General features: G+C 38.9%; 1 protein-coding gene across 1 annotated transcript; it reads right to left on the bottom strand.

The window, feature by feature from the left end:
• Positions 1-30,461: 30,461 nt before the first annotated feature.
• Positions 30,462-123,439, bottom strand: TGFB2 (transforming growth factor beta 2). The gene is made up of 7 exons (XM_014053501.2): positions 121,768-123,439; positions 54,758-54,921; positions 43,485-43,617; positions 43,268-43,378; positions 41,838-42,009; positions 37,732-37,885; positions 30,462-33,762 (listed from the first exon to the last, which is right to left on the bottom strand). Exons 1-7 carry the CDS (start codon positions 122,111-122,113, stop codon positions 33,604-33,606), a joined length of 1,239 nt encoding a protein of 412 aa, XP_013908976.2. The 5' UTR covers positions 122,114-123,439; the 3' UTR covers positions 30,462-33,603.
• Between the last annotated feature and the right edge of the window lie 20,740 nt (positions 123,440-144,179).

Here is a 144,179-nt window from a genome sequence, read left to right as displayed (position 1 = left end):
CACATCACTGAACTGTGGATACTAACCTTAAGATAATACATTGTTTCTTCTTCGTACTTTGCAAGAAGAATTGTCCAAAATAATTTGGAATACAAGAAGGAAGGAGAAGGAGAAGCCATGCTGCTTGTTTTGTTCTGTTTTGGAGTCTCATCGCATTGTCCTCCATAACTTGTAAAGCTGAAAAGAAGCTTCTGCATGTACACAGTCCTTACACAAACACCTCTTCCATCTTGACTATCGGAAGGCAGCGCTGAAAGGCAGCACTGAAGTTAGGCATATGTTACCACTGGGAAAAATTGAAGAGAGATCCTCACACTCTGATATCATGAGAGCTGTTGAGAATGACCTGGACTGCTTCATTGAAGCAAATGTAAGTCCCCTTGTTTAGGACATTTACTTTTGGCTACCAGTTTCAGTTGGTTCCAGCCTTCCCCCCCACAGCTTCAGAAGAGGCCACTGAATTATAGAGACTAATCTCCTGTTACACTCCAATTGCAAACAGCTACAATAATTTACAGCAAGATTTTGGCTACAATACTAGCCATAGATCAGGAGTGTCAAACTCAAGACTCGTGGCTGGATACGGCCCACAGGATGCTTAGATCTGGCCCCTGGGGCCACATGGAAACAAGAAAGGACCGGCCTGTGGTGAGCTCCATTTTCACTGGCAGAGGACTACAGGAAGCTGTCCCAGCCAAAAATGGGACCATGCCTACCCGAGCCAGGCCAGGCCCACTCCAGCCAAACCATGCCCATCTGGTGCCCTGAGGTCAAACACAACCCTGATGCTGCCCTCAATGAAATCAAGTTTGACATCCCTGCCATAGATTATTTATGAACCCTGATTGTGTATCCCTGCCATTGATAATATCAAATTAGTTGGGCCAAATGTCTGACTTGGGAACCTTCTATTTCCTATATTCCTATGACTTGTAGCATTCCTTGTTCCATGCCACCCAAATGTGCAAACTGCTAACAACTAGGCAATTGGAGCTGGAGGTGGAGAATGTACATTATAAACCCATATTAAAGGTAAAATATTCCTGCTGTTTCCAAAATATTGTTTTTCAGGAACAATTTAGAAGCCACTATAGAAGCCCTTAAGGCATTCATAAGCATCTGGGGAAAGTCCCACGTTTCAACTTGTGTGTCAAATGTCTCTTTTATTTTAATCTAGCTGGTGAGTCTTCATTATGCCAGCTGTGTGCTTTGGGGGCAATTTCATGTTGATATCTATTGTGATGTCCACCCCCCATGTCCTTTCAGTAGCTGTTTCTTCTTTTCGTCAATAAAAGAAATCCATGTCAATTAAATACAGAATATATATACAGAAACACATGTAGCCAACATGAAGTTGAATCAAATCAGAATAGAGCTGGAAGGGACCTTGGAGGTTTTCTAATCCAACCCCCTTTTATAGGAGAGCTATAAAAATTGAGACAAGTAACTGTCCAGTCTCTTCTTTAAAACCTCCACTGATAAAGAACCCACAACCTCTAAAGGCAGGTTGTTCCACTGGTTGTTTTCATTATTAGGAAGTTTCTCCTTAATTCCAGGTTGCTTCTTTCCTCGATTAGTTTCCATTCATTGTTTTTTGGCTTCCCTTCTGGTCCTTTGAAAAATAATTTGATCCTTTCTTCTTTGTGGCAGCCCCTCAAATACTGGAACATTGCTATGATGTCACCCCTAGTTCTTCTTTTCTCTGGACTAACCATACCCAGTTTCTGCAACCATTCCTTATATGTTTAATCTCCAGGCCTTTAATCATCCTAGTTCATTTGATTCTCCAAATTTGTTATAAATTGCATATGTTATATTGGTAAAGGAAGAAAACAATGAGTATTAGTGGGCAATATGTGAGTTGGGAAATCTCAGTAAGGCTTTTGACTAACAGTGAGTGGATGTATTGAACACTGTGTTTTGAGTAGCTTGGAGGAAATGCACATTTTTAAAAGTTCAGAAAACTGCGAGACGTTCTTCTATATATATGTGTTGTTTTAAGAATCCAAATTGACTAAACCAAACTTTAGGAAAAGAAATACAATCATGTAATACTCATGTCTCTTTCCTGAAAACTGTCTGACAATGCCTCTCTTTCTTCTATTGTATGACTATTTGGCGACTTCACATTTGCAAGTTTTTCTAATGCTCTAGCCTTTCGTACCTATAATTATCCATGTGCATGCTGATTCTTGCAGCTGTAATACATAATTATTTACTATTTGTGCTTGACTTTACTTCACTGCTATTTAAATGCTGAGTATTGAAAACTATTTGTAAAGGAAAAAAATGCTTAAAGGAACTAAATCTAGTCTTGAAACTCAAGGCTCTCAATACATCCTCTTTAATCCTATACTGTTTTTGGGGGGGCAGGTTCAATACTTGAAGCTGTGATTTATTCATTAATCCATTGTCTGGGTTTTCCCCCCTTATTTTGAATCTATGCTGTCTCTTGATGACTGTCTAGACAAGTCCCTGCAGTTTTCCTGGCAAGATTTTCGGAAGCGGTTTGCCCGTGCCTCCTTCCCGGGACTGAGAGAAAATGTGTCGCCCAAGTTCACCTGGCTGGTTTTGTGCTGAAGGTTGGATGAACTTTCAATTGGTCTCCAAATTTCTAATTTTTGGTGCCTTAACCACCACACCAAACTGGGTCTCATTAGCTGAATTTCTTCAATTATTCCTCTATTCCCAGTATAAAAACCTTTGGTCCTTTCCTTTTTTATAAGAATGGTATGACTGATAGAGTAGTATGCATTTCAAACTAATTGTGTTGAAGATCTCCACCTGATAATTTTGACAAGTTAATAGATAATATTCCACTAAGTAGGTAAACAGAACATATTATATAAGTCATCATTCCAAAAGACTTTGATTCACTTTCATGATATATGGGTTCTGCATACAATTCAGTACTGCGTATTTTGTTACCCCATCATGACTAATCAGAAATGGAGTATTTCATAATATTTCTGAAGTAGGTTTCCCAAATTATTTCAGGGAAATTTGCCAGAAAATCTACTTCAGATGTAATGCTAACCTTTCAGTTTTTGTTTTGCTGCTCAGTACAGACAAGCAGGAAACACTGGGAAACATGTAAATAGACTTCTCACTTGTTTGGAGGATAAGAACCAGAGGTGGTATTCTACCGGTTCACCCCAGTTCAGGCGAACCAGTAATGGTGGTGGTGGGAGGCTCCGCCCACACATCCAGGCATCATCACGGATGCTTTGCACAAGCGAAGCAACCGTGTGCACACATATGCTCCCAGTTCCAAACCAGTAGCAAAGATAAGGGGAAACCATTACTGATAAGAATCTAACCAATTGCTTGTCTTGTCCACAAAGGGAAGGATGTGGATAAATAAGCACAATCCTCTGTGAATCCAGAAAAAAAATCCACCAAGGAAAAATCCAGAGAGGCCTAGGGAAACAGCTATATTTTAGTGGGACTTTGGAAAATATTTTATTTGAGATCTAATGCTGAATCTTTATACTTACTGTTTCAATTTATGGAAAAGTTGTCTAGATTCCAAAGTGTCCTGGAAATGAACTATTCTTTTCCAGGATTCCAAGAAATCTAAATAAGCTATACAATTTGGAGGGTTTTTTTTTTAAAGCAAACAAATTATGTGACAATAAAATTGTGATTCCAAAAAAATAATTGGATTGGGCACAGTGTCTAATTGTTCAATGATGTTTTATTTTAAACTGTTTATGTTTTCCTAAGGGACAATTAATCATCCTAAAGTTTATGATATAGTTATAGTTCTTACAATTACATCAAATGACTCCTATTTTAAATGGATTTGTATGCATTAATAGTTTGGTTGCACGCATCTCCCTGTGAAAGAGCTGAACTATAATCTGGTTTATTCTCATGGGTAGAAAATAGCCCATGATGCAACATAGCATCATATAATACAGAGCTATATTTATATATAATATAGGCTGGGAAAAATGCTACTTTTTGATATAAAAATAACAAGAAACACTTTATGTCCTGCAAAGGTCAGTGAACCCTTCCTATCAAAAAAGGATTGCCTGCTTCAGCTTTTAGGTCATTAAACTTGGCCAGTTTAATTGAGGTTAATCTAATTTCCCCCTTCGTTAATCATTTGAAGCATTGTAGTGTTAGCCACAGAGAGACCTAAGATTGGCAAAGGTTAGTGTAGAAGTTACTTGAGGTCCTCCTTCCTGAAAACACTTCTTGGGTTATTGCTTTTGGCAGAGTACTCTACAGCAATTTTGACATCACCCTGCTACTTCATTCAACTGAATGGAGAAGCTTCTTTGGGGCATCTGGAAATAGGCTTGGGATAAGACTAGGGGTTGAAGAGCTGAAAATGAAGCCCCTTCATTTATGGGTAGTGGATTTTTTTTTCACAGAATGCGTTTTTTTGGCAGGTTTCTGCCATCTGTAAGAAATAGCTACTGCTTATTTTTAGACAGTCTGGTTATATCATCAGTATAAAAAAACATCTAGGAGCCAAAAAGAAATTGAAAATGCTTTAAAAACTCCAAAGGTTCTGGGATTTCTCAGACTAAAGACAAAATGCCATTTCTCAAGGCTCTGTTTCACCCACCCACTCACCCACTATCTTCTTTTGAAAAGTGTTTGGGAAATTACAAAAAAATGTGATTTGCTAAAATGGTGCATGTTGACCACATACACAGTTTCCTTGGCTGATATTATGCGATGGATTCAACTCAACAATGCTCTTTGGCATTGTATTCTGTCTTTCCAGGCCTACATTGTTCAATTGTCTTCTGCTTCTTGGATCCTGCTTCTCACCCACACAAACACAGTAAGGGTGCAGTTAAGAGACCACATTCTGTACATTTCCTGGCAGTTCAAGGTGTCCAGCCAAGAAACAAGATTGAAATTGATCCCTTAGTTTAAGGGGCAGTGCTTTCTCTAGAACAAGAGCAAAAATCCACTGGCCTTCTAGATATTTCTGAATTACAGTTCCCCTAGTAAGGTTAACTAGCAAGGACAATGGAGAATGAACTGAAATTTAGAAGCATATGCAGGAGTAGAAGTTGCCCATATGGAGATAGTTTAATGAAACTCTTAAAATGTTGCATTGGAAGTAGCCCAGGGCTCACCTTAGCAAGATGAAGTAGGGTTTCAAGATGATTAAAAAAACAATCCAATGCTGGGTAGAGGAAGTGCCTTTTAGACCAAGTGTTAAGGAGGGATAATAGTAAAAAGTATTTGGTCTGCAGGTTAAAAAAAAACAAAACAAAAAACAAAAATCAGGTTCTCTATCTGCCCAAAGATGAAAAATGCTAACACTGTGCCACAACTTCTGATGCACACTGGCATGGAAAATTGTGCCATCACATATTACAGCAGCATGCTTTTCGAATCAATGCTATTGTTTGTACAAGAAACAAAATAATACAAGAGATTGGATGGTACCACATAGAATATCTAAAGTTCAGCCTTGTTCAGACAGCTTAATTTAGTACTGTTCATTCTTCGTAATGCTGAATCCTTGAGCTAATCTCTTCCCTTGTGCCCACTTCTAAATTTATAGTAACACTGTAGTCTCTAAGTCAGAATTATTGTCAATTCTTAGCAACCATATAGAGTAGGTATATTTTATCCATGTCATTCTATCCTTAACCATTATTACTAGTACCTGAGTCCTTCAGTATTGGTCAAGGCATGAGAGGGAAATCCAATAATTATTTTCTTTCAGGCTTTTTGAAGAAGGCAGCATCCAACATAAAGAGTATGGAAAAGCATTTAGATATTATTTTGCTAAAAGAATTACAAGAAGCCTCCCCCCCCCACATATATATACAGTCTCTGTTGACATGAAAGAATAGCTGACCATTAGTCTGAATAAACTATTACATAACAGCTAAGTTATAATAAAAACCCTGATTCCAAATCAAATAAGACTCCCAGACTGCTCTCAGTGAGTCACCAACAGCTTTATAAACATACAAAATACTTGACAAGGAAGTCTCTGATAATTTTTTAGCAATTATGTCTGTGAATTGTTTCTTGCTGACATCACTGTTTGAAATTTCCCATAAGCTTGTGTTCCTTCTTCATGCCTGTTCATTAATCACTAGAACCTGGGGTATTTACGTATTTCCCTACTAAAATGTTTTTTAAAAATTAGAGAGTTTTCATATTTCAAGTCAGTTGATGTGTGAAATTCATAATTATTAAAGGCCTAGAAAAATATTCTCCTAGCTTCATTAGAGGGAGTGGTGTTTTGTGCTGGTAAATAAGTTTCAGTTAGTTAGGGTCACTCCATTGCTATGATGTGCAAACTTTCTTTTTTTGTTCACTTGGCTGCTCTGTACTGCAAAAGGTTCTAGACAGGATATGGAAGAGGACAACTACGGTTTACAGGTTGGCCTTTGTGAGACATGCTCAGAAGTATTTGTATTCTTCTCAATATTGATTTAAATCAGCCCTCCATCTGCAGCATCTGCAAGTCCACCATGTTGATTTGTGCCCTTTCTTGAGACTCAGACTTTATTGTACTCTACTAATATGTTATGGGAAGAGGAGAAAGTAGAAAAAGACCTCTAGCATTTATAATAGCTACCAAGTGGGTAGCAGGCAAAGAGACGGCTGATACATTTGCAGGCCCATAAATTCTTGATTGGGCCTCATTCTAATTATATATTCTAGGGTGCTAGCTGTACTTGTTCGGTTTCAGCAGCTTGTTGTATTCATCTAAGAGTGCAAGCAAAAGTTTTCTGTAGAAAGAGGTGGGAGTAAAAGAACTAGTCTTTTCAGTGCCAATAATAATTGTCCTTTAAATGCTGCTGTGGCTTCCCTTACACTACATAAAGCAGGTTCAAAGAGAATCCTTTGTCTGGAAAATGAGGAAGAATTAAAATGACCCTCTCTCCACTCTGTGTAATTCTGAAGCTCTTCAGGTCCCTTTCCCTTCCTATTAAATTGCACTTGCATAATTAACATTGTACATAGCCTGGCCTTAACTTGACTTTGTCCCTCCAGTTCCAACTATCTCAGGCTATATAAGCATATACTTAAATAGGGACAGTAATTTAGCTTATATCCAGAAGTATCCTCTTTGATTAATTGTTGCTTGGCCAATTCTAGTACTGAGAACAGGTTCTTGGGCTAAGTCCTTATACAGGCCTTGCTCCAATTAGTCTCTGGGAAAGCTAACTGGAGCAAACAACCCCCACCCAATTCCTGCATAATTTATCTCCCTTATCTTGGACAAGTGGCTCGACATTTTGCAGTAACATGTGATTAGGAAGCCAAAGGAGAGCTAGTGTCAAATGGTAAGCTTCTTAATGTGCTCTGGCACAGCCAATGTGAGTGAAGGAGAGATAAACACAAATACAGAAATACACATACATTGATCCAAGAAAGAAGTGGAGCAGAGGCAGAGGAAATGGCTTCATCGTCAGGAATGCGGATTTGAAAGGCACGTGTGGTCCAGCCACTTCTTTAGAAACGTGCTGTGCCTGGAAATTAGAAAGTTGCTGAATTCAAATGGGGATTGAATCACCAATCAACACACAACCTTAGGCAAGTCATTCCATGTTTTCTGAGCCCTGGTTAACCCTGGCTTCAAGTGGAAACCAGATGTTCCCTGAGCATTGAACCATCCTAAATAAATAAGTTGTAAGAACATATGTTCTTTCAAAACATGACATTACAGGGCCTGTTATGAATAGCAGGCCAAATTGTGTGCATTTCATATGTAATTGCTGGCATCTAAATGCTCAGTGACGGATTAAGGTCAGCATAAGATGGCTGGCCAAGTGTGACTTGAACAACTACCCTAAACACACATTATAAACTGCAAAGTTTGGAGTGAACACACAAATGAGGAGACAGGTGACCTTTCCCTTTAGAAAAGAGAAATGTGTCATATAAATGAATAGATTACAGCCATTGGCAATGCACTGGGAAGTTATGGAATTCCAAATATATTGATTTGGAAATAGGGTTCCACTGAAGGCAGTGGTATTTAATATCCAAATAAATACATGCAGTCCTGAATGTTGTGATGATGCAAGCATGAACATGACCAGAGGTGGGTTGCTCCCGGTTTGGCCCGGATTGGGCAAACCAATAGTAGCGGCAGCAGGAGGCTCTGCCCACCCGCCCAGATGCTTTTGTGCATGCGCAGGAGTGTTGCAAGTGAGCAAGCACATGTGCACTAGAAAACTGGTTGTAAAGAAATCGGAAAACCATCACTGAGGGTGACTATCAGCTCTGGGGTAGCATCCCTTCCAACATGAGAAAGGCCCACTTAATTCTCTGCAAAATAAAAGGCCAGAATGTGGAATGGGAGGAAAGGGGGTTCTGCCAAGTGGGGCTCACCCTTATATTAGGCACAGTAATAAGATTGCCACTTGCAGTAGGTTTGTTTGCTAAAATTATGCTGCTTTTCCACTGAGAGATGCCACTCAAAATGACTAACAAACACCCCCATACAATGTAATTAAAACAAAAATGGAAGTAATATAAGTAGATGCTCCATAAACACAACAAAAGTCTTAGAAACAAAGCACAATGGGCTATCCAAGCATCCACATTTACAATCTAGTTCATCTTTATAAATGACTATACTGTATGATACCATAGAGATTCAAATGGACCCCAGCCCAATAGTCAGTATGATTTGCTCTTCTTCTCCAGAAGTTGTTCTGATCATTGTGTGGTTTACTTAGCTGCTGCCAGCTCTTTGGAACTCTAGGAAACATATTTAATTCTGCTCTGCAGGAGAGGGAACTCAAGAGCAATCATGTTAGGGAATCATTTAACTTTTTCAAAGGACAGTGACAGTTTCACAGAATTATCTGAAGGCTGTCACGAACATTTTGAAAAGGCATCAGAAAACCATTCAGACCAATCAGTTTCCTCAAAAAAGCCATGTTCATTGTCCAAGTTCTGCAATGACAGGATGTTTACCAGATCTCAATCAATACATAAAAATGGTGAAGTAAACAGGTCTTCTCCAGCAGTCATTATTTCACAAAATATAGAAACATAACCATGAGCTTCCTGTGTGACCTATTGAATGAATGCTTATTTCTGGGATTCTGAAAAATATTGTTCCTATTTCCAAAGAGGACCTGGGTAATTACAGACTAGTCACATTGACATTGATGCTGGGCAACATTCTAGAACAAATTATTAAGCTGTCAGTTTGTAACCATTTAGAAAAAAATATTGACAGAAATCTACGTGCAGGGGAAGTGTCTTGTTCTACCAGCAGATATACACTGAGCTAGTGGAAACCTCTTGCAATGTTGCATGAGGCTGTTGCAATTACTGTGAGGAACAGCTTAGCATCAGTGCTGTATTAAGTACAATACAGCAGAACTCTATTTGGCTCAAGCAGGAAACCCTATACAATTTCAGACAAATGGTTCTCCAATCTCTTCTTAAAAGCCTCCAGTGATGGAGCACCTACAAGTTCTAGAGGCAAGTTGTTCCACTGATTAATTTTTCTGTCAGGAAATTAGTTCTAAGTTGGTTCTCTTCTTGATTAGTTTTCATCCATTGCTTGTTGTATTGCCTTCAGGTGCTCTGGAGAATAGGTTGACCACCTCTTCTTGCAGCAGTCCCTTAGATATTGGAACACTACTATCAAGTCACCACTATTCTAGTCACCACTACTCTTTCTTTTCATTCATTCATCTATAGCTGCTATATTGCCAATGTCCGTAATAAAGAATTACAAAGAAGTGGGAAATGTTTCATTCAGAAGAAAACCATGAGAAGGGCAGACTGTGTTTTTATACCAAACATAGGAACATGTTATTGTTCTACCTAAGAAACACTCATCTTTAGCCCCCATCTAAACATTCAGAAATTTGAATAAACTCAAATTTATCTCTAAAAGAACCCCCTAATTTTCCGTTCAGAACAACAACAACAACAAAAAAGATTCTGCATGCATTTGCTGGATTCCATGTAATATAATCTGTTTTTAGTCCCAAATCCTCAACACTAATCTCAGTTTAGAAGAGCTAAGTAAACATGCAGAAAGAGCTAAATAAAGGCACTGGGCTCATCGAGTGAGCTTTAAGTAAAAAGCAATTCTGTAGCTTCTACTCTGCCACTGCAGAAGCCCTTAGAAGTTTTCTAAATTAATCAGTAGCACAAACATAGACTTCACTAATGATCTCCTTAACTGTATTGTTCTCTTAGATTATAGTGATCAAAGAAAGAAGTCTTCCAAATACCTTGATCTTGAAAGCAAACCATAAAAATGAACATAATGGTTTTGGGAACAATTGGATTGTTATAGGGCTATATTTTCAAGTGCCTAGTATGCAAAACATCACAACCAAAGCTTAGCTTGAGAGTGAAGCAATAGCTGTTCAGGTTTTTTTAGACAGAAAACTCAGTAGACATGTTTCTAACTAAATAACTTAGCACATGCGTACATAGATACCTGGAATGGCAGTACTCAAAACACCAGAAAGATGTTTCATGGGTGTCTGCTTGTTTTCAGAAAGTAGCTACATAATTTTCTTTAACAGAGGATGTAATCCCCCAAAAGAAAACAGTTGCTGGAGCACATTTTAGGACAAGGGACTTACTTATTTAGAGTCACACTGTAAGAGAGGTATAGAAAGAAAAGGTGAGAATCCAAGGAAACAAACAATACTTGAAGTAAAAAAGTTTTATTTTCCAGTTATGAAAATTGTTACAATCGAAATAGATGTTGAACATTTTGCCTGCTACACATAGCTAAAAATGATTTATATAGCATTTTGTTTCTTAGACTGCTTCAAAACATCTGGATCCTAGTGTTATATATCAAAAATTATAATGCAGCCGTTCTATTATTCCCTCAATGGATTTTCTCCGGAAAAGAATTTTAAAAACTCAATGGAAATAATATGGAAATTGCACATACATGGCATCGATACTATAAACAAGACAATTGTGTGGCCCATCCCTTATTTGGGAATCCCCGTATTCAATGGGGATAGGATTTAATGTTGCAATGCAATACAATGCAATCATATGCATATTTACTCCAAAATAAGTATTCTCATTCTTTAATTTGTCTGTGTTAATTTTTATTGTTTTAAAAAATCAATCCATCTGTTTTTATTCATGAAGAGTTTCTCAACTTAAAATGCATGGGGTCTTTCGCAAAATTTTGATACCTAAGGCAGAGTCCCAAATATGATTCAGTTGGCCTCATTGGCCTCAGATAGCTTTTCCTAAACTGAAATATATATTTCCAGCACCTATAATCCCAACACATTTAAAAGGCAGCATGGTAAGGAAGAATCATCTAATTAGTTCTTAACGTGCCCTCAGATAAACTTTGCCATTGGTTCCAGGAGCACAGCAACAAGTTTCTAATAGAATTACAACCATTCTTTGTAGAACTTGAAATTACAGTGTAATGTTGGCTTTGATTATACTGGAATTTTTATGATAATGATGAGTGAAGGACCCATTTCCACAGCAGTGAAGGTCAACTCTAGCTGATGACTCACTTGTACCATCAATCTAAACAAATAGCATGTGCTCAGAAGATCATCTGGTAGAACTATCTGCATCACAAAGTTCCACATTTCCTCTACCCAGCATACATCCGCTGCAAGCCAGAGGGAAAATCTTAGCAAGTTTCCAGAAGAAACTTTAGAGAAAGAACAATACAGGGAGAGAAAGAATTAGGAAAATTACAACTTCCCCCTCCTTTCATTCTAAAGATAAGTTTGAAAGAAGTATAGAATGGTGTTGGCTGCTGCTCCTGGTAAACATCCTTTGAAATGAAGAAAAATTGTTTCATGGAGAATCATAGAAAGCAATGCTCAAGCAAAATGATAATGTTCAATGACTTGCTGCAATAAAGCCACAATCTTCTGAAGTTCTAAACCAAAGCAATGCCACAACAAATGCACAATTAAGCCAACATACACAACATGCCCTCCTGGTGATGCAGTGGTTAGAGTACAGTACTGCAGGCCGCTTCTGCTGATCACTAACTGCCAGCAGTTGGCAGATTGAATCTCACCAAGCTCAAGGTTGACTCAGCCTTCCATCCTTCCAAGATGGGTAAAATGAGGACTCACATTGTTGGGGTCAATATGCTGACTCTGTAAACTGCTTAGAGAGGGCTGTAAAGCACTATGAAGCGGTATATATGTTTAAGTGCTATTGCTAAGTGCTTTTGTTTTTGGTCTTTCCATGTGGAAGTCTGGGTAGATCAGAATTATTTTTCAAGAAATTCTGGCCTACATTAATAGAATTCTTAAAAATGGAGGAAGAAGAAGGCCTATAAGACTAAGGTGACCAGATTTTCAGATTGGTAAAGAGGGACGGGGGTGGGTGGGTGGGTGGGCTTGATTAAAAATGTTATATTTTGTCAAAAGGTCACCCCAGGACACTGAAACCATCATAAATACGAATCTGTTGCCAAACAAAATTTTGATCACATGACCATGAGAATGCTGCAACGGTCGCTAAGTGTGAAAAATGGTCGCAACGGTCGCTAAGTGTGAAAAATGGTCATCAGTCACTTTTTTCAATGCCATTGTAATTTGTAAGTTTGGTCACTAAATGTTTTCCCCCTCCTCGAGACACCTCACTTCTTCCTTCATTCCTCTTGCTTATCTACCTTCACCTTATCCGTCTTCTGCTCTTTCCCTCTCTTCCTTCCTTTCTCCTTCCATCCTCTCTTCTTTCCTCACTCACTCCCTTCCTCCTTTTCTCTTCCTTCCTCCTTCCATTCTTTCAGCTTCCTTTCTTTTGCCTATCTACCTTCTCTGACTTTCTGCTCTTTCCATTTCTCTCTTCCTCTTCGCTTCTGTTCCTCCTTCCATCCTTTCACCTTCCTCCTTCCTATTTCTTCCTTTTTCCTTCCTTCTGCCTATCTACCTTCACCTTCTCTGTCTTTCTGCTCTTTTCCTGTCTTCCCCTTTCCTCCCTCCCTCCCTTCTTTCCTTTCTAGTTCCATCTTTTCTTCTTTCTTCTCTCCCTCTCTTTTTTTCTTCCTTCCTTCCTCCTTCCTCTTGCCTATCAACTTCATCCTCTTTTTCTTTCTGCTCTTTCCCTCTCTTCCCCTTTTCTTCCTACCTCCTTCCCTCTTTTCTCCCTCCCTTCTTCTTTTTCTTCCTTTCTTCTTCCATCTTCCTCCTTCTCCTTCCTCCTATTCTTTCTCCTTCCTTCCATCTTTTCTCCTTCCATCTTCTCCCCCCTTCTTCTTTTCCTTTGCCCCTCCCTCCTTCCTTCCTCTCCTTCCCACTCTCTCCTTGGGAGGGGTTGGGGATGGGGGGGCAGCAGAGACCAAATGAAGTCAGAAAATCTTATTAAAACTTTCCTATTTGTTGGATCGCATTGCTGCGAACTTATAAACCAAATCAGGGGAACATTTTGCAACCGAGGGTGCTGCAATGAAAGTGGGGAGGCAGCCCTGCCCTTTCCCCAGTTTTGCAAGGAATGAGAAACGGTGCTTTAATCCGAAGCAACTGCAATCGGAACCGCAGACGGGGAAAGAAAGAAAAAATGAAAGATCCTTGTAGCACAAAACCCACCTTTGCATGGTTGTGAGAACATAGGTAAAACAAAACAAAAAAAAGCACAGCATCCCTCCACCCTCTGAATGGGACTCAGTGTGACTCCGATTTGAATACAAGGACATGGAGCCGGGTGGGGAGCAATGTTCCCTCTAATTTTTTTTCAGTGTGAGTGGAAAAGTATAGTGTTTGAGCGGCACATTTTCATGCCTGAGCACCTGAATTTTTTTCACAGATGTCACCTAAGACAACAATGAAATCAGTATTATTTGAAACTCAAAGTTATGTTTATTCAAGGTACCCGCTTAATTAAAAGTGTTATATAACATCTTTTCTGCTGCCATCTCTTATTAGTATCAGTATTATGATTATATTACTTTGTTGTTTGTACACTGAGACTTTTTGCACCAGAGACAAATGCCTTGCGTGTCCATTTACATTTGGCCAATAAAATATTCTATTTTTTAAAAGAAAATATCAATGGGTTATGAGGAGAAACAAGATAGTCTGGCTAGCAGCAGTGCCCCAAAAGTTGGGGGCCGCTGCTTTGGAGGTGTAAATAGTGCCTGAGGCTATTTATTGCTATCGCAGACACCAAGGGAGAGGAATGGATTGTTTCTTATTTTCAGGGAAAATTTCCCCCCTTTTGATAGAGGCGTCTTTTCTTGTTAATTCTTTTGAAGGGGAAATTCTTTGAGGAGGGGGCGTCTTTGGAGGGGGGAATCCTTCTTACAGGATGATGGGGGCTGTCTCAAACTCCCGAGGAAGGCGCTGGAGTGCCTGGGTAAATGATAGCGGTGTGGAATCGGGCTTTCTTTAAATCCTTCCCTTTCTCACCTGCCAGGCCTTCCCACTTTTTTTTTCCTCCTTTGCTGCCTAGGCAAGACAGAAACGGAGCCAAATTTGGTGATTCTCAGCGTTAAGCGCTGGCCCTTCCCCGCAGGCTCTGGATGAGTCTCGCTGAGTCTTGCAATGGAGCGAGGGGAGGGGGACAACAGAGAGGGAAGTGGGGGGAAGGTTGTCCCGGACTGGCTCTCCTCTCTCCGAAACTCTGTTCACTAGAAAACGGCTTCCTTCCTTCCCTCGGCTTCCTTCGTGCTGAGTTATCCTTTAGAAACTTACTGTTAATGCCTACTTCCTATCTCCCACAGGCTATTGGGGCTTTTTTTCCTGCTCCCGCCCCTCCGCCGCCTTCCTACTGGCTCCCGTAGCCTCAAAGGATCCTCAAAGCCGCAGCACTGGGCAGCAAATCCGGCGGTGCTGTTAGAGGAGGAGGAGGCAGCAGCAGTTAGTCCGCACTGCAAAGAACCTCCTCCCCAGCTTCCGGAGCCTGTGGAAATCACTGCGCGGGAGTTGAAAAGTCCTGCGCGGTGTTTTCTTGCCATGTGCGCGGCCGCGCATGCGCGCACCTTAGAGGGAACAGTGGTGGGGAGATAAGCACCTTCATTTGCATTCTCTGCGACCATGATGCTTTGCAAGGAACATTCCCTGGGCTCTCCATGACTTTTTGCAGATTTTTCCTTTCATGCTTAAAGAAAAAGAACGGGACTTTTTTGAAACACCACAGAATGAGCTTTCAGCCTGACAAAAATGCAACCCCTTCCTTTGTCCTCCTCCTCCTCCGTCACTAACAGCTGGGGGCTCAGAAATCGGAGCGAAAAGCCAGTCCTCTATCTCTTCCCTCTTCCTGGATTCACTCCGAAGTTTTAAATCTCCCTTCTGTGCATAAACACTCCTTCCCTCTCCCCCCTCTGTCTCTCTGTATCTGTTTGTCTCTCACTCTCTGTGTGGCTCTTTGCCTCTATCTCCCTCCGTCCCTCTGTCTCTCTCTCTGTCATTCTCTGTGTGTGTCTGTCTCTCTCTGTCTCTCTCTCTGACTCTCCTCCCTCCCTGTGTGTGTGTGTGTGTGTGTGTGTGTGTGTGTGTGTGTGTGTGTATCCCTGCCTCCGCGGATGGGCTCTGGACTAGCAGAGCCGCCTCTTCTTCCTTTTTAACCAGGCGATCTTCGGCTGCTGCACAATCCCAAGGGCACGCGCTGTCCGGTTTGCTGAATCTGGCACAGCTTCAGAGAAAGAAGGTGTGCGAGAAAGCCCCTCCCCATCCCTGCTGCCTGAACGTTTGAATGAAGGAGGCTGCAGGCTCCTTTGTCCTCGGCTATGCAATTTTCTTTCGTTCTCTGCTGCCCAAACGAGTGAATGAGGCAGAGGGAGAATGAAAGGAGATTGCATCCCTTCTGTCTCCCCGTTGCTCAGAAAAGCAACTCCAGGAAGGTCCTTTGGTGGCGGCAGGCATCCTAGAACCTGCCTGCTAGCAAAGGACCTTCCCAGAGTTGCTTTTCTGAGCAACGGGGAGAGAGAAGGGACAAAATACCAGCCGGCTGGGACAGGTATACAGGGCTGGGGGCGGGGCAGGCTTACTTCCTGGTCACAAAAATTGGGACTTTTTAAGAACGCCCCAGGACACGGGACACGGGACAAATTGTGCAAAAGCATGATTGTCCCGCAAAAATCGGGACGTCTGGTCACCTTATATAAGACCCCCAATTCCAGAATGCTCATTTGAGCTTCTGTCTTTGCTTTTTTCTTCTCTGATATTTTATTTTCCCTTGGTTTGGTTTGGTTTGGTTTATTGGATTTATATGCCGTCCTTCTCCCTTACTGTAACCAGTGAACCAATACGTGAGATTATGTGAAAAACCCATAGTAGCAAACTAATATTGGTACTGGTATAAAAACACTAAGTTTTACCATCCTGAATGATGAAAAATTCCAGTTAGGTTTTCCAGTATGGATCATATTGGTAAACAATGAATCATACTTTGGATGGATCCCTCTTTATTGCCCTCTCCAGTCAAATAGAAACAAATGTTTTTGTATTGTTTTTTAAAAGTAGTACATTGATAACAGTGGTGGGTTCCAGATTCCGTTCCAACCGGTACAGTTGGAACGGCCCCGGCAACACCCACGTGGATGCAGATGGCCCACGCATGTGTTGTACTTGCCTGTGACGCTTCTGCAAGCCTCCGTGATGCTCCAGCTGCTCGGCGGAGTGTCACACATGTGCCATATGCACCATGCGCATGCACATAAGTGCCAAAAGCTTAAAGCACAGGTAAGGAGCATGGGGTTGGGCCCTCCGGAGCACCATACCAGAATGGTACTCGGTTCTCCGGGCAGGATCCTGTATGCTCGTACCGGGATGTACCACCTGCAACCCACCACTGATTGGTAATATCATGCTTGTGCCTACTAGAGGCATTGGCCTTTAAAGCCATCATTGGAGCTGAAGTTCAAGAGATATAGAAGTTATTAGATTGGAGAAATTTATTACATAAACCAACACCATGGCTCAAAATCCAGTATGTGATTCTTTACCCAAAAACATCATTGAGCAGAAAAATAGCAGTACAGGTAATCCTCAACTTACAACAGTTCATTTAGTAACCATTCAAAGTTACAATAACACTGAAAAAGAGTGATTTATGACAATTTTTCACACTTATGACCATTGCAGCATCCACGTGGTCATGTGTTTTACATTTGAATGCTTGACAACTGGTTCATATTTAGGACAGTTGCAGTGTCCCGGGGTCCTGTGATTGCCTTTTGTATCCTTCTGACAAGCAAATTCCATGGGGAAGCCAGATTCCCTTAACAACCATGTTACTAATTTAACAACTGCAGTGATTCACTTAACAAATGTGGCAAGAAAAGTCATAAAATGGGGCAAAACTCACTTAACAAATTTCTCATTTACCAACATAAATTCTGGGCTTAATTATGATCATGTCAAGTATTAACTGTGAAGGAAGAGCAATCAGAACAAAGTAAATTAATTTTAAGTCTTCTTTGAGATAATGATAGATTATTATCATTAATATTTCATTTGCACTTCAATTAGGCTTTGATCAGAGAAATGAATCTTTTGAAAGTGGCCAGAAATGTAGCATGTGATCCAGACAATATTTTAACATTAGAAAATTGGAGAGTAATTTTGTTTAAAAGGACCATTCATAAATGATGATCCATTTTACTGAATATCATTGGGCAGGATTCTGCTTCAAAAGGAACACAATACAAGTCATCCTGTACTGAACAAGGAAGGAGAAGCAGCAGCAATGTGGTGGAATGCCATATTTGCAATGTTTTTGGCAAATTTTGTCTGTGGTAGGGACTGCTCTAGGACAACGCCAAATAAGCAAGGGCTTAGGGTGCCAAAACTTAGGGAATGTCAACATTGTCCCTCCCAATGAATCATTCTAAAAATGAAAATATTTTCATCAGTGGGAAGTGCACCATCAAACAATGTGGCCTCAGGGAGTCATATAACCTTGAGCTGATCTGTTTGATTGCAAGTTTGCAAGCAGGGATGATCTTACTTTTTTTTTTAAAAGGTACTTAAAAATGATTAATATTTAGAACTGACAAAGCTTTTAATAAAACAACCCCAAACCCTTCCTAATAGCATACATCTGAAAGAGTATTTCTTACATTTCATGGTACTTTCTAAGCCTAGAGCTTGTTCTCCAGACTTGGAAGGAGAAAATGAATCAATATTATTCATCCACAGGCTCTGCACTATAATTTTTATTCACAATTTATATAACCAATTATATTATTTTTATTGTTTTATTGGCTGTTTTCTTCTTTAAAAAAAGATACTATTGTATCCTTTTTGGACAGCCTTCCCAGAACATTGGTTTAAAGATACCTGACAGGCCTGCAGCCATATTCCTCTTCAAGCCTTGGCCTGCCACACTTTCTATTATTCTACTATGTCTTTTCTATTGTGGGAAAATGGGAGGGGGTGGGGTTGTATGAAGTAGATGCTATGTAGCCAAAACAAAATTCCTTTCTTGAAAGCCAAGGTCATCCTTTTTCTCTGCACCCCTGCACTTGACCGGAACTGGATGGGTGGAAGTGCCAGCATGGCAGTGGAAGATGGGAACATGTGATGGGCTGGTGGGTGTGGAGCAAGATCTTGAACTTTCAACTAGGTGGGGAAACCTGGGAAGCTTTTAGATTCAGGTTTTCCCAGATGTGCCAACATGGATCTCTTAATAAATTGGAGCTTTGAGCAATACTTTTCCTTGGACTCTGATTTAATTTTGGAGACTATTTGGAACCTTGATAATCTGCGGTAGCGGATTTTGAAGCTGTGAAGGACATACAGAACTGGGTGGGTAGCAAACCTACAGTGAACTCTTTTACAGATGTTTGTCCGTTGTCACAATTTTACACATATATGCCACAACTATGCACATCAGAGGAAAGTTGCTCAAATGAAGGTTGTGAGGACTCTCTGTGGCTGTCCTCAGCCCTCATTTTCCACATGACATTTTACTACTATATCTGTAGGCTACTAGAGGCTATGTCAAATTGTTTAAATATTACAGTTTTAACTAATGCAGATGAAAGGCAGAAAGAAATGAAATTGTTTTGATTGTTTTGTGAAAAATTACCCAATAATATCCCTAACCCCAACCAAGAAATAAACAACAAACGAGCCATGATACTGCCCAAGAGTCAAACTCTTACAGCGCCCAAACCAATTTGTAATCCTATCCCCTTTGCATCTGTCAAGTTTGGTACATAATGTAGAAGCCTTTCTATGAAATGGTCTATTCCCACGGAGAATTTCATTACGGAATGATGCTCCATGCGAATAGTAATTTTGTTTTATTTGCCTTACGCATATGGGAATATTTATCTTCAAAGTTTTTTCCTCTGGCTCAGAGGCGGCTTTGTAAAACAGATGGTCTTGTGTGGCCTAATTGTACGATGATTTGTTGTGTGATTCAGTAGCATTGTTTATTTATACAGTGGTTTGATGGAATTTGTACACTGCATAATATTGTTCCACAGTGCTTTCCTTCAGGAACACATCCCATTTCGCGGCTGCAATTGTAATTAGAGGGGGTTTGGAAGACCCTTTGATATCAGTTCACTTGCTGCACTGAACCAGCAACATTAAAGAAGATGAGTCCTTGCTGAAGCCAGCCTTGCTGGATTTGGAGATTTAGAGAGCATATTTATCACTGCTGTAATGTCAGTGAAATCCCTGCTATCTGCTATTAGATGTTGCTCCAATATTCCAATTTCTAAAGTACTCTACTAATAAAAGAGTTTTCATAATGGAAGGGTGGCCACACATGATAAACATTTCAGGGACCATATGTCGAATAGAATTCTTTATTGGCCAAGTGTGATTGGACACACTAGGAATTTGTCTTCGGTACATAAACTCTCAGTGTACATAAGCTATAAGTGATAAATCATGATCATAGTCATCATAAAAATACATTCATCATAAATCATAGGACACAACAGTGATAGTTACTAAATAAGCAATCAACACAAATCATACTGGGAAATTAAATACAACAATATAAATTGTAAAGATACAAGCAACAAAGTTTCTATAAGTAGAAAAGGAGATAGGTAATAGGAAGATGAGAAGAATAGTAGTAATACAGTCTTACTCAATACTTTCAAAGTGTTGTGAGAATTAGTTGTTTAGCAGAGTGTTGGCATTCAGGGAAAAAAAACTGTCCTTGTGTTCTGGTGTGCAGTGCCTTATAGCGTCATTTTGAGGATAGAAGTTGAAACAATTTATGTTCAGGATGTGAGGGGTCTGTAGATATTTTCACAGCTCTCTTTTTGACTTGTGCAGGATACAGGTAAAGAGACATTGCTTGATGCTTAGCAGTTGGTTTCTTGAGTATGAAGTCCGAAGTGAATCACAGGGAATATCTAGCACTAAACTGTACTGATAGTTGTAATAACAGTCAGCAAAATTCTATGACTGAATCTATCCATAAGCATCCTGTTCATTTTGCAAGGAACACTAACTTCCTTCTACTGAAACAAACAAACAAAAACACCCAACCAAACAAGAATATCTCCTTTTTTATCTTCATTTTGATTGCTAGAATTTCCTTCATTGTACAACTAATACACATTTTGTTCTTTGATAATGAGAAAGCTCGTTCCTGGATGAATTTTCAAACTTTTTGGGTAAGGATTCTCTCCAACTCTGTCAGTTGGGGATTTAGTTTGATCAATGTTGAAGAGAAACTCCCTTTAAAAAAAACAAAACCCTTAACTGCCAGAATTCTAAACTTGGTGACTTATTCTGACACCAAATATTCCTCCAACTAAAGGCCAGTGATTTCTGAAGACCTGGCTTCAAATTAGTAATATTGTATATATTTGCTTTTCTTTTCATCAAGTATATTTTGGGGCATGTATCTAAGCTCAATTAGAATTCCATGTTTCTTAGCCATACTCAATTAATATCTAAGTTAACAGTTGATTGAACAGAATAACCAAGTATCAGATTTCAGTCTTCAATTGATTGGTTTTCTAAATGTAAAATGTAGCATTTTTGTAATTAATCACATTTAATTACATTACTGTTGTGTTGATGACAAATGGATGGCTGTAACATCCACATATTGGCATATGCCAAAAGCCAACATTACATTTTCAGCTAATATACTGGAAGAAGCATATAGAAGAATATCATGCTATCTCAAAAAAGGAGTAAACCAAAATGAATGCTTTACCAAGGAAATATATTGCTAACACCCACTTAGAATAAGTAAATGATTCCTTTGATTTGGACACTGTAGCAATATTCACTGGATTGTAAATAATACCGGTAGTTAACCTTTTCTGTTATATTTCTATTCCACAAATCAATTCTTACTACACATTTTACAGCTTTCCTAAAATTTGCTGACCTCCAAAAGTATATGAGCACAAGGTAGTCCAGATATTTTTGTTTTACACTTATGAGAACTGAGAGATACAGTACAACATAATTTAGATTGGGGAAGGTTGCGTAGTATATAGTTTTTATCTATAACTGTAAAACTAGCCCATAAAGGCTCCCACCTTTAAGAGGAGCAATCTTATAGAACAATCATATTCCTAAATGTGTGTAACACTTTTCTTATATGTTGCCACTAAAAGCTAAATTGTTATTCAGATCTAAAAATGTGATTGTAAACTCATCAGGTGTTATTTGGAAGGCTTCTGCTAACTATTGCTATAGACCTGTCACAGAGTGAAAAGTAAATACCTTTCTGTTTTCTAATTTTTTTGGCTGTCTGCACAACAAGTTCATTTTCAACATTACCTTGTAATTAATGACTTGTAAGAAACATGTTCAAAGTTATATTTGGCTGGAACTCCTTGAACTCTGTTACTATGAACTAAGCACTGTCCAAAACAGACTTTCCAAGTATTTCTATTGAGTGGATTAGGCATCCATAATTTTATGCATCTTTAAAAATAATACTGTTTTCGTTGTTCATGAACAGCAACTGTTGTCTCTCTTCTTAAAACGATTCTCTGCTTTGGAGAGAAACATTGCAACCACCTCAGATACTGCACCACCAATGTAGGTATATCAGCTAACAGCAGGACTACCTCTCTCCAATTGTCTTGGCTCATATTACAAGGTCTGACAAGGTCAGCAAAGTATGGATCTCCTCACTGAAGGATATCATCTCACGGAACTCCAGAATTTTGTCTTCTCTGTCACCACTCCTATAGTTTGCAGTAGCATTACCCCTTGGTCCATATAGCCCAACCCTTATGTTCTCTAGGAAAGCTAAAAAGATGTGACTTTTCCAGCAGGTTTTTGGCTCTAGTGTTTTGCAAACCCTCTAAGACAGGGGTGTCAAACTCAAGGTCTGTGGGCTGGATCTGGCCCATGGGGTGCTTAGATCTGGCCTGTGGGGTCAACCTAGAAACAGTGAACGACTAGCCTGTGGTTCCTCTGCTGGCAAAAATGGGCTGGCCCGTGGCCCTCCTGAGCTCTGTTTTCATTGGCAGAGAGTTGCAGGAGCTATCACAGCCAAAAATGGAGCTCAGAGCCCATTTTTTCTGGCAGAGCATTCGGGCCACCACAGGAGCCTCCCAACACAAGTGATGTCATGCTGACCACACCCATCCTGGCCACAGCCCCCATGGACCCTGAGGTCAAACACAACCCTAATGTGGCCCTCAATGAAATTGAGTTTGATACCTATGCCCTAAGAGTAAGATTATTATGTTTGTGACATTCATAAAATAACTGTTTGGTATTTATTTGTTCTTCTACTGTTATGTTATATTTTTAATATCCTGCATGGTTTTTGGAGTTGTTCAAACATATGGCAGTCTTACAAAAACTAATTAACAAATAAATAAAACTTGAGTCAGTTTAGTGGCAAATATATTGTATGATCCTGGAATATACCAATCTGCAGATATTGTACCGGCCAGATTTTCTGAAATTTGTGATTTTAATATTTTGGAAAGAAGATTTTTATATGTCCATGTCAGGGTGAATTTCTTTGCTGAAGCAGTTTGGGATTGATTTATGACTGAATATTGAGAACATTAGTAAGAAAAAGAGCTTAAGGAAGCACTTGGGTTTGTTTCTGCATCTGTATGAATGCCTGTAGTTTAACATTGTTATTAGTTCCTCCAAAATCTCAAAAATAAAAGAGCTTGGGGTTTTTGTATGTGTGCATGTATATGAACACATACTATAGGGGCTTTTAGTTTATGGCTTTAGGATAGTGATCAAAATGTTCAGTGTTTCTCTTTTTGCTGCCCATCTACATCTTCCCATCTACATAATTTGTTACTAAACTTCCATCAGAATGGGATACTTCTCCATTCAACAAGTGGGACTGTGTAATGATACATGAAAACGACCTTGGGTGACAGGAGAAAGAGCCACAGTTCAGGAAATGAAATAGGACTCCAAAAGAGGGATAGAAGTGGAGAAAGCATCTTAGAAGGGAGCTTGCCTAGTTTTGGGGAGAATAAAACAAGGAAGGTGAGAAGTACTTTCAGACTTTCAAGAGTCTGTTATTGTAACCTTACAATAAAGGTAGTGTTAGTATTCACAGTTGGTGCTTTTTGTCTGAACTGTCCTCAAGGTCTGACAAACAATTTAATTCTGTTGCTTCCTCAAAATAGGGCAATGCTCCAAAGGGTTAACATCATTGCCCAAAGGATCATGGGTTGTCCTCTCCCCTTCTTGGGAGAGTTTTATAGCTCCCATTGCCTTAAGAAAGTTCAAAACATTCTTAAAAATCCATCCCATAATGGGCACCTTTTTTTGAACTATTACTATCTGGCAGATGGTTGTTGTTGTCAGTTGCGAAGTCATGTCTGACCCATCGCAACCCCATGGACAATGTTCCTCCAGGCCTTCCTGGTCTTCTACCATCCTCTAGACTCCATTTAAGGTCATGCTACTGCTTTGGTGACTCCATGCAGCCATTTCATTCTCTGTTGTCCCCTTCTTCTTTTGCATTCAATCTTTCCCAGCATTAGGCTCTTCTCCAATGAGTCCTTCCCTCTCATTAGGTGGCCAGGGTATTTGAGTTTTATCTTCAGGATCTGGTCTTCGAAGGAGCAGTCAGGGTTGATCTCCTCTAGGACTGACTGGTTTGATCGCCTTGCAGTCCAAGGGACTCGCATGAGTCTTCTCCAGCACCATAGTTCAAAGGCCTCAATTCTTTTGACGCTCAGGCTTTCTATGGTCCAACTTTCACAGCCATACATTGCAACTGGGAAAACTATAGTCTTGACTATACACACTTTTGTTAGCAGGGCGGTATCTCTGCTTTTTAGTATGCTGTCTAGATTTGTCATAGCTTTCCTCCCCAGGAGCAAGTGTCTTTTAATTTCTTGGCTGCAGACCCCATCTGTGGTGATCTAGGAGCCCAAGAAAATAAAATTTGTCACTATCTCCACTACATGGCAGATGGTACAGGACAATAAAAACAAGGACAAATAGGCTGAAAAACAGCTTCTATCCCAGGGCAGTAATTATACTGAACTCCATGTATAGTGTAATATTAATGCGGTATCAAGGGTTTTCAATTCAATTGTATAGAATGTGAAGGATGTGTGCTTTTGTTTTAGTTTTATAGTTTTCTTATGTATGATGTACATTGAAGATGGCATTCAATTTCATTGTATGAGGTGCAATGACAATAAAGTAAACTAACCAACCAACAATGAATTTCCAAATGCAATTCAACTGCTGTTCACTACATTTAAAGGCCTATATAGTTTTGGACTTTGATATCTTTTTCAAGATAAAGTTTATAACTTTCTGAAAGATCTAGGCCATCTGGGAGGGGCACTTTGGGGGTTCATTGCAGAATTGTCAATACCAGAATTAATTTCATTGCACTTGCGATGACCTAACCCAAACATTCCCACTTTCGCTACAAGTCCTGGAACAAAGCTGTCACATGCACCTTCAGAAGTCTCTGGCTGCAAGCACTCCAGTAAGCCAGGTTAACCGAACAGCAACCAGGGCCAGCAGTCCAATAAGCTAGGTTAGCCCAAACATTAATCATGGCCAGCAGTCCAATAAGCCAGGTTAGCTAAACAGTAACCAGAACAAGAAGTTCAGGGAAGCAGGCAAATTGGCAAGCCCCACAAGACAAAGTACAGCAATCTCCAGGCTTTGGCAAGTGCACACGATTCAATGCTTGTTCCCAACAAATGTCCCTCCTACCCTTACATCTCAGTCCCCAGGTGTTCCTTGTGAATGGGGGCGGGGCACTCTCATCCCTCATAGCTGGCTTAATCTGTGTTGATCTCGCCATCTCTGTTCCCTCCTTGCTCTTATATCAGGAGCGGGTAATCCTTGTTCTTCTCCTGAGCTCTGCCTGTCTGCAGGCCTTACTAATTTAGAAAAGCTTTGCCTGGACTGACTCTGCCCTTCTCCAATTTCCTCCAAGGCCAACGGACCCGGCCTCTCCATCTCTGTCAGTTCTTGTTCCAGTTCATCTTCCTCGATGGGGGCCTGGCAGCACTGTTATCTTGCATTGTATTTTCTATTGCATTATTATTTATTACTTTTGTATTTTGTTATATATTTTGGTGAACTTAAGAGTTTGACTGGACTGAACTGGTGCATAAACTTGAAAATGAATTTTAAAAGTTCAACAGTGTTGACAACCAGAAGCAATAGCAGTAAAATGTTTAAAAGCATTGGACCAACCTTGTAATTGGGTAGACAGGTGAGTACTTTAGAAAAAAGATGTTGGGAGCAAGATAAACATTAAAATGTACGAACTGTGGATTCCATTTACCTTGTCCCACAGCCCTAAAGCGGTCAGCTCTGCTCAAATGGAATGAAAAATTCTTCCCCTTGAGTAAGAAGATTTCAGTATGACCATTAGTTGGAAAAATAGAAATAAGAAAGCTTTAACTTTTTGCCATCATATACTGTTCATCTAGAGCAAGTTTCCAACCTTGGCAACATTAAACCCAGAGAACTTCAACTCCCAGAATTCCCCAGCCAGGGGGAATTCTGGGAGTTGAAGCCCACTGGACTTAAAGTTGCCAAGGTTGGAGATCCCTGATCTAAAGTTCTGCAGCTCCAATCTGGTAGTACTAGATAACCTATTCTGGAAATTGGATTACTTCGTTATTTGAAGCAATGACCAAACTCTCAAAAGTTTAAACACTGAAACAGGGCCTGAAGCTTGAAGTGCTTTATAAAAGGTAAATTATGCTGACATATGTGCATGCTGCACAAAAACCCAGGAAACAGTGGTTATTGATCTTCTTCTGCCAACATTTTGGTTTGGTATTGAATGTAGTTCATTCAAAAGCAAGATTAGATTGTTGGAGCACTACTGGGTAGGTTACTTTATGCCCCTGGAAACTGCTCTTAGATTCCAGCAGGTTACTTCATGAAATGAGCGTATCTAATTTGATTGAGACTTCTCATCAGTTTTCTGTTCCATTTAATTTTATTTTTATACAGATGGAGAAATTACCATTACATCCATACCTTATGACAAGCCAACTACATGACTTCATATCTACTTTATAACCACATATAATTACATAACCTCATCATTTATTTTCTCTCAAAACTCATGGCTCCTGATACTCATCTTTCTGATCTAAAATTCAGATTTTGGATATTAAAAAAAACGTAAAACACTTATACAATGTGTTTCCTCCCTGCCTCCTTCTTCTCCACCTCACTGAACCCCACTAAAATATCTACTTTTTATTTAACCATGTTATTATTTAAATAATACAGAAAGAATGTTCCGTATAGGATAAATAAAAGGCAACTAGTCCAGCTGAAAATTTGGCATAAGCAGCCTTGTTTAAATTGTATATTTAAGAACCATGGTGGCACAGTGTTAGAATGCAGTACTGCAGGCCAACTCACTGTTCACTCCAGGAGTTCGATTCTGAGGGGCTAAAGGATGACGCAGCCTTCCATCCTTCCAAAATTGGTAAAATGAGGGTCAAGATTGTTGGGGGCAATACACTGACTCCATAAACTGGTTATAGAAGGCGTAAATAAATATGAAACGGTATATACATCTAAGTGCTATTGCTATTTAACTGTTTGTGCACACCAGTTAATAATTGAGCTATTTTCATATTTCTATTCCTACATAAGACATGATCTGAAAAGCATTTATCACGTATTCCATTCCTGCTAGTTGGTTTTTTTAAAAGCTGAACTAAATACAGGCTGATCTGGACTTGAAGCTCTGCATATACAGTAAGATCTTTGGGCTGTTGATTAGCCTAACCTGTTTTTTGTAAAATATCTACATCTGTCGCCATATAGATCAGTTTTTGATCTTAACCATAGTGCCCACAATGATCTCCCTTGGAAATCTCCAGAGGTTTATAATATCAAGTTTTTATTTATGTTTTTTTCACTTAACAGTGAAAGCAAAGGACCCATCACAAAGCAAAGGATGCATTACAAGCAACATTTGTGTTACTGACTACGCTTTGTGATCTTTCTTAAGTCTTGCCTTTCTTGCCTTTCCAAAAGCAGATAAGCTAAGGCAGCCGAAAGCATTCCTGCAGGTTCAAATAAATGTTGGAAAGTTGACTGAGAAACCACATTCAATGTATGAAATTACATCCACATGGAGGGAAGTAAGCAGTTGAGTTCTCCAAGGTTCCATTTGGCCCAATGCTCTTCAATAGCTTCATAAACGAATAGAAGGGGAACTCATCAAAGTTGCCAATGAGACTAAACTGGCAGGAATAGCCAACACTCCAGAAAATAGGCTCAGGATCCAGATAGAACTTGACAGACTTGTACATTGGCCCCTATCCAACAAAATAAAATTCCATGTAGAACAAAGTAAGGTTTTACACTTAGGAAAGAAAGATCAAAATACAGGTACAGATTAGGTGAAACCTGGCTCAATAGCATTAATTGTGAGAGAGATCTTAGCATCTTAGTGATAATCCTAAGCTCCATTAACAGGAGGATAGAATCAAGACCATGTAGTACCACTTTACAAAGCCTTAGTAAGACCATGCCTCAAATATTGTATCCAGTTTTGGTTACCACGTTATAAAAAAGATGTCAAGACTTTGGAAAAAGAGAAGAATAGCAAAGATGATTAGTGGCCTGGAGGAGACTAAAACATATGCAGGAATTGGGTATAGCTAGTCTAGTAAAAAGAAAGACATGATAGCAGTGTTCCAATATTTGAAAGGCAAACAATAGGAAGTCAACCTATTTTCCAAAGCACCCAAAGGCAAGGCAAGAAACCACAGATGGAAACTAATCAAAGAGAGATCCAACCTACTACTAATAAAAAATATCCTCAAATGAGAACAATGAACCAGAGGAGCAGTTTGCCTTCAAATGTTGAGGGTACTCCATCACTGGAGGTTTTAAAGAAGAGATTGGACAGCCACCTATCTGAAATAGTATAGGGCCTCCTGCTTGAGCAGAGGGTTGGACTAGAAGACCTCCAAGGTCCCTTCAACTCTGATATTCTATTTTCTACCCAGCAGTCTTCTATTAGTTAAAGAGATGTTTTTGTGCTTGTACCTGGCTGGTGAGAGTCATTTTAGTGAAACTGCCCATAATTTTATAAATGTCTCCATGTTTCCATGTATCTTGCAGGAAAGGCAGAATACAAAGGAATTAAGTTGATATGCATTCTTCTTATGTAGATGATACTTTCACCACAATAAAAAAGGACCAACCCTTGTTGCTGCTTATTTAATGATTCAAAAAGCTGTATTACTTATGTTTAAACTCATATGCCAGAGAGATTTTAATCAGAAGCATCAGATGTTTACTTTAGAAAGTAATAACCACCACTCTCTATGGAACATTTCCATCTGAAATAACTAAAAAAAGAAGCATTTTTGAGGTTGGACCTTGTAACTTCAAAAAGCCTTGCAATTTAATTGTATACATTTGAAGATTGTTTGCAACACTTTTCTGAGCTGCGTGGCACAGTCACTGATTTTACTGATTAAATAACTGCTGCCTCACATTATGTAAACAGATCGTAACTAGTTTTATGACTGGGGGAGATTCCATCCAAAAAAGAGCATTTTAGCACAAACTCAGATTATTTAAAAGAGATTTTTAAAACATATCAGTATTCTTTTTTTATTGTTAAAGCTTTTATGGTATTTGCCATTGCTAAGTGTATGGAATTTTACTTTTCTACAATGTCACTGTTGAAAATTGAGTAAGATATATAATAAATAATAATTATTGTAATCAATAAAAGACATCTAAGAGAACATCTAGGATATTACTTGTTAGGAGTAGCTCTAAAGATGTCAAAAAAGCTCCCTGTGTATGAAGGTGGCAGCCTTTTAATAAGAAAGACAACTATCATTTATGTCAGAGTAACAGAATAGCAGAATTGGAAGACACGTTGGAGGTCTTTTAGTTCAACCCCTTAGAAACCCTATAATATTTCAGAGAATTGGTTATCCAATCTCTTCTTTAAAACCTCCAGTGTTGGAGCACTCACAACTTCTGGAGGCAAGTTGTTCCACTGATTGTTTTATCAGGAAATTTCTCTCTTTTTTGGTTGGTTCTCTCCTTGATTAGTTTCCATCCATTGCTTCCTGTTCTGCTTTCAGGTGCTTTGGAGAATAGGTTTACCCCCCTCTTTCTGGCAGCCCCTTAGATATTGGAATACTGCTATTATAACCACCTTTAATTCTTCTTTTCATTAAACTATACATACCCAATTTCTGTAACCATTCTTCATGTTTTAGCCTCCAATCCCCTAATCATCCTTGTTATTCTTCTCTGCACTCTATTTCTTTTATTCCTGGTCCTTGGCTATAATGAAGTATGATGGTGGTGGAATTTGTTTGCAGATGTTTTAGGGTATGCTTATAAATATGGATCTAGAAGTATGTTACAGTGAACTCAATAGTCCTTGAAAACACATATGGCATACAGATCTGATCTTGGGACCTCCTGTGGAATAAGGTCTTGCAGCTGAAACATATGCCCAAGTTTTTGACATTCTTGAGTCTATTATTTTCCCTGTTTTGTAACACCTTGCCTGATTAAAAGTTGAAGGAAATTCAAATAGTCCATATAAACCTTTAAGCTTTATGGCTTATTCCCAATGAAGGTGTTGCTCAGTTATAAATTTAAAGATAAATAATGTATAGAAAGAAAACTATCTGCCAGTTAGAAGAGACAGTCATTAGACAACAAGTAGTTTAACGTAAGGGAGTTTCAATTTGTTTGGTGCATTCTCATCAGAATTATCTGTGCTATAAAAACTTATTTTGTACCAAAACATATATTATGTTATTTGTTGTTTTAAAATGTCTGGCCTCTATCACTGATGATGTTACCTAGTTAGGATAATGAAAACAACCAAGCACAGAGAGCCCCAACTGAGGCTACAAATATTTTCCTTAATTGTTGTCTGGCCTGTTATTTGAATGGGGAAAAATGGAAATAAGGACCTAATCTTAAATGTGTTCCCAGTCTGAATAGGGTCCATGTACTAATTTTCATCAAAATCCCTTTGCTAGACTATCTTGAAGGTTCTCTTTACTATTAATAGCAGTGTGAGAGAGAAATAGCTAGATGGCAAGTTTAACCCCAAATCACTGTATTCCTGCTCCCCACTTCCAAATAAAATATACACCAAAATCATGCTTCCTCCTATATTTTGTAATGTTTATTTTCATTTAATTAACATGCTTGATACATACTAAAGCAGAATAAATTAAAATAAGACTAATTAACCTTTTTTTATACAAGGAACATCTAAAAATGTATGACAGCTGATGTTCATGTGGATGCTTATGATTTCTTTTAATAAAAAAAGCAAAAAGAGTTATCAGAACAATACAGATATAATGCCTGATCTTTAAGATCAATTGTGAAGCTGGTGGATTGAGAAAGACAATTAATTAGTTTACTGATTCCACATAAGATTATTAGCAATGATTTGAATCTATCAAATATTATTACAAATACCCTTCTTTCTAAATGTGAATTCTAATTAAAACAATTCCGTTTAGACTAGATTTATTCAGGGGTAGGATTAATCCAATTTAGGCTACGTCCTGGATATTTTGCTTAGGACTAAGATTCATCTGACAAAGCTTAAAGGACTGCCTAATAGTGAGATTTATGGGAGTTAAAGCCACCAGTTTGGGGAAAAGTAATTTAAACAAATTAAATATCATTTATGTAACAATTATTTGTATTCAATATAGATAGGATTTCAACCAATATTACTTTGGTAGCATTAAGTTACAATATTCAAGAAAAGTAACTGGAGACTGTTTACCTTGGTGTAAAAATCAATATACCTGATACCTTGTGTTCCTGTTCCAGTCTTAATAGTTCTGGGGAAAAATAAACCATTAATCATCAAAAGGTAATATTTCTTGACTGAATCAGTATAAAACATTATTTTCTTCACCATACTATGACTTCCCGAATGCTCAAATCCAACAGTGGGGAGCATATGTTGAGAAACAACTTTTTTCATTGTATATCTGTATATATAAATAAGCAGTGCACTTACAGCTTTAAAAGTTTGGTCCGGCTTGGAAAGATAACCCGTAAGCTTTAATAAATCCCTATATGCACAAATCCTGGGTTTGTTGAGAAGAAAGATAAGACTGCTTCCTGTTCTGTCCCACTGCACCAAGAAACTACTACCATTTCCTTAGTGTCTACTATGTTGGAATAGAGACAGTGTATTGGCCCTTCCTTTCTTTAATTTGGAATTTAACTGACCTTATTACAGTACCCTTTTAAGTAATTAATGAAGGAGTGTGGTGGTTCACAAGGTTAGGACGTTGGGCTGACAGTCGGAAGCTCGTGTTCAAAACCCAGTTGCTGCTGTGGGAGAAGGTGAGTTCCTGTCACAAGCTCCAGCCAACCCAGCAGTTCAAAAATGGCCAACTGCAAATAGATAAATAGGTATCACTTCAGTAGGCAACTTAAGGGGAAAATGAAAGGAGTCCTCAACTGGGTGTCGCCCAGCAACAGTGATGTCACTGTTCAACCCAGAAGTGCTTTGGTGCTCCCAACATGACAGTAGTTGTAGTAGAAGTAGTAGTATCAATTATTAATAGATTTTAAAAAAAATTAGGGGCAAGTGTCAAAAATACTTCTGTACTCAATTTGCTGTTCCCCAGGAAAGGGGTGAAATTGCACATGCAACCAGCTTTTACAGATTTCTCTGGTGATGCACAGGCCCTTCACAATTGCCAAGTTCACTTTTGCCTTTTGATCTGGAAGATCTTGTCTTTGGACTAACTGCCTGTGAGCAGAACAAGGAAATCAAGGGCAGCCTCCAGTCTCATCCCATCATCCATCTTCAGAAGTGTGTGTGTGTGTGTTTTAAAATTTTAAGATGTTTGAAGATACATACATTTTATACAAAACAATATTTAAATCTATCTCTCTGTCTAAATACAGACTGAAAGGGGGAAAAGAGTAGCTTGCATCATAGAGATGAAAAACAACATACAAAACGCATGTATAGCAAATATTATAAAACATGTATTTGTAGTGCAAGTTAAAAGTACAGGGGACTCTACTTATACTGGCCAGCTCGAGGGAAGCACATGATTCCGAGTAATCAACAAGAGCCCCCAAATTCAAATTCTTCAGAGTTGACAGTATTAACAGAATACAAAAATATGGTGAAAATTTACACATTACACATAAAGTACTTATTTTTTTAATAGTTTACAATAGAGATCTACAGATATGTTTCCAATGTAGCTGGCTTCTTACTACCCACCCTATTTTAATATCATAGGTGTGGTTACATATATCAAAAAACAATCTCAAAGCATAGCTATACAGCAACATATTGGGTCTGAAGATGAGACCAGTACATGTTAAATATTTCACTGGCTTACTAAATTGACAGTTTATTCATTTACAATTGTTGTTTTAATCTTAATAGATTTGTCTTTGAGACGAAAACAAAATGTCCTTTATTAACAACAATGGTATAAGGCTTTACATAGAAGCCCGCTTAGGCGTTCTGCAAGAAAACAAAGGGTTGTGTGTGTATGTGTGTGTGTCTTTTCTTTTATAGTAGGCTTTCTTAATGATGTAATAACAGAGTTCTGTTTTAATTGGGTTAAACTAATTATTGTTTTTCAGGCTATTTCTGAGTTCATGTTTCCCATATATTAAACACATTTAGTTGTTTGTTTGGTTTGGTCTGAACATTTGTGTCTTTCTAGTCTGTCCCCAAAACCCCTAGGGCAATACATATTCTTGTTTGTTCGTATTACACAAAAATAAATAATGCACTGTTAATCCTAAAAACTACAAGGAACAGATAGGGCATCTATGGCATAACAATATAAAAATCAAGTAAGCCACGGGATAGATACAGCAACTCCACTTAATGGGTTTTTCCTGTTTTTTTCCTTTCACATAAGAACTCTTTAACAAATTCTTCCAGTGTTTATTTTTTTTTTAAAAAAGGTTTTCTTTCTTTTCTTTCTTTCTTGTTAGTATTTCTGCTTTTCTAAAAATGCTTCATGTCTATCTCACTAACCAAGTAGATGAAGTGTAGGATAAGGCTTCACGGTTTTGCATCAGGTGACTTGTTTAAAAACAAAACACGAAACAATGAAACCAAGTTTCAATCCATTCAGACTAGTACCGTTTCGTTTTTCTTCTTTTTAAAAATCATGGATGATGGGTTGTTGTTTTTTTTGTTTCCTTCTTTTTGAATGTTTCTTTTTCTTCCTTTCTTTCCAGAGGGGGAGGGGGGAAATGCATACTCCAAAATGCTCCAATACATCCCTTAGCTGCATTTGCAAGACTTTACAATCATGTTTGAAAGCTGTTCAATTTTGGGTGTTTTGCCAATGTAATACAAGATAGTGAGAGGTTCCAGATCCTGGGATACACAACACGGAGAAGCAGATGCTTCTGGGTTGATTGAGTTGTACAAGCTAAGCACCTAGGAGGAAAAAGACAAAAAGAAGATACTCCTTCACATTCTGCAGTTATTACAGTAGCAAATAACTTTGGGTAACAAGGAGCCTAGGGCTCTGATGGCATCATTGACATGGTGAGAATTTATTCATTTAAACTAATTATACTCAAATTCTTTTTCCTCTGTATAAGCCTAGACAGCTGGAATCAATAAAAACACAGATATGTAAAACATCCAAACAGTAGAGAATTTTCACAGCAGTGAATTACTTTTTTTATGTAACAGCTGTTGATTAAAAAAAAAAGAGACACCAGTGAATAACTTCAAAAATGTTCTCTCAAGATTCTAGGCTTCACAAGAAAGGATAGAGTTGAAAATTGCATATTATTCTTTGGCTTATTTTGAGGGAGCAGTTGATAAAATTATGTAAAATAACTGTTAAAAACAGCAAGGGAGAGAAATAAAATGCCCCATTAACATTTTGCTTTTTGCCATCTCCCCCCCTTCTCTCTCACATACACACACATCAGAGGTGGTATTTAGCAAGTTCTGACTGGTTCTGGAGAACTGGTAGTGGAAATTTTGACTAGTTCGGAGAACCGATAAATACCACCTCTGACTGCCCCTGCCTCCTTCTATTCTCTGCCTCCCAAGTCCAGCTGATTGGGTGGAAATGGGGATTTTGCAGTAACCTTCCCCTGGAGTGGGGAGAGAATGGAGATTTTACAGTATCCTTCCCCTGCCATGCCCACCAAGCCATGCCACACCCACCAAGCCATGCCCACACAACCGGTAGTAAAAAAAATTGAATCCCACCACTAACACTCACCTTCCCCGAGAGTCAGGGTTGGCCTCACCTGACCTATTGCTGACAGTTTCTTAGTTCCACATACTTTAACTTGCTTCTAAGAACAAACGAAATCCTGTGGGATGGGAACTATTCAGTCCAAAATCATTTGTTTGGTCATTCCAGAATGACCAAACAAATATCTTACAGGAAACCCATAAGCAGAACATTGCAACAAGCCCTTTCCCACTACCCACTATAAGTTCTTGACTTATAGTAGTTCATTTAGTGACTATTTAAAGTTACAATGGCACGGAAAAAAGTAACTTATGACTGTGTTTCACAGTTACGACCTTTGCAGCATCCCCATGCTCATGTGATCAAATTTCAGATGCTTGGCAACTGCTTTATACTCATGACAGTTGAAGGGTTACCTTTTGCAACCTTCTGACAAGCAAAGTCAATGGGGAAATCAGATTCACTTAACAACCAGGTTACTAACTTATCAGCTGCAGTGATTCACTTAACAACTGTGGCAGGAAATGTTGCAAAATGGAGAAAAACTCACTGAACAAATGTCTCACTTAATAACAGAAATGTTGGGCTCCATTGTGGCTGAGGACTACCTGTATTGTTTTAGCACCTCTAATCTCTAAAAGCATATCTTCTCAAGATAAATAGCTTGTTCCTATTTATTTATGATCAAGGATATCATGTTTCAAATTGTTTAGAAAACAAATAAACTAAAAACGAATGTTCCGTATAGCCCCCACCTTTATAAACAATGCAAGTTATAATCCTTTCAGTTATAATCTGAACACATATTTCTACTATCAGGCATCAGCACCATTCCTACTCAATGAAGGTGCTCTAGTTACTAACTTCTGTGCTTACCATTGATTTATATTTCTTTACACTGTTTTGGCAGCAGGATGTTGCATGGAGTTGATTGCCTTTTTTAAAGCACCAAATAAGAAAGCTGTGCTGTGGGTTCTAGCCAACGTTATTGTCAGTTCTTTCATTCGCGCGCTGCACGTGCAAATTGTTCTGTGCATGCACAGAACTCCAAAAAAAGATGGTAGCGGTGATGGCGGCAACCAGGGAACTGGTTCAGGGGCATGGCCAGCCTGGTTCGCTGCCAGTTCTGTGACTCAGGCCGGCATACCATTACGTGTTCATCCAAATCGGTCCAAACCGGTAGGAACCCACCTCTGCTTTGTACCAAAGTACCCAATTTTGAGTTTTTTGAGGCTAGATTTTCTTTAACTTTGAGAGCCTCAGGCTTTGAGAGCCTGAGTCAACTTTGCCATTAGTATATGCATCATGTGTTACAATGGAAAGGACATGGTTTATGGCAGTGTTGGCAAACCTTTTTGACACAGAGTGCCGAAACAAGAGAGTGCGCATGCATACTTGCCGGAAACAGAAAGAGCAAGTGGCTGGCGCACATGCATGCGCCAGAAACCAGTAAATCATCTTCCCAGCTCATGCATGTGCACTGGGTGGCTACTCTTCCAGTTTCCATTGCTCTCACACACGTGGAGACCAGCTGGTCAGTGAGCCAGAATCCAGAAGAGCAACGGGCAATGGGTTGCGTGCCCAGAGAGATGGTTCTGCATGCCATTTCTAGCACACGTGACATAGGTTCGCCATCACGGGTTTATAGTTTTAAACCATGGTTGCCATATTTATACATCCTTCACCATTGAAGCCATAATTGTGATTTTTGTACTGACTGATGGATGTTCTTTTTGTAAGCCACATTGGAATGAATCAGAATTGCTTAAAGACCAAATATTCATTCAAATGATGCAATCACAAGAAACAGCACATTGTAACAGGTTGTGCAGATTCTTTATCAATGTAAAAGGTAACCAGTGGTGGGTTGCAGATGGTAGGTTCCGGTACGGGCATACCGGAGCCTGCCTGGAGCACTTGGTACCGTTCCGGTACAGTGCTCCAGAGGGTCCACCTGCCCGCCTGAGTTTCTTACCATGTTTTAAAGCCTTCGTGTTTCCATGCATGGCGCGTATAGCACCTGTGCGATGCTCCGCTGAGCAGCTGGAGAGTCGCAGAGGCTTGCGGAAATGTCTTTTGCAGCTACAATGCACGTGCGGGCCACACGTGCATGCACACTGTGCGCATCCATGTGGGCGACGCCGGGCCCATTCCAACCGTACTGGTTGGAACTGGATCCAGAAGCCAACACTGAAGGTAACCTCCATGCCAGGGTCTTTTAAAAGCAGAACTTGATGAACTTTTTGTTTTTGAAGAATAAAAGATTAGGAGTGTAAGTGGATACATTGGAAGTGCTTTGAAAGAAGAAAGTAGGGCAAATAGTGACTGAAGTTACAAATATAGGATATTCCATAGAAAAGGAATAAAAGCAAATGAAATCACAAGAAATCATAGACTGGACAAAACTGGTCTATATGACTTAATAGGCTCATTCAATCAGTGGCAACTTCAGATATACATATTAAAAATACTTTTTCCCACAGTGAAAACGTAAGTGCTTATTGTACCAAGATAATACTGCTAATAAGGCTAATAAGGAAAAGAAGAAATGTCTCCGCTACTACAGTACAGTAACCAGAGGGCTAAGATCAAGAGTAAGCCTTTTGCTATTCAATAGGATCGTCTGAAGGAAGAAAAACTGAACATGAAACTGAACAGAATGACAATCTCCCATCTGTTCTGAAATACTGTTCACACTGAATTCTGCACATTCAGCTGGAAGATTTATCAGTATTTTCCAACAAAGCTGGTAGCTCACATGATCACTGAGGCAGAACTGGTAGGTATAGCATAGCTTTTCCTTCAATACATCCTGAGAAAATATGATGGTAATGGCTCGACAAGATTTTGACCCCAACATCATTGAGCATGAAATATCAAAGTGGAAATTAAAATACAATGTTCCAATGTTTCTATCAATACAAGGACTTCTTTTGTTGCATCATCCTTTGATTTCTCTTGTGGTTCTGGATATGAAGTATAGTTCTTCTGCTTTTAAAATGCTCTTTTCCTTTCTTTAAATTTCTGTCAATAATAATCAGATTCTTTAAAATGTTGGGGTAAATGAAGTGTTACCATAATATGATCTATCAATTAATTAATTAAAAACACATTTTAAACTAACAAAATAGGTTTTGTTCTGCTTTATAGCCCTAATACTAGTTTTCTTAGTTTTCTAAAATACTTACTCTACTGTGCTGAGTATCTGAACTCCATAAATAGGGGCAAGCTCCTGCACAGAAATTTGCATTATATCCTTTAGGTTCATGTATCCATTTCCATCCAAGATCTTTCTTGAAATCAATATAAAATGGACGTAGACAGCAGTTATCTTGCACATTCCTGTAAATGGAATTATAGACATAATATTTAATAAGCTTCTATGCAGTGCAGATTCCTTAAGGCAATAAATCATTCAGAAATACAACAAGCAGCCTCTTCTGTGCGTGAATTTTATGAAATCCACAGTTTACTGATATTTTAGAGCACACTTTCAAAACTCTATTAATGAGATCTGGTTTCCAACTTGTCAAAAATAAACCTGAGCCTAGGCATAGGATTGTCTCTTAAGAATTTTCCACCATAAAACTGGATGGACAGTAGTAGTAGTAGTACAAATTTCAGCTTTAATGAATGGAGTGAGTGGGTGGTCAAGACCAGGGCACAGGAAAAAAAGAATTCTTTAATCAGGCCTCCCATCTCCAGAATGGCCACTTTATTTTAAAAAAAGGCACATTAAATTACTCTTTTGTTTTAGTTCTCAGCATGTCATAGATTGTAGAAGAGAGAAATCCTTGAGTTTACACACAGAAACACAAATACACACATTGTAAAGTTTAATACTATATTTTTATACTTAGTGCCACTCTGGGTTCACAATATACAAATATTCATGCATAAAAATGAATTAATGAATGAAATGTTAAGCAGTATATTGTAATTACATAATTATATAATTAAATTCTGTTTTTTTTAAAGTATGCATTAAAATAGCATATGAGTGACACTTTGTGGGCAAATATAATCAGGAAAGATAATTTCTTCACTTCTCATGTGTGTCTGTTTATGTTTTACTTTGTTTTGTTTTTATTGTTTGGGAATATGAAATAATGAAAACGATAACATAATTACTGTAATAATACTGTAATCTGCTTCTTTCTAGCTAGGACTTTGGAAGGAAAAGGAGAGTGATAGTTGTTGTTTCACTTCAACTAATAAAATTTTTGTGTATTTTATTGTTAGGATTTATTGCAGACATTTCAAGTTTCTGTTTATATCATATAATTTTGCATATGCCATCAGTCATGATTATATATTATTCTCACATTCATCTCTTATACTAGCTACAGATTTTTATTTGTATCTTTAAGTAAATTATATTTTTAGGTTTCTCTGTATCCATTTAGCAGAATGGATATCAAATATGTATTGTTCAAAGCCAAAGGAAAACAGAAAAAAAAATGATCGTGAGGACTACTAGGGTCTTTGAAGAGATTGATCTTGTTCTCGTTAGTGTAATTAGAAGAATACTTGCAACCTATCTTCAGGTGCAAAATTGAGAAGCTGCCTTAGCCATTCATGGGGGAAAATATGGGTCCTCTGTTGTCAGGCAGTCAGGAGATATTTCTGTTTTTCAAGGAACAATTTCTTTGGACAATGGGCCAAACCAGGTCTACTGAAAGTGAAGCAATTATAGGAGCAGTGACTTTGAAACTGTTCCTTAGCAATCAGCAACAAATGGCAGATTGAGCAGATGTACAACTTGTACTAATATGTATCATTTGTTTGACTTCTGTAGTTACACAGCTGAACAAGCATATATAACAACATTAAAACAATACTCTTTCTGTCTGTTTGCCTCTATAGTCATTGAATAAAACTACTGTCAATGATGTTAATATAGTCAAGAAAAGGGATCCATAATACACTGGAGAAGGAAGGGGGGTAAGGTCTTCATGGTCTTAACAAAAAGTTAACAGGTTTGGGATCATCCTAGTCTCTGAGGAGAAAATGTTCCAGAGGGTATGGGCTACCATAGAGAAGCCACATCTCCTGGTCCTGGCCAGTCAACATTTCTTGACGGATGGGACCCAAAATGTGCCCAATTTGCTAGATCCAATATATATCATCATTTGAGATGAGTATGATTTTTGCATGGACATATCCATGCAATTTTCTTGGGAACAGAAGACGTTTATCATACCATACCATAGCTTCCCAATCTGACCTATTGTCCTGGTATTCTCCAGAAGGTTCTATTCAGAAAGGAGCCTATTCCAAACCCAGACAAGATCAGCCTAATGCTGTCACCTGTTAAAATTTATTTTTACAACTGCATCCATACAAATGCATTAGCAAATGCAAAATTTATCTCTAGACAGATGCTCTTAATTATGCTATGTGCGTAGGTGAGGAGGGATAGGGGAATCTTTCTTTAACCAGTAACAAAAGATTTTTGAGCAGTTTACAGTCATCTTATTTGATTGTCATGAGGGTGGAGCTTCAATGGTTTTTGTATCTGGTGTTTTAATTTTCTAAGCTGCCTAGAGTTATCATGAATGAGTCAGACAGTCATATATATTTTCTTAATGATTAAGAAATTATTTCTTAAATTTATAATTTAAGTAATAGGATCAAAACAAAATACAGCCATAAAATATAATCACTTGCTTCCTGCCAAAGAAATAAGTGATGACCCCAAAATATCTCCACAACAAGAATGAAATAATGCAACCCCAACAAACCTGATGGTTTGGCAAGCCCATTTTTCTCGATTTTAAAAGAACCCAAAGAATTGGGGCAAACTTCATCTCAGGGGGATGGTGCTCCATAGAAAGGGGGCAAAGGGGGCAACGATCCAGAAAGGGCAACTCGGTGGTTCCTCCAAGTGCTACTTCCTATGGATAGGGATCTAGAGCAGCGTTTCCTAACCTTTTCAGCTTTGTGGACCAGCAGGGGGATGGTTCCACGCACATGCCTGCCGCTTCTGCAAATGGAGTGTGCATACATGAACTTGCCCACTGCTTGTGCAAGTGGGGATGCACGTGGGTGCACGCTCACTCACCATGGCCCAGTTTGGAACAGCTCAAGGTCCAGGGGTCGGGAACCCCTGATTTAGAGGAATTCTTCCCTTCTAATACAGGCAGCAGCTACCCAAATTGTTTTGGTTCTCCAGATATCTAGGACTGAGTCACATAAGCCTTTAAAGGAGAAGAATAGTACCATAAATTATATCTGGAAGCCAATTGGTAGCCTTGAAATACTTATGATATGGGGGGCAAATTAATTGGTTTCTGCCAGCCTCTGTTTTCTGGACCAGTTTCTGGGTCTTCAAATATTCCAATGCAATAATCAAAATGAGAGGCGATCAAAGCATAAATGGTAGTCAGTAGCACTTCCTGAACCAGGAAAGGTCACAATTAATGCCCATGATGGGGTGATACAAAGCCTTCCTAGCCACTGTTGCCACCTATTCTTTTCCTGGAGTTGTAGGTCCGGGAGAATCTCCCTATTACAAGACAGTTTTGCACAGGAACTGCAAACCATTTCAGTATCCAAAATGGAATATCCTGCTATCAGAAGGCTTTGAAAAGCCACTGTGTCTTGCAACTGAGCCTCAATTCCTCCCTATTCAGACCTTAACTGGTCCCAAGCCACATTTTATGATTTCTGGCGCTACATTAGCAGCTGCTCAATTACTATATGATTCTGAGCATATGCTCTTGTTTTATACATTTGAGACATATTGCTAGAGCATAATTATATTTGTTTAATTTTTCAGATTGGAGATAGCCTACCTTTTGAACAGCCAAAATGTCACAGGGATTTTAACAAAGGTGCAAATAAAAGCAAATGTTATTCTTCAGTAAAATGCAGTTAGTACAGATTGCCAGAAAATGAACAAATCAAATTTAGGTTTGAATATACTGTATAATCTGATGTGTATCAAGTTCCTCCCTTCCCCCAATTCTTGATTTGCTTGTTGAAGTTATGAAGCAGCTGCTCAATGGTTCCTTTGCCAACTATCCTGAAGAAAGTGTCTTCTTCAAAGCAGCCACCCAAGTCCTTCAGCAGCTGTAGCCCTTCAAGACTTTCAGGAACAAATCCAGAGAAATATAAACTTTTTATCCAAAGTTATGTGGGCGGGGTAGGAGTGGGAAGTGACATATATTCCTTTCAACAGAATGATGTTAAAATTACAAATAAAAAGCAGGTTCCTTTTTTTAAAAAAAATGGACTGCATTAATATTTTTACACATGCATAAAAGTCTATAAAATCTTATAATGTGATTACCTAAAACAATAGGCAGCATCTAAAGCACGCTTCTTCCGCCGACTGGATTGTTGCGACTCAAGTCTGTAGGAGGGTAATAACATTAGCAGAAGATGTGGGCTCTTCCCACTGTATTTTTTCCTACTGGACTTTAAAGCTTTCTCACCACTGGAATAAGGGTAGTCATCAATACCTTTAAAAAATACATTTTGGTAATAAATATTGTGTTGCTTTTTTTGGAACAAATTACATAAAGTATCTCTTAACAAGAAATTTAAATCATAGAATAATAATCAGGTGTGTTGGCATCAGCTGGGCTGATTTGAGACATGCTGATGCATGAATGTGGGAAGCAGGGACCTGGGTTGAATTAAATATCCTATATTTTTATTATCTCTGCATCATTTCAGATCAGGAACACTTGGTTTGTTCATATCAATTATTAGTCATATGATCTGTTATATGTTTCCTTATCCCACAATTATTATAAATATCCACATAGTATTTATTTAATACCAAGCAAATATTAATTCTTTTCAATGCAGGGCCATAGACAATAGTGTGTCACTTTAGATCCATGGAAATGGAGATCTAAAAGAAGCAGCTAGAGAATCTGCCCCAGTGAAGCAGGGACCATAACACAAGTAGTTAACGTAGATAACATGTGAATCTAGTGACCTGCATTGCCATATAGACTCTATTAACATGCTTGGCTGTACCTTTTGGATACATCTAAGGTCACCAGTTAGATAATGGCAAGGGTTGAAATTAATCATTTACATTCTGAACATATGTTTCTCTGAGCACCAGTGCTGATATCTATTGGCACATAAAGAGCTTATGGCTGAATGCTCAAAATCAAGAATCTCTAAGCAAATTGCAAGAAGAGTACACAAAGATCACACAGGCAGAAACATTTGCATGAGTACTAATGAAGCTAGCAAGAAAATTATGCTAAGAAGTAACTTATTAAACATGTTCTAATCCATTATCAAATAACTACTTTAAACAATAGCAATAGCAATAGCAGTTAGACTTATATACCGCTTCATAGGGCTTTCAGCCCTCTCTAAGCAGTTTACAGAGTCAGCATATTGCTCCCAACAACAATCTGGGTCCTCCTTTTACCCACCTCGGAAGGATGGAAGGCTGAGTCAACCTTGAGCCGGTGAGATTTGAACAGCCGAACTGCAGAACTGCAGTCAGCTGAAGTAGCCTGCAGTGCTGCATTTAACTACTGCACCACCTCGACTCTTAGTTCAGCAGTTTTTACAGAAATGCTATACCAGATTTTGAAAGCAATTGTTTAAGGATCTTTTCTCCCACACCGTCTGACACCCCATATTTTCCTTCACTAGTATAGTTTAGCAATATTGGACATATTATAAGATCTACTGAAACATTTCACATTCATTACACAATTATTTTATTTTTTAATTTTTAGTTATTACCTGCAAATCTTGCCTCTAATTCTTCACTTTTATTTGGAATAATATAATTATTTGAAGGCACAAATGTACAGCATGGGCAATGTAAACTGATCTTAAGTCCCAAATTTCTGTCTGCAAAATATAAGAGAAAGAAAATTTGCTTTATATCAGGTCAGGCAAGATTTTAATCTGTTCAAATTTAATACAGGTTAACACTAAAGCAATTAATTACTATCACCTTTGTGATGGAGCCATTCATGTACAGCCTCGGTTACATCAAAAGATAACCATTCCCCCTCAGCTCTTGTTTTCACCACCTTGCTATCAATATAGCGTTGTGTAGGTGATGTGGGATCTTTATTTTTGATCATCTGCAAAACAAGAACATTTATATTCAGTGATATGGAGTCCTCACAATTTAATTTGAAAGGGGGACTCAAAACAGAATACAAAAAATAACTACAAACCTCAAGAGGTTGTGCCATCAGTTGATCTACCTATCTATCAATGTCATGAAAACATATTCTGACATAGTATTTTGACCAACTCTTACACAACACAATTACAAGAAAAAAATATGGAAATAATTTGTAGAGATCAGCTCAACTGCACAAGTGAGATTCTTTTCTTCAAATGGAGATTGTGTACACAAATTTCTATTGCTTTACCATAACTTGAAATACATATAAGCAAATTTCCTGATGTCATTCTTTTTTCACCTAATTGTTTATAATTCAATTGTTATAAAGTTACTTTATGTTAAAGTAACTTTAACTAATGCAAGATAGATAGAAATCAATTTCAAGACTTTTATTCCTGAGTACACCTTTTGTATACAAATGCAATGTTTTTGTAGTGTTTCTTTACTAAAGAAAAATGGATACATCTGTTCCTCAGATTTTTTTTTTACATTCCTTCAGTTTTGCATATTTGAAACATGGATTATTTCAATGTAAGACAATTTCTAATATTCATGACTGCACTAAGACTTCTTAAAGTCTGAAATATAGAGATCATGGAGAAAAATGGCTTTCAAGATGATAATGTGATATTTGAGTTGCAACTTACAAATGAACGTGATAATTCAGGTGCAGATTTTAATCTACTGACAATGAAAATATAATAAACAAAATGTGAAAGATGCAGCTATGAAAATCTTGCAAGAGATCTTAACTGCATGAATGAGTGAAATCCAGTATTATGGATACTTAAAGAGTTTGGTTCAGACTTCAGTAGGCATTGTTTCATATTCATAGCATTATGGGAGAGCAAATTGTGTCCAAATAAACATTTAAAAACTGAGTTTAACATAGATTTAACACATCCTATATCTACTTTAAAATACTCTGGGACCAAGATTTTTACTCCCTTAGAAAATAAAATTAGTTGCTAGGAGTCATAAACAACTTGATGGCATATAATCAATTGGAAATCCAACACTGATGGGACAGGACAAATATCCCATTCCAGATATTGCCAGAATGGATTAAGGCAGACATACTCCTAGAGGCACTAAGCAAGTTTTCCCTGCACCAAGTGTACTCCAGACAACAAACATAAATTGCAACTGAGATACTAACAATACCAAGAACTCCGCTCACCTATTAAGCATAAGTCTTTAACTTTTCATGAAACTTGTTTCACAATAAACATCCAAGTATTTTGTTTTCATCAAAGTATAATTATGGCTTCCTACATTTAGTCTGTTTCTAGGCATATACTTTACCCAAATCCTTTTTGTGTATCTTGGCTGGATGCCTTTCTTTGTACATCATCTCAAATGCCTGCCCAATGAAAGTTAAATTGTGGCTTGGGAACACATGATCTGCTTTTTTACCACTGAGAATTACCATTTCTCCATTTGTCTCAGAAGATAATGATAGACAATACTTCTCCTTACTCTCTCTCTTCCTCCTTCAGTCAATTCACTGTCTTTCTCATTCTTAGTCCTTCTGGGATAGCTTTCAAGCCTTTGCTAACTGACCTTTCATAATTTGATATGTCTGTTTCTTTTCTCTTGGTATACTTCCTTTTTTCAATTAAGTCTTTTAAATCTCCATTTTGCTGTTCTTTCTTGGAAACCTTATAGAGAAATTCCATTATCTAGATGAGAAACTAGTCCTCAGTAAAATTCCAATGTCTAGATAACTGATTATTTATTAATTATTATATATCAGTTGATTTGTAGATTTCTGAATTACTGGACAATGGCACCTTCAGAAAAAAATGCCACAGATCATATAGGGAAGCAATTTTGTAGTGCCAGATGGATTCCATAAATATTCAGTTTCCCTAAAAGATGCATTTTTTATGACATAGATACAGATTTGAACATACCCTAAATAGATCAGTTGATCCATTATCACATTTCAAGCAGTGAGTGGTCTTGAAGCCTGCTCTCCAAATAAAATCTTAAAAGAAAACCACAGGCATATAGGATGAGGGAGTTCTTTTGTACACCTGGCTCTAGTCCATTGAGAGCTTTAAAGTTTAAAATAGTTTTATGTTTTATATCCAAAGCATCTTGTTTTCTGGGAACATTGCTCATGCCATAAATGCTTAGGGCCGTGTCTTCCCAGGCAAAGCAAAAGAATTAAATTAAAATCCAGATGCTAAAGAGGGATGTCACTACAGTCAAGTGAGTTAGAGATTCACACTCTGTAATATGTTAAGAAAAAAACTGAAATCTCTCTCAAACACAAGCTACTCCCAGGATAGCATCTACTGCAATCTGCTTTTTCCAAACTTTCCTAGAATATTTTATCTTTGAAACATATATGGATTTATCTCTTCTCACCCAGTAAAATTTATTTATTTAAAAGTTTTATATGGCCACTCATCTTGAGCAAATCTGGATGGTAAACAATCCAGACAATTACAACAATCATAAAACAAATCAAGCCAATAAAACAATGAACAAAAACCCTGTGCCATCATTTGCCCATTGGGATGCTCAGTTAACCTCCTTCCATGTAGACATAGAAAAGCCATGCTACTGAGGTCCTGCTAGATGACCATATTTCAAGAAGAGGACTTGGAAAATGCCCACCCCATCGGATCTAGTGGGATGGGCAGATATTCTTAGGGAAAGATGGTCCCACAAATAGTCTGATTCTTGCCGTGTGGGGTTTTAAATGTGATAACTAGCACTTTGAATGGCATCTGAAAGAAAACTGAAGCCAGTGTAGTCAATAAAGATGTTACATGGGCAAACCTAGTGGCAGCTGTTGTCTTCCAGACCAGTTGTAACTTTCAAATAGTCTTCAAGGGCAGCCCCATGTAAAGCATATTGGAATAATCCAGGTGGAATGTCTATGGAGAGTCATCCAGCTCATGGTTGTACCAAAGGTGCTTTTCCAAGAGGCAACTAGACTTTCTGGTTTTTCTTTGGGAAGTGAAACATCTTCAAAGAAAAACCAGGAGGTCCAATTGTCTCTTGAAAAAGCACCTTTGGGACCTTCCAGGTGGGTAGTAACTAAAGTGTGAGTGACTGAGCAAGATCTCCACGTCCAGGAAAGGGTGTAAATGGTTTACAACACAAATCTATACAGACTCCCACCCTTAGATATGGCTGCTACTTGCTCATGGAGCCATGCATCCAGGAGGACTCTCAAATTGTGCACCCACTCAGTATGGAGAAGTGCAACCCCATTCAGAATCATGATGATAAAATCACCAGGCCCCGTTGACCCAAACAATATGACTTGCTTGGCCCAGAGTAGAAAATAATAATTGCATATCATCAATATACTGATGATACTGTATTCCACGTTGTTAGATAACCTCATCCAGCAATCGTATAGTTGTTAAAGAGGAGAGGTGAAAAACTCAAGTCCTGAGGTACCGCACATTGCAACGCCTAAGGTAGAACCAGTGCAAAATATTGCCTCCCACTCCCAATCTCTGGAGCCAGTTCAGAAGGATAACATAATATCAAAATATCAAAAGTCACTGAGAGTTAAAAAGCTCCTGAGAGATCCAGGAGAGCCAGGACAGTTGGGAGCCCTCCAAAGGTCATCAGCCAGCATTACCAATGCCATCTCAGAGTAAAAGTTGGCCTGGAAAGATTCCAGGTAATATTACTCAGCCATTTCATTATTCAAGATTTAGTTTGATCATACTCAAAATGTTATTTCACCACATTCAAAATCTTTGGGTTTACAGGATTTTTCTTATCTCCATCTCATATCACATGGCTTATTTTAGTTGTTAGTTGCAAAATCACGACCCCATGGACAACATTCCTCCAGGTCTCCCTGTCCTCTACTATCCTCTGGAGTCCATTTAAGCTCACTGCTTCAGTGACTCCATCCAGCCACCTCATTGTCTGTCATCCCCTTCTTCTTTTGCCCTCAATCTTTCCCAGCATTTGGCTCTTGTCCGGTGACTCCTTCCTTCTCATTAGTTGGCCAAAGTATTTGACTTTCATCTTCAAGATCTGGCCTTCTAAAGAGCAGTCAGGGTTGATCTCCTCTAGGACTGAATTGTTTGATTGCCTTACAATTCAAGGGACTCGCAGGAGTCTTCTCCAGCACCATATTCAAAGGCTTCAATTCTTTGGCACTCAGCCTTTCTTATGGTCCAACTTTGACAGACATACATTTCAACTGGGAAAACCATAACCTTCACTATACACACTTTTGTTGGCAGGGTGATCTTTTCTTTTTAGTATGCTGTCTAGATTTGTCATAGCTTTCCTCCCTGGAGCAAGCATCTTTTAATTTCTTCCCTGCAGTCCACATCTGCGGTGATCTTGGAGGCCAGGAAAATAAAATCTGTCCCTACCTCCAATTCTTCCCCATCTATTTGCTAGGAATTGAGAGGGCTGGATGTCATGCTCTTAGTTTTCTTAATGTTGAGTTTCAAGCCAACTTTTGCATTCTTCTTCTTAACTTCTTATTTCTTTCCAGCTATCTCTCTCTGTCTCTTGAAATAAATTATGAAAAACAAAATCTTGGATATATATATCCAAGAATTATATATCCAAGAATTTATATATGTATAAATTCATTATGGTGAAGTCAGTGTGAAAAAATGGGAGTGTCACCATCCTCTGGGAAGATAAAATAAAGAAGAGCGCCATATAGGGTTTCTTTAACTTCCCAGAGGAAAGACGACATGACAGTTTAATAAACATACTAAATATTACCCCAGTAGTTATATAACATAGTAAATATAATAAACAGACCATTCTGACTCTTACTATGCCTGAATTTTAAGCAGTGGCCTTAGCACAGATGCCTGAGCTTGCTTGAAAGTGATTAATGTTGTTGGCTGTTTGCTGAAAAGTGTTTCCGGGATATTTCCCATTATTAACTTTTGCCAGCAGGATTTTGGCAACCTCAACCACCTGCTAAATTCTGCAGGTCATGTTATTCCGTCAGCTGGACTTCCTTAAAGCTATGTAGCTGCAAAGGGAAATAGTTCTGCCGAAGCGGAAGGCAGTTGGGGTCTTTCTTTTGGCTTCAATCAGCTTTGTGTCTGGCAGGCACAGAGAACAGAGTGCGGACCTTAACAAGCTATTGTACGAGGTACAGCACACTTGCCAAAATACAAAAGGTACATATGACTTGCCAAATGTTTTAAAGCCGATAGTTCTGTGATCCGCTTCCTGTGATCTTGCCAAGCACGTTCATCATGCAAGATTGCAAATAACAAGGACATGTGGCATACTACATAAACCCCGCTTATAGCTTGTATCGGGGTAACACAACTGTAGTGGATATTGATTGTTTGTAGTATTATAACAGTCTCTTAATAGTGGCTTCAATTTCCTCTGTTTGTATTTAGCATGGTAAAAACTACCATAGTTTAAAAATGAAAAAATTCTAGCCTTCTTGTCTGTGAGAAAAACGTATGTTAGGGCTCTAAGAAAAGCTACCATGGGTCCTGCACCACTAGCATCATTTCTCTGATGCTTTCATCTTTATTTCAATGCCAGTTCTTTATCTTGGCTGCTATAAGCACCACACCTCAGTGCCTGTAATCTCTGCAGCTTACATAAGGATAAAACAGTGCTCTAAGTTTGTCTTTCTTCCTGGGCCAAATATATTTTATCAAAAAGTCATCCTTGCCAAGATTTTTTCCTGCTAGAGGTTAAAATGTATTAAGCTGTGAAAATACTGAAAATGTAATTTATTTTTGGCTTGTTTGAGAAATGATTACTGTGAATTCTGTGTATTTCGATGTACCCATTCACAGTCATGCAAAGAACTGAAGACAAGTGTACAGTTAAGTGTGCAATGAGGCTTTTATTGGGGGAAAAAATGGGATCAGCTACAATACAATAGCTGTCACTATTTGCATAGTTTTTGTTCTTTGACAGAAGCATTGATACTTCTCACAATAAAGCTGCCATATTACACCAGACTTCCTCCAGTGTACCCCACTTGCACTAGCAGATTCCCCTAGGGAAGATCAATTGATAGTTGTTTTTTAATCATCATATTCTAAAATAATTTATGGGTATCAGTGAGTTGAAGAAACTGAAACTGGGACAGAAGAATTTCATTATAAAAGTATCATTCTCCATCTTACCAGTTAGCCAAAACCTATATTCAGATCTAGATGATCTTTTAATATGTTACACCATTAATGATTTGTACACTGTATATTGGGGGATGTCCAAAGAATGCATAAATAGCATGGTCATAACTCAGAAAAAGGCTGGGACAACATGAATAGTTTAGCACAGTTCAGAAATTATCAGGAATACATTTTAATTTTTGATTAATCAAAACTCTTCTTAGCTACCACTGCCTAAACATGCTAGGCTAGGCTAAAAATCAGAACCATGAAACTAGATCAAGATACTACCATGGATGCTGATTTAGGCCATCTTTCAGTTCATAAATAAAAAAAATGTGACTCTTGGACTTTTCAAAATTCTATATAGCTGGTCCTCAATTCATTACTGCAATTTAGCCTGCAGTAATGGTGATAGGTTGTGACAGTAATTAAACAGGTCATCACATAACCCCATCTGATTTTACAAACACTGTGGTTGTTAAGTGGACTTTTGTTCACTGTAGGGCATTTTTTATTGGAAACTGGAAGTAAACACCGGTTTTTGACAAAAATGTTATAAATCAGTTACATGACTGTGGGCATTGCAAATGTCTGTAAATACCAGCTGGCTGTTGAATGCTCAAAATGCGGTCACATGACTATGGGAAGGATGACCTGGACATTGTAGTTTCTAATTTGGGTTGTAAATATTTCTTTTAGGGGAGAGGTTCTGTTGCAACTTCAAATGATACAAAAGTGACTGGCAGTAAGTTGAGGACTACCTGTAGTCTTCCTTGAAGTCACATATATTGTCTACTATCATTCAGAGTGAATGCAGTTTTGGGGAGACTCTGGGTTTGGGCTAGTTGCATCTTCAGTTTTGGATGGGGTTGCACTCCAGAGTGGGGGGTTGTCTTAAACTCATGGCTCCTAGTCAATGAGCAGATGGAAGCTGCAACCAAGAAGGCCCTCACACAACTTTGTCTAGTGTGCCAGTTGCCTCTGTTCCTGAATCAGATGGCCATCTAGACTATCATTCATGCTTTAGCCATCAAAGGATTGGATTGTATAGGGTGCTGTTCTTGTTCTATATGGAAGCTGCAGTTGTACAGACTGTAACAGCACAAGCAATGGTTGCAATGCCATAATACGTTTATATAAGGCTATCGCCTCTCGAGTTGCACTGTTTGCCATAAGGCTTCCAGTTGCAATTAAAGGTGTTGACCATCATCTGTAAAGCTTTTCATGGCATTGGACTAGGTTTTTCTCCTATCTCCCATGGTTTCTGCCCATCTGGTAAGATCAAGCAGAATCAGTATGCCTCTGGCCCCCTCAATTAATTAAACAATAGCATCTGTTGGGATCCAACAGACTATTGCAGCACCTGCCATCTAGGATGTTTTCCTTCTCCTTTCCTGTGTGGTATATAGTACATTCCATTCCTTCCAGAAGCTTATCAAATATCTAGGTATGCTAAAGCTTCTGATAAGAGCAGCAGTAAAACCCAGAATTTTGGCTCTATTTTTCATGATGCTTGATGTGCTATCAAAACATGATATTGTTTCCATGGGAAATCACTTGAATCCTTGCTTGTTTTATAGTCTGTATATAATACAGAATATGCCTACTATTCAGCCAATGTACCCCATAAAAACAAAGGTGGCACAACCATTCAAAATAAGGGAGAGGATGTTTCACCCTACTTCCGCTCTTTGCTTGCCTTCGGTGCCACAATGCCTATTTCTTTTTCAAATGCTTATTTGTAAACTAGAAATGTGCCAAGGTTTATTTCCCTATTTTTCTTTCTAGGCAAGAAGTTTCTTAATAAAGTAAAGATGTCATGAAATCAACAAAAATGCTACTGAGGATATGTGTTCAAAGACATTCCCATAACATTCAACCTTTTATCTGATTAAATTCCAGTAAATCCTGGATTTGGCAACCATTTTTATAAGCAAAGGAAGAGACGCTGGATGTTTGAGATTGTTTAATCATTTTATTTCTTCCCCTCCCCGGATTTTAAAGTAGTTTTACGTGTTAATTGGATTTGCTGGAGATCTGGAGAAAAAAGCTGACAAGTTATGGACTCACGGGCAGAGAAACAAAAGCAAAACTTCATTGGTAATTTAGGCAAAGAATGTGCTGAGCCAGAAATTATTTAAAATCCTGTCTTTTTAAAATATAGGTAGTTCTCAACTTATAACAGTTTGTTTAGTGACCATTCAAAGTTACAACAGCACTGAAAATGTGACTTATGACCATTTTTCACACTTATGATCCCTGCAGCATCCCCATGATCATATGATTTACATTTGGATGCTTGAAAGCTGGCTCACATTCATGGGAGTTGCAACATCCCGGGGTCATATGATCATCTTTTTCAACTTTCTGACAAGCAAAGTCAGAATCTGGTTAAATCAAACCATATTTATTTAACCACCACATTGATAATTTAATAATTGCAATGATTCACTTAACAAATTTCTCAACTTAGTAAAATGGGGCAAAACTCCATTAACAAATTTCTCATTTAGAAACATAAATTTTGGGCTCAATTGTGGTTGTAAGTTGAGGACTGCCTGTAATAACTCAAGACAACTAACATAGCTAGTATTCCTCCTCCTCCTTCCTCCACAATAACTCTCTGAGGTGAATTGGGCTGAGGAAGAATGACTGATCCAGTGGTGGAATTCAAATAATTTAACAACCGGTTCTCTGCCTTAAGGACCAGCTGAATAGGCGTGGCTCGGTGGTCATGTGACTGAGTGGGCATGGCCAATTCAACATCACTCACATTGATGGGCGATTCGCCTTAGCTGTTACAATGTAATAAGGGTTAACGGGAGAGGCAGTTTCTGTAAGCAGGGCAATAAATATTAGGCTAGAAACAACATCAGAATGTTTCCTTCCTGCCTTCCTTACAAGATTAGCTCTGAAAAGTGGGGAAAAACAAAAGGAGAACCACCAGTTCTCCCAACTGCTTAGAAAGTTAACAACCGGTTCTCCCAAATAGGTGCGAACTGGCTGAATCCCATCACTGGACTGATCCAAAGTCACTCAACTGACTTTTGTGCCTAAGACTTGAGTAGAACTCAGCCTCCTGCTTTGTAATCTGGTGATTTAATTGTTGGGCCACACTATTTTTATGGGTTTTTTAAAATATAAACAAACAAACAAAACAAACTGGAGTCATCTGTAACTAAACAACAAATTACTAAACTGGGGGAACAAATTAAACAGAAGAAATCCATCAAAAGTATGAAAGGAAATTGGGACAACCATAACAGGAAATTGCAGAGACAATCCAAGCTATGAAATTGGGAAAAGCCCTTGTTCTTGATGGCTTTCCAACTGAGTGGTGCAGAGGTTTTATAGTCTTATTAGTATTTAAGCATATGTGTTGTGTTTATCAGTGTAGTTTCTCATTGCATTTTAATGCTGTTTTAACTTTGCAACCCTCGCCTATGTTAGTTTTTGGATTTTTCAATCTATAAATCTAACTCAGTAGCAAAAATAAGTTAAAGAGTGAAAACCTATTAAGGCTGGATTTTAATGTTAAGAATTCATCTCAAGGCCTAACTTTACCAGATGACTTTAAAAAAAAAAGAATAAGCCTAGATGACTTGAAAATGCAAAGATGTATATCAGATTGGTGGCCCTGGCTTCAGTGGAACTAATTGGCCTTAAATCGGAGCAAGTTGATTTAACTGGATTACATAGGAAGTTGCAAGTGAATTAAAAAGAGCATAAAAAAGACTTGCTGGCACTGAGCAGTTAGAAACAAAATAAAACAAGCTCCTGGCTTTAATTCCATGGAACACAAAACATCATCAATTGAACTAAGACAAAATGGGGTCAGGTGGGGTCACTGAGGATGAGAAGGACTCCACCCAGGACTCTGTCATATTTTTTTGCAAAGTAAAGCTGCAATCTTGGGCTTGATTTATTTGAGAATAAATTGCACTGTGCTGAACTGGATTTGCTTCTAAGAAAGCATGCAGAGGACAAAGCTGGAACACTGTAATGATAAACATGTTTATATATGTTAGAATCAGTATGACACACTGAGTAAAGTGTATCAGCCAGCACTTGTGAATGTCAATAAATGTCATATTCCACGTTTATTTATTACTTTTTCTAGCCCTAAATCTCATTGTAGCAGCAGGAGCAACAGAAAAAGGACCATATATTGCTTGGATCATTCCAGAAAGTTACAAATTATGTTCTCCTCACACTGGTAAAATAAGCAAACTGACAGCTTGTCTATTGTAGCTTCAGGATTTTGATTTCTCCCCTTAGCAGAGCCACAATTTAATTTAAAGAGGAACCACCAGTTATTAAAGTCTGAAGTATTACTCCCAGAGAGTTGCAAAAGGTGTACACTACAGTCACAGATTTGTAATTTTTAATACAGAAAAAGAGAAGAATGATCAAACAGATGATTATGTATTAATCAGGTTATCTATGTGTAATTTTAATTAAATGCAAATGAAATGAAATCAGTTTTATTTTTTGTCCTTGTTTCATTTATGTTTCCTTGGAATGAGATCTGCAACATGGCTTTTGGCCTGGAAAATTTACTTCTCCCTGACTCACATAGCAAATCTAAAAAAGAGGGACCAGAAGCAAGAGATGCAATTACAGTAATTCAGTGTAATAAACTTTTCTTTGTTTATATAGTTTAAAGTGGTTTTCAATCAGCTGCTAATAAAGATAAATTCATACATGCCTTTAAAAAGCAAGCATTTAAGTATATTTAAGTATAATGTACATTTTTAAGTTAACTTTATACTGTTTTTTTTCTTTCTGCAATCCCGATAAATGGTAAATTTAAAGAATGAGATTTCTCTGCTACAGTGCGTGAGATTTCTTTTCATAAACTGCATTTCCCAAAGTAACAAAGAAAAGAGAATGACTATTACTATCTATTTATAGTGTCTAAATATGTTACAGAAAAATGTCGCATATTAAAAAAAACATATAAGGACAGCAACAAAGCTTTACCTGATATAGTTCTATCCGTTGTTCTGATACACGAGCTTTCGGATTCTGTAAGCGGAACACTCTAAATTCTGCTTTCACTAGGTTGGAAGCATTTTTTTCCATCGCTGAGACATCAAACCTCACTCTTCTAAAGTACGGGTTTTGATTGCTTGTTGAGATGAAATCTGCAAGAAATTAAAATTATAAAGACATTACTTTTTTTTTTACAGGCTGCTACATAAGACAGATCCCAGAAACAGTGACGGAAATGTCTGTAGGATGATAAAGCTTCCAGCAATCAATTTTGATATCCTTACTGTTTAAGCGGATAAACAAACATATGTGTTTAGTTACAGAAACAGCAGATTAATAGTGATCAGAAAAAAACATGCCCAAGTTTATTTCAGGGCATGCATTTAACCCTATTCTTTGAAAGTGACTGAGTATTATAAATTGGGACCTACTTATGATAATTATATTTTTAAAAATTATCCAAATAGTTCCATAGGTGAAGGTAACATATGTGGTAGTCCTTCCCGACTCTAGGGGACAGTGCTAATCTCTGTTTCAAAGCTGAAGAGCCAGCGCTGTCTGAAGACATCTCCGTGGTCATGTAGCCAGCTTGACTAAATGCCGAAGGTGCATGGAATGACCTTGGCTTACCTGAAGGGTCGTTTTCAGTATGCTGCGAGAAGAGTCCAAGCAATGGGTTAAACTCCGCCAATCTGCCCAGGACTGAATTAAAACTTTAGCCATGCCTCTGGTGTTGCCTTGACTTGCCAGATTTTCAATGAAGGCATGGAACTGTACGTGTTGATAAGAAGTCCAAACTAATCCAAAAAACCCAACAGGTCCAATATAGTAGGCAGACAGAATGGCACCGGCAGGCAAAAAAACACAGGGAAAAATGTGAAAACAAAATGGTGGCTGTGCCAAAAAAAAGGCAATCCAAAATGGTCATTGGAAGCAAATAAACAGCCTGCCAAGCAGCTGGCTTCCCCCAGCAAGCACAGACAGCAGTAGAGAAAACCTCTGCTGGGAAACAATCGCGCAGGTGGAAAAAAACAGTGTGATTGTGTGGACGTCAGAACTCTAAGCCCCTGCTTAAACTGGCAGTTTCTGCAACCTCCGCAGCCCAGAACACTGTGGAAGTCGAGAATGGCGAGATAGGAGAGAAAAATCAAGAAAGGGTACCTGTCCTGCTCTTCCAAGGGAATAAATAACTGCAAAAAATGGAACTGGAGAGTCCAAGCAATCTGCCAAGAACTGAAGAGAAACTAAAATGCGTCTATTGGGCTTTGACTGAATTGAAAATCTGGCAAGTCAAGGCAACACCAAAGCCGTGGCTAAAGTTTCAATTCAGTCCTAGGCAGATTGGTTGAGTTTAACCCATTGCTTGGACTCTTCAAACAGCGTACTGGAAAACATTGTTATTTTCCCATCAAAGGTAGATCCTATTTTTCTGCTTGCATTTTTACCTGCTTTCGAACTGCTAGGTTGGCAGAAGCTGGGAAAAGTAACAGGAGCTCACTCCATTATGCCACACTAGGGATTTGAACTGCCAAACTTTCTGATCGACAACCTCAGCATCTTTGCCACTGAGTCTCTGCATCCCAAGATAGTTCCATAGTGGAACAAAAAACCAGTAGCTATTAGTTTGCAATGGCAATTTCAAACAGAAAAGCTCAACCTGCCTCAGTTAGGCATCCCGGAAATGCGCTGGGATTACAAATACCAGAATTCCCAGCCAAACTCAGTATGAATGATTCCATTTGCATTAGAATTAACCGTAAATGGGAGAACCTATGTATGGTATCCCTCTAGAGAGCTGTTTGTTTCCTAACCTACCATAGTTGCACAAATTTTGAGAACCTGGTTTTATTCCTAAGCCTGCGGTTAGGGGAATTGTCAAGTCTCTGTTAGTTTCTTAGTTTCTATTCTAAGTATTGATCAGTATTTTCCAGACAGAATTTTTCTTCATTTTGTTTTTTATTTTTTGTGATGTAAGCTATCCAGTGTTGTTTGGAAGTTGGGTAGCTCTAAAGCTATTGCAATAAATGCATCCACAAACAAAGAAGTAAAAAAGTTGCTTATTTCTTTGATTAGTTTCCACCCATTGCTTCTTGTTCTGCCCTCAGGGACTTTGGAGAATAGTTTGACTCCATCTTCTTTGTGGCAAACCCTGAGATATTGGAACACTGTTATCTTGTCTCCCCTAGTCCTTCTTTCCATTAAACTAGACATACCCAGTTCCTACAACCGTTCTTCATATGTTTTAGTCTCCAGTCCCCTAATCATTGTTGCTCTTCTCTGCACTCTTTCTAGAGTCTCCACATCTTTTCTACATCGTGGCAACCAAAACTGAATGCAGTATTCCAAGTGTGGCCTTACCAAGGCATTATGAAGTGGTATTAACATTTCACGTGATCTTGAGTCTATCCCTCTGTTTATGTAGCCTAGAACTGTGTTGGTTTTTTTGGCAGCTGCTGCACACTGCTGGCTCATATTTAAATGGTTGTCCACTAGGATTCCAAGATCTCTCTCAAAGTTACTACTATCTTTTCCAGAATCTTTCCTGGTTTTGAGGTCAGACTGATAGGTCTGTAGTTTCCTGGATCTGTTTTTTCCCCTTTTTTGAAGATAGGAACTACATCAGCTCTTTTCCAGTCCTCTGTCAGTCCCCCGGTGCTCCAGGATCTCTGAAAGATACAGTTCAGTGGTTCTGAGATCTCATCTGCCAGTTCCTTCAGAACCCTGGGGTGTAATCCCTCCAGTCCTGGTGATTTGAACTTGTCTAAGGTAGACAGGTGCTCACTTACCATTTTATTCCCTATTTCAATTTGTGTGCCTAATCTGATTTTTGTGGTGCTGTTTTTGATAGGTTGGACTGTTTTATCCTTTTGTCTAAAGACAGATGCAAAAAATGAGTTAAATAGTTCTGCTTTTTCCCTGTTGCTTGTCACTTCTTGCCACTTTCTGCCAGCAATGGACCAATTGTTCCTTAACTATTTTCTTGTTTCTAACATGTTGGAAGAAGCTTTTTTATTATTTTTTTACTTTTGTGGCAAGCCTTTCTTCATTGTGAGCCTTAGATTTCCTCATTTCATCTTTATAGGCTCGGGCTATTTACTGATATTCTGCCTTAGTTTTGTCCCCCTCTTTCCACTTTTTATATTTATCTTTTTGTCTTTCAATTTGTCAGAGAGTTCTTTATGCAGCCATGATGGTTTCTTTTGGGAGCTGTTATTTTTCTTCTTCATTGCTATTGTGCTAGACTTTTGTAATCTCATTTTTCAAAATTTCCCAAGCTTCTTGAGTTTTACTTTTTGACTACCCTATTACCTGTTTGGGCAGCCCCTTGAAATACTAACCAAAGCATTGGGGTAATATGCCACAACAGCTGATGAGTTGTAAGCTCATAAAAAACCTTGGCCACACATTTGGCAATTAACTGCCCACAGAATAACTATTTCTAAACCATGAATGCATGTTCATGCACAGCCTAGCTCAGCAAACCCTGCTGTGGTTATTGTATAGTGAGAAAGTGCCAATTGAGGCAACAATGTGGACTTCAAAATCTTCATAGCTTACACTGACCACAGCTTTCACCACTTGGAAAGTGGTGAACCATCCCTGAATAACTCTTTCAGCTTTGAAAACACTCAAGAAAAGGAAGCATTTCAGCCACAGTCATACCCACTGAATAGTGTGTGTGTATATATATATATACACACATATGTACACACATATACATATACATACATATTTGTATAATTAATGGCTAAGAAGTCTGCCTAGTATGTAATATAGCCCAGGTTCAAATCCCAGTAAGGGTATGGCTAACTGATGAGAGCTAAATAGCTTGAAATAGATCTATACTAGTCTCCCTTTATTTATTTATCAGCCCAAATAAAAAAACGCAAATATAACAAAGGCAACAGTAAAAATATTGGGTTTCTGTCATGATGGACTCTTGTGACGAGCCGATTGACAGATGATGGAAGCAGTTAGCTTCCTCCCATAATTGGGGCTTACCAGGGGTTGTAAAAAAAAAATCTAATAGATACCTTTCACCCTGGCTTCGCTGATAACGGATAAGAGACTGTGGCCTAATGGCTAAGAAGTCTGCCTAGTATGTAATATAGCCCAGGTTCAAATCCCAGTAAGGGTATGGCTAGCTGATGAGAGCTAAATAGCTTGAAATAGATCTATACTAGTCTCCCTTTATTTATTTATCAGCACAAATTATATATATATATATATATATATATATATATATATATATATATATATATATATATATATATATATATATATATATATATATATAGAGAGAGAGAGAGAGAGAGAGAGAGAGAGAGAGAGAGAGAGAGAGAGAGAGAGAGAGAGAGAGAGAGAGAGAGAGACAGAGACAGAGAGACAGAGAGACAGAGACAGAGAGACAGAGACAGAGACAGAGACAGAGAGATAAAAGCAGGTCTAGCATATTGATACCCCCTGATGAGAAGGCTCAGTGCGCTGTTACAAATCTTGGGGCTTAAACAGAGCAATGTCACTTTTCAACATCATATTCTTTGATGCTGTTTTGTAGCATTTATTTGTACATCTTATTTTATACCTCTGTTTACTATATGACAAATTTAGGATTAGCCAATCAAGTATTCCTTAAGAGAACATCACAAAGTTCCCACATTTGAGGTTGAACTTTTCAAGATAAACTCAGAGGTTACCAGCAATGAGTAAATGGTACATATACTTGGGATTTACAATCAGTAAAATAAAAAACCTCTGCCAAATAAATAACATATTGATACAAATACTGAAAGTATAAATTATTATGAACTACATAATTAGCAGTATAATCACTGTATGTCAGTTTATAGTGATACATGAAATTTCATTGGACTGACAAATTTCCGTGGTTGAAATGGAAAATCTTAGACTGAATATCAGAAAATTGCATCCCCATGTATTTTCAATTACTGTTTAAGGGCAGAAAATATAAATCATTTAAAGAAAAGACATTTATTGAAATCAATCAATCACTTTATTCATAGCCAGGTACTATTCAAGTCATTTCCGTACTGCCTTTTGATTGATGAGCTTATTCATTAAAGTGTCAAAAAGATATTTGCATAGTAAAGAACCTTACTGTTAAGAATCTATTAAAAGGATTGAACTCTGCTTGTTCTAAGAGATGTCTTAGGAAATGGGCAATGCTGGTGGGGACAATGACAATTTAATTTCATGTGTCTGGAGAGCTATTGAGTGGGGAATCTACAAAAACAACCCTTTTATCTTTATTAAATGTGAAATCATAATACTTACAGAAATGAGTTTCTAAGCTATATTTCACCATTTTCTAAAATTTTCCAAAAGCTGAGGATTAGTATTATTAGATTAGTATACACCAGGAGTGATATCCTCCCGGTTCGGCCAAACTGGTAGGGAAGATTGTCCCTGGTTCTGCAAACCGGTAGTAAAAAAAAAGTTCCTGAGGATCGCGTGGTTCAGCTGTTAGCCACGTGATCATCAGAAGCTCCCTCCCCGCTTTTTTTCCTGCTTATTCGTGTGAACCATCAGGAAAAAAATGCTTTAAAAAGTGAACTTGGTCATGCTCACCCATTCATATGACTCCACCACCAAGCCATGCCCACAGAACTGGTGGGAGAAAAAAATTAGATTTTATCACTGGTATACACCAGTGCTTTTCACTCATGAACTTTAAGATGTATGGACTTCCAGAATTCTCCATAATGGCTGGGGGATTTTGTCAGCTGAAGTCCACACACCTTAAAGTTGCCAAAGTAGGGATGATTATATTGGTTCCATTGAGAATTTGAGTTTTTCCTTCCTATTCAAGGCGTTCTTGAATAGGTCATCACTGAATTGATTATCATCAGTTGGTGATGTCACCCAGTATGCCATCATTATCCAAAGAAAAAAGAAATCCTATTGGATTTTCTTAGTCCTTGTCAAGGTCAAACTGAAATGCCAAGTGGTTAGTACCACATCCACAAGATCAACAAGCAATTATCCAAAAGCTCAGCTAATCATTTCAGCTTATTGAGACAAAGCTGAAAAACAGATTTCTATAAAATAAATTGTGCAACTGAAGAGAGAATTCTCAGGTAAACATCCAATCCCAGATTATAATTCTGGGTACTTTATTGAAATTATACTTAAATGATAGAAAGCTGTTTTTTAGCTTTGTCTCAATGAGTTGAAATGATTAGCTGAGCTTTTGGATAAAGTTCTCCTTCCCAATGTAAATTGTCCTCTCTGAACTATAATAGTTCAGATCAGAAAGGCCCAATAGCCAAACTATTGAAGCAAGGGGCAGAATTAAAGATTGAGGACCAAGGACAGTGGGCCACCTGGGCAGTGATAGTCTGTCAGCAGCCTGCTTGCTGATGGAGTAGCATGCTTATAATGGCTCCTGCACTCCTTGGCCTGCTGACCCTTTGGAATCAAGGGGGGGGGGTTCTTTTCAAGCTAAGTTTGCCGATCCTCATTCTATATCCCAGAAGTAGATTCATCTGTCACTTCCTTTTCATTTGCAATACACTGTAAAGTGTTATGTTTACAAAAGTTTGGAAAACCTTTAGGAATTTGCCCATTTCATAGGAATAACCATAGTTGAAAATCTGCTTCATTTCAATTTTAAATGCAGCCCCACTTCTTCTCTAGAGACCCAGATGCATCAAACTTTCTTTGATATGGTGTCCTAAATGAGTGGAACTAATTCAATATGTTTCCTGTTGCAGAGAGACATAAACAACTTTTCTTTAGAAGAAAAGGCAGACTATTCAGGACTGCCTTTATTGATTTTCTCAGTCTCTCTCTCATTGACATGTGCTAACAGGAACTGAGAGCAATCAAATCATTCCCATAAAGGTGGGTAATAAACTTCCTTCCTTCCTTCCTTCCTTCCTTCCTTCCTTCCTTCCTTCCTTCCTTCCTTCCTTCTTCCCTTCCTTCTTTCCTTCTTTCTTTCCTCTTTGCAGAACCTTATATACAGCATCCACAGGCTGGGCTTCGATGCTCTGTATGAAAATGTGTGACTGAAAATATTTATAGGAGTCACTTGATTGTGATTACAAGTTTTTGTAATGCTCTGGCTCCCTTCCCTGAACCTCTGTCTACCAGGTCTGTGTTAAGTTATTTAAGTTTCATCTGATAACATAAATTAATTAAAGCAAATGAGCACAAACCAGTCCCTTCTGCTGAGGGAAAAGCTATTCTTCCTGGCCTGTTTAGAGTTTCCTCCCTGAACCACATACGGGCTTCTGTCCAGAAGTGTCTCCTCCCTGTTATGAAATGTGGTAACTGACAGATTTGCATGGAAAGCAAATCCAAACAGAGTAGTTATTAGTTGGCCACTGAATGACTTTCTGGCATGATCCCATGGTCCCTTGCTACCCAGGGAGAAAAAATGTCAGGCTTCCTCTAAAAACAAAACAGAACAGAACAAAACAAAACAAAAAAACATGGCCTCCAATTGGAATCCCAATCCATGCCGAAGTACTGCCTTCCCTCACTCCTATCCCTTTTGATATTCTGATGCACATGTATCATAGAAGGACAGTTGTTTCAGTCTATGGCAGTGTCTCTCAATATGGGCAACATTAAGGTGTGTGGACTCAACTTCCAGAATTCCTCATGCTGGCTGTAGAATCCCAGGAGTTGAAGTCCACACCTTAAAAATTATAAAGGTTAAGACACATTGGTCTATGGGCAGGCCAGTCAAACTGGCAGTTTATGCGCTAGATGTGTCACACACAGGCCACGCCAGTGGTGGGTTACGACTTGGTGCCTGCCCTCCTTACTGGTATTTGAGGTTTTCGGGGCTTCCGTGCATGCACATGGAGCGTACGGCGCCTGTGTGATGCTCCGCTGAGCAGCTGGAACATCACGGAGGCATCGCGGGCAGTAGGTACACATGCATGTGCTGCGCACATTCGTGTGGTGGATACCAGGCCCTGATGCACCGTACCGGTTGCAACAGGATCCAAAAGCCACCACTGGGCCATGCCACCCCAGCTCTGCAAAGAAAAAAAGGTCACAATATGTCACATGATGCAATCAAGTTTGACACCCATGGTCTATGGTGACCTAAAATCAGAAGTTTAGTAGCACCTTTTCCAACAAATGTTATTAAGGTATAAGCATTCAGGAGCTGCCCTGAGTAGATGGATTGATGCAGGATTTGAACTGCAATGAATGCAACTAGCCTTTTACAATTATTAACTGGCAATCTTCCTCATGTGCAAATATATCTGCATAAATAAATAATAAATGATGGATAAAACAAATTCGCAGATATTCTAAGGGCCATTTAATACCACATAAGTAGGAATTTGTGCCATTATTCCAATGATCATTTGAAGACCAAGGACTGGAAAAGATACAGGATACAAGCTGTTAAAGCTTTCTCCTCTCCCCTCATTTCTCCATTTCAAATAATCCTTCAAAGTGATTCTCCTCAGCTCCACGACACCTGTTTGCTATTTTTATACTGTATGCATCTATTAATGACTGAAGACTGAAATGGGTTAAACCACATTTCCATATACTTTTCCAAACCTACTCATCATTAGAAATGGTTCAGAATAAAGGTCTTGGGGTTATGGTGAGCAGTTATATGGATTTTTCAGCTCATTAAAAATGTGGAAGGGTGGGTTTTTGGAAAAAGCTCTCAGGAACCATGTGGCTGTTTGCATGTGCTGAAAAGATATCTGCAGCTATTTTCAGCTCCTTGAAAGCCTGTGGAATGATTGAGATTAAGTATCATGGCCTCATCTGTGGAAGACTCCCGAGAGGAACAAGACAGGTCAAATGATCCCACTGAACCATCTGCACCAGATGAACAAGACTTCAGCATAATACCTGAGTTAGCATCATTCCCATTAGTCTGATATCAGGTTAAAAATGCAGCCATGCATCCTAATTCCACTGGGTTGAATAATGGAAGTATCTCAATGTACTCTTGTAAGGGAGAACTTCTTGGGAATGAAGGTCTATTCAACAGATGGCATAGTGCCTGGAGGTTATGCAACCAAATCAAGTCTAAAGAGCAGAAGCTGAGCTACTGAAAGGCAAATCAATAATTAAGTAACCATATGACAGACCAGGATTAATGAGTTCTATTGACTAGGACAAGGGTGACTTCAGCCTCTAGTACAGGACTGTCAAACTCGCAGCTGCAGGCTGGATGCATCATGTGCTGGCCATGTTCTCGCCCGGTTTAGCAAAGGGAAAAAAGTCCCGACACGTCATGTGATGCGGCTGTGACGATACAAGTTTGACATCCCTCCTGTAGTATAAAGTTTGTGAACTACAGCATCTTGTAAAGTTGTTGTGCAGTTCTATATTACCTGGATGTTGACTTTCATTCTCCTCCTCATTCCTTGCAACTGACTTTTACTCTCTATACTCTTTGGTATAGCTCTCTATGAACATCTCTTTTTGGAATTAAATCAGGGAAATCACAACTACAGCTTGCCATTCCTATCTGTACCTAGGAAAGGAGAATGCAGTTTATAGAGAGTGCAACCACTAGTAATTTCTGGTAATTGGCAAAACTATGTGATGCAATGTAATGGAGAAGCAAAGATACTTCAGAGTGAAGACAACTATCTTTATCGCTGTCACAAACATTTTAAACCTTGTGCCTTTTAAAAACCCATTTCACTAGAGGAGAAAATAGAACAGAATTAATAATAATTTACGAATATAGTGGTACCCTGATACTCAACTGCTTTGAAACTCATTAAAGTTGATACTCAATGCATTTTGACATGGAAATTTGTCCCGGTACTACTCATTTGTTTGCTACTCAGTGCACAAGCTACAACTGGTCAGTGTTGGCTATCTTGTGACTCACTACATTATTCCTTATGGGAAAAATGTTTGGTTCATTGTTTTTGATACTCATTATGTCTCCCAGAACCAATTAATGATAAGTACTGACGTAGCACTGTAGTATAACAACCTATTAGTTTCAACAATCTTCAAATTTATTGTCATACTCTAGCTAGTGTGCTTTAACTCCTTAATGTATGAATGATCATGGCCTCAGGAGGAACAAATGTTTCTATTTCACTCTATAAATCTGGGAGTGACATCTATATATAATTCATGTCACATATTAAATGACTATTTTGAAAAACAGTTGTTTGGATTGAAATGACTTCTTTCAGTTTCATAAGATATTTTGAAAATATCTATGGGTATTTTAAAGAGCATTGTAAAAAAATAATGGAGTGTCATGCACTATTGTAAAGTAATGCTTTAAGTAGGTATTTGAAGAACAACCAAATCATACCACAACAAGGGGTGAATTATCTGAGCAGGAGCTGAAAGACACTACTGGGACTGGTAATAGTACTTAAAAATTTGAAAATAGAAGGAAAAAAGGACATAGTTTTGAAATGATGGACTGTAATTGGCTATTATACGCAGTAATGAATGAAGTTTAAATTCTTTCACATGTCTCTGCATGTGAACGTTGTCCCAGAACTGCTGATGTAATTTCCATCACATTTCAAAGTAGCTTCTATGTCATTGGACATTAAGCAGATAATCAGTTTTTCCACAATGTTCCTAGCAATGTCTATATCAACAATCTGAAAAATACTGATTCCTAGTAAATGGCTTGAAATACAAGGACTTTACTCATTAAGAAATTGGCTGCTGTATGGGTAACATGTGTTCATTCCCCACAAGTTTCAAGTAGCTATTTTCTAGTTTATTGCTACTCCACAATCGAAACTGACTTGATCAGGGGAAAGTGTTGTAATGAATAGCAATAGCAGTAGACTTATATACCGCTTCATAGGCCTTTCAGGCCTCTCTAAGCGGTTTACAGAGAGTCAGCATATTGCCCCCAACAATCTGGGTCCTCATTTTACCCACCTCGGAAGGATGGAAGGCTGAGTCAACCTTGAGCCGGTGAGATTTGAACCGCTGACCTGCTGATCTAGCAGTAGCCTGCAGTGCTGCATTTAACCACTGCGCCACCTTGGCTCTTGGAAGACACATAAGGCTGGTAGCCTTAGCAATGGACCATACGGTTTATATACATGCCAGGCTAAAATGCAATAAAACAATCTTAAGCTTCAGACATTCCCACAAGGGGGAAAGACTATTCTTCCTATTGACTTTCTACAGGGCAGAACACACCCAGGAGTGTCAAATCACTTGTTGCCTTTGTTAAAACAAGACTTGCCCAAGCATAACGGGAGCACTATTAAAACTCATTCTGGCTTTGCTTCTCATTTTGTCTGAGTAATCCCATAGCAGGTAATTCTTGACAACAAAAAACTAAGAATCTCTCTAATTTACAGTACTTTTTGTTTAGTCCTAAAACCACACAATAAAAATATAAACTATGATTAAAAGATGGGAAGGTAGAGAGCAGAATGCACAAGGGGGAAGTGGGATCTACTATTGATTCATCAACCAGCTCCAGGGTGATATTCCCCTATTGGGGACCAAGGCCAACTGGCAGTTAGGTCTTCAGGCCTTACGGAAGGTCAGGAGAATGGGGGAGATCTTACCGCAGTGGGCAATATGTTCCTAAGAGCCAGTGCCACAGCAGAGTCTCTTTTCCTGGATCCCACCACCGGAATTGCTTGACCAATGGAATCTATCAGCATGGGTAGGGCTGTTCCATAAGGATGAGACAGTTCCACAAGTAACCAGGATCCACTGCATACAGGGCTTTAAAAGTAATAACCAACACCTTGAATTGCCCAGAAGCAAACCAACAGCCAGTGAAGCTCATGGAAGAGAGGTTAATATGGGTCAGTCTAGAGGCCTGACCTGCTACACTCTGCACCAGTTGTAGTTTCTGAATGCTCTTCAAATAGCTCCACATAAAGAATATTGCAGTAGTACAGGTATGAGATGACCAGGGCATGAATGACTGAGCATGGTGTCTCCTGATCCAGGAAAGATTGCAACTGGTATATGCAACCCAATTGTGCAAAGGCTCTCCTAGCTGCAGCTGCCACCTGCTCTTCAAGCAGGAGTTGCAAGTCCAAGAGAATCCCCAAGTTGTGAATTGGGTCTGTGTGGGATAGTGCCATCCATCCAGAACTGAAGGTGTCTAAGTTCCAGATCTTGACGCTCCATGCACCCAAAGCCATTTGATCTCGCCAGGATTCAGCTGAAGCCTGCTATCCACCATCCAGGTCCATAGCCTGCAGGCACTGCAAGAGGGCAGAAATAACATCACCTGGGTCACCAGGGGTGGAGGATATAGACTTGAGTATCATCACCATACTGATGATATCCCAAAGGTTCTTTTTTAAGAGACAACTGGACTTTCTTGTTTTTATTTGAAGATGTTTTGCTTCTCATCCAAGAAGCTTCTTCGGCTTCAGGTGCTTCTTCAAGATAAGCGAAATGTTTTTGGGACAACTATGACCCTGTGAGCTTGTGCCAGGTGATCCCTGGATCAACTCATAAAAGTGGCCATATCCTGAGTTCAGTTTTTATCATGGAGCTTATGATCGGATGATGAAGGAATTCCTGCTTCCCATTGCTCTCTACCCATTACCACTCATCTCAACACAACTGACACCTGCAGGGGTGGAAGATTAGTTGCATGGCCTGCCCTAAGAGGCAGGTGTTTTCTTGCAGGTACTAGGGATTTTCCCAGCAATCTGGCCGTGAGCATGGTTGATCTCTGGAACCTTGAAATAATAAGGATATAACCTCTCTCCAGTTGTCATACCTATTAACTGTCAAATAACAAAAGCTAAAATATGAATATAATGAAACAGGAATATAAACTCTTTAAAATTTCATTGAGAAGCAATATTTAAAATGACCTACACTTTCCCTAATAGGTACAGGAGAGAAAATCTATGACCACTTTACAAAATGTTTTCAGATAAATCAGTCATCTGAGATTCCTTGCAGCATATGTTGCTGCAGTAACATTTGAGTACCAAAAAGTTGTACCTCCAATGCATTTTGGAATGAACCTTCCTTTTACTGTCTCATTTCTTAATTGTAAAGCCAGTTAGAACAATTTGCATATGTTGGCTGCAGATAATATTCACATTACTTTAATGTTGCTTGAAAACAAAATAAACCATCCTTGATTGTCTTTGATTTGTTGTTGTGTCTATGTTTGGTTATACCAAGTGCACTGAGGGTTTGGGATCCCAGCCTGATTTGCTTGATGTAGAATTTAAAATGTATGAATTTCACCTGGTAGAAAACAAGTGTTTTACTTTTTGATTAAAAGAAAGCAAGTCAGTCTCTGCATGATCTGAATAGTCTGCTTTTCTAGTGGCATTAAACATGGGCTTCAACTCACATATCCTGCAACCACTGGGACAAGCATATGGGCATGTCGGATATCCAATATTACACATGTAAGATGTAAGAGGAGCTCAGTTGGGGTGTCCAGAGAACCAAGTTGAATTCGTGGCAATTGAAACAGGAGAGTTTACTCCTAGCCCAAACTGTGTCCTCCATATTATCCTCTGATGTTTCAGATAAGCAACAAAAGTCCTTTGGCGTTTCTGAAACATCTGAGAAAGCCAACATCCCTTCCAAAGCACTATCAAAATTGCATCTTTGGCCTGAAGATAATGTCTCCTGTATCACCAGTGAAATAAAATACACCACTAAATGTGTGTTGTTTTTGGAAAATGTTCAGGCATGCACTTCAGTATTCTGCTTACACTGAGTATTTTTTTAAAGGAAATATATCCATACACTTTCATCTTCTTTCATGAAGAACAGCTTCTCTACTGGCTTATATTAATGTTTGTGAATTGCAAACTTTTCTATCTCCTAGCAAACAGAGGCCAGAAACTCAGAAGGGCACGATCATCCAGTTTGGCTGCATAAAGTTAGCTATATTGATAAGATAATATTGGTGAAGAAACTGAACTATGGATTAGAAAATCCCCAATGCAAATCTTTTTTCTGTGAATTGGTAATGGATCTTGGAGAAGTCACAGATTTTTTTGGCAGCAGCAGCAACCTGAAACACCTGAAATTTGGAAGACCAATACTTCTAATAAACTTTGCAGAGCTGTTATTCTATTTCTCAAAACCATATATTGCAAAGAGTCTATTGCAAGGATTACAGCTAGGTCACAGGCAGAACTTTGTAAATGCTTAGAACCACTGTACGAACATTACGTCTTAAACTAAATTCATTCATATCCTTACTCTAAAAAGGAAACTAGAATTGCCTTACTGCTTCCTCTGACTGGCAAAGCATATCTGGGAGTTCAGAGGGAAGCCCTTCACATGTCCATCAGATCCCTAGTTATGGGATGTACCTTCCCATTCCTTAAACATACCTTCTCAAATTAATTACAAAACTTCAGATACTAAAATGACTAGAATAGATCCAAGGTGTAAACATTAATTTAAACCATCTTTCACTGCTGATTCCAATCTTAAATATATTAATGCGGCAACAGCGCTTACTTAATTCCAAACCCTTCTGACTATCTCTCTGTTGATAGCTTGGAATTATCTGGTGCTACCAAGCCTCTTAATAGGCGATTAGAGTAGTGATCTCTGGCTACTGTCAAAGCTTCATCCAGGGCTTGGCAATAAATTTTGAAACTTAGATTCACTCCTAAGAGCTAGCGGAAGTGTCAAGGACGTGGTATATCTGTTACTGCAGATATAAGAAGCCCTAATAATGAAGATGGTTGGCTATTGTGGAATCAAGCAATTCAGCCTTTTATTTGTAACCACTTCAGGGTTTAAATCTTCTGTCGCTCTGTCATGGACTTATAAACATATTGTTATTTGTTTCTAAACCTTGGAGAAGATTTGATAATTGTTCTCTTTAGTCTCAGGCTTTGCTTCCAGCCTTTCCAACTTTAGTCTTAAAAATATGTACAAATAACTCTTTACCAAAAATTTAAGTAGACATATACTATTCTATAGAACATTATGTTACTCCTCATCATTATTTCCCTATTTCTGGAGGTCATCAAGATGTGGAAAAATATTTAGAAATCCAACTTAAGAGCGAATGTTGAATGTAAATGGGGACAGGCCAACACTAACTTAAGCTTTTAAAAATAATTATTTGTATGATTATTTCCTAGATGTTAAGTCATCTTCAGTTTTTGCTACATTATAAATTAATTTTTGGAGGTGAACTGGAGACTTTACCCAAGATTTTTGATGGCTGTCCAAACAGTACTCATGAAGCAGGGGTGGGTTTCTCGCCCCGTTCCAACCGGATCGGTTGGAACGAGGCCGGCGGCGTCCTCGCGCATGCACGCGGGGCGCGCACGCATGCATGCACGCGCCATCCTTGCACACGCACGCGGCGCGCGCATGCGTACTAGCATCTGCGCGATGCTCCAGCTGCTCCTGGAGGATCACGCAGGCATTCTGCGCATGCGTGGAAAGCGCAAAATTCGAAAAAAACAGGTAAGGAGCAGGCGCGGGTGTGCGGGCGCGCGTGGGCGCGTGGGGGGCTTCGCCGTTCCCGGAAGTTACTTACTTCCGGGTTCGGCGACCAACCGGATCGCAGGGACCGGTGCGAACCGGTCGAAACCCACCCCTGTCATGAAGTCACAGATGTTCCACCCCTGGTTTAGATTACCAGTCACACTCTATTACTGGTATGGCATAGGAGCTAATCACCGAGGCATAACTACAGCAGTCGCATAGATTCTTCCTATCTAAGTTACCTAGTTTCTCCTGGTCCATAGACTGGGAAGTAATCTTAGTAAATTGATTTTACTATATGAACTTCCATTTCAATACATTAACTTTGTCATTTACTGTATGAACTTTTCTTTGTATGTAATTCCCACTCGAGGGGAAGGTTAGTGCAAAATCCCCATTTCCTCCCAATCAGCTGGACTCAGGAGGCAGATAATAGATGGGGGCGGGGCCAGTCAAAGGTGGTATTTACTGGTTCTCTGAATTACTCAAAATATCCGCTGTCATTTCTCCAGAACTGGTCAGAACCTGCTGAAAATCACCTCTGATCCAGACTTAGGTAATTTAAAAGCAAAGTGTAGTTTTGGGAATTTATAATTGACTGTCACAAAGTTTTTGTGTGTTAAATTAAAATGCATAAGGAACTCTCTCATACAATACAAATTAAAGAACAGGCAGTGTTATGTCAATTATAACTAAAGTTTTATAGAAGTATAAAGTATACATATGTAGTGTTTAGTAAGGCAATGCATTCAGAATATTCACTAAGAGCGGTTATGACCATTTTTTTGTTATCTAGTAGCAGGATAGAGATTTATAGATTTATAGTGCAGGAAGTTGGATAAACATGAGAGGACTGCGAGACCGCCTACTGCCGCATTCCTCCCAATGGCCGGTGAGATCCCACAGGGTGGGCCTCCTTCAGATGCCGTCAGCCAAACAATGTCGGCTGGTGGCTCCCCGGAGGAGGGCCTTCTCTGTAGCTGCTCCGACCCTTTGGAATGAGCTACCCCCAGAAATCCGGACCTTACCCAGTGTTATGGCCTTCAGAAAAGCCATTAAAACCTGGCTATTCCGGCAGGCCTGGGGCTGTTGACCGCATTGTTGAGGTCCAGCCCCGATCAAAACGAATGTATGTGTGTTGATTTTAACCTTTTTTTTTTTTTTTTTTTTTTACTATTTCTTTTTTCTTTGTTGTAAGCCGCCCGGAGTCCTCCGGGATTGGGCGGCCTATAAATCATATAAATAAATACATAAATAAAATAAACTCGGCTGTGCTAGATCAGACCAAAAGTTCATCAGGTCCAGTAATCAAAAGTCTCTGATAAAAACTTTCTTTTTCTCCCTTCCTTAATAGGAATTACAGAGAATATATTACTGTGCATCTAGAACTTTAAGGTAACCACCATACTGGCTTTTATTTTCTCTGTAACTTTCCCCACATCCTGCTATTTAAGCCATGTAAGTCAGCAGCCAACCTCCGGCAGTAAAATCCATAAGCTAATTATGTATTGTGTGAAGAGGCCCCTTCTTTTGTCTTGAATCTTTTGCCAAATACTATTATAGAAAGACTCCAGGGTCCAGTGGTAACAGAATGGGAACATCTCTGACTTCATACAGTGCATCATATATTCTTTGATCATCTCTTTTATGATCATGTCAGAAATTAATTTTGAAGGACAACTGCATTTAAGTTTTCAGAATCTGGCCATCATGGGAACCAGATTACATAGCAAATTCCACTATTGGAAATGTAGACTGAGGTTGATTTATGATTAAGCCATTTGATGATTATAGCCCCTGCTCAGCTCTTGGCTTGCTACCCATTAACTACATCAGTAGGAGTGGTGTAGCAAATATAAATTGGTGTGCCAAGGTTAAACAAGCGTTTGCTTATTTTCTTACATGCTGTGCTTTGCACAAGCCAGTTTCAAATACAATTTAAGAACGTACTACAATCTTGCTTCTAATATGTAAATACCTGACCACCTGCAAAATATTCAACTCCAAGAATAATGGATTCTTGTGCTTTTGCCACCAAGCTCTCATCAAACAACCACAAAGGAATCAAAATGAATTGGATGTTCTTCCTGCCCCAAATTTGGCCCTGTTTCTCCTAGCCTCAAAACACTTCCACAATTACCCTATTACTGTCCAAGCGTTTTTCTACTATTACAGAAATAAAACTTGGATCATAATTATAGTGGTATATATCCTTCTCATAACTTGGTGCCTTTCAGATGTGCTGGGACATAACTCCTGGAATTCCTAGTCAGACTCAATATATTTGGAGGACATCAAATTGGGAAAGGCTGCACTATATAATGAAGACAGAGGCTCCAGTGGATTGGTTTGGAGCAGTCATGGAAAACCTGGACTTTTGTTCCAGCAGTCTAGCATTCATGGAAAGGTTCCAGCAGTCATGGAAAGCATGGAACATTTGTAATAACATGAAGATGGGTTTGGTAAGTGTGCCATCATTCCCTGTTTCCTATAGTCATACTCTGAATACTATAACTTATATAGCTGAAATGGAACTACCCATGCATAACCCATATTTTCCCATATATGGAAGTTGTATGAAAAAAGTATAAAGTTTGTAAAAAAAAGGTTTTTAAAACAGAACGAAAAAGGACCCAATTCAGCTTAGTTAGAATGCTGTGTCCTGGTGGATTTCTAACTACTGTATATAGGCGGAGCAGAATACAATGGAGTGTTCAGAATAAAGAATGTTCCATGATTGTTGCTTGTGTACATTTAAATACATAGGTGAAAGATAATATTGAAAGTTCAGGAATGATAGAGTGAAGTTGTAGGCTTTGTATTCCTTTCCCAATTTTTGAAAAATACCAATCTTATTTGCTAATATACGTTAGATCATGACTTTACTTTCTATTCTTTTCTCAAAGATCATTTTCTTTTGTGTTCTAAAGATAGGAATTCATCTTAAAACTTAACTATAATATTTGAGGAGTCTGATGGAAATCTGGGACATTAGGAGTGAACATTCTAAAGTTTTTTTCTCATCTGTAAAATATATGACTTGAATGACTAAAATTATTTTTATAGCTGAAAAATTCTGCTTCTAGGGTAGATAGAAATTATTTCATTTTTAACATATTATAATATATATGAATTAACAAGCCTCATTGTGGTTTCCTCCCAGGCATGAAAATTTAGTGATAGACATTAGCAGTGATGCTGGACATATTAGTCTTACAGGGCTTTGTGGTATAAGTACATTTTTTCATGTTTACTCTAAAACAAATCCCATGTTCAAGGTATAGAATGGCAGCCTTTTAAATATATTTTTAATTTATTACCTGGCATGGATTTTATGCAGCAAATAGCTTGTTAATGGGAGATATTTAGTATTGTCACTGAAGTTATGCTGAGCTTGTTGATCAGAAAGGTCGGCAGTTCAGTGGTTCGAATCCCTAGTGCCGTGTAATGGGGTGAGTTCTTGTTACTTGTCCCAGCTTCTGTCAACCTAGCAGTTTGAAAGCATGTAAAAATGTAAGTAGAAAAATAGGGATCATCTTTAGTGGGAAGATAACAGCATTCCATGCGCCTTCGGCATTTAGTCATGCCAGCCACATGACCACAGTGACGTCTTTGTACAGTGCTTGCTCTTCAGCTTTGAAATGGAGATGAGCACTGCCCCCTAGAGTCGGGAACAACTTGCACATATGTGTGAGGGGAACTTTTACCTTTACCTTATATCACTAGGTTATGGATCTGTAGAAATCTGTGGCTCTGGATATATACAGTAGTTCAGATACATTAGTATGAACAACTAAGAGTAGATTATTGGTCAACAAAGAGAGCTTAAACTTCAAAGCAATTTGTTAGTAGAGAAGATATGGTAATTCTTCAACCCAGATGATCTGTAGGAATAGGAAGGGTCTGTCTGTTTCTACAAAAATCTTACTCCCAGATGATTTTCTGCTTCTGAATAATTCATTCTTGGTAGAAATTGCCAAGTAGACTTGCCTTTTACTATTGTAAAAATTGTCACTCCTGCTAATTTTAAACTACTCTAACCACTTCTAAGTCTCTGAGAGCCTGATAAGAAACTGACCATTAGTTTATCCAGGGCAGGATCCTCCTCTTCTAAATAACTCTATCTCGTATTCCTATGTATTCTCAGGACACCACATTAACCTCTTTAATCAAGTATCTACATTTATGTTAACACTGTCCATGTGAAAGAGGTTATAATTACATGTGTAGGGCCACAGACAGAATATGCTCTGAACAATCCTCTGTTCTACATCAATCTGAGAAAACTAAACTCAACCAAATCCTGAGGTTATAAGAAGAGGATAGACACTTACTATTCTTGCTGTATGATTTAGAAGGCAGTATGAAGCATGTTGTGCTGAGGGAAAGTTAAATTGAAAACATTTTGAATTATTTAGAGAGCTAAATAAACTTTCCTTAAATCCAATTTTCTCCAACAGTGTCACATGAACCACAAAGCTGTCATCCATGACAAGTTTAGCAATGTTGAAATCAAGAAAATGGCAGTAAAAAGACATTCTCAAGCTATTTCACAATTCTGTTTGGGCACTGTTGATGGCTACATTTATGTGTCTCCACCTTAGTGTTAAAAAAAATCCAACCAAGTCTGGTTATTCCAACCTTCTGGCAGCTCCTGCTTAAAAGTTGAAGAAAATCATTGAACTGATTCTTGATTAACTTTTGGGGAGTGACAGATAATTGGAAATGAATGTGTATGAGACATATGCATCATAAAGCTATGTTGAATAAAATTGTTGATCATACTGAAACACATCTGCAGAAAAAGATTTATGTAAAAATGGTAATACTAAGCATTGGCGTTGGTATGTATTTTAATACTAAATTAATTTTGTAGACACTCTCTCAAAAACATCCCAGTAAGATTGAAATAAGTACGGTCTGAACTTTTTAAACTCAGGCTTGTGGCTGGGAAACTGTGCGTGAGAGAGTTTAGCTTAAGTGATACAAGAGTATTGGATTGGCTCTAACTGATTGCAATGCAAGACCGTTTGTAATACAATCCTGCCAATATACTTCAACACTAAGGAAGAATCATTGCCCTTCCCTGAGGATATAGACTTAAATGCCTATTTTGTTTACTCTAGTCATAGTGTTTGAAATTACTTATACTGATCTTTTCTGATATCATGCTGTATTATTCAGCAAATCAAGAGAAAAGGGATTAAACATTTTGTAGAAATGTCACACATTTGTTGGATTCATACCAGTGGTGAAATTCATTTTTTTACTACCAATTCTATGGGCGTGGCTTGGTGGACATGGCAGGGGAAAGATACTGCAAAATCTCCATTCCCACCCTACTCTGGGGCCAGCCAGAGGTGGTATTTGCCGATTCTCAGAACTACTCAAAATCTCAAAATCTCCATTACCAGTTCTCCAGAACCTGTCAGAACCTGCTGAATTTCTCCCCTGGTTCATATGTAATACTAAGTGATAAAATGGTTTGTTGGTTTGTAAATCATCATAGCTTATGGGTTATGAAGTGGTTTATTCAACAAAAAATATTTACAGAAATCATGACTTAGCATAGGGAACAGATCCAGGCACTGGCTATTAAATGAGAAGAAAAAAGAAAAATGAGTCCGTTACTCTCCTCTTGCCCAACCCCCTGCCAGACCCAGAATAGTAAACAGAAATCAAAGTTTTCTCTTCTGGTAGCAGAGTCCCCTATTAGGAAACAAGTGGTGCTAACATGTGGCGCAAACCTCTCATCATTCAGAATAGTGCTTTCTACATCTCCTGAGTATAATCCCACTGCCAATATCCTCTTGCCCTTTTTCTTAACTGGAGAGATCAGCAGCTAGTCATGAATGAAGGATCACTGATGTATAACTAAAGAAAACAGCGCTAGGTCCAACAAAAACACTAACCAAACAGAAATCAGATCTAGGCTTTTGTTCCTCTCCCATTCTTCTTTCTGTTTTCAGTTGAAGCAAAAACTGATAAATATTATAGTTGCAAGGAAAAAAGGTTTTGGAATTTAAGACATCCAGGCTGAGACTCTTCTTGGCATCTAGCTCCATAGATGCAATTGCTTGGTGCCAAATTATATTCAACTAGTTCTACATACATAGATACATAATTCAGGTAAAGACTTTGACTGATCATCAATGAAAAAAAGGCTTTTCCCGAGACTGAGAAAGGGTTTTCACATGGGTGACTTAGGCATGAACCATTCTTGGTTTGATTGTTTATTATGGGACATTTAAATCATGGTGTCAACACCTCCCCCATGAGAAACCTTCACTGCAACAGAGTTAACCTGATGGGAGATAATGAACATATAAAAAGTCCTTCAAAGGGTATTCTGCAACAGCCTCTCAAATAAGCGAGTTCTATCTAGAGTACGTTGATAATCACAAATATATTTCCATATTTGTACAGGGCGGGGCATAACCTTTTCCTAGGGGGTCACAGCAACACTTGTAATAACAACACAAATAATTCATACACCATTCGAAAGCCCATCAAAAACTGAGTTTATTGACACGATTTAATAGTCAGTATGACCACCATTAGCCCTTCGAACAGCATTCAAACGAGGTGGATAAGAACACAACAAATCTTCAAACAGTTCCGTTCGATTTTCCAGATTTTTCAACACAGTTTCCAAATTCATTCTCAAAGTTTCAACCGAATATCGATTTTGACCTTGCTCCTGAATCATCAGAGCTTCCACTTCATCCTTAATTATGGCCCCAATGTTCTCTGCCGGATTGAGATCTGGCGAATTTCCCGGCCAGACGTCATTGCCCCAAAATTCGACATCCAGCATCGCGAGCCTCTTGAAAGGCAATGCATTTTATTCTGTCAATGATCCTTTGTTCTTCCGAATCGAATTTTCCAGCCATTCTTAAAGCAAATTTAACATTTAATAGCTCATTCAATTCAGTTTTTTATGGGCTTTAAAATGAGGTGTCGCGGAAGTTGTAAACTGCTGTCGATCTTGCTGTGACCCCCTAGGAAAAGGTTATGCCCCGCCCTGTAATTTATAGCATCATCCAGGTAGGTGGATGACTGGGTCATACTGTCAATCATTAAGGTAGAAACCCTCAGTCATTAAAGAAATTGCTCTTCCCATAGTGCAACCATATAGTGCCACATCCCTCTCTGACTACATCAAGTAAGGTATCGGAAATACAAGAAACAGGGAAAGATACATATTCCAAAATAAACTTATGTTTATTTAAAAAAATACATGCTATCCTTAAAAACTACAGTTTCTCAAGAAAGGATTTAGCCAAGGAGGGGAGGGATAGATTAAGACTAAACATTTTTTGTTGAGAATAGTCATTTATTCTAGATTTACCAGATACCCAGACATCTGGGTCCCCAGAATTACCCAGACAATGTGATAATCTCTGAGAGATTCTCTCTCTATGTATATCTGGGTTGAATCCAGGCTGGACAAGTTTAATTTAATCCCTCAGTCTGGAAATATCTAATATTATAATTAACATTTATTCAGCCTGACTATCTAGGAATCACTTAAAACATTGTATGATTTGAAGCATTCTTCTTTCCAACTTATGATAGATAGTAACCCTGAATATGTGCAAAACTGGCTTTAGATAAACATTTTATTTCAGTTTAGTAAACACATGAAACCAAATTACCATGCAGGTATTCTGGCTCTTCCTCCAGATGGGAACACATATGGTAGACTTTCAAAGCCCAAACAGCTAAGACATCCAGAAAGAAGTAGTTTGAGATGGGATGAATACTTCCTTTTTGGATGGCTTAATAAAATAAAATATAAAATAAAATAAAAATGTGTGCTGGCATAAACATTTGGTCATGAAATTTGGCAGCTGTTCAAGTCTGCTATCCGGGCACTACTCATGAGCAAGTCAAAAGACTAAGCAATTCATTCTCCTTCTTTTGCTGGTTTTGTTTAGACCAATAATGGATTGTTAGTCCTTCAGAGTGATAATTTTTGGAAAAGAGGGCTCCATAACATCTCTCTTTTTAGCAGAAATATAATGATTGTATTATTGCTGACACGCCTTGATTTAGTAGATAGTCAATATGCTTTGCACCACAATTTTAATCAATTTTAAGGCTTCCTAAGATATTATTCCCACTAAAATTTTGTGGACTTTATCCCTGTTAAATATATGAATAATTGTATTGTTTGACATATAGTAAAACATTATAGCACATTAGTAGAATGTAACTAATTTCTAGAAGAAGTTTCATGTATGTAAGCACTTAGAAGTTTTAATTCACCTCTTCCCTTTTCTAAACACAGATTTTTAGTCATTCTATTAAATAAACATTTGAAGGCTATTGAGAGCCCTAAATAAGGATTTTAAATGTTACAAAAATCTGGCTTCACCATGAATTTTAAAAAAACACCAACTTTTGTAACTTTTGTAACTTTTAAAAAACTTTGTGGGAAAGGCGTTGCATTGCTCTAGCTTAGAAAAAAATCTGAGAAAGATTCTCTAATATACTGAAACTCTAGTCACAGAAGATCTTGTGTCACATACCTGCTACCTCCACAAACATTGGTCATGAATTTTGAAACATATGCTGGTTTAGCAATTAAAATATACCAGTATTTTCCTCAAGCTGGGAGAGTTTGAACAGATAATACAAATATGAGTGTGAGTTTATAGCCAGCTTTATTTATTTTTTTAAGATTGTCAAATAGATTTGTTTAAGATGAAGAAGTGTGGTGGTGATAACCTCTCTTCAGTTTACTCATAATCATGCTAAATCCTAATGTGGTTTGTTTAACTTGGCTTGTCTGTCAGAAAAGCAAACCATGATTCTATATGAACCCCCTAAAGGAGTAAGTTATTTTTTTAAGGGGAAGGAGCTTGTTATAAAAACAGAAATAAGGAACAGATTTCTAAACTTACCACTGCAACTGTCTTGTCAGTGGGTTAGAGTTGATATATTATTTTCCTGACCCATTTGGACTTTACATTTTTTGTGTCCTAGACAGTCCAAAAACTGACCTATTTAAAATACTGTAAAACTGGAGAGGTGCCCTGGTTGGAATAAATTGGTAGGTCATAATGAAAAAGATGAAGATTTTGATATACCCTGAAACTATTTTAACCCTGTAGTATGAGGATGAAAGAAAAGCAAATACTTTCAAAGTAAAACTTCAAACTTTTAAACTAAATCTTTACAGTATTCTTTTCCTCTTTCCTATGGCTTTTCAGAATTCATTCACAGACATAAACAGACCCCAAGGGATTGGGGTTGTCAAATCAAGATGGTAGCTGTGACCATGTGTTTGAACCTTTGCTCCTCCAACCACACAGTTGTGCAGATTTGATTACCCTGTTCTAGCTCCCATCTTCCCTTTTTTAAAATTTCTATATTGTAGATAGAATCCTAGGTACCATCCTGTTGCTAACAAAGGCAATTGGTGCCCCCATTTGCTAATCAACACTATAGACTAATAAATAGCTGAAAAATATTACCGTATATACTCGAGTATAGGCCGACCCGAATATAAGCCGAGGCACCTAATTTTACCACAAAAAACTGGAAAAGTTATTGACTCAAGTATAAGCCTAGGGTGAGAAATGCAGCAGCTACCGGTAAATTTCAAAAATAAAAATAGATACCAATAATGTTTTTGAATATTTATTTCAAAGAAAAACAGTAAACTAGTGGTGTATTCAATGAAATGCTTCACTCACCTCATGATGCTGATGTCCCGCTGTGATGATGATGTCCCGTGCAGCCGCGGGAGCGATGTCCCGCCTCCTATGACACACGGCACAGTGATTCCTATCATTGGATCACTGTACCAGAGGAGGTGGGACATCGCTATGTGGCTGCTTGCCATAACAAGGAGGAGGTGGGACATCGTTGCAGAGCGGCAGGAGGGGGAGGAAGGGGAATCGTAAGACAGCCCTGCATTACATTAGAACGTGAGGAGGGGGGATGGTGCGGTGCGCGCTGCGCGGCAAACTGACACAGAGGGAGGGGAAACTCACAGGGGCACTGGGCCATTCACGAGTGTCACCCAGCGGCATGGCCCCGCCCCTTTTTCTCCTCCATTTTGGGCAAATTTTTCACTGACTCGAGTATAAGCCGAGGCGGCTTTTTTCAGCCCAAAAAGTGGGCTGAAAAACTAGGCTTATACTCGAGTATATACAGTAGTTCTTTTCTCAAAGCTTGCAATTCCCAGCAAAAGGGGATTCATATAAGGAAAACAAAACCATTATTTATCCCTAATGCCCCAAAGACAACAATTTATTTATATTTTATATTCTTCAATTATCTGTTGAAATACAAATTGGGAAAGCAGTAGTTTGATGTTCAATGATATCCAGCAACTAGCCAAAAATTAGGAAAAATCTAACAGCAAAAGAAAATCAACAATGGAACTCATTACTAAGAGAAGAAAGTGTGTCTCCTCTATTGAGTGATTTCAAGCAAGTACTATACAAAATATAATTGCGATCTCAACTTTTTGCTTTACAGTTCTATAGCAACAAAGTTAATCTAATTATCAAAATCTAAAATGAACATTTCATCTTTTCTGTTTCGAACATAAAGTCCAGAAGCGGTTTCCAAGTGGAAACAAAACTGGATTAGTTTGTCTCTTTAATTAAAACAGTTAGCTTTGCCATCTCCGCCATCACTTTTTCCATCCATTCTTCCATTGTGGGAATTGACGTTTCTTTCCATTTTTGCACATATACTGTAGGATTCTCACCACTGTCAATTTATATAATAACAAAGTTCCAAATTTTCTTTCAAGTTTTTTATCCAACAGCCCTTAAAAGAAAACGTCTGGTTTCAATTTTATATTTGAAGCTAGGGAGGGTCCTTTCTGCGCCTTTTTCTCTGGTCATTATACATCTGCGAGCTATGATGTCTCTTATCTGATTGTTCTCTGGGCAGCATTTCTTCACCACATCTCTCACATACCATTACAATTGAAGACAAGCACCTTGGAATCCATCTAAAAGCCAAGGAGTAATGACTGCTCCTTGTTGAATAAAGGCAAATGAAAGTACACCCATAATTCTTTTGCCCACTATATGCATTCAGATGTATGTTCCAAATACTCTATTTGGCTCTACTCTAGAAGACTGTGTTGTCATAGTCCAACAACAAAGAGACCAAGGCATGAATATAACTTTCTAATGCAAAAAAGGTGTAATTATTACATAAAAAGGATTTGTCCAAAGCCACAGCCACTCAAGCTTCCACTGCCCCATGAACAAGAGTAGTGACTCCAGGATGACTTCAGTTCCATTTGGGGAAATGCAACTCTATTACAACTAAAATAGCAAAATTCCAGAAACAGAGGGCCCATCAATCCATAGCCATTTAGCCCTTCTAGAACTATGTGATGGCCAACTCAGACTGAAATGAATATGAGATTAAGCTGTTCAGGATGCCTGGAAAAATAGCAACCTCAAAGGGAGCCCAGAAATCAGTTGCCAGAGGCTAACTTGCCTGAGGAACATTCCAGTTACCGGGAGGCAATAGAAGATGAGGCGCTGGATGTAGCACCCTTCTTATAGCATGTAAGAGTGGACACAGAGCAGAACAGAGATCTGCAAGGCTTCTTGCATGTTAAGGATGTTTCTGTCCTTCATGCAATTCCACTTAAGAGCCATTGCTGCCCAGAAGTTTTCTGTTGGGACCAACTGCTCTGCTTGCTAAACCTTCTGTTGTTTGTCTTGTGTACCTGTTGCCTGTGGAAACTTCTTGGAACCCAGAATGACTGACAAGCCCTGTTTGAACTCTTGGACTGTGACCCAGCTATGCTTTTGTTCCCCCACTTTGAATTCTGGCTGTACAAATTCTTTGCAGGAAGCTCTCCAGGGATTTTTTGCTCTGCTGCTTTGTGCTTCTCTTTGCATATACTGTATGTCCTGCCTGCTGCTGCTTGTATCTACTAAATCCTAAGTAAAGCTCCTTGCAATTACTTTTTGGTATGTGTGTGTCTAGCCTGGAACAGGACTGGTTAAGTATGAATCTTCTCTTTCCCATTCAGATCTTAGTTCCTCCAGACATGAAGATAGAATTTTGATGACAACAATTGGGTATTATATGTATACTGAAGAGATCTAACCCAGGGAAAACAGATGATGTGCCTAGATGTTCATGTAGATATTAAACAGGAGTGTTGAAATCCACCCATCTTAATGTTGCCAAGGTTGAAAAACACCAGTGTAGGCTATGTTTGACCCAGAATTGTTCTTATGCTAGTGTAGTTTAAGGCTGCTTTAAGGCCTGCCTTCAGTCCTAGTCCAGCCACGCTGGACTCCTACCAAATTGCTCAATAACAGGGTAGAATTCTCAGTAAGATGTTTCCCTACTATAGCTAACAGCAAGGTAAGCATAAAAAGAACTCAGCAAGGCTTTCTGATTTCTGATTTAACTTTAGAAGTCAATAACCAAAAGTCATTCCTCTACCAATTAAGAAAGCTTAGAAAAAAACAGGAATAGATTTGTGGATGAAAGGCTATCCATGCAAGCTTAGGTGTGGTGATGAAAATAAACTTATATGCAGAATAAAAATTGAGAGGTTCCTTCTTCCATAGTTTGCCTATTTTCCTGAGCTCTATTTTGCCCTATCTGTTTCTGGCTGCCTGACCTACGGCACACAATTTGAACAGGCTAGGACCATGATGGCAAATCTATGGCACTCGTGCCAGAGGTGGCACACAGAGCCTTCTCTGTGGGCATGTGTGCTGGCCACCTGGTCTTCTGGTCTTTGTGCACGCCGGAGCGCCGGAAACCCAAAGACCAGCTGGCCAGTGCACCGGCATGTGCGAAGACCAGCTGGCTGGCACATATGCGTGTGTTGGAAACCCAAAGAGCAGGTGGCTGGCAAGGGCATGCACACCAACCAGCTGGTCCTCGGGTTTCTGGCACCTCTGGCATACACACATTCCGATTTGGGCACTCGATGCCAAAAAGGCTTCCCATCACTGAGCTAGGAGTATAAAGAACTAAAATGATCACCTTTCAGTAAGGCAAGCTAACCTGTGGAGTATAGAGTTGTATAGCAATTAGAAAACTGAACAGTTATGCTGACTGTTGAGCATTCACAAAGGTTATTGCTCTGAAAATCTATGCAATTGTTGTTATGATGATATTCATGTTTTGCTTGAATCTTGAATACCCACAATGAAGTAAGTGTAGAGGTCTGTAGTGGTTAAAGGGGATTTTTCCGTATTAGGTATCAAATAGAGTTGGTCAAAATACAGCTGAAAGGGATGTTGGAGTTCTTCTTTTCCAACCCGCCTCTCAAGCAGGAGACCCTATACCATTTCAGATAGGTGGCTGTGGAGTCTTTTCTTAAAAACCTCCAATGATAAAGTACCTACAACTTCTGAAGGCAAGATGTTCCACTATCGTTAATTGTTCTCACTGTTAGGAAATTTTTCTTTAATTCCAGGTAGCTTTACTTCTTGATTAGATTCCATCCATTATTTCTTGTCTTGCCTTCTGGTGCTTTGGAAAATAAGTTGACCCCTCTTCTTTGTGGCAGCCCATGAAATACCAGAATACTGCTATCATGTCACCCCAGTCCTTCTGTTCTCTAGACTAGCCATACCCAATTCCCAGTGGTGAAATTCATGTTTTTTACTACCAGTTCTGTGGGCATGGCTTGGTGGGTGTGGTGTGGCTTGGTGGGTGTGTGCAAAATCTCCATCCTACCCTATTCTGGGGCCAGCTAGAGAAGGCTTTTGGCGGTTCTCCGAACTACTCAAAATTTCCACTACTGGTTCTCCAGAACCTGTCAAAACCTGCTGGGTTTCACCCCTGCCAATTCCTGCAACTGTTCTTCATATGTCTTAGTCTCCAGACCTTTAATCATCTTAGTTGCTGTTCTCTGCACTTTTTCCAAAATCTCAGTATCTTTTTCATAATGTGGTAACCAAAACTGGATGCAATATTGCAGATGCAGTCTTACTAAGGCTATATAAAGCTGTACAAATACTTCACGTGATTTTGATTCTATGCTTCTGTTTATACAACCAAGGATGCCCTCTCTGTGAAAAATTTCCTACCATTAAAGGAAGGTGGAGATGGGGTGCACCACTATTAAATACAATAGGTAGAACAAAACAGAGTAAGGTAGCAAGCTGTGTTAGCTGACTGGTCCAAATGTGATATAGAAGACAGTGGCTGTCATGCTTTATTCAATAATTTGAGAAATGAATTCCAGGATCATGTGGAAAGACATGGTGGCAAAACAGAGCCATGTTTCAAAGGTGGGACTTTATAAAGAGCTAAAGAAAACTTGGGCCTGAAGAAGGAGTTGAGGGACCTCCTGAAGTTGGAACACTTGAACTGTATAGCACCTTAGGAAATTTCTGCAAGGGAAATGTGTTCTCCTGGTAGTTAAAACATCCCAATGTGTAAAGAAGGCAGATTCTATGAAGTTGGTTAATCAAACTATGCATTTATTTTCCCAGTGTGGAAATGCATAGTGTCTGCAATATTGGTGAACATGAGCTACAGGCATGCCATTATAAGACCATAGAGAAAATCGGTCAGACGTCTATATTCATGAGGCCATCTCAGCCGATCCATGATACTATTGGACTTATGTGTCTTGTTTGAAAATGCAACCACTTATTTTGAAAATTCTATCTTAATTCTATCTTAAGTGCTTTCTCAGAGAAAAGGCAATTTTGGACTGAGCACTTTCAAATATCCACATAAATGAGGTGGTAACTGTCTCGTGAACAGCAATACAGCTTCATCAACTGAATGTTTGGATTGATCTTCATTCCAAAAAAGAATAAGCATCACTGAATAGAATTACAATGCATCAAGGAAGAAGCACAAGATTCCAATTGCACTAATGTAAAAATATTTTTGAAACATCTCAAACTCTTATACTGACTAATCATGGCCACAGGAGTAACTTGCATTTAAAAGAGGCGATGAACAAGGCATCATGTGTGTTTTGCATATTGCTAAAATATGTGTGGTGATAGTGTAAGGATACATTTAATCAATTACAATAAGTTGGAGTCATACAACACATTATGGTTTGACTATACAAACTCAGCCTTTCACTAATGTTGAAGAGGTTAAAAAAAAACCCTGCAATGCTCTTCCCCTTTATGACTCCCTCCTTCCCATCATACACTGCCTCACTTTCTATATATTTTACATCTCTTGCACAATATTCAGACAGAATATGTTCATTCAAGAGGAATCCGCTTTCATCCAAGCTATTGACTGAGACAAAAGATACCTGCTTAAACAAAGAGGCAATTCTAATTATTGAAACAATTGCAAGGTAATAACAAATAACATACAGTGATGCAATGTGATGTACCTTCATTTCAGTTCACCACCCAGTTATGTTGTTTTCTTCTATTTCCTGGCTGAGCCTACACGTATTTGATGATTTCTTAAATAAGCTGCTGTAACCAGATTCATAAAACCTTAAGCTATAAATCGTGTCTTATATGGGTTCATAATACATTTGCTAAAGTAAAGTCCACAAATGCTTTTTGACTGACTCATGGGCCCCAATAAAGGATGGGCAAGGAAAAGAAATTATCTCATACACACGATGTTTTCCTGTAGAAGTTGCAAATTATGTAATTTGTACTCTGATATAAACTCCATTACTCATCTCATTCACAGTAAGATACCATGCTGCACATGAGCTTAACATGGATTCCAATAGAATCCAATGGACTCACCGCAATATGTAATCTAGTTTATACATACAGCATATTTCTTTATGTTCCTCCTAATCTCATTTCTTCCATTAAATATCTTAAAGGAACCTTATTCCTTTAAACTTCATATATACACATTAAGATAGAAAATGTTTGCAGGGAAAAAACTTAAGTTGCTTTCCAATGCAAATACATTTAATACTACCATAATATTTAACTGATCCTGCTTCCTCTCTACAATGAAGTTTAGGAATGGGATGTAAATGGCTTTCTTCATGCCCAATTACAATACAAGAACAAGTTTGGGACTTAGGCACTTTCTTCACACACACACAAACGCACACGCACACACACACACACACACACCTAGAACAGGCATGAGAAGATGTAAGAGGGAGGGAGACAAAACACAATCAGGCTTGCAATGTTCTGTTATTATGGCCTCTAACACAAAGTACAGACCTAGTTTTCCCGTGAAGTCTGTTTTGATTTGATCTACCAAATGTCTTCCAAATACTATCTTGTTTACCGGGACTTAAGGAAGGTTTCAACCCTCTTTGCTTATATAAAGGTTTGTATCTGTTTCCCTCAAGGTCCTCTCTCTGATTCTCTACAAGAAGACAGAAGAAAACTATAGTTTTCATTTTCAACTAACCACTGTATTCAAACCGAGTTATGTTAGTTTTAATAACAGATGGTCCAAACAAAGCAATTTCAGATATATGTTTTGAAATCTAAAAGTAACTGAAGCAGAGGTGGGTTGCCAATTTTTTACTACTAGTTTGGGCAACTTCTACGCATGCACAGAAGTGTCCGGGTGGGTGGGTTGAGCCTCCCGCCACTGCTGCTACCGGTTTGGATGATCCAGGCCAAACCGGCAGCAACCACCTCTGAACTGAAGGTTGTGCATTGTACTAATCCAAGGGATTTCATGAGATGCACCAACAAAGATTTATTAGACAAACCACTCTTGAAAACAAATTGTGATTTTCCAGAGTATGTAATGTATATTAATGAATAACAGCAAAAATAGGTGCTGATTGATATCTGTTATTGCTATTAGTCTACTGCAGATTAGCAGATTAGATGAGTTTTCTTACTGGAATTGTTCAATAAAGATGTAAGTGTAGTCTTCTTTTTCTATTTTAAGGTCTACAATTTGGAAATAAACCTACAATGAGAGATAACTGACTGAATGCCAGTCAACTCTCTAAAAAGTGCCAAAGCCAAGAGAGAGAGGAAAAGAGAAAGATAGAAGCCACCATCCTAAAAGGGCTCAGTTATCATGAGTTATCTGAAAATCTCAGTGGCCACTTTATATTTAAAGTGCCCAGACCAATCAGTTCAATGCACATTTTATCAAAGCCACCCAAAGGCCTTCCCCCCCCTCTTATTCCTTCACAGTATGAGAATTACGAACACAGCTTTTCAGCTCTGACAAGAACTATGTGCCTTTTGTAAAGAAAGATGGTGAATGTACCACCAGAGACAGAAAAAGAAAATATACACTGAATGAAAGGCTGAAGGCACCATAGGGCAGGCCCCAAAGAAGGGGAGAAGAATATGTCCCCCAAAAGGGAATGGCTCTCCCTGCACATGCTATATATTCCCCTTTCTCCGGAAATGGACAAAAAATTAAGACTTCAAGGACAGGCTCCAGGGATCCTGGTTAGCTCAAGGTCAGGCATGATATTCTGGGACTACTGGGTCAGCAGCTGGAAACTTAAACAGCTGCTGAATTCATTCTCTCTCCAACTAATAAAAGAGCACCATGTATGTTTCGATCAGAATAGATTTATCTCTGGATTTCTCTCCCCCCCTCCCCCCCTCTCCGAAACTCCGAAAACACACAAGCCCTAGAGATCTGCTTCAGAAATGGAATTTCCATGCTGAAGGAAGCTTTGGAATGCCAAAGGTTGTTTCATTCTTAATGGGGACAGAATGTCAGAAATTTTCCATTTTAAAAATAAGATTAAATAAATATATAAATCACAGGCCAAGCACAAAAGAAAACGGAGAGTTTCTCTTCCCTCCCCATGTGCCTAAAAGCTTTCTGAAGGTTCTGACTGCTGCTTCTGATCTAGCGTGCTAATAAAAACATCCAATGTTGGGTAAACATTTGAAAAAAAATCCTTGTGTTCTTGTTCCAAATTCTCCTGTATTTGGCTGTCATGCATCCCTCTGTTAGTTGTGTGCAAAGTCTTTGTTGAACTTTAAAGGACCCCACATTCAGGTATTACACAATGATCTGTAATAATAGATACATTTCATTTCTATTTATTTTCCATCACAGGTTGTTTACCTGAAATATCCTGTTGTATTTTATCAAAGTCTTATTGTAGGGTGACCAATGAAACACATGAAATATATGGAGTTGGGAGGAAGAAGGAGAAGAAAGAAGGTCTTTTTTTGGGAGGGGGAACCTATCATCCCAGCAATGGAAACTCAAGAAACTGCTTCAAAATTAAGGTAACATTACAAGAGGGACCTTCTTCCTTGGAAAACTCACCTAATCTCAGCATGCTGGTGGTCCAGAAAATGAATTCACCAGAAAGAATTGTTTCATAGAAGGATAGGCAATTCCCAAAAGGTTTTGAATGATGCTGATACCTGTAGCTTGAATAATATCAGAAACATGTAAAATATTTCTTGTATGCTGGACATACCAGGGGTGAAATGCTACCAATTCGACCAGTTCACCTGAACCAGTAATAAAAACAATGCTACCAGTTCAGGCCCAATGATCAGCTGTGTGACAATCAGCTGTGCTGTGTGATTTAGAAATCACATCACACAGCTGATTGTCGCACAGCTGATTGTCAGAACTACCAGTTCGCTTGAACCAGTAGCATTTTTTACTACTGGTTTGGTTCCGATGATCAGCTGTGCCGTGCAAGTTAGAAATTGTGTGGCACAGCTGATTGTCGCACAGCTGATCATCAGAACTACTGCTTCACCCGAACTAGTAGCATTTCTTACTACCAGTTTGGGTGAACTGGTAGTTCTGACAATCAGCTGTTTGACAATCAGCTGTGGTGCACAATTTGTATTCGCTAGAAAGCAGGAAATCCTGCTTTCTAGCAAATCCAACTCATGCGGCACAGCTGTTCCCCTCCCCACTGTTCTACTTACCTTTGCAGACTCAGAAAAGGCTTCTTAATCCTCCTTTTTCAGCACTGCGTGGTAGCGGCTGTGGTGCACCTGCGCGCAAAGCACATGTTTGGAACGCATGCACGTGTGAAACAAACCAGTAGAATACTTCAGAGCATTTCACCCCTGGGCCATACTGTATATTATCTTGTGCCAATAAAAATTTCCAAAAAATGTCCAAAAAAGAGCTTCAAAACCAGGATTGCAGTTGTCAAGTTGGAACAGAATGAACAGATAATCATGGCCAGGTTACCTGTTTCCAGAATGGCATGTAGTTGAAACACCACTGAGCTAGTTTAAAACTGTAGAATTTAATTGATCTAACAACACTCCTAAACCTGATCCTTAATAGGAAACACAACTCCATACCTAATATATATTCTACTCATTTGAGATCAATTAAACTTGAAGTTTGTCTCAACTTAGTTTTGTTTCATGAGCCCTTACTGCTAACTTAAGATATGTATTCTGTATAACAATTTCTGCAGTTCATCATGAAACCAATGCATTACTGCCTCTGGAATTCTGAGAAATTGTCCAGCCACCTATACAGGATAATAGAGCATGAGAATAGTCAAAATGTTATTTTTCTATGCTACCATTAGCCAGACCTAATGCTCTCATGGCTGGCAACAATGGGAATGAGCCTAATACATATGAAATTATATGTGATGGTTTCTCTTCTACTTCTCTATGAGAATCTATGCATAATGTTTTGATAACAGCAAAATTATTAACCTTCCAACAGTAATCACCATTTGTCACTAACCATTAATGAGCCTGGAGAGTAAAAACAATAACAACTAGTTGTTCCGTCAAGAAACTAAGATACCCTTTGGAAAACAATTCTGCTAAAAGATTCCAATGTTTAGTAACATTTACATTCTAGCTCTTAAGCTGATTTATCAAGGGTATCTGGCAATATATGACTGTCCTATGGTAAATAAAGCCTTCCAAAAAACAAGGACACCAAAACAAGTTTGCTAAAACAATCTAACACTCTTCCCACTCTTCTGTTTCTGACTGGAAACAGCCAAATACCAAATAAATAAAATGTTAGGTAGCCTTTTCCAGGCTTAAGCCATGCCAAAGAAAGACGTAATTCCCTAACACTACAACATGGAGGTGATTCTAATCAGAACTTCAGTAAGATTAGTTTATTCAAAAAGTACAAAATATAGATGAAAGACTCTTATTTTCCAGGCCTGTGGAATTTGAGCTTCTCAGCCTGCATTTCTGAGCAATATTCTCCAATCACTATGCATATTTCCAGGTCAATACATACAGTATGCCACTACCAATAGATCTCTGCAGTTGAGTAGTTCATTAAATTTGCATAATAGCCAGTTGTACTAGAATTTAGCTCAGTAATAGAGAATCTTTTTCCATACAAAGAGCCCCTGATTTAATTCCTGGCTTCTCCTGAAAAGGCTAAAAATGACTTTAGTCAGAAATCTTATAGAGCTGTCCTTGCCCTCATGGTCAATACTGGATTTAATTATTTAGCTAAAACATTATCTGTTTGGCTATTTTCCAATGGTACACACATTAGCTGTACAAATTCATCACGTAATTTTAATGATTAGCATCCCTTGGTAAAAAATTTGTTAGTTTCTCTTTCATGAATCTCTCTATTATCCTGAAGTCATTGCACTATCCATAAATTTACTGTATGCTATGCAATCTTAATTGCTCTTCCACAACTCCCCAGTTTTTCTTGCTGTTGTCAGTCTGACCTCCATTTTTCTATAAATTAATGTTATGAGGTGTGGACTGTTCTCTCTACTCATTTTTTCTATATTTTGCCTCATCTTATGAAAATTTGGCATAGTTTCCTCTTGGCCATATTTTTTTTCCCAAATGGAAAAACACTGGCAAAAGCTGGAATCCCCCCAAAAGGCAATCCATCCAGCCCAGAAGTATATCCTGCTTGAGTACAATAGGAACTTACATCTGGGAAAATAGGAAAGGCTGGATTTCAGCCTCATTCCCATTTAGAATCCATTAAGTACAAAGATCAAAAATAAGGATTATATTCTGACAGTAGTTTATAACAAGAACGTTCCACAGTTTTCAAGACTGAATTGTATGCAATGTGAATGGAGACAGTCTTGCAAATTTATATCCAGATTACAAGGGGTTAATACTTTTAGAAGAAGGAATAGGTTAACAAGAATGATTGAAAACTATCACTATTTGAGACACAAATTTGTCAAAATGACTGCAGTTCAAATTTGCAAAAGTCCTCTTAATATCAGTTGCCACAATTCAGGGAAACCATCCCAGATCCTCCAGTGATATTGTAGCAACAGATGAGGACAGACGCTCTTATCCAGATAAAGATCTGAGTGAAGAACAATCTGCACTAGGAGCTGTTCTGTTCATTGGATCATATCTAATGGTATAGTAAGCTTAAGAACAGTTAGTCCTGTATCTAGTTATATGGGCTACAGAGAATGATTTGCTCACTGTATTTTCAAGGATTTAACCAGGACAAAGATAAAAAATAAAGCAATATAGAACTATCAGAAGCTGGGCTTGAGCAGCAGTAGATCCTATCTACTATTCCCAATGCAGCTTTGCTTTACCTGGCCATTTCCCTATGCTTTCCCTTAGTAAGGGCACTAACTTTTTTGGCCTTATTCTGGATTCACAGCAAGAACAACACAAGGGGTCTGGAGAAGCAGTCAACCAAAGACTCAAGGAAAGAACACTGAAAGATGGAATAGTTCTCGGAACAGAGGCCTTTTGAATGGTGTCTCTGGATCTGATGCTTTATTGAATCTTGCAGTATGTTTTTAACACCTACTTCTGAGGCTTTTCATACAGTAGTGGGATTTACAGACAAGGGCACACAACTGGGAAAATGCTGGTAAGATTGAGATAAATGGTAGGCCATGAGTATGGATAAGAAAAATCAAGTTTCATCTCATGTATGAACTCAACAGAATAGCCCATGCTGCTTTTACCAAATCACTAAAAAAAGAAAAAAAAAGAAGCAAGCAAATAAAAATCTGCAGTATTAGGGTGACAACTCCAGGCTTAAACTGGAACTCATTGATTGATTGTTTTGCTGGGTTGGATTAGATTTCTATAGCCACACACCTCAACAAATGAACTAGTATCCATCCACAGATCCTGGTGAATTTTGAAAGTCTTCCCAGTTTTCTAAGCAGAAACAATGCCAGTTACATCCAGCAAATTAAACCCATAAGCATAGTACCTTAGGGTTATTTAGGATGGTGTAAACCCAGAAGGGATGGAGTGTTTGATGGCTAAGTGGTTAAATATGCTGAGCTTGTCAGCTGGGAAGCTGACAGCCCATGTTCAAGACCCTAATCCTACGCAATGGAATGAGCTCCTGTTCTTGCCCCAGAACCTGCCTACCTAGCAATTTGAAAGCATGAAAATGCAAGTAGATTAATAGGTACCATTTCAGTGGGAAGGTAACAGTATTCCATGCACTTTTGGCATATAGCCATGCTGGCCACGTAACTATGTAAATTGTCTTTGGACAATGTTGGTTCCCTCGGCCAAGAAATAGAGATAAGCACTGTGTCCTGGAGTCAAATACAACCGGACAGGGGAAGCTTTACCTTTAAGCGCAAAGGAATTATCACATAAAGCATTACTTCCCTGAAATCTGCAACTATCCAGGACATACCATTTCTGGGTTTCCCTTGCCCTAGGGACCTTCTGAGGAAAATTTTGCTCCTCATTCCTGCAGAATAAAATCATTTCAGTCATCACTGAAATGCCATCACAATCATTTCAAGCACAAAGCCTCACTGTGCTCCCTCCAATGCAGTTATGACAACTGGCACAGTGGTAAGAAAATCTGGTTCAGAATTTTGGGACCTTCACCTGTCTGGAAGGTACTTATTGATGTACATGACATTTTCATAGAGTTTTAGGATGATATTATCCCCCATTACCAGAGAAACATTTTGAGCACAGCTGAGAAGATGCTGTTTAGGGAAGATAATACTGATGGTACTCTAGCTACTTGGCAAAGTATATTTTCCCTTTCCCTTGAGTCCTCAAAATCACACTCAGGATGGAGAAATCCACTCTTTCTCTGGACGCTTGCCTCCTGGCACTGGCTAACTTAACATTTTTATTCAATTACTATTTATAAAAGAAAGGGAGAGAGAACAGGGTAGTTTCCTTTACTCAACCTTTCAAAACCAGGCCCAAATTGGCTAGTAACACCAAACAGAAGATTTTAAAGTATCAGCAAAGCACAGCATCCTAAAGAAGAAAGAGGGAACAATGTGACTGCACAGAGAAAATCTGCTCATCCAACCGTTCCCTCATTGCTGCTAAACCTGATTCTGCCCTGGAAGAACTCTTGTTCTCTTTGGCATACTCCACCATGGGATGCTTTTGGAGATATGGGAGGTTACAAAGAAAAGAAAATGTTCAACCATTCCTTGGCTGCAGAAGGAAAATCGGTCATTAAAAAAAAGCAGGGTAATTTGTCTGAGATGACAACTCTTGATTAATAAAAACTGCCATTATTGAACATTACTAGTGATGTCTATAGGTACATGCTTGAACAAGGGAAGGAGGGAGGGAGAAAGAGAGGGAGGAAAAAGAAAGAAAGAAAGGACAGGAAAGATTAAAAAACAAACTTTCAGAAGAATTTAGAATCTACACCAAAAAAAACCATAGATGAAAGATTCTAGGATGCGTAGCAAGAAACCTGGATGATGGCTAACTAAATATTGAATAAACCCAGGCCAAGTAAGACATATCATTACAAATATTTAACAGCGGCAAACTCCAATATCTTTTCTTTCCTTTCCAAAGCTCACTATAAAAATAAATGCAATTATAAATAAACCTTGATTAAACCCTTTAAAAAGTGAGGAAAGTTTCATGTTAATTTGATAGTTTTCCAAATGCATTAGATCACAGCTGTTTCTGACACTCTTTAAGACTTAAATGCTTACAGAGGACAAATTATTAGCCACACAAATGCAAGTAAAAAAGAAATTTAGTGATTAAGTCTGTGCAAATGCAAAGTGATGCTTAGGTTTCAGCTGTTGTGGAGCTGTTCCAAAGCAATGTCTTTGTTGGACTTCACCATACTTGTACATTTGTGTAGAAGGCAGTTTTCTTGAAGCCAAGTAGACAGGTAAAGTGAACCTTGCTTTCCTATGCCAAGCACTCTTTAGCAACTGAGCTCAAGGTAGCCCCAGAAGGCAACATGTTACGATATGACACATTCCTGCTATTTTTTTTTCTGTTAGCAAAATACTTACCCAGTTTATCAATCAGCATGCAATGGGTTAAAGACAATGGGTCATGCTAGCAGCTCTCCAGTAGAGTATACTATGTTGGTTTATTCAAGGTAAAAAAAAAATCACTCTCTACACACTTCTGTGATACCCAGTAGGTTTAGTGGATGCTCCCCAAAAATATGAATTATGGCAACAAGGATTGCAAAAAGCCTGGGAAAATCAAAGAGAACTCGGTGTTCTGCTTTGCAGAAGTGATTTGCAATTCAATGGTTTTATGGGTTTTCCAATTTGATGGTTATATGGGACTAACAGATGTTCAAATGAAGTGAATTGGATGACCTAATCTTGAACATTAGTATTATTTTCAGTGGGATAAAACAGAGCCAGCCTTTATTGGATCTGTCCGTGATAAATTTATGTAAAGCTGTACTTATGTGCTATGGTTTATATTTCCCAGTGTCATTTGTGTTTGCAAGGAAGCTTGCCAGATCAAATGCTTTAAAAAGCCAGAATTTTGGAAACTGTTAACAGTAGTACATTTAGCTGCTAATCAATTAGTTGCATTTTAAGACATACTGCATTAATATCCATTTCAGCAGATTAGTGAAATGGTTACCCTAAAGGAGTTCAGCACTCATTTAAAGCATGCTCATAGCTGCAAAAGCAGTAATACTACAGAGGAAACGGGGGAAGATGAAATACAAACAGATGAAACCAAATAAGGATTAAGAACCAGTAACTGACTTGCACGTTCTTGATAAGTGGCCAATGCTGATCAGTAGTACAAATGTAAACCTGGGAAAAAAATAATTCCCAAGAGTCATGGAGAGGAAACATGCCTTCATAATGTTTTTGTTGAAGAAAAACAGTATACAGGCTTCTGTATGACATCCAGAAATCAAAAGGCACCCATGTAGTTCTTGGGCATTACCAAGTCTTTATCCAAGGTTAATAATTGTCCTGTTTACCTATGTAACAGAAAGAAGGATGCTGTTGACAGATGGTGGCAATTATCAGTTTAAGTTCTATCTGGATCAGGGGTGTCAAATTTGTGTCATCAGAATGGCATCACGGGACACATCGGGACTTTTTCCCCCTTCGCTAAACTGGACGTGGACGTGGCCAGTGCGTGACGCATCCAGCCCATGGGCCGGGAGTTTGACAGCCCCGATCTAGATCATACCAAAATTACAATATTTATTGCAATGTTTATTATTGTGGTAGATGACCTTTTAGACTAATCTCAGCTTGTTCCACTACCTAATACACACCATTACAAACATACATTTAGACTCTCTTTTGAATGTAAAAGAAAAAAAGCTAAGGAAACTGGAAGCTTTGGCCATGAATCTTAAGCAAAGACTGTACACATAATCACCCAGTTAACAGATTAGTGACCTGCCAGCTTGCCAATTAGGATCCCATTAGAGCAGGAAAATGGTAGGCATCATCCCCATGTACTGTAAGCATCTTTAATGCCATTCCAGCTACGTGGGAGGGAGGGTATATTTATACTTTAGTTTCTCTGCCTTGCCAAAACAGTGGCACTGAATGTTTCATATATATATATTCCCAATATGTCTCTGTCAGCTTGTAATGCCAAATCATGATGATCTGCCTTCTTCGTAATTCTGTTAAGAAATGCTGGTAACTGAAAATGCCTTCCTTTGGAAGATATGCCATCCTGCCTAGACTTCGTATGCAACTGCCAAACATGCAAACATATATTTAAGGAAGGAACCATATGATTGACCTTATTCAAAGGGTACCCTAAGTTATTTCCTTGTTTCGTATTAGAACCACAGGAGCCCTACATTAATGCATCCAACCATTCTACTGTTGAATAACTGACTTTATGCCTATTGCCAGGATGTAAAGGGACTTGGTCTTATTCATCGAAACTCACAACAAGAATCTTGGTGGGCATCTACCCTAACCCGTTGACTGAAGTACAGGTAGTCCTCGATCTACCTTTAGTTCACAGTTAAGTCCTCTGCAGCATCCCCATCATCATGTGATCAAATTTCAAATGCTTGGCAACTATTTCATTCATATGACCATTGCCGTGTCCCAAGGTCATGCAATCACATTTGCTTCTGAGAAGCAAAGTCAATGAAGAAGCCAGATTCACTTAACAATCAGATTACTAACTTATCAACTGCAGTGATTCACTTAACAACTGCGGCAAAATAGGTCATGAGGCAAAACTCACTTAACAAATGTCTCACTTAACAACATAAATTTTGGACTCAAGTGTGGTCATAGGTTGAGGACTACCTGTATTAGGGTTGGGTGGAGAACATAGTATTGCTTAGACAGGACTGTTCCACCTCAGCTTTAACACCTTCAAAGATTCTCATATTCATTGTACAACAACTCCCAGTTAGAAGGTTTCAATCCAATCTAATGCTGCAATCCTGCAATTGTTATTCATTGTTATACCTCTGTGTGCTTCAAAGCCTGCTCTGTCTTCTATGTGATAGCTAGGTAATGGTAGCAAGCACAATTCCCTTTCATTTTTTCTCTTCTCCAGGTAAAACTGTTATTTCAACTCTCCCTCGTGGTCTGGAGATTTCAGAGTATTCACTTTCCTAGTAATTTTTTTTTCTGAACAGGCTCGAATTTCTTTTCTTAAAACGATGGCACTCACAAATGAATACAGTACTTCAGATAGTTTGACCAATGCAGAAAAAAAATAATTTTGCAATACAGTACCAGAAAACATAAATGCTGTCGTGTCTGCAAGCTTTTTCAATCTCCAAACCATGACCAACTCACCAGGACTGAAGTCTTAAATGATTGAGCAGGATTCTCATTTTTACAAGACAATAATTGATTAGCAGTAGAATCCTTGTCCTCTACATTTCAAACCTTAAAATTTTTGTTGAATCCAGGAACCAGCACCTTTCTGCCTGAACACCCATATTTGTTGACTTTTACCTGACTGGAGGATGAATATTCTCTAAAATCATTCATCATAATCATAAACCTCACATTAATCCTATTTTGACGTCTGCCTTTCAATAAATGATAATATTATTAGTTAAAAATCTGTAGAGGTTCTGAGTTATGCAATCTTATTAGTTCATTTGCAGAGGTAGATTGTTCCCAGTTTTACTACCGGTTTGCTGCATGCGCATGCACAGAACAATTTACAGTGAACTGCGCACATGCATGCACTACTAAATAACATGGCAGCAGCGGCAACTGGGGAACTGGTTCAGGGGCATGGCCAGCCTGGGTTGTGACTCAGGTCAAAATACTACTACCGGTTCGGCCAAACTGGGAGCAACCCACCTCTGTTCATTTGCCACAGAGATGCTTTTACCTTGTACACCCAGAAATAAAGCTTTATAGGCTCCTGTTAAGCATCTATTAGAATCCAAAGCCTGGCTTCTCTACTTATATTTCTGATATTTTGCAATGAGTCATATCTTAGGATCAAGTTACTAGTTTTGAGCCAACAGTTGTAGTGGTCAAGTGGAGAATTTGGAATATTTTAAGAAGTTTACAGCAAAGATGTACAGTCAAGCATATCCAAGTTAGTTATTTTTAGGTCTCTCTATATTTACATATTTCTTATATCCCACCTGTTTCCCAAGAGCCCAGATGGTTTACACAGCATTCCTTTCTCTATTGTTTTCTTAACAATAACCCTATGAGGTAGATTGGGTTGAAAAAGACTCAATTGAATTTCTAGCTGAAAGAGTCCGGAAGGAACCAAAAATGACAAGAGGAATTACTCCAGATAAGTTTCCTTATTGTTGTTCACCTATAGGCATGAATCTTGCCAGACTAAAGCACAAATCTGGATGACTATTAGATATATTCTGGTTTGGAAAGGTCCACCCTGTCTTCTCTTCCTACATACCAAAGATTCCACACTGAGCTGCCTCTTTGTTCTTTGGGAAAGTCTGTACCACACTTCACCACAGCAGGAGACCTTTAACTTGGATTGCCCAGATCCTACTCCAACACCTCCATCACTATATCACACTAATACAAATTGTGGTGATTCTGGAATATTTAATAATAGCTAAACAACTCTTCAGCTTTCTCACTGTGGCTGTGAACATTCATGTTCTAGAACTACATTCAGACATTCACTGGCTGCTATATAATTGCAGTGTTGCCTAGGAAGCTCAAGGCTTCTTCCAATAATTCCATAATCAAACTCTCAGAGATTACAGAATTATCTGTTCCAAATATATCTAATTGTCTATCATCAATCAAAATGAGGTTGTCTGTGTTTCCATTGTTCTGAAGCAAGTCATTACTGTGTTTCCCTGAAAATAAAACAGGGTTTTATTTTCTTTTGACCCCCAAAATATGGCCTTGGCCTTATTATGGGGGGGTTTGTTTTGGCAGTGCAGGATGCAGTGAGCGTGGGCACCTCATGGCTGCTCTGTTGCACTGCTGCGATAGCGCAACACAACCATTTGCCCCTGAGCCTGTGCACATGTCCTCCCATTCCTGCGCCAGGCTCTTCAGAAGCCCACTCACAAGAGAGCAGCCACCTGGCAACCCCACTCCCCAACTGGGCAGAGCAGCACTCACCGAACTAGTCGTATCTCAAAGGCGCCAAGCCGCGGGAGACAGGGGGGAAACAGGCACCTGTGTGGCTTGGCACCTTCGGGATACCACTGGGTCAGTGAGTGGTGTTCTGCCTGGTTGGGGAGGGGGGTTGCCAGGTGGCTGCTCTCTTGTGAGTGGGCTTCCAAAGAGCCTGGTGCAGGGATGGGAGGACATGTGAACGAGTCTGGCTGGAGGGGGGGTTGCATGAGTGCCTGTTCCTACCCCCCACTCACGGGCCTCCCAGTCTCACCATGACCTGGGCCAGTTCTCCCTGCACAGCCAGGGTGCTGCCCCCATCCCAGTACTGAGGATGATTTCTTCTGCGGCTTCCAAAACACCAGAAGTCTGCTACCGAGTCTCCCAGGAGCTGGGGCAGAGAGTCTTCTGGCAGTGGCTGCTCTGGGAGTGCGCATCCCATTCTATGGTTGTGGCCCAGCTCCCAAAAGACTCTTCATCCTGGCTGCTGGAAGACTCTCTGCCTTGGCTCCCAGAAGACTCAGCAGCAGATTTATGGGGTTTGGAAGCTGCAGAAGCAGCCATTCTCGGTGCTGAGATGGCAGCAGTGCCCTGGCCCTGCAGGGAGAGACGTCCCAGGTTGTGGTGAGGCTGGGAGGCACACGAGCAAGGGGTGGAACAGGCACTCATGCAACCCCCCCTCTCCAGCCAGGCAGAGCACCACTCACCGACCCACCGTTATCCCAAAGGCGCCAAGCTGTGTTAGAGCCTGTTTCCCTCCAGGCTCACACGGCTTGACATCTTCAGGATACTGCTAGGCCGGTGAGTGGTGCTCTGTCTGGCTGGAGGGGTGTGTGTGTTGTCCAATGGGCTTATTTTCAGGGGAGGACATATATTTTTGCCCACCCCAAAAATCTGGCATGGCCTTATTTTCAGGACATGTCATATTTTCGGGGGAAAAGTTATAATTTATGGGTTCCATTCCTTCTTTCTCTTTCCAAAGGTAATAAACCCATAGAAAACAGAAATTTGACCCTCCTGATGTTGTTTGATGCCGGCTTCTATTGATCAGCAAATTTAGCCAATGGCCAAGGATGATGAGTATTATATAAATATGGTAATTGAATAAGGGAAGATTCCTCATCCTGTCCTTGACTATCTTTTGGTATGCAGCTTCCTTGCAATCATCTGTCATATTTTGTTGCTGTTCAATCACAAGTCCTGTCTAATTCTTCGTGACCCCTTGGACCACAGCATGCCCGACCTCCTGTCTTCCACTGTCTCCCAGAGTTTGCCCAAATTCATGTTCATTATGTCAATGACACTATCCTAACCACCTCATTCTCTGCTGTCCCCAAATAGAGCTATACAAAAGGCTGCAAATATTGTGCCATCAGTCTTGCAGCAAAATACTGCCATCGATTATTTCAATGGCTTTTCTAATGATATATACACTCTTTTGAAATGATACTGTAAAATGCTGTGCTGTTCATTAATTTTTGTTCCCCATCCAAAGCAGATTCTGCCAACAAAACTTGGATTATGTTTGATGGCTTCATTGATGTATTTCACCTTTGCTTTTTTCCTTCTGATCACAGTGAGTATTTGTAGTTATTAGAAAGTTTGATGTTTACATTCAAATGCCTTAAAATGTGAGCTGGCATTTGTCCTTGGGGACTCTTTTTTTTTTTTTAGTGTAAAGCCCAGTTTGGCTCTTTGATGAGTAACAGCTTTGAGGGAAGGCATGAAGGAAAGACATTATAACATGTTTATTTGAAAGGTCAGATCATCATTTATTATGGGAAGGGGTGTGCATTTTGAATACCAGGAAGGTAGAGTGCATAAACTCAAGCTTATTTTCTTGCATTCTGAAACCACATGCTAGGCCCATATTGCTGCCATATGTTGCTACCGAATGACAACCGCTATCAAACGCAGCTACCAATAACCCGCCACTCTGTTTATTTCTACATTCTTTTTTGTTTTAGGGGGGAAAAATTAGCTTGTGTAGACAGTAATTCAAAGGAAAAGGGCCGCATTTTTAAAAGGCATTCCAAAATATCTTGCATCCACGACTCTTGCAATGATACCCAGAAGTATAATCTTTACCCGTCTAAAAGTAAAATCACATCCTCATCCTGGTAAAATTCAGCCGGTTCCAACCGATTCGGGGGAACCGGTAGGGCTGGAAGCGGGAGGCTCCACCCACCCGCCTGGACGTCATCACATCCAGTTGTTGACACTTGCAATCTCGCATGAGCAATCACATTTGCGAACCGGTAGCGAAGGTAAGTTTATTTCACTCCGATCTTCACTCTTTGGGCTGGGCTAGTATTTTATTCTCCTCCCTAAATTAAACTACAAACAAAAGGGAGCTATTTACACTTCCAGGAATTCTGTTATTAGCAATTCATTCACAGCTACTAGAAAGGTTTCATACATAATGCATGAATCAGGGAGCGCCAGTGATCCTGCAGAAGATATTCATTTAAAAGAAAGCTACCTATAGGTCAACCCCCACCGACCCCCCCCCAAATAAACCTAGAGATTTACTGAAAATTCTGGCTACTGGCAATCACTTCTAGAAATAGTTCCCACTGGATTCCTTCTGTGTGATTACTGAATCCTGTCTGATTGAATAAACTAAAATGCACCATTGTTCTTGCCACAACCGACATCACCTCCCTCCCCCCAATTATAACTCAGCAGAGCTATTATGCTTGTGTTTTTCAAAATCCAGATCAAAAACATTTCATGAAAAATATAATTATATCCTACAAGCACACCTAGCTGTAAATTAATACATAGTGTTATAAAAGATTTCATTGTTTATGTAGCTTAAATATATAAAACTTTAAAAAGCTCATAATTATAGACAAATTGTATCATGTTACAGATAGAAGAGTTTGGAAAGATACCAATCAGATGTATTCTACTATGCAGTCACAAATTTAGACTGAATTTGATCTTAATATTAGTTTCCCTCCTCAGAATCTTTTTTATTTGTTTCCAATCCTACCTCCACATATGCACACATTTGCATTTCTTTTATGTATACATTTGTGTATTATTATTTCTTACATAGAAAAAAATAATCTGCTAATTTTCTAAATTGTTAAAAACATTATTGGGAAAGTTAATATAAATAACTGGATGCCAATGATACCCTACTGGTAGTAGTAACATTCTTAGCTTGCTACATTCCTGATATCTATATATCAGAATCTTTTTATTTAATATCCTACCATTTTATTCTGTAACAAATTGCTGTTTTAACTGAAGCAGTTTATCAGTAAATGGAAAATATTTGGATTATCTATCTTACAGTGATTACATTGTTTGTTCTTCTTTAGTATAATCTATTGTTTATCTTACATTAGTCATCTATTCACCCTCCCATTTCAGAACTGTGTCTCTCCTTCACTGTATGATCATCTTCTGTATGCCGATTGTGAAAATTAAAGATTAAAGATTAAAATAACAGTAAAAAGGATTGTAAACATCATGGTGCTCTCAGCCTTTACTGTAAGCTGTGACAACATTCTCATGCCATCCTTGCAGACTGGAATTTACCATTTATTCGGGCTTCATTCCTAGATACATTTACTCCCACACAGCTGGCAAGAGCCTTGCTTCTGGATTGCTTCATATATTCTGTATACCACATTTCTCCAGTCTAGAATCCTCCAAAAGGTTTCAGACTACAGTACCCAGCATTGCCAGGAAGCACTACTGAGTATAAGTTGGAAGAAAGTTTGGGTGAGAATTGTATTTTCCATTTATTGTTCCATGTATGTTTGGAAAAAACAGATCTAGGGGAAAACATTACTGGATAAGGTAGGAACAAGATGATCCTGCAAGATCTTCAGTTTGTAATACTATATGGCAAATCTTGTTGTACGGATATAAATAGGCATTTACTTCTTTCCCCCTTGCAATTTATAAACAAAAGTTTCTCTTTTCTTTATAAGCCTATTTTGGCATCCAATACATCCATATACTGAACATAAGGCCTTTTTAAGGGGAGAAATGGGAAGGAAACTACCTAAAGCATAGCTCCATATTAGAAATATTCAGGTTGGTATTTTTTTATTCAAGACGGGAAGATCCAACAGTTGAAATATAATACCAAAGATTATTTCAGGATTTTTAATGTTCTACATATGTTACCATTTACATGGCTGTTGACTGCAACAGATAGAAAGCAATGGATTTAGGGTTCAGTGAGAAGAAAATGGTGGACATTCAGATAACAGATCAACAGAATTGGAAGGGACCTTATAGGTCATCTGGTCCAACCTCCCTGCTCAAGCATGAGACCATTTCTGACAAGTGGCAGTCCAATCTCTTCTTGAAAGTCTCAAGTGATAAAGCTCCCACAACTTCCAAAGGCAGGTTGTTCCAATGGTCCATTTTCTCACTGTCAGAAAGTTCCTCCTTATTTCTAGGTTGATTCTCTCCTTGGTCAGTTTCGATCCATTATTCCTTGTCTGGCCTTCAGGTGCTTTGGAAAATAGCTTGACACCCCCCCCTCCCTGTGGCAGCCCCTCAAATATTGGAATACTGCTATCATGTCTCCCCTGGTCTAGTTGATGTTCTTCCCTCAGGCATTTAAAACTGTGAGAAGAGCCCCAGCTGAATCTCTATTCTGCTGATAGGAAGGAGAAGTACCAGATTCCTCTGCAAGCTCAAAAATTTACTGTTTTTTTAGCCATAGTAATCAAATTCTCCGTTTTTCATCAATTAAATTCTCTCATATTGTGGATAGGGAAAAACACAGTGCTGTGATCAGCTGCTTCCCAGCCAAAACAGTATGAAATAGACCAATGATCTATTTCACTCCTAAGCTCCATTTGAGATGTGCCAGCTGCTGACTTGCAAAAGCTTAAAGGAAAAACAAAATCACAGGGCCCAGTTGTTGGGCTGTCTTTAAATTCAAGGCAGGATTCTGAACAAAAGGATACTTCGGTAAAACACTCATTTGACACTGGCCAAATGAGTAAAATACCACAAATTTCTTTGGGAAAGAAAAAAGACTTGGAAAGGATGAAATGTTTACTGCTCATTTTGCTTTGCCTCTGCCATCATTGCAGATAGCCTCTTACCAGGAAATGTTGAAATTTCCACTACTGATACTGACCCAATCACTGAAATTAAATTATCTTTCCCCAAACATTCCGATTTGGGCTTTTGGCAAAAAGAAAAGACCTAAAAGCTTCAACTAAACTGAAACATATCTTTTTTAAAAAGAAAAAAAGGGAGGGGGGTTATAAAAGATAGGACCCTCTGATAGGTTAAGACCTCTCTTGGGCTTTTCCAGCCATTTTTTTTAAAAAACAGCAACTTTAAAAAGCAACTTTGACATTTTATAGAAATTGCTGAAAACAAGCTGCATTAAATGTGTATTTGTGTCTTTCTCTGTGTGTGCATGCATGCGTGCTCCTTCAAGTCATTCTTGACTTCTAGAGATTGCCTGGACAAGTCCCTGCAATTTTCTTGGCAGAAGTTTCAAAAGTGGTTTGCTATGGCCTTCTTCCTAGAACTAAGTGACTGACTGGCCCAAAGTCACTCAGTTGGCTTCATGCCTAAGGTGGGACTAAAAGTCCTTGTCTCTTTGTTTCTAGTCTGGTGCTTTGAACCATTACAGCAAACTGTTCCTCATGAAACCTTTCAGTTCATTTGATTACAAGACTACAATCTCTTAGGAATAAAGTAGAACCTGCTAAAAATTCCTTGGATATGGACTTCTTTTAATATCTGATCAATTTTATCACTTTGAATGCTCAGCCACATGGACTACAATGCTTCCCGCGTACAGCATGTAGTTTGACTCACCTACTTAAACTACTGGAACTGTTTTTTTCTACAATCAAATTTTAGATATTGGAGGTATAAAGGAAAATTGAATTGTGACAGAGCTGAATTCTCATGGGCAGAAATCCAGCTGGTTGACCTCGTCACTCCTCTTAGCCCTAGGAAGGAAATAGTGGCAAACAATTTCTGAAAAATCTTGCAAAAAAAAAAAAAACCTGAAGTGGTCTGCCTAGGTAGATAGTGGCCTGGAGTCAACATTGACTCAAACAAACATACACACAAACATACACACACACACACACACACACACACACACAAATCTTGAGAGTGGAAATCCTTTCCAGGGAATACATAGGGATAGGTAAAATAAAATTGTTAGGAGGAGAGAGACCAAACTTATCTGTTGTGTGCTTGGGAACAAAGACGGAGAGAAATGACTTCCAATGAGTAATCTCTTAGGCAAAGAGCAAGTAAAGGGACAGATAGAAAAGGAGCACAGTATAAATCCTTGATACTCATTCTATACTGTACTGCTCTCTCGGATTCAGTAGCTGCTGAAGAGTTGTTGGCTTTGGACCTCAAATACTGCTTTATTACAGTGGCTATGTTTATGCTTCCTCCTGCCTGGGAAGAGATAATCCCACAATTAAACTCCATGAAAATCTATCTACCAAACAAACTAGCCAGCCTTAAACAAATAAATGATTTCCTGAGATATTATGGCCTGATTTACCTTTGGTTCTTCATCTGTGGGTGAAACAAGAATGGCAAAAGCTGACACTTGAAGCTCTCATCATAACTTTAAAAAGAAAAAAGAAACATTTTGTGCATATATATTTTCTTTCTCTTTTACACCCACATAGAGAGTTGGAGATACATCAACAGCAAGAGGGAATCTGAAACATCTAGAGAGCCAAAGGACGTAAAGTTCACACAAACATAGTTAAATGGCAAGAGATTCTTGGCACAATATTAGTATTAGCAGCTAATACTGTTTAAAAAAGAAAATCACCTCACTACTTGAACAATATAATGCTGAAAATGAACATGATTGGTAATCAAAAGCTTCCTAATATGTATTTACATTAATTAAATGTAAGGAAATATTACTATGCTTTGGACAATGCAGTGGCCATGTATAGGGAAGAAACTGGGACTACACGATGTAACCCCTGCTCCTATCCTTGTTGGTATAATTTTTGCAAATGATGCACTTCTCCTTTTCTCTGTTCATTTCAAAACAAAGTCATCCCCATATCCAGGTTATTTGAGGAACTGTCTCATCCCAATTTCATTGACCCATCGGGCAAGAAGGGAAGACATATTTCTGACTCCATGAGTTAAAGATTTTCGATTGGTGAGGTCTTCCAGGAAGAGCCTTCTCTGACATTGTGCCTGCCCTATGAAACAGCTGGCCTCCACTCCTGGCCTTCCAGAAATGCATTAAAATTTTGGCTCTACCAAATAGCCTGGCGCTCTAAGAGTGCCATGCAAACCTGGGGTGATTGACAGTTGAAAGTGCTCCCTCTGCCTTTTAAGTTTGCAATTGTTCCTTTTTGTTTTAATCTGATTTTTAACTTGTAATTAATGAAAGCTTTTGAATCATTTTAATGTGTGTTCTGTAAAGCAGACAAAGGCATGAAAGTGTTTTGGATGGTATAAAACTTCGATAATTAAAATAAAAATAAGGAAGCACTCAATTCCTTTCACTCAAAGGGCATATCTTTTCAGCCAACATATCAAGAAAAGATTATGGACGGAGGAGAAATATTTTTCTCCCCATATTTTTTTTAAGCAGAAATGCTAATAACTTCACAAAATCATGCAAACATAACTCTATTATCCATTAATCTGCCTGTGGTCATTCATTGATCACTAACATGAATAAAACTTAGGAAATTGATCATAAAATGCAGGGAATCCCCTGAGTCTATGGGCTTATCCTTGTGACTGTATTCAAGTAGTATCACCCACCACCAAGCTAAACATCCAAAATCAGAGCACTAGAATGTATTTATTTTTATTAATTAATTATCAAACTTATTTGCCATCCATCTCATAGTTCAGATGACTTTGAATGGCTTACATCAAGATAAAGCAAACATTCGATACATATACAAATTTATTAAAAATTATAGAAATTAAAACAAACCAAAAAGAAGGGTTTGGGGTTCACTTTTGGTGCACCAACCACCTCCAGCCAATAGCTTCTCCTTCATGGGCACCTCCAGTCCACATAGTCAGGTTTTAAGGCCTTTCCTGAAGGTTAACAGAGAGGGAGCGGATCTCACCTCCTGTTGCAAGATGTTCCACGGCAAAAAAAGGCTCTTCTCCTGGATCCCACCAGGTAAAATTCCTTGGTTGATGGGGTCTACAGTAGACCCCTTCTGCCAGCACAAATGAGTCAGGCAAGTCGCATTGGGAAAAAACAGTTCTACAGATAGAATAGGAAAAGATTTTCTGAGATTGCTGGAAAGTGGGACTGTCTAAATGCATCTTTTAAAATGTTAGCCTAAAGATAAAAACAATATTGCAGATTATCATGATTTTAGGAAACATTATCTTAGCTCAGATTAACATGAAAGGCAAGAATACTTCCCAGTCTACCTACATTTTCCCTTTAGGGCCTAAAGTAAGAAGGTTAGACACAACCCTTAGGCTTGTTGCCATAACGCCAAGAGCTACAGCTTTGAATTATACTGAAACTGAACCCAGGGATGGAGATATTTCTTTGGATTGTGATTTAATGTGAACAAACCCACACTTCCTAAACTGAAGCATGAATTGTAATGCAAATTTCCATTTATATGTATCCTTTTCCAAATTCGGTCATGCTATTTTCCATTTTTTTTAAAGCATATAAAATGTATACCAAATGTATATGATAGAAAAACCTATGTACACATTAGAAAAAGCATGCATAAAATGCATGCTACATTTTACATGGTGGTGGTTTTTTTTTTTGTAAGAAAGAAACTGCTGCAGAAACAGGAAAGAACAAACTAAAGTTTGGAAAAATAAGAAATGAATAAAATTGAACTTGACAGATTAGTTCATCTCTACTAATGGCACTTTCCTCCCTTCCCTATTATGCATCTTTAGCAAATTACCCAAAGCAGACAACTCCTCTTATTTTTTTTCATTTGGCACTGCAATTGTTGTAGTCATGGGTATTAGATCAAAATAATGATGGCCTGGTTATAGTTTGGTCAGAAAAGGGAAGCCCTATCCTCACAGCAAATTATTCTCAGCCATAAGGTGAACACCCATTCTTTGAGAAAAGCCATTTCCAAAGAACCAAACGAAAAGAAAACTAATCCACAATGACAACTGGGATGCCAACACACTTTATTTTGGGCTTCCTCAGCCTGGTCTCTTCTTAATGTATTGGGACTGGGAGACCCAGAAGCCCCAGCCAGCATACCATCTAGGAATTCTGAGATCTGCAGCCCCAATACATCAGAAGGACACATGGGTAGGGAAAGATAACCTAAACAAAAGCAACAGTCTTTTTCACCCTAAAAAGCCTGTTGATGAAGCATTCCTTCCAGTTTATTAAGAATTTAAATTAATACCTGGAGAAGCACCACAGTTCCAGGCTGAAAAGGGGGGGGGGGCATTGAAAAACTAAACAAAAAATTGTAAGGTATGATTTGTAATGGGAATGAAAACATTTGTGTATTTTCATGAAGACTTGTTTTGTCAAAATGCATTGGAAATTTAGTTGAATTGATAATGTAGAAAGGCTGAGATGAGAGACACTGTGCAGGCAAAGGAAGCCAGAGGCCAGCTGGAAAAGGTTCTTTAGGATCACACTGTCACTGGAAAGAAAAAGCTTCTCACACACCAATGCCTCATATTTCATTTCCTGGGAATGTTGACAGTTAGAAGTACATATTTAGGAAAAGAAGTTCCATAACTCTGAAATCCTCAGAGCTGATTCTGAAGAGGAGAGCTGTAAAAATCCTGGACAGAAAAGGTGGGAGAAAAATAAGAAGCTTTCATGCAAAGGGCTGCTATGGTGTTCTGTCGCCTAATCACAATCTAGAAATAACAGCTAAGAAATAGCATTCAACTTCTGTGTAGATTAGAATAAATGCAAGTCACCAAATATCCGTGGTTTCCATGAAGTTGAGTGGGGAAATGCAAGGAATTACAACAATAAAGATTATGGGGATCTGCTATGTTCCAGAGCTGGACTTTCCAAAATTCTAGTAAGCCTGAATACAAGCATCCCCTTTCTCTCCCCAAAAAGTCAATGGCTGCCATCCATGTCTATGGAAAAAAAGAATCCCAGCATTCAATTCCAACTGAAGTCAAATATGCTAAGGTAGGGCTGTTAAACTTGCGGCCCACGGGCCAGATGTGTCACACAATGGCCATGCCCACGTCTGCTTTATCAAAGGGGGGGGAAGTCCTGATATGTCACTTGACACCACCGTGAAGACATGCATTTGACACCCCTTAGCATAGGCTAAGGGATGTGGGAAGCATTAATCACATATAGAACAGAAGACCAACCCACATTGTCAATGCATGGAAAAGAATATGAGTACTTACATAGTCAGAGCCAAGGTGGCGCAGTGGTTAAATGCAGCACTGCAGGCTACTGCTAGATCAGCAGGCCAGTGGTTCAAATCTCACCGGCTCAGGGTTGACTCAGCCTTCCATCCTTCCGAGGTGGGTAAAATGAGGACCCAGATTGTTGGGGGCAATATGCTGACTCTCTGTAAACCGCTTAGAGAGGCCTGAAAGGCCTATGAAGCGGTATATAAGTCTACTGCTATTGCTAAGTCTACTGCTATTACTCCCTGAATGAAATCCTTTCTTATGCTTATATATGTGAAAATGATGCATACTAACACTGATCTATCATCCATCTATCCATCATCTACAAACTTATTCTAGGTATTAATCCATTAGTCTGATCTGGCAGTGCTAAAAAAGGGGTCCTGGAGTCATGATGGGCCGCTTGAGGAAAAGGTCAACCAGGGAGCAGCTGCTATAAAAAGAGAAATTCTATTCCTAGAAACATTAGGAAAGAAACTGAAAATAGAACTGCCCATATAATAACACCCTCATACAAACCTAATTCTGCCACTCTCAAGGCGTTGTGTACAGTTCTAGTATCTCCACATTAAGAAAGATGTGAGAAGTCAAAAAAAAGGTGGAGAAAGAAAAGTAGAGGCAACCCATTCAGGAAAATATATTTGAAGACTTTTCAGTTTCAAACAAAGAAGAATAAAAAAGGTCAGGGATCTCCACAGGTATGGTCAAAAACTCAAGATGATGGCTGCAACAGTAGGACCAATATCCTACCTGTTTTATGTGCCACACATTAAAAAAATGGGAAAACCTTTAATCACACCCTTATGGCCAATCTTTTGACTTTTTTCATCATGCCCTGCAACACATGGTAGAGATACTTTTTCACAAAGCATATAATTAAACTGTGGAATTTGCCATTTTAATCATAGTAGCCATTCTGATATATCTTTGCCATGAAAACCCCATGGACAGTACCAAAAGGTAAAAAGATATGATGCTAGAAGATGAGCCCCAATAGGTGTCCAATATGCTACCGGGGAAGAACAGAGGGCTAATACTAGTAGCACCAAAAAGAATGAAGTGACTGGGTCAAAGCTGAAAGGATACTCAGCTGTGGATTTATCTGATGGTGAAAGGAAAGTCCTATGCTGTAAAGATCTATACTCCATAGGAATGTGGAATGTAAGATCCACGAATCAAGGCAAGCTGGACATGGTCAAACAAGAGATGACAAGGTTGAATATTAACACCTTAGGAATCAGAGAACTAAAATCAACAGGAATGGTTGAATTTAATTCAGATGACCATTTGTGGGCAAGAACCCCTCAGAAGAAATGGAGTAGCTTTCATAGTCAATGAAAGAGTAGGAAAAGCAATACTGGGATACAATCCACAAAATGACAGAATTATCTCCGTTTGAATCCAAGGCAAACCATTCAACATCACAGTAGTCCAAGTCTATGCTGGTGCTGAAGAGGATGAAGTTGACCAAAATCACCGCAGATGGGGACTACAGACAAGAAATTAAAAGACGCTTGTTCCTGGGGAGGAAAGCTATCGCAAATCTAGACAGCATATTAAAAAGAAGAGACATCACCCTGCCAGCAAAAGTGTGTAAAGTGAAGGCTATGGTTTTCCCAATTGCAATGTATGGCTGTGAAATTTGGACCATAAGGAAGGCTGAATGCCAAAGAATTAGGGCCTTTGAACTCTGGTACTGGAGAAGACTCCTGCGAGTGCCTCAGACTGCAAGATGATCAAATTGGTCAGTCCTAGACTGATCATCCTTTACTGCTCTTTAGAGGGCCAGATGCTGAAAATAGAACTCAAATACTTTGGCCACCTAATGAGAAAGAAGGACTCACTAGAGAAGAGTGGGAATGATTGAGAGCAAAAGAAGGAGGGGACGACAGAGAATGAGGTGGCTGGATGGAGTCACTGAAGCACTCTACGTGAGCTTAAATGGACTCGGGAGGATGGTAGAGGACAGGAAGGCCTGGAGGAACATTGTCCATGGGGTCGCAATGGATTGGACACGACTTTGCAACAACAGCCATTCTGAATTGTTTCAAAAGGGGACTGGGCAGAGTAACAGAGAACAGTCTATAAAAGGCAACTAACACTGATGGCATCTTCAGTCATAAGTAGCATACCTTAAATATTGGCTTCTGGAAACAACTGGTATGTGTGAGATAATGTGGGAGCTACTATCTTCCATTCCTGGTTTTCCAAAATGATTGTGGCTGGCCATTGCATGATTCAAAATCCTGGACTAAGAGAACCGATGGTATAATTCAGCAGAGATCTTATATTCTTATGACCAACAAAATGTTATTTATATTTCAAGTCTGCAAATATTTATTCGCTTTCTTTTGGTTATCAGGAAAGCTAAAACCCAACTTAATTCATTTACTTATTCCATACAGCTCAATAACTGGAGCTTTTCTAAGCAGTGTTTGATAATTAAAATTTATTAGAAGAGAAAAGCATCATAAAAAGCATACATATAACACCATATTTGGCAGTACAGAAGCAACTATAATAACGTCAATAAATACAACAATTATAAGAAAGTAACAAAAAAGCATACTTCTAAAATATCAAAGTGACATTACAACACATTAAAGAAACACACCTTATAAGTTAAATCACAAATGTGACAAGTGGCACAAGAACGCACAACTTCTTCAATTCATGAAAAACTACAAAGCCCCTGCGGTATATTTTCAAGGCTGGCACATTTATTTTGGCATGAATTGCCTTTTCTTTTCTAAAAGAACTTCTGTGTTAGAGTTCACTTCTCTCAATTCATAGTTTTCGTTATAAAAAGAAGAGGTAGAGAAAGAAAGCTGATCTTCTTTCTTTAAAAGTACAGCCAACTGAAAATGGAATACTTTTTCCATTCAGCAGCTTGTTGTCTCGTGTGATTAACACTGAAGGAAGTTGGGTGCAAATTTATTTAAAACTTATCAGTTTTGCCCAAATATGATCCCTTCTGGAAGGTCAGAATTCAATCTCCTTTCCAAAAAGAGAGAACCTCATCTGAAGTCAGTTTTCCCAAGGGCACATTATTAGGATTCTAGAGATGTCTTCCAGGTATAGTGGGACTTCAATTCCTGACATTTCCAGAGATAATTTCCTAAAAGTGTTGTTTCCCAGTCCAGCTAAATATGCAATAATTCCATAATGCATGTTACAAGAAGAATTGTGACACTATAGGATAGTTGAAGCCAGGGGTGGGCAGCTGGGGTTTGCAGGGGTTCAGGAGAACCTCTAGGTAATTCAGATTTCAGATTTAGTTTATTTGTATGCCGCCCTTCTCCGGGAGGGACTCAGGGCGGCGAACAACTCAAAGGGGGGAAAGGGAACATAGAACACAATACACGTGATTAAAATAAACAAGAATCATACAGCCATACAGGTCGAGAGGGGGGGGGAACTCATCAACCCCAGGCCTGCCGGCACAGCCAGGTTTTGACGGCTTTCTGGAAGGCCTGGAGAGAGGTGAGGGTCCGAATCTCTGCGGAGAGTTCATTCCAAAGGGCCGGAGCTGCCACAGAGAAGGCCCTCCCCCGGGTGGTAGCCAGGTGGCATTGGCTGGTGGACGGAACCCGGAGGAGGCCGACCCTTTGTGATCTAACGGGTCTTTGGGAGGTAATTGGCAGCAGGAGGTCTCTCAAGTACCCAGGTCCAATACCATGAAGGGCTTTATAAGTTACGACTAGCTAAGATTCTGTCCAGTTCTGAGAACCCCCAAATCCCACTCCTGGCTAGTCCCACCCACCCCACCACTCCTAGGAGTCCCCATGCAGCCTGTTTTGGATGCAGGTAAGTGTAGGGCACACACAGAGGTCGGGGAGGGCAAAAAAATGGGCCTACAGAAGTTTGGGAAAGCTGAAACTCGCCCATTTCCGGCCTCCAGAGCACCTCTGTAGGCTGTTTTTGCCCTCCCGGAGGCTTAAGTAAAACCTCCGGAGCCCAGAGAGGGCAAAAACACTCCCCCACCATGGTGCAGGAGGCCGACTAGGCCACGCGTACCATGGCTATGCCCACCCAGAAACCGGCCCGAGAGCCCCTTGCTAAAATTTTTGAAATTCACCCCTGGTTGAAGCATGCAGTTTATTTGAAACAATTTGTTACACCAGTTTGATTCTGTCAGGTAATTATATCACACAAAATGCAGAATAACTTAAAAAGCAAGTATCTCATATAAATTATTAATAAAAATCCACACAATGAATCAATTCAGCTCTTTCATTTATTCTAGATAAATGTGTGTACTAATTGAAAGAGGTTAGATTTCATAGTCTTGAATCAAAATAAAAGTTGGAGAAAGGTATGATTTCAGAAACTCCAGCATTTTATGGATAAAGTTTATTCTGTAGCAGTATTATGAAGACTCTGTAGGCCACGTGTTAATAGTTTCTCAAAAATTTCACTGTAACTAGCATACCAGTTAATTGTCCATCTTCTTCTCACCTTAAAATATGTTGTCAAAATTCAGTACAATCCTTCATGTTTCAGCAGATTCCCCAATAATGCCTTTGTCTCCTTCCTTTCTTCCAGAAAGCCATCACCTCACCCCAAGAGGGATGGAGAACCATTGCCATTCATGGGAGTGCATGGTAAAGGATTCAGGTGACATTGTCTGTATCGCAATGCCATGCAAATTACATAAATTGCATTATTTGCGTCAGTCATGTCCTTTTTGCAAGTTGGAGTTTAGCAACATTCCACACATGTTTCTTGACCTCTGACATGCCAAAAGGCAACATCTTTCACAGCTGTGAAACAACATTTTTTTTACACTCTTGCTGAAGCTCTTCCCATTCTTTTTCTCAACTCTCAATCCCTTAAGTGAAAATTTTTGGACGCCAAGCCAATGCATTGGAAGTGAGTTTCAGAGTTAGTGGCTTTCTAATAAATTCTGGCTTAGTTCCTCCCTCATCCATGACTGTCTTACAACCCGCTACACTCTCAGAAAACAAAACCAATAGCTCTGCCTTCACTAGGCTAGTAATCCAACAACTCTTTTGAAGGCAGAGAACCTGCACCCTTATAAAGGTAAAGGTTCCCCTCACTAGTCATTCCCAACTCTAGGGGACGGTGCTCATCTCTGTTTCAAAGCCGAAGAGCCAGTACTGTCCTAAGACATCTCTGTGGTCATGTGACTGGCATGACTAAATGCCAAAGGCGCACGAAACTATCCCTATTTTTCTACTTGCATTTTTAATGCTTTCAAACTGCTAGGGAGGCAGAAGCTGGAACAAGTAATGGAAGCTCACTCACATTATTCGGCGCTAGGGATTTGAACTGCCGACTGCCGACCTTTCTGATCGACAAGCTCAGTGTCTTAGCCACTGAGCCACCGAATCCTACCCTTATAAACACTGGTAAATCAATTCCTCATTGATAAAATAGAACTAAACCATTCTATGCTGTTAGTTTAGAATGTTTTCTTTCATTAGATAAAATGCTGAGCAACGGGGGAGGGGAGGGTAAAAGCCGTGAGTGAATATTCGAACTAACAGAAGGATAAATCACACCAGCAGCATTTGTAAAGCTGAGGTACAAACCAGAGATTCAAAGACTACAGGGGCGGAGGTGGTGGTGAACTGTTCTGCATTAAATTATTTTAACTTTCATGTGGAACTGCTACAAAAAGTATAAACAGTTGCAGTTTTTCGGGACTCTGTAAATTTATATCCCAACCTCTGAACATCAAAGTGATAAATTACTCTCTAAACTTAAGCCCAGTTCTTACTCAAGCAAAACTCTCATTATAGCTAAAGAAAAAAAAAGTTTTTCCCTTGAAAAAAAAAAAGCAAAGAAAAAAAAACATAATTGGCTCTTTTATATGTATTAAAGACCAGTTATGCAATTTTAGTTTCTAGAAAGGTACACTAATTATCCTTAGAATAAACTACTTTCTCATGTGATTCTATTTTTACTTCCAAGCTCTGAATGGCCAAAAATTCAGTTGCAGAACGAGAAGAAACAATGGCAATTGAAATAAGAAGGCCAATTCATCAGCAATTTAATCACAAACACTCCTTCTTAACATTACTACTGTATCCAATTATATGCATTTGAATCTGGGTGTCTGAGAATGCAGGTTATAGCAGGTGGAAATCCTTCCAACTTTGTCTACCTTGGAAAAAGCTAAACTAGTCCAGATTTTTGGATGGGAGACCACCAGACGATCCAATGGCTCTAAGTAGACTGGAAGGTAAAATAACAACTTGTAGAAGGCCATGACAAACCTTTCCTTCAATGCTAACAAGGAAACAACAGGGACATGTCTATTAAATCACCAGACATTGGGCTTAATTTGAATATTTTATTTCCATTACCCGAATATAAAGTCAAATTGACAGTTAATTCCTACATGCATGTTTATCAGGCTATGACTACATATTGATAATCCACCCATGTTGGCTATCATGGATCAAATTAAGTGTTAGGATTATGCAAATTCCAAAAAGAGGGTGCTCTGTAACATGTGGGAATGCACTGCCAGGAAGCAGCAGTTTCCAAAGCAGTTGTGTGAACCTGGAAAACTACGTGGTGGCTTTAACGAGTCAAGGAAAGGCGTTATGAGTGCAATCTCAAGCACGGAAGTATCAGTTTCCGAGGATTTCCACAACCCAATTCAACCTATTTCAGACTACACAGACCACAACACTTTCAACTGATAGTGAAGGATGGGTCTTGCAGCTCTCCTAATACAGGTAGGAGACTACAGCTGAGCCCAAAATGTCTGTTGTTAAGTGATACATTTGTTAAAAGTGAATGTTTCCCCATTTTACAATCTTTCGTGCCTCAGCTGTTAAGTGAATCACTGTAGTTGATAAGTTAGTAACCTGGTTGTTAAGTGAATCTGCCTTCTCCATTGACGTTGCTTGTCAGAAGGCTGCAAAAGGTGATCACATGATCTTGGGACACAACATCGGTCATAAATATGAACCAGTTGCTAAACATCTGAATGCTGATTACCTGATCATGGGGATGCTGGAAATGTCATAACTGTGAAAAAAGGCCATAAGTCACTTTTTTCAGTGCTGTTGTAACTCTGAACGGTCACTAAGCAAATTGTTGTAAGTCGAGGACTACCTGCATTGTTATATCTCTTACATGGTGAGGAATGTTGGGGGCTGTACTTCAGCAACACCTAGAAGGCCACTGATTCTGCATCTCTTAATGAATGATTTCTGCTTGATGTGCTCAAACCGAGTGCTACACAGAGAACCTCCTACTACTCATAAATCAACACTGAACTAAAAAGATGTGTAAGCAGGAGAATACTCAAAATGCTCCAGCATCAGGCTTTACCTTCCAGCACAGTTATACTGTGGACATATAATTTTATATGTGATCTTGAAAAGCTTTAGGGGTGACTAATACCAGTGTGTGCATAGCAGAAAATGAATTTGATAGTGTGAAGCAGCTCAAATGGATTACGCCAAAATGAAGAGCAGGTTCTTGCCCAGCGTTTACCAATCCCCACCCAACCTGCTTCCCAGCTAGGAGTTGTAATCCCAGCACACACACACACACACACACCCAAAAAAGTATTGGGTTTTACTGCTTTTGCTCAACTATAGGTATTAATATGAGTAGAGGTTTCACTGAGTTTAATAGGATCAACAGGCTAAAAAGTATGTTCAGGATTCTATATCGTGTGTGTGTGAGTGTGTGTGTGTGTGTTGATGTCATATTCATATTGGTTTTGTAGCTGGCTGTATTTTTTATGTACTCTAGAAAGAGTACAGAGAAGAGCAACAAAGATGATTAGGAGACTAGAGACTAAAACATATGAAGAACGGTTGCAGGAACTGGGTATGTCTAGTTTAATGAAAAGAAGGACTAGGGGAGACATGATAGCGGTGTTCCAATATCTCAGGGGTTGCCACAAAGAAGAGGGAGTCAAACTATTCTCCAAGGCACCTGAGGGTAGAACAAGAAGCAATGGGTGCTAATCAAGGAGATAAGCAACTTAGAAATAAGGAAAATTGTTCCTGACAGAACAATTAATCAATGGACAACTTGCCTCCAGAAGTTGTGAATGTTCCAACACTGGACGTTTTTAAGAAGATTGGATATCTGAAGTGGTATAAGGTTTCCTGCCTAAGCAGGGGTTTGGACTAGAAGACCTTCAAGGTGCCTTCCAACTCTGTTATTCTATTCTATTCCATTCCATTCCATTCTATTCTACTCCACTCCACTCCATTCTATTTATATTAAGAATGAATAAGTGATTTAAGCAGGGAAGGTGCTTTACTAATGTATTCCTTCTTACTCTGACCTTACTATTTATGAGTGCAATTGGCACAAGACAATCAGACAGACAGACACACAGACAAATGTTTGCTAACTCAATAGAACTAGTGGAGTTAGCAGCTTTATCAGCTGTCTTTTATTTTAAATGTTATGTTATGCTCCTAGGAAACCTAGGAAAGAAAATAACTGATAACGTGTTGTGATAAATATCTTATGTACAGCCTTTCGATCAGAGGTGTTAAACTCACAGCCCGCAGACCAGACGTGTCACACGCTGGCCACGCCCACGCCTGGTTTAGCGAGGGGGGGAGTTGCAATACATCACGTGACGCCGCTGTGACAATATGAGTTTGACACCCCTGCTTTAGATGGAAGTCAGATCCATTGCAATCAGAAGAGAATTTTCTAGCAGGATAGGAAGTGGAGACACAAACTGATGATTCAGAAATATATATTGATTCTAAATTAATACACATCTATCTACTCAGAAACTTCACTGGGAATGCTTATACAGAAGCTAGGTTAAGAAAAGTAATCAGACTGGCATCCCTTTGCCTATTTCGCAGAAAATCCAGTAAAGTGGTTTTGGGGAACATATTAAGCAACCTATCCTAATATCTCTTACAGCTCCTTCAGCCCATCCAGAAGCCAAATGCCCTTTTATTGCCTATGTGTAAATGAACTGGCAAAATTTTAGCACAATACCACTTCAAATCTTAACCCAGCAGCACACGAACAGTTTAATGTGAATAAATTCTGAGCTAATCAGGTTCCTTCTTTAAATGTTGACACAGTATTATGCATATCCCATAAATACCTTCTGACTAAAATTCATCCCAGGATATTGGCACCATGCCAGGGCTATTCATATTTACTGTATTTATATAGAACAGTTGGCCAAAGATAATATTGAAGACAAAATATGCCTTGAGATATATACAATATCTCTGGGTTTTCCTTTTAAATCTCTTCATTGCTAAAAATATTTACAAAATGTCCCTCAAAGACCTATCAGGGATCTGCACAGTGATATATAGCCAACTATGAGTATAATTAGAGCATATTTGTAATATTTGAGCTGTAGTCTCTTACCAAATGCTAATGTCTCTGTGGTTTAAAAAAAGTTTCTTAAAAAAAAAACCCTGAATGATTACTCTTTCCCAGGCCTTTTACTCTATGACCTCAGTGTGTTTGCGAAGATCTCCTCCCCTCCCACCACCATCACATTGTCTGCTTGACTGGTACTAGAGGCTTAAACCTTTTAAGGCTGAAGGGAAACGGTGCAGAGCCTGGTGTTTTCTCATTTATATTGTAGCCGTTTCTTCTTGGTTGTACTTTTTTCCCCCTTTAGAACGGCTCACCCAGCTTAACGTATAACTAGACAGCAGTGGAAAAATGGTTAACTCTTTTACCCTGATCTTCTCCACCAAGTATTTGCACAGGAAGCCTGGCTGCAGTAAGCAAGCAAGCAAGCTGTGGGCTCTTGAACATCTGATGCTCCCTATTGGCCAAGGCCTGCAACCTCCACTTGTCCTTTTCTGCTGTTCTATTTCAAGTCCAGGCAAAGGGATCCAAAAGTGTCAGGGGCACTTTTGCATTCGTGCCAAGATAACCCTTCATTTTCCACAGACAGTGAAATTTTCCAGAAAAAAAAACAATGCATAGCTGTACATCATTCACTCTGGATAACCCGGCCTCTTTCTATGGCTCAGCCACATCAGAAACGTGATCAAAGGGATTGGGGGGGTTATTTAAGATGATAAACAGTCTCCAAAGAAATGAATGTTCGCATGTTAGACCCATGGGAGGGAAGGAGGGAGGCAATTGCATGTGTGGATGTGTGTAACACACATATGTATGTGTGCATTCTAATGTCTTAAAATTCCCTTCTGCATTTCAACATTATTGCCACAAATTATACCAGAGAGCTTGCACATCCCCTGCTTGGCTCCAGCACGTTCTGCAAAATGTTTTCCCCCTCAGGGCAGCAAGGGTGGAGTGTGTTTATCATAGACTTCTGGATGGTGCCTTAATTACAATAATAAAGCCCTTTGATTCCCAGGGTGTCCTCTTCCTTGGATTGTCATTTGACAATAAAAAGTGGGGGGGAAAGAGAAGGCAGTTCACTGAGAAGTGGGTGCATAAATTGCTGGCTGGCACTCTCGCTCCCTGACTCTCATTGGCATGCCCCAGCAAGCCTCAAAATTACACCTCTGTAACAGTCAAAATAAATAGAATATTGAGATAGAAAATCTAGTATGGAGTTACCCAGATGGCTGTAATGCTTTCCCCATTACCTACTTCTCAGAGATGGTCAGGTATGGATATATAGGCTCCATATAACAGAAACAGAAGAGAACAAATTAGAACATTAATCAGTGAGTAATTTAGTGAATGCTTTGAGATCCAATCCTTTTCTTCCTCCTAGAAAATTTCTCATGCTGACCTACATTTGACTATTGTTCTACGACAGTATTTCTCTTAAACTTTGGCAACTTTAAGAAGGGTGGACTTCAACTCCCAGAATTCCCCAGCCAGCGCATGGTTGAGGAACATTGTTCTAAGGTATTCCAATTCCGCTCCAGACCACAATAATAAGTTATTCGACTTCGACAGATTTCATAGTCTGATTTTCTAAACAGCAAAAAAGTCCACAATTTCAGAGAGTTAAAGCAACAATACTCTCTAAAATTAATGCAACACACACACAGGATAGCAGTATAACCCTGCACCCTTATGTAAAGATAACTCCATTGGGCTGGAGTTGTTTGTAGTTACGATGCAGAGCATTGTTATTTTTATATTTATATCTCGCCTTTTGGGGTATTTAAGCACTCTAATTGACTAGACCTTTTTGGCCACAGCCCAACAGCAAGTCCAAACTTGGAGCTGCAATTTGAATTCTGCCACTGCCAACCCTGAATGCTCAGCGTTCAGATTTGTGTGAAGCCAACTTCTTCAAGCTCGCCCTGATCTTCAGAAAAGAGTCCATCTAATCAGTTCCAGCTGACACATTCCCAGGCTGTGTCCAGGAAGCTGGCCTTAAAAAAATGTTGGAGGGAGATTTATTTTGTACCTGGAGAGAAGATGACCACAAATATGATGGGCTATTAAACTGAAAAGGGAAACCTAGAGTGGAACTTCCAGGTTTGGACAATTTTTTGGTAGGCAAGGAAAATTTGAATTTTAGGTAACAGATAATTCTTGTTTTTCTCCATTCTCCCCCACTTCTCACCCCCTCCACATTGAAAATCCTTCCCAATTCCAACATAATCCAGCAGTGGCTAGAGAAGAGGAGGCCACAGGATGGGAACAAGAGATAGGAAACTGATAAAGCAATAGGAAGGGATGTCAGAGGGGCAGTGCCCCCCCCCGGGGGGGGGGGTTAACAAGTAAGCTAATCCCATTTGTGAGGTTGTTGACCCAGGTGTTTCACCAAGAAAGATCAGGGACTTGGAAGCAGCGGTCTGATGAAGTGCTGAGGTGGACAGTATCTAAGGAGAAAGCGCTGGGGAGCTAGAGTTCATAACTGAAGGAATATGAAGAAATATTACACAGGAGAAGAATGATAGGAGAGAACCAGGAAAGGAGCCTTACAGATATATCTTCTCCTGAAAGACACCAGCCGGTCAATTTGAGGTGGGATGAGATGGGATGTACTCTCTACCAAAAGCTTTATGGGGACGTTTATGGGGAGGCAAAGCCTAAATTGTATTTGTTCTTTTCTGCTATGAAGACTTTGCAAGTGCTTAAGTTTAGCTGTGTAGGGTTTAGTTCTCACATAAGAGCAAATGACAGGCACTCTGCAGATGTTCAGAGGCACAAGCATCTCTCCTTACTTTGCATATCCCAGGTTTACATCTCTCGACACTCAAAACATTCCCAGGGTTCGGATCCAAATAAGAGTCTGATTACCAAGTAAACCTCACTGATGAAACTTAGCTCACTTCCTTGGATTTTCATCCTGAGGAATAACACTGCTAGCTGTGCTGTACCATCCAAGTATTACAGAAATAAAACTGGTAGGTGGCTATGTCAACATCCTCCCTTTTTGCAGAGGATGTTGTTACATTTATCAGATGTGGGGGAGGGGGCCTGTCACAATGCTGTGTGACATGTGGGGGAATGTCACACCGCTGGATCACACTCTGGACTGCCCCCTTGCCATCTCTGTGGGACCTGAACCACCAGGCACCCTACCTGAGAGGTCTCAAGGTAACAGAGAAGACACCTCTCCACGCCTCCTCACACATCAGGCACGTTAGGCAATCCCTCCGCAACAAAGCTCTAGCTGGCACAGGCACACAACAATTATTCAGAGTAGACTTACTTGCCGACGGGTGGTAACTCCCCATGTCAATTTTGTAAACTTCTTTGGCGTAATATTCCTCATCGCTCCTTTCCTTTTCGCAAGAAGCTGCCCTGTGGTTGGCTTTCTCCTGCAGCAAGTCCCTGGTGCTATTGTAGATTGAGATGACCTCCGGAGGAACCTCCTCGGGCTCGGGGTACTCTTCCGGAGGGCTGGTGAGTTTCAGTTTGCTCAGGATCTGGCCTCGGATGGCTTCGATCCGCTTGCGCATGAACTGGTCCGTGTCTAGGGTGCTGCACGTAGACAGAGCAAAGGCCACTGTGGCCAGATCCAGGGTGAGAAACACACTCAGGAGATAGCAGTGCATTTTAGAAAAAAGGAAAAAAAGTGAAAAATAAAATAAAACCCCAAAACACACTTCTTTTCCTTCGGCTTCTCTCACAAAGAAATGACCCAAATGTTTCCTGGAATTTTCTCCGCGGCAGTCTAAGATGTGCAAACAAGATTCAGATCTTTAAAAACAACAACAACAACAGCGAGGGATCGAAAGAATAAATGCAACGCCGATCGTGAGTCCAGATAAAATATGCCAAGTTGCCGGTCCGCCAAGCTGCTTGAATTGGTTGCAAGTCCAAGAGTGAGTTTGAGAGCAGATGCGATGCTCCAGCAAAAGTGGCGGGTTCAAGCCAGCAATCGCTTTCTATTAAAAGCAAAAACAAACAAACAAAAACCCTGCAACAGATAGCGCCTAATAAAAAAGAAAGAAATGTAACAGGTTGCAAACGTTGCTTAAAAGCAGGAAAGCAGGTTGCTTTTTCTCTTCCCGGCTACTAAAAGAGATAATAAAATCCCCAAAACGTTGCCGGGGGGAAATAACGTCTGGTACATACAAAAAGAAATTTTAAAAAAAATCTTAAGGGTTGAAGGAGTGCGTGGAAGGAGGGAAAAAAAGAAGGGAAACTGGCCGCCACTTAAAGCGAGGGCTCCGGAGGCTCGGCGCCCTGCTGCCCACAAGCTCCCACGCTCCAAATTGAGATGGCACCAACTGGCAGGCGGAGGAAAGTAGGTCCGTGGTGGGGGGATGCCCCCCTTCGGGGAATCAGTGCGTCGCTCCCCCCTCCTTTTGCCCAGGGGGCTGGTGTCCAGCTGCGAGCGGAGGCTAAAAGCGCCCACGTGTGTTGAGATGCGTGCGTGTGTGTATGTGTGTGTATATATGTATATACACGCGCGTGCCGGCGCCGGACAGACCCCGAGACGCGCCTGGGACAGCTGGACGCCTTCAAGGTGGTTCTCTCCCTTCTCCTCCCACGACTGTTGCTCTTCGACACCCCAACAACAACAACCTCCCTCGCGGCGTGGGCAGGATTCTCAACGGTCCTGCTTTCCTGGGGACGGCGGACTGCAGCGACTGTTTGCATTAACCGACCAGCTCACCTCCCTCCCTACCACCCTCCGCTCTCTCTCTCTCTCTCTCTCGCTGGCGACTGCTGGCTGTACAACTTTTCCAGGAGCTCCTTCTCCTCCTCCTCCTCCTCAGTTTTTAAAAAGCCAAACCGAACCAAGAAGGCTGAGCTACCGCTGTTTCTCCGAGGCTTTCGTGATTCCGCCCCCTCCGCCGGCGCGTTTTCTCCCAAGACTGGGGATTGCAAAGTTCGTTTTCCGCCCTCGCCTTGGCACTTTTCCACGCGGAGTAGTAGGTGGCGTGCCTTTTCCCCCCTTTTTGGCCCACGGCTCCCCACCCCCCCCTTGCTTCCCCACGGAACTTGAAGAGATGGGGCTGGCAGGCACGCCGCCCTTCGTCCCCAGGTCTTCTAGCCTCTCCCCGCGCTCAACTCACGCCTTTCGCCCGCAGAGAACCTCGCACTCTGCCGGAGAGGGAGGGTTGATAAGGTCCTCTCGGACCGCGGGTGGGGAGGGTGTGTGTGAGTGTGTGTGTCTCCGCTGCCTCCGCAAAATGACAAGGGGAGGGAGCCGACAGACTTTAAGTGACCGAACGGATAAGGACCCTGCCGCCCTCTTGGACCTGGGCTATATCTTGCTCTGTTCCAGCGGTGGGGAAGCCCTGCAGGTCCGCATCAAAATGACGGCGATAGAAAGTGTCTTTGGCCAAGAGAGTTGTCGGGTGTTGTTACCGCGAGGAGGTGGAGGTGCTACAGCCGAGTCATTTTTTTAGGGTGTGATTCTGATTCATGAGGCGCAACTAGAATGGGCTACCTACCCAGTGTCTTCCAGAGGTTTTAGACTTCAATTCCCAGAATTCCATTGGTGATGGTATCCGGGGCTGTAGGGAGTTAAAAGTAACACATCAGGCGGTCAACCCCTTATGGGAACCAAGAAATAATAAAACAATAAAACGTTACGATTTTAATTACCCTGGACAGACTCATTCTCACTTGCTCCGACCTGGTTCCCAAATTTGCACTGTCTGTGATTCATATATTCCGTTCCAAATGTCCTCTTTCTTGCCTCCATTTGTAGAATCTTGCCCAGTTATAAAACTAAGTTTCTACATACTTTTTGGCATGATTTGTGCATGCTTTTAAAAAAAAACTTTGCTAAATGTTTCAGTGGCTGCAAGCTCCCAGTTGTTGAATGGCTTCAACATTACAGGGAAATGATCTGTTCATGATCTGGTCCTCTAAAATTTTTAGATGCCAGGGCTGGAGATCCAACACTCCAACTACAGGATTCACATTAAATAGAAGAAATGGAGTGAGGGCCATACATGTGCATTTTCAGCCTACCCACTTTATGGTTGGCTGAACCACCAAGAGCCCAAGTACATCTTGTTGCACTTTCACTGGCAAACTGCTTGCACACCTGTTACACTGTTGAAGATGATGCAAAAGCCCCTCTGTACAGGTAGTCCTCTACTTATGGCCACTGTTGAGTCCAAAATTTCCATTAAGTAAGAAATTTGTTAAGTGAATTTCCCCCCTTTTCTTGCCACAGTTGTTAAGCGAATCACTGCAGCTGATGACTTAGTAACCCGATTGTTAAGGGAATCTGACTTCCTCAACTTTGCTTGTTAGAAGGTAGGTAATCACATGACCGTGTGACCCTACAACCATCATAAATATGAACCACTTGCTAAACATCTGAATTCTGATCATATGCTCATGGGAATGCTGCAAAGGTCATAACTGTGAAAACGGCCGTAAGTCACAATACTATATGGAACTGAATCTGGATGTTCTGCTTTCCCAGTTGCTAACTGGTAGATTGCAGGAGAGAGCAGTTCTCATGACAGGCACTTAGCTTCCCTTAGTTCAGGGGTGTCAAACTGGCGGCCTGCAAGCCGGATGTGTCACATGCTGGCCACCCCATCCCCATTTTAGCAAAGGGGAAAAAGTCATGATACATCACTTGATGACTTGAGTTTGACACCCCTGCCTTAGTTGAGGGGAACTGTCTACATGGAATCAGTTCCCAGATGTGTATCCTCTTCTCCCACTGAATTTTATGACTGGGAATTCTAAGCCTCATTTGTTACCTTGAGTTTTTCTTCTCAAATAATTTAGGAATGTCTGAGATTTGATGAGAAGACTGTAATTTTTTTTTCTGCCAATCTTTCCCTTGAAGGAGGCATTTTAAATTCAGGGTTATCATCTTGAAGCAAAGGTGGGTTGCTGCCAGTTCGGCCCAGATCAGCTGAACCAGTAGTAGCGGCGGTGGGAGGCTCCACCCGCCCTCCCAGATGCTTCTGCGCATGCACAGAAGCATTGCACGCACACAGGAGCTCACCCGAACCAGTAGTAAAAAAATTAGCAATCCACCTCTGTCTTGAAGGCTGTATCACATAATCCATACAGTTTAATGGCAGACACATATGAACATAAGGCATTATTTTAATCCTTCCTGTATTGTTTTTTCTGCTTTATCAAACAGGGGCCCCAGGAAAGCAAGTGAAAAGTAACTGTAATGTTTAAACCGTTTTTTCAAAGTTTTTATGTTTATAGTGGGAAGACTTTTGCACTGGTTCAATACAATTTAGGCTCTTTGCTAGACAAAGAGGTTGTTAAGCTGGCATTTCCACAAAAAAGCTGTTTAGGGGATGAGAAAGATTCACAAAGGACCACTTCTTCAAGTGATGTAGGACCTCCTCTTCAGCTACAAAATCTATTTTTGAAAATTCAGTCCATCATAACAATTATTAATTTAATAGAAGAAATGACTCAACATGAAGGATATATGCTCGGCCAATTGGTTGAAACATATTACCCAATGCCTCTTTCTGACCATATTCATGTTAAGCATGTTGGATTAATTTCAGTTTAATGTGTTTACAAATTAAGACACTGTTGACTTCTAAACCATGGTTTGTGGCACAGTAGGTTGTGTTAATTTAAAGCAGTGTCACTATTTTAGAAACAAATGCCATACACTAACAGTTAAAATGTTATATCTTCCTTTACTGTTGGCTTTCTTTAATTAAAAGATATTTTTTTCCAGTCAGTTAGGAGTCAGAATATATGTTTGCAGAGACCATATAAGTGCAAACTAATATGAAGATAAGATCTGTAGTAATGTTTAATCATCAGATTATCTGTTCCATGTTTCTTGCTGAGTTCAGCAAGAAACATGGAACAGTTGGTCCTTTTCCACATATTTTAAAAATAAAACTTTACTGCAAAAATGGGGATACCTTGAAGATTGCTAACTAAGCAAAAGGATCTTGTATTTCCCTTTTTAGGAAAAATATATGATCTTTAACAATCTTGAAGTTTCTTTTTACCCTGATTTTGATTGTTAGAAATAATAAGGTATAAAATAGAAAAAGTCACTTTATGCAACTGATGACTAAACTGTTATGTAACATAGCCATATTTTATTAGCTGAAGGTAATTCATGAATAAATATAAAAAAAATATTATAATTTCCAAAATATAACATGGTACAATGACAATTCCCCATCCTTAAAGCAAGACTCTTTGAAAAGTAACATGGATTTGAAATGCTCAGTCTAATTGAAAAACATATTCATTTACACTCTCTTGTTACATGCTACAGCTGTGCTTGAAAAAAGAATATTATTATCGTTGGTCACATACTCAGCCAGATGTTTAGACTGTTTGGCATTTTGGTTAATCTGTTGAGTCCTTCCCAAGGATCTGGGATAGGCAGATGTTGTTTGATGGTATTAAAGGATATATTATTATAGGATGTGAGCTGTTTCAAATAAAGGTGCCTAAGGCAATCAACCGATAGCGATTTTGATGGTGTTCAAGTGGTGCTGCAGATATTTTGGTATTGTACCCAAGGCATCTATTACTATTTGTATTATCTTTGCTGTCTTTTGCCACAGTTGTTCCACCTCTATTTATATGTCTTTCTATTTTGTGACTTTCTACAGTTGTATATTTATCATCTTCTATTATAATGACAACTATGCTGTGATTAAACAGGCTAGGCCAGATTAATGTCCTCGTGAAAAAGTTCCTAGAAATTCTACTTTGGTACGTTTGGTTTTTTTTTTTTAAAAAAATCATGATTGCTTGATGATCTTGTCTCCTAATTTAGGATCTAAAAGGTAAATGAAATTTGGAAACCCAATTTAAGCCTGGAAATAGCTGGGTGATCTTGGACCAATCATTCTCATCCAAAAAAGGCAATATCAAATCACTTCCAAATTGCCAAGAAAACATTAGGGATTTGTCCAGGTAGTCACCAGGAATCAAGATAAATTTAACGTAAGGGGTACACACACACACACACACACACACACACACACACACACACACAATCACAGTTAATGTTAGCACTTTGGTAAAGGGCTGCCAGGACTTTGAACATCTGACTGAACAAGTCACAGTAGTCTATTTCACAGATAATATAAAGCCACAATAGATGAGTTTGCAAACTCTAAAACCAAATATCCTCATTAAGTCTTAGTTTTAAGTGGCGTCCAGGTCATTGTGTCATCAAAATGACTGTACTGTGACTGATGACAATGCAAATCACTTTGTGTAGAAGCACTTCCAAAGAATTGCTGTAGCCTACAGAAAATAAAATCAGCCCAGATTTTTACTCCAAGTTAAGATCCAGAATTAGCTTTCCGTCACTAGAGTCTTAGCAAGAAAAAGGTGATACTATCAGAAGCTTAATTCTCATCAAAATCTGAACAGCCACTCATTTCTTAACCCCACAAATTCCAGTCTTAATACCATCAGACCAAAGACCTACACAGCTCATTAATTTATTTACCTGGTAAATAAGCCAATAAATCCATGGGAGCAGGGCAGGATAATAAACAATTTTCACCTGCTACATTTCTTCCATCCAACTGGTTCTTAGAAGCATCTAGGAATTATTGGATTAATCTGCCATTCATTTACTTAATTATCTTTTCAAACTATGCCAGTTCATAATGCCTGTCATATCCATCTATCCAGCTAAGTATCTATTTAAAGAAAATATCCAGTCTTAGTCATTGCATTTACATCTTGGTCTCTCCAGCATTGTTATTTTGCTTTCTCTATTCCTTTGCTTCATATGGTTGATACAAAATTCTTTTGATGTCCCCAACCACCTATCCATTTGAAAAATCTGTACTTAAATAATATGTCCCGAAGGGAAAAATAAATTAATTTAAATTATACATTACTACTTGGATAACTTTATTATGATGATGAAAGCAGATTAATTAGAAGAAGACATTCAGATGATTGCACACATTGTAGCATTTAGGCATTTTTTAAAATAATAGCTGAATGTAGAAAAATAATTAAGATTTATTCACAGAAGTTCATGAGCATAATGACAATCCAAAGTATCTATCACTCATTAGAAAATTGGTCTTAAACTAGTTTGAGAAAATAATATCCAAGATTAATTTCAGAACATATTAGTAAAGAAATAAAAAGAGCTTTCCTATTGCGCCTCCAGTACACATTTAACATATGAAAAGCCTTGGTACAAATCTTCAGTCTACTACAATTGTGTGCAATTGAATTAACATTTTTTCACTTTCTTCATGCCAGGCATAATTTGATGTCATGACTCTTCTCACTGACTTTTTTACCTCAATCTAAAAAAACACAATGAATATATGGATATAGATTAAAATAATATCCATACATCTACTTTTTTCTGGCATTAAAATCACAAATCTATATCTTTTAAGTATTTAAGATGCTGAAAATATGAACTAATTTTCTTTCAGCAATCCTTAAATCACTACAGTAAAATCCTAAAGTATACACTTTGCAATAGCCAAACTAATGTTTCCTCCTCTACTTATTGAATTGTCCCCAACTGTTTTTGAGAAATATAAACCTGTTATTCAAAGTGGCCTTGTGTATTAAATTCAACAGCTTATATGACTTGAAACTTAAATGTGCTATATTTTTGGATATTAAGAAAAAAAATCAAGCACAATTTCTGGACATGTTCAAGTCACTTCTTGGCTATAACACAGAAGTTGTTTGCCATTGCTGTCTTTAGATTTTTCTTCTTTTTTTGGCCTTCCCGGGCTATTCTACAGCCCTGGAATTTCCTGGTACTCTTCTGTCCAAGTAAAAACTGGTAGATTTTTTTTAAAGAACAACCAAATTCCCCTAGCTGCTGATTTCTTCTGTGACATTTTATAAATATGGGTTCATATAAACAGAAATTTTAGTTTAGTTTCAAATCCATGGCTTCAAATTGAGAATTTCACATGTTTTCAAATCAAAAACATGTGAAATTCTCACGTGATGGGAACACATCAGAAAAATATTTTATTAATAGATAGATGATGATAGATAGATAGATAGATAGATAGATAGATAGATAGATAGATAGATAGATAGATGATGGATGGACAGACAGACATAGAGATAGAGATAGAGATAGAGATAGAGACAGAGATAGATGGAACGGGCTAGCTGCCAGGGTGAATGGCTGCTTGAGCGGAGGGCTCCATGAAGAGCAGCTGGTTTTGGCATCTGGGAGACTTCTCTCAAGCCAGAGGTGTCCTGGAGGGACAACCGAAGAAGGGCGGTTTGGCATGACAATCACGCTGGTGGTTCATGGTCTGGGCTTGAAATCTCCTTCATGGCCCTGGATGTGGAAGAGGGCAACGTGTCATGGCTGTCCCAGAGCATTGAAAGCTAGCCAGAGCAAGTGGGGAAGCAGCAGAGTCGTGAGTGGCTTATTTGATTCCTGATCTTGGTGGAAGGTGTTTTATTCCAAAATAGCCCAGAAGATTGAGGGGCTCAAAGCTAGGACTGGGGGATGGAACTTTCCATTTAACCCCCCCCCCCCCACTGTAGTGGCGAGAGGAAAGTGTGGAGCGAAGCTGGGTGCCAGCAAGCAAGCAAGATGATTTTATAGCTGAAGCGGCAGAAGGTTAGTAGATATTTTTAAGGTGGTAGAGGAAAATATACCAGTTTATTCTGGTGTTTAATAAGCACAGTTCTACCAAGCAATATGATGGTCTGTTGATCTAAGAACTGAAGTTAAATAAATTCCCAATATTTTATATACCTAAAGGATAAATTGAGATCTTCAGCATTCACAACCACAAGTACCGGTATAAAAATGATGTGTATTATTATAAACTGATGAGAAAGGGAAATACATATCCTACAGTCACCCTCACCAACTTGTTACAAATAGAAGTTTAATTTAGTAAACTTAATTAGCCCATTGCACTCCATTGATAACTGTTTACATAAAATGAAAATGGGTAACAATTTGCCCAACAGATGATCTCACTGATAGATGAATGCTTTGGGGTTCTCATTAGTCTAACTATAGTTTTTAAGGTGGGTATTTGCATTCTAGCATTAACAGTAAGAGGAGGGCCAATTCTGATGTTTTATGTTTCAACTGTTTTGCTTAATTTTTTGCTATAAATTGGCTGCAACCTGCCCTAAGCCATTCATTAGAAAACATATATCATAAAACAAGAAGAGCTTGAATCTGGTAAAGGAGAGGCTGGTAATGTAAAGTGCCATTCAGATGTTTGAATGCAATTTAAATGTTCAATGAGAGAAGAAGATCAATTTCAACTTTGCACAGATTATGCCAAGATGCACATTGGAGAAATGTATCAAAAGACAGTCAGGAAACTCCTGGAAACAAGGGACCTATCCTTATTACCGTGTTTCCCCGAAACAGGTTCTTTTGACTCCCAAAATAAGTGTTTGGCCTTATTTTCGGGGAGGTCTTATTATTTTTAAGGTGCAGGAGGTGGTGAGCATGGTCACCTCATGGATGCTGCTGGGTTGCAATATTTTGGGGGGGAGGTCTTATTTTAGCACATTCACTCAAAAGCCTGATTGGGCTTATTATCCGGACATGTCTTATTTTGGGGAAAACAGGGTATTAGAATTTACTTGAGGCTATTTGATTAAAAGGGGATGCACCAGTTGAAAAACATTGATTCCATGAATGCTAGAATCTCTATCCATTATGAAGAAGGAGCTTGTTAGATAGAAAGGCAGAAGTATAAACAGGGTGCAACGGTCCTTTCAAACTAACAGCTCAGTCCTTAGGTCCATACTCTAATAACCATGAATGCAAGTTCACTAAAGTTGAAGTTTCACAACCCCTCCTTTCTCTGCAGTATTCCAAAACAGAAAAATGACTCACCATGGACTATAACTGGATTTTTTTCACCTTTTAAAATCTCAAGGGTGTTTACCGAACACTCTTGAGAAGTAACCTATAAAGTCTTTTGAAGCCAATAATCTCTACAAGAGCAGTGTATTTTGTATAACAAGAATTACCATGTGGTTTATGATAAAAAAATAAAGCCAAATTGCAATCACCAACATTTCTGGTTTGTTAGACAATGTCTTGTTAAGTTGAATTAAGAGAACTCTTGTGTGGTATAAAAAGGCATCTTTGTTTGACTTGAACATCTAATTCAAAATCTAATTCAAATGTCTATTATATCATCAAATAGGTGATACCTAAATATGTATAAAGTATACAGGACCTTTAGAAAGTATCAATTCATGAAAGGTTATTTGAGAAAATTCTGAAAATGTTGCCACTTTAAATGAGTTGGCTGATAAATGTGTATGTGCCACAATAAGTCAATAAATGGTTTACAGAGAAAATCCAAGGGGTTGCTGACATTTTCTTCTTCTTGTTCTTCACCAGGGTTTCTTCTGACTTTGTGAGCAGTTTTCGTCTATGGCAAACTGGTATTTCCAACGATCAGCTGTGATGTATGATTTATATTAGCTAGAATTGTTGGATTTCCTGCTTCTAGTTAATCTAAATCACGTGGCACAGCAGATTTCCCCCCCTCGCTGTTCTACTTACCTTTGCAGGTGCACTCGGTAGCAGGCTCCGCCCACCTATCCAGACATCATCACGTCCCATTTTCGACGCTTTGCACATGTGCAGAAGGTCCTGTGCATGCACGGAGGTGGCACATGCCAATGAAGCAAGTACATGCTCACATTTGTAAACTGGTAGCGAAGTTAAGTTGATTTCACCTCATGTATGTATGTATGTATTGGCTGACTGACTGACTGACTGACTGACTGACTGACTGATTTCTTATGGCAAAACACAATTACAGCATTAACTGTTGTTTTTATTTTTGATACTTATGCTGCTGCTTCTTGTTGAGAGATCCTTGTCAGGTCAAGCAGCCAGAATGTGTAGACCATTTAGCTGTGACAAAGTCATGTTGCCTGGATGCACGCACAGCACAAGGAAGGCTGGTCTACATTGCTCCCCCGCTACTCCCATAAGAATGTTTAATGTGAAAATGCCTTCAATAAACAGACTCCATTATAGATACTTGGTTCAAATATGTTAGAACCTGTTGATTTTTGTACATTTTAGATGGGCATTTGGTTCAGCTGTGTTACATCATCTCAGTACCCAATAATACAAGCTCAAAGCTCCAATTTTTATTAGCCAATTGGATATAATTAGCTTTGTGCATAAATTAATTACCTGCAAAATCCTATCTAGCTGGTTCAGCAAGTTTCAGATGTGAACTATGGTACATAGGGAGCTGCACTATTCCCTACAATTTTTTCCTTGTTGGATCAAAGTAAAAAATGAATAGATCAGAATTACACTTTCCAACTCCACCTTATTAGGATTACTAAAATGATACATGCAAACTAAAAGCCAACTTCAATTTCTCTTTGTACACAAGCTGACATAAGAATCTGGGGTCAGATGCTTCAGTAAAAAGCAAGTTAGTAGCCAGTAGTAGAAATGAGATAATATCACACCTCTCTCTTGGGCTTAATTTACAGTTATCCCTGGAAAAGGCTTCTTTATAGCACTCCAAATGACCTTATGACCTCCTGTATTATTTTCACGAGAACAGTTCCTTTGCAAAAGTTCACATTTAAGTACTTTGAACTCATATTCAACTGCTTCATAGCCAAACTTATGATACTGCCTAGGTACACAGCAACCTCAGCCAGGGGGAAAAAATCACTGCCAGTATTTATGGATAGCAATCAGATGGGGATGCTAATCCATGTTTTTCTTTTCTGCCTAGAATCTAGCAGTATGCAGAAATGGTGGTAAGATTTACAGCTTCTCGAGTTGCCGGATCTTTTAGATTCAAGAAGCAGTAAAATATTTTATACAGTGCAACAGCTCCACTCTGTGGCTCCAGTTCAAGCAAGAACATATAATGCTGGGGCAGTGTGTTGCAATTGTCCTAAAATAAGAACAGTTCATCCAATGTACTGAGCCACAACTGGGTCTTCGAGAGTTTCTTACAAACTATACTTGTTACTGAGAATTAGAAGACATCTCTACCAATTAATCTGGGTTCTGATCCTTCTCTCCCTTCTGTTTATTTTCTTACTCATTCACTATGGTGTTTTAGTTCTTTGAAATGTCCTTTTAAATATTCCCAAAACCTTGATATGCCTTTAAGGTTTTGCATTCATTGATTCATGAACTTTAACATTTTTATCTATAATCAATTTGAACAAATTCAACTTCCTTGCATAATCCAGATTCAACAAGAAGTGGAAGGATTATTTTATATAATACATCCTAAAATTCTATCATGTTCTCATTAAATTCTTTCACAAAAATTTAAAAAATCCTTTCAAAATTTGATTTAGGACAATCACCTTTTAAATCTTATTTTTAGAATTATTATTTTTAATCCACTGGATGAAACCAACTCTTAATTTTAAAAGTCAACTCAGTAGTATGAAAACAGAATCATTTTAAATTTAAAACATCAACATTTCAAAGAATACTTTAAAAATAGTTAGTTACTCTACATTGGGGTAAACAACTAATTTTCCCAAGGGGACACAGGAGAAATTGGTACTGTTGTGGAGTCCCGCCATTGCTACTCCCCACTCCCACTGCCACTTCTTCTTCAGACCTGAAGAAGCTTCTTGATGAGAAGTGAAACATCTTCAAAGAAAAACCAGAAAATCCAGTTGCTCTGAAAAAGCACCTTTGAGACAACCATGACCCGGATGGCTGAGAATCTCCATAGACATAGAATATGCATGGTCAAATTAACAATATTAAAGTATACATAATATATACCATGGCATTTATTTTTTTTCCATTAACGAGTTCAACTTTTTAAAAACCCAGAGCTTATTGTGTTTTCTGTATTAGAGGCTATGAGGTACAGTTAGAAGATGTTCTGGCAGAAGTAAAATTTTGACCCTCACCTATATGATAAACTTGTTTTCTGGGATTATCCTATTATTAAAAAAATAACAGCAATTTTTTTGGGCAGGGAGACTCTCCAAAAGAGGCATTTTTTTCTCAGTTCTACTGGGGTAGCTTTCTTCTAATCTCTCACTTTATTCATTCTTCCTCTTCTCTCTTAAGAGTGAACCAGTGGAATCCAGGAAAAGAGCCCAATTTAATGCGTAAGATCTCAGTTGCAACATAAGAGAATGTCACACTAAGTATGATTGTCTATAAAAACTGTAATTTTAAAAAAAGACTTGAAATTAACATAAAATTGACAATGGTTTTGTATTATGGCTGCAAAAAACCAGGTAATCATTACATATCACAGTGGAGAGGTACAGAAACATAAACATATCCCAGCTGCTATGCAATGGCTATCCAGATTGTTGCAGCCTAGTTCTGGTGCTTTATTATTTATGCCACCCACACAGTGACTTGCTCCTCTGAATGATGATTTAAAAGTAGTGAAGAAGAGTTATTCCAGGTTGAATTTTGAATTAGCAAATATTCCACATATTAGAAACAAATACCTCTCCCACTCTCTCTAACAATAAATAACTAAAGTAAGGAGTAGTCAGTTGGAGTCAAAGTTTTTTTAATGTTTTACAGAACTGATGGGATTTGGCATGCTTCAATTAAGCCACCGTGACTTGGTGTAATTATTATGGGTTATATCCAATCAGTCCCATGAATAGAACAGGCCACAGGGATGGATCACTGATCTTCTGGAGCTGATTTAGGGAAGTCCATAAAAATACAAGTGGAAGGAAGCAAGGGAAAGTCTATTGGCAATAGAATTCATTCTAATGGTACCAGGTACCATTATAACCCTAACCCTAACCCTAACAGGCAACATTGTATATTCTATGTCAATGATGGCTAACCTTTTTGTCGCTGTGGGCCAAAAGCATGCATATGACAGGATGTGCCCACACCCATAATGCAATGCATGCATGACACCCCCTGTGTGCCCCGGGCCCCTGGGGTGTGTGTCATGCATGACACCCCCCATTTCCCCCCCACTCCCCATGCATGTGTGCATGACCTCATGTAACCCATTTTGGGCTTAGTAGACCTCCCTGCAGCCTCCTGGGACAAAAAATGGGCCACAGGGGTACCCCCCACGCTTCCATTCACTCCCATGCATGTGTTGCATCTCACTCATGCATGGCAGAGACTCAAAAATCAAGTGCGCACACATGTGGTGGAGCTGAGGCTGGTGTGACGACTTGCATGCCCATGGAGAAGGCTCTGCAACGCCACCATGGTTTGCCATCATGGCTCTATATAAAACTAAGCAAATGGAGAATATTAATAACAAATTCTATGGTAACCTTTGTCTATTAAAACATGTACTTTCTCCATAGAAGAAACATCATACCAAAGCTTTGTGAATAATACAATATGCATGAATTAAAATTTAGACTAAAGCATATGTTTGTTTTAAAAAAATATCTCCAATTAAACATCAATCCCTTGTTTAAAAAAGGCAAACTAACCTCAATACTTTCAAGGAAGAAGGCTAAGAAACTCTTTTACTTTATATAGAACTCAGTCTCAAACACCAACTGAGGGTGTGCATGCTGGGCTTCAAAACCCAAATATGAAAAATGATGCACACAAGGGATCATTCACAACCTCACTTACAGCTCTTAATCAGAAGACTCAGTTGCAGCTGCTGGAAAACATCCACAATAAGCAAACATTACAAAACATTGTTTACATTACCTGGTCTCCACTCTACCCTGGATAACTTTATTTTCAGCCCACAGCAAATGCTGTAACTCCATCACTGTGCCCTTGATTAAGGCAGGACAGATGTTTTCATGGGGAGTCATGATGGGGACCACCCAAGAAATTTCCCCCACCTCAATATTTCAAAGTCATATTTTCCTCGGCTTAAATAAGTGGGGTGCCCATGAAGCCATACTTCAGGTTACCATCTACTAAGAATTAAACTGCAAATAGTCTAGCATCAAATTATAAAAATTAAGCATCAAGGAAATATGCAATATTAAAAGCCACATCATTATGCCTTTGGTGGCAATTTTACATATACTTTACCTGGGAGTAAATCTAATGATCAGACTAAAGCTGGAAGGGATCTTGGAGGTCTTCTAGTCCAACCTCCTGGACTAAATACCATTTCAGACAAGAGACTGTCCAGGCTCTTCTTAAAAGCCTCCAATGATGAAGCTCCCACAACTTCTGAAAGCAAGCTGTTCCAGTGCTTAATTGTCCTCACTGTTAACCTCACTAAGTTTCTCCTTAATTCCAGGTTGAGGCTCTCATTGATTAGTTTCCATCCATTGTTTCTTGCCCCGCCCTCTGGTGCTTTGAAAAATAAATTGACCCCCTCCTCTTTGTGGCATTCTCTCAAATACCAGAATACTGCTATCATGTCTCCCTAGTCGGTTTCTCTAGACTAGCCAAACCCAAATCCTGCAATCATTTTTCATATGTTTTAGTCTCCAGGTCTTTAATCGTTTTAATTGACCTTCTTTGTAATTTTTCCAAAGTCTCAATATCTCTTTTTGTAATTTGGTGACCAAAACCAGATACAGTATTTCAGGTGTGGTCTTACTAAGGCTTTATAAAGTGGTACTAACACTTCTTGTGATTTTGATTCTATGCCTCTATTTATGCAACCAAGGATTGTATCAGATTTTGTGGTGCTGCATACTGCTGACTCATGTTTAAGAGATTGTCCATTAGAATTCCAAGATCCATCATGAGCTTTTAGTCTAGTAATCAATATCCCACTTCCAAAAAGCTGTTATCAAAACTGTATGCCTTTTGAGAGATACCTGTCATTTCTAAAAGCAGCCTAACATGAAAAACAAATACCATATAAAACACTGCTACATGGGAAAAGTGATCATATTTTAAAATAATTTAGATATGGATAGAGTAACTTGTTTCGTTCCTACAAATGCATGCACTTTGTTCTAGTGTACTATGAAAATATGCATGTGCACTGATGCACTTTATTTCTGAAAGCATATGCAAAAGAAATTTTCCTACCTGGAAATTCTTCTGAAGTATATCAAGAAAGCAGAGTATAGGTGCACATCGGATACTTACAATGGTATTTAGAGAAATGGCAAACCTGTAGGGGTGCTATATCTATCTCTCATAATGCCCCCCCTTATTTGGAAACAGAGGCATTTGGTTCAACCTTCCTGAAGACAGAATGTTATACAAATTCAGTATGAGAATTATTATGCTCTTCTATCTACCCCAAATACAAATAAAAGAAAAAATGTGTGTGAAACAGAGAAAGGGAGCAGTGGTGGGATTCAATTTTTTTTGCCACCGGTTCTGTAGATATGGCTTTGTGGGCATGGCATGGCTTTGTGGGTGTGGCAGGGGATGGATACTGGAAAATCCCAATTCCCTCCCCATTCCTGGGGGAAGGTACTGCAAAATCCCCATTCCCTCCCACCCCACTAATCTGCTTTCCAGCTCCCTTCTCCTGTTCATGACAACAAAAGAAGATCAGCTGGAAGGCATTGGGGAGGGGCCAGCCTATTTGCTGGTACTCCATACTACTCAAAATTTCCACTACCGGTTCTCCAGAATCTGTCAGAACTGGCTGAATACCATCTCTGGAAGCGAGAGAGAAAAAGTACATACTCTCCTGGAGTTAGCTATCCATATTACATGGCCATTCAATTTCTGTAAGCCACTAGAGTTTCCTTTGGTGGGATGGGCAGCATAGAAGTTTGATAAATAAATAATAATATAATAAGACTAACTATGGTAAACAGTCAACATTTATAGCATACCTGACAGTGTATCTCCCCATTCTCATCTCATTCTTAATTGGAGAACCAAGGTTGATCACTAACTCATAAATGCCTAGGAATCCAGAGAGAATCAGTGACAATGCTTCCCCTAACCCCAATATCATAAAGAAGTTTGAAATTAGTAGATATATTCAGAGAATGAAGTATCTGCATTGCAGCTGCATTTGCACAAACTCCTACTGAACCATTTTGGTCATTTAAATTATGTCCAAATAAAGGTAACTTTTTAAAAAAAAGGATTGAAGAACTATTTACATGCAACTAGGATGTTCTCTCTTATAAGTCCACTTTTTGTAGACCTACAATCTTAGGCCTCCATTTGAGAATCACTCCCTCTTAAATACAAAAAATAGACAGCCAGTCAAAAATTTCTGTAGGCAAGTTCACTTAATTTCTCATTAAGAGCAGAACATGAAAGCAGAATTATACTTGACAAAAAGAGGCAAATTATATGCCTAGGGGATTAGAACGAGGGACACAAAAGTCTTAACTCTTCTTCAATCATACCTTACAGGAATATTGGAATTTCACATTTTTGGTCATGCTGGCCAGGAATTATAGAACTGAAATTCAATAATCTGGAAGATTGGGCTGATTTAATCTAAGATACTATTAATATATTTGCCTATAGAAAATTGCTGTTCATCAACAAATACTTTTGGCATAATTTAAACAGGGCTAACAGATCTAGGGTATCAGGGATACTTTTCAGCTCCAGTCTCAATGAAAACCATAGGTAAAGGTAAAAGTTCCCCTCGCACATATGTGCTAATCGTTCCTGACTCTAGGGGGCATGGCTCATCTCTGCTTCTCCATTATGAAAACCATAATACTGCAAAAAAAATTTGATGGACCCATTCACAGCCAGTGCCCAGATCACACTGAAATTTTGCATTCTACTACATAAGGTTAGTACTAGGTACAAATGTATTTTAAAAAATGGGGAAGAAAATATATTCTATCTAAAAATTTAAGCTTCAGATTTTTTGGTAGAGTGAAATGATACTTTTAACAAAAATTAGACTGTATTCATTATGAGAGGAATGTTTGCACAGGCAGATGAGAGACTGGCAGTGCTAGGATCTAAATTCTCTGTTCATAAACCAGATAAGGTTAATGTAGCAATAATGTTTTGTTGAATATTTTAATCCCAACCTGAGAGACCACACCGTCTATCGAAAGAATCCATTTTTATACTATGTTAGCCTTGCTGGAGAAGAATCTGCCAAATTATAGCTGTAAAGAACCAGTTTCCAAATGTAATTTGGACCATATACAAGTCTTAGTGGGACTATAATTTGCTAATAAATTCCAAAGCTTGCTTGATCTTTCTAGGTTGGGATTATGATATTAACTTCACAAAGCATTCTCCTGAACAACAACAAAAAAAAAGAAATTGTTTTCAATCTGGATAAAGTACTGGAGATTGTGATAAATATACTGTATTTTATTTCTAAGTATTTTATGACTCTAAACTACTTGGGGACCTTTTTGATTATTGAAGATGGTGTATACAGTATTTTTGGATAGATAATTACACTGAATAAAGTAAAAACAATAGCATTTTGGAAAAGGGAACAGGGATTCACTTCACTGAATGGACATCACAGTCAAATATGCTTAAGCTTTTCTTGATACATTTGCTGTTTTATAATATATATCAGCCTCTTCAAGGTCAGGTTAGGTTTAACTTCATCTACAGATTGGCATTAGTGGTCTCTGGATAATTCTTTGATAATGCCCCAAAATACATGATAAGCCTAATTCAATTTTCTTCTTATTGATCTTTCATCTTCCACCACCTACAAAATTTGGGGGGGAAAGAAATTATTTGGAGACTGAATTATAAAATAACAATAGCACTTAGACTTATAAACTGCTTCACTGTGCTTTACAGCACTCTCTAAGCAGTTTACAGAATCAGCATATTGACCGCAACAATCTGGCTCCTCATTTTACCTACTTCGAAAGGATGGAAGGCTGAGTCAATCTTGACCCTAGTGAGATTTGAACTGCTCTGAATTTATGAAAATAATAGAAAAATATCAACTCAGAATTTAAATTTAAACTTAGAAGCACAAAAATATTTATAATATAAGCATCTTCATTTTAAAACTTTCAACTGATTTATTTTCCAATTGCTGACTGTATAAGTATAATGGAAACACAGCTAACACATATCTCCCCATTACATTTTCTCTCTTAATACAGATGACATTTATCACAAAAATAACTCTCTGGATGTTTCCAACTATGAATTCCATGGTATGTAATCATGGTATGTATCAGATATCTATCTATCTATCTATCTATCTATCTATCTATCTATCTATCTATCTATCTATCTATCTATCTATCTGAAAAACATTGAATGCTTTAAGCTTAATTGGGATTAAGTATGTACTTAATAAATAAAATTAATGTTTGTGTTTAGATTCTGCAAAAATATCAAAATAGAAGTTGTTTTACTAGCCAAGAGTTTCTCATCAAGTTAAAGGGAAGAATCAAGAAATTACATCTAACTAATCTACAAAATGAATTTGTAAAGAAATTTTTCAGAATATATGCAAATACTTTTAAGACCTGCAATTCTGCATTATTCACTTTTCTTATATTTTAATGTTTATAGCAAAATTGGAAAAATATATTCATTTTGGAAATTCCAAACAGTTAAATTCTATCTATCTATCTATCTATCTATCTATCTATCTATCTATCTATCTATCTATCTATCTATCTATCTATCTATCTATCTATCTAATTCAATTTCCTGCTTTCTCAGCTTCCACAAATGAGAAGCCTGTAACAAGCTAGGAACAAAGGGAAAGGTCAGGAGCTTCTAATTAACTGGACTTTGGCATTACTGATTATGTGCCATCAAGCTGAATTTTATCAAATCTTAACTACATAGATTGTTTTTTATTCCATGATAATCTTTCCCTGTCATGGTCTTTCAAGTGTTCCAACAGTGTGCCCATTGCTGGTATTCTTCGTCTTGCATATATAACAGTGAAAAAGCTTTAAGGCAGGAGTGTAAAATTTGATTTCATTGAGGGCCACATCACGGTTGTATTTGACCTCGGGGCCCAGGGTGGACATGGCCAGCTTGACATCACTCGTGTCAGGGGCAACTGTGGTGACCTGAGTGCTCTGCCAGTAAAAACAGACTCCCAATCTCCATTTTCCAGCTAGGACGGCCTCCTGCAACCCTCTGACAGTGAAAATGAAGCTTGGTAGGGCCACCGGCAGCCGTCCCTATCTCCATTTTTCCTGGCAGAGGCACCACGTCATCTAAGCACCCCACGGGCTGGATCTGGTCCCCAGGTCTTGAGTTTGACATGCCTGCTTTAAGGCATTTATAATTATAGAAATAATTAAACTTGCACTTGAGTGTCAAATAAAAATGTATCTGTAAGTGTCAAGATATGCAAGCTTTTCTGGAATTAAGTACAGGTATTCCTCGACCTATGACCACAATTGAGATCAAATTTTATGTTGCTAAGTGAGAAAGTTTGTTAAGTTAGTTTTGCCCCATTTTGCAACTTATCTTGCCGTATTTGTTAAGTGAATCACTGCAGTTGTTAAATTAGGACAATGGCTTCCCCATTGACTTTGCTTGTGAGAAGGTGGCAAAAGGGGAATCACATGACCACGAAACAGTGCAACCATCATAAATTTGAACTGGTTTTCAAGCGTCCGAATGTAAATCACGTGACCATGGGATTGATGCAATGTTCATAAGTGTGAAAAGTGGTCAGAAGTCAATAATTCTGCTAATTATTTTATTCTTTCTTTGCTAAACTTTACTGGCTTCTAACACTTCAGAAGCTGATATGTTTATATATTAAATTGCATTTACATGTAGAACAGGTGTATAGGAGTGGTATTCACGTACCTTCCCTACCGGTTCGCAATTGTGAGCTCAGCCATCCGCACATGCATTTTTGCTTAAAAAATGGCCTAAATGGGATGCCATAGAGCTGAGGCAGGTGGGCGGGGCCACCTGCAATTTCTACTACTGGCTCGGGCAAACCGGTCTGAACCGGCAGAAAACCACCTCTGCAGGTGTACTATTATGGCAATTGGCATAGGATATTTTATATTTTATTATACAGTTCATACCTAGCTGTATTCAATATGCTCAGGATATAAATATTTAAACATTTATATGCATTTAGAACATTTATATAGTTGTTTAAAACAATATCTATGAGCCAATCCTAAAAAATATTTCTGAAATAAGTTGAATCTGCTTATCCAAAGAAGCTTTTCAGATAAGATAAGAAAGAAGGAAAACAAGAAGATCCTTTCCAGAAACAAGAATTTTTTTTATCTTGGAGAAAGAAAAAAGTCTTCTACAGAAGTCATAAGGTTTGGCAAGGATGAAGAAATATTTTGATAAACCATTAATTATATGAAAAGCAAAACCTTTGTATGTGGTTCAAAAAAAAACAATTACTCCCATCTTATCTCACTAAATCTACAGAAAATGCTACAGATTTTAAAGTAGCATGAAATATTTCACAGATTAAAGAACTTCTTTGGAAGCTATGCAGGACAGCAGATAACAGAAACACCCAATCTGCTGAATAGAAATAGATAACCAGAGATGGGATTTATGAAAGAACAAGATGATACGATGAACTTCAAACTTTAGGATATGGCAATAAATAATAATATTTATCGTGACCCACTTTTGGATTAATTTACTATAGAAAAAAAGTGCATAAAGTCTTCAAATGCCAATGATAAATAGTTGGGTTCAATAATGAAGTCCTTGCCTCTTGTTGAATAATATGAAACCTGCATTAAATTTATTTCTTAACCAGCTGAAAGATAGGAGTAAAAGGAGAACTAAGGCAACGTCATGAAGAACCATATAGCAGAAGCTTCTCCAGAATTGGATTAATTCCCATAATGGATGGAATTGAGAAGCTGCAGCAACTAGAGGCTAGAAAAGGAAGTGGGAAAAATATTCATTAAAATTTATCACAGAGTAAAGCTTCCTTGGGATATATCTGATGTAAAAATATTGAAATTTCTATGCCCATCCAATTGTATAATCACTGAAACAAAAATAATGTATTAGATAAATTACAGTTTCCAGTACCCAAATTTGCACAGAAAAGAAGAATCAAAAGATCCAGCTGATTTTTGTCATACAAAAAGACAGATTTAACTCATGTCATAAGTGTTAAATTTCACAGACATAGAAAGCTCAATATAATTTCCTTTTTATTTGAAACATCTTTTTGTTTATAAGTACATCTATATTCATGTGATAGATGGATGCACTAAGTCATAACTTCTCCACCTGGGAAGTTTGATTAGGTCCTATTATATTTTATCCATCTCTACCTTCTCGATGAACTCACAGTTTACCAACATAGTAACAGAAAACTTGTCAGAAAGGTATTTTGTTCTCTTTTTATACTGTGATGCCCCATGGTGCAAAACAAATCCTTTTTGGCCAGTTCTCTATTCTGCTGTGATGGTGGTTGTCCATCATATTCAAAGTGGACCTTGACATCTAATGGGTTGTGGGCTGTCCACGGTGTGTCCACAGGTAGCTGGTAAGGCCTATATGGGCACTGAATGTTCTGCCACATTTTGGGCAGTCATGCGTGGGTACCATGGTTGCAGCATTTGCAGCTCTGGCTTTGCAGAGTATCTCTTTTCTTGTGCTGTGATTGTTCTTCTGTCCTCGGATGTCAGGCAGCCTTGGTAGATCAAGGTGCGCCATGATGATCATCTTGTACCAGGGGTTTGATATCCAGGGACTTAAAGGAGGCTTTCAACATGTCTTTGTATCACTTCTTTTATTCTCCATGCGATCACTTTCCTTGAGGAGCTGTTTATGGATGCAATGGTCTGGCATCCTTGCAACATGGCCTGCCAAGCATGAGCAGGGTGTGAACTAATGGCAGGCTGCTCTGGAGAGGACTTCTGGCATCTTGTCCTGCCATCAGATTCTCAGAA

Source organism: Thamnophis sirtalis, unplaced genomic scaffold (genome assembly GCF_051295495.1).
Source record: "Thamnophis sirtalis isolate CommonGarterSnake01/CBP01778 unplaced genomic scaffold, rThaSir2_p1.2 scaffold_6, whole genome shotgun sequence".
NCBI lineage: Eukaryota > Metazoa > Chordata > Lepidosauria > Squamata > Natricidae > Thamnophis > Thamnophis sirtalis.
This window is presented reverse-complemented; position numbering and strand designations above follow the sequence as displayed.

Excerpts from the sequence above, each read along its gene's own strand:
- TGFB2 (XM_014053501.2), bottom strand. The coding sequence starts at position 122,113 with ATGCACTGCTATCTCCTGAGTGTGTTTCTCACCCTGGATCTGGCCACA. Across the intron at positions 43,379-43,484 it reads TGAATGGCTCCATCACAAAG|ACAGAAATTTGGGACTTAAG; the intron begins GTGATAGTAATT and ends TATATTTTGCAG. Across the intron at positions 33,763-37,731 it reads CAGATACTCAGCACAGTAGA|GTGCTTAGCTTGTACAACTC; the intron begins GTAAGTATTTTA and ends TTTTCCTCCTAG.